The 144,179-nt window shown below is 48.3% G+C and overlaps 1 protein-coding gene across 1 annotated transcript; it reads right to left on the bottom strand.

The window, feature by feature from the left end:
- Positions 1–26,994: 26,994 nt before the first annotated feature.
- On the bottom strand, positions 26,995–133,404 carry PARD6G (par-6 family cell polarity regulator gamma). Its single transcript, XM_065890193.1, has 3 exons — positions 133,205–133,404; positions 97,073–97,295; positions 26,995–27,987 (listed from the first exon to the last, which is right to left on the bottom strand). The coding sequence occupies exons 1-3, from the start codon at positions 133,274–133,276 to the stop codon at positions 27,167–27,169; spliced, it is 1,116 nt and encodes a 371-aa protein (XP_065746265.1). The 5' UTR covers positions 133,277–133,404; the 3' UTR covers positions 26,995–27,166.
- Positions 133,405–144,179: the final 10,775 nt, after the last annotated feature.

Genomic DNA, 144,179 nt, shown 5'->3' with positions numbered 1-144,179 from the left:
AGTTGGCTTTGATTTCACCTTGTCCTAAGGCCCATGAATGTTTTCTCTAGAAAGCTGCAGGCGAATGAAGTACAAAGGGCCAAATGTGGACCCTACAGCTCTCGAGGACAGTAGGCCTCGGAGTCCAACACAGCTGCAGGAGTACTTGCCTTCAGTTTCTGTGATGTGGGCCACAGGGCTGGCATGAGGGCAGGCAGACAGCAGAGGTGGCCATGTCGAGGACAGTGCTGGGTACAAGGGCAGTGTTGGTACCACAGTAGCTTGAAGACTACGTGGTATACGTGGTGTCCGCCCACTCTTCCCCCTTCACCCTCATCAATGAGATCAAACAAAACATAGCCAATCAGTGAAGAGGCCAGGCCGGTCCTGAAAAGCCCACAGGGGCCAGAAGACCCTCATCCACATACCACCAGGTAACCACAGAAACTAGGCTTCTGCACCACCGCACTGGACTGGCATTCCCGGGCCAAGGAGCTCTCCCAGGAATTCCTGGTTCGGGTGGTTCTCAGGAAAGGGCTGTTGCTCATATGAGACTCGTCAGTTGGCCTCCCTGGTGTTGTGGACACATCATCCTCTCCCTCAAGCTCAGGCCGGTTCAGTCTCCCTTGCAGAAGCCATGTGGTTCTGGTTCTTCATTCAGTATTGAAATCCTACACTGTGCTGTAGTTGGGCAGCAGCTGGGCCAGGCCTGCAGTAGACGGTTGCTCTTCTGCCCCCGAGTTCCCAGGAGTGTGTGGCCAGGGAGGGCAGTCGCCCACCTCCTGTTACCCTTTCCCAACAGCTCTTCACATATGATGATTATGTGCAACTTTCTAAGAGTTCACTAAAGAAAGCAACAACCCCGACCAATTAAGAAAAGAAAAAACAGCCCCAAAACACTAACCTAGTTTTTACATTGTTTTTAAACAGACCTTCCTAGTAGATAATAAACATTTATCCACAGTTTACTATTGCTAGGAAATGGGCTGAGTATTTTAAGGACAATGATAAGGATCTATTTAGTGCTTACTCAGCTGTGCACAGCTGACATGCATTTTAACTCTCAACCATCCTACAAGGTAAATGGTAGTATCTCGTTTTGCCTAAAAGGAAACCAAGGCATGGAGAGCTTAAGTAAGTTGGCCGAGGCAGGGAGCTAGTTAGGTGAAAAGAGCTAGGGCGATACCTGAGGGCTGAGCGCCATGCTCTTAGCTGGTATGATACATTCCTCTGTTCACGTATTTCCCCATTTAAGCCTCATAATACTCTTATGATGTAGGGTTTATTTTACCTGCATTTTAAAGATGAAGAAATGGGATCCAAGGTAGAGTGACCAGCTGTACCAGTTTACTCAGGACTGAGGGATTTCTCTGAACTTTCAGTACCCAAACTGGGAGCATCCAGGCAGGTGGGGATAAGTTGGTCACCCTACGCAGAGGTCAGTTCACCCCCCACGGTGACATGTCCCTTAACTGATGCAGTACTGTCTGTAATAAATCTCTGTCTGCTCTCTCTAGACGCACACGTAGCCCTTTAGGTGTCGAGATGTACAGGGCATTCTGATCCTAGATGGTTACAGCACCAACAGTAACAGTGCCCTCTGTGTGCCAGGTATTGTTCTAAATGCTTTGCGTAATGAACTCAATGACATGATGTGTTGTGAATGAAAAGTGAGAGGAGGGAAGTCCTGGTTAGAGCAACAATAAAAGAAGTACACACAGATTTGCTATGTAGATATCTTATAATGTCTCCCCATGTTACTAAATAGAGTCCCTGCTGAACTAAGGAATAAAAAATCCAACTATGAGGTACTGCCAGAAAACTTTTCTTTAGTTTTTAATATTTATTTATCTATTTGGCTGGGCCAGATCTTAGTTGTGGCATGCGGGATCTTTGTAGAGGCATTCAGGATCTTCAGTTGCGGCATGCGAACTCAGTTGCAGCATGTGGGATCTAGTTCCCTGACCAGGGATTGAACTCGGCCCCCCTGCATTGGGAGCGCAGAGTCTTAGCCACTGGACCACTAGGGAAGTCCCACTTTTCTTTAGTCTTAAAAACTTAAACTTAATTTCATTCTCTTACTGATAGTTATAATTTTAATGTTCTCAAACCAATTCCTTTTTCATAGGTGCTGAGAGTAAATATCTAAACATGCATTCCTTAACATAAAGCTTCACCTTGTAGCACACCTGCTGATTTATACTTCTGGAATCTGTTTTTTTCTGTTATGCAGTTATTAAATCTCAGCTTTAGAATTTTTCTAGCTTTTGATAACCTGTCCTAATTACTACTTAGTTTTTAAAATTTAAAAGTTAAAAATCAGATATCTAGGAGGGTTACCTTGTAAAGTAGATTAAAATCCAAATCAAAATCTGTTGTATCTGACAAGGATCTCTTAAGGCCACCATATTGGCAGGTGGAAAACAAACACCAACGCCATTCACTCAGATGACCTAGCTCACTTTTTTTTTTTTTTAAGTCCTTATTGAATTTGTTACAACATTGCTTCTGTAGTATGTTTTGCTTTTTTGGTCAGGAGGCATGTGGCATCTCAGCTCACTGACCAGGGCTCAAACCCTTGCATCGGAAGGCAGTCTTAACTACTGGACTGCCAGGGAAGTCCCCTAGCTCACGTTTTGAGAGGGAAAATGTATATAACGCTGCTAAACAGTAGCTAACGCTTGTTTTTCACAGCCCGTTAAAGGAGGTGCTTCCCAAACCACTTTTCTTTATCCGACTCATAAAATTATGAGCAGTGTCCGTTTACTTTTAAACAAACAAAAAATTACATAAATTCCTTTTCAGAAGGAAAACTTTAACAATTAAAATTTAGAATTTTATCAATATTTAAATTATAGATCAAACTTCAGCTATATAGGTATGTTTGCTATGAACAAACTAAGATCATGTGGTCATACTATCAAATGCAAATTCAGAATTAGTTGTCGTAAATGAATATATTTTTTCAGAAATTAGTTGCTTAGAGTTTACAGTCCACGATATGGAAAGTTTAATATATTAATTTACCATTTGCCTAAACATAATCTGGAGAAAATTGGATAATAGCAACGGATAATGGTTCGGTAGTTTTTCTTAAAACAATGTTTCTATATAGATCTATCTTGAGCGTTAGTTGAGTTGTAAAATCCGTAAAAACAACAGTTTTGCTAGAGTTTATAGATAAGTTGACTCATTCTGCCTCCCCAATCCTCTGTGGAGCAGCTTTCAGAATTGTTAGACTGAAGACCCAGAAAATCCTACACTGACTATGAAATAGTGATACTGACACACATACACACACACAAGTTAATATGATATCAAACTTAGACTACATCTCACAGATTCTAAAAGGAGTCTCCATGCAGACTTAGATTTAAGGTCTTCTTATTACAAGGAAAGCACCTTTGGTCCTGAAAAGGACAGGAGATTCATCCTCAGTTTGCTGTTGTCTTGTGGAAGATGTCTTAAGAATTCTTAACACTGGGAAAGTCATGAGATCATTTTAAAGAAATTATGCATTTTGCAGGGAAGGTTAATTTTTGGTTATTTTTAAAATTTAATTTTGTCTAGATTTTATATGTGCTTTCAAATAACTAACTGGAGTGGCTACGTACATCAATAAGACAACTTACACAAAAGAAGGAGGGCAGCTGATGCAGGAATTTCTGAAGCTCACTGGGGAAGCCTAAAGTTTAGCCGGGCCAGTGGCTCCTCCCCACTCCAGTCACATGACTCCAGACATGTTAGCAGAGGCCTTTTCACTACGTTCAGCTCTAAGGTGAGTGCCCTTCTCATAACTTATCAGAAGATCAGTAGCCTCGCACCAGAACTCACATTGTTACCACAGTATTTCTTGGTGCCCTGTTTCCTTGTTGCCTTATATTTCACTGCTGACCTTGTTTTTCTTCACAGGTGGTGGTAGTGACCATCTTGGTCCAATAAGCCACTAATTTAGAAGTAAGCAGGATACACATATATCAACACCCAGTACGTAGAATTTTCTAACCATATCCTAGCTGTTGGCATTGCCAATTTTTTGGCCTCTACATAACATTCTGTGTTAGATGATTTGATGACTAAAGGTGAAGCTGGGATACTAAAAGTACATGTATTGTTACAACATGGAATCAACTCAGAATTTTAAAAACGAAAATGGAAAATCTTGGTAAATTCATTATGACATCTGTTCAGTAATCAAAGTAGATTGACAGGGGCTTCCCTGGTGGCACAGTGGTTGAGAGTCTGCCTGCCGATGCTGGGGACACGGGTTTGTGCCCCGGTCTGGGAAGATCCCACATACCGCGGAGCGGCTGAGCCTGCGCGTCCGGAGCCTGTGCTCCGCAACAGTGAGAGGCCCGCGTACCGCAAAAAAAAAAAAAAAAAAAAAGTAGATTGACATTACTGTGATTACAGGTTCTTATCCGAGTCCAACTTAGAAATGAATCTTTAAATACATGTTTAGAACTGCACACTTTTTTCTTTTTGGCTGTGCCGCGCAGCTTGTGGGATCTTAGTTCCCCGACCAGGGATTGAACCTGCACCCTCCGCAGTGAAAGCCACTGTACCGCCGGGGAATTCCCAGAATTGTACACTGTTGTCCAAATGAAACATATCTTGTTTCCAGGATCAAATAATGTCTGAGGGTTGCAGTGTAATTAAATGATATCCTCAATCTAATTTCTCAACACTTAAGAAGTTCAGGGTGTGAACTACTTAACCTTACTCTGCCATCTGAGAAGCTATGCCGGTTCTGGCTGTACTTTGCCTGTTTTTCCATTCACAAAATGGCAGGTGGGGAGAGGTGATTCCTTCTGTGTTTCATAAGAAATGGCCTCAGTATAATCACATGTTTTATTTTCAATGCACTAGAAATAGAGACTGGGTCTTTGCCAATTCCTGGACAGTTAATTAGTAATTAACTGCTTCCTTGCAATGACTTGTGTAAGAATAGATTATTAGTTGGCATCAATGCATTCCTGCCCTACAGGGTTGCCAAAGTGTCTACAGGAAAAACACTAGACACCCAATATCTTGTAATAACCTATAATGGAATATAATCTGCAAAAAAGCCTAGTCACTGCGCTGTATGCCTAAAACTAACAGTGTTGTAAATCAACTATACTTCAATTAAAAAAAAGACTAGACAGATTCAAAGAGTTCAGAACACAGTATATAAGAGTCTTTTGCCTTCTGATATAAAGTCCACCTCAATCTAGATCATTTGGTTGTAACTCAAACTATGTAGACTAGCATAAAAGTCTAAGAGATTGTCTTTCGTTACATTTCTCCACGCACCCCGCATGGTCAGGACCTTTTGCCCATGAGGATAAGCAATGTGAAGGAAGACAGTGCCAGAGTGATTAATTTTCTTTGATTTAAAATTTAATATTCATTTATTTTAAAAATTAAGCTGCTACCTACATTTGGTAATGTTATATTCTTCCAGTAGTGGTTTCTCACTGCTAAGACAATATTTGTGTGCATAGTCTAAGATTATCAGCAACATTATTTTATAAGTATTTCACTACCGGGATAATATTGCAGACTTTTCTTCCTAAAGCAGTAAAGTACCTTTGGACCAGGTTTTCCTGGGTATGTGCTATATATATCTGTCTGCCTATCATAGTTTATATCGATTGAGATGATATGTCCAGTAGTAGAAAGATGCTAATAAAAATGCAAAGGGCAACTTGAGTCATAGTAGAACAAGGTGAAGTGCTTTGACTGTTGAGTTCATCTGAAGCTGTCAGAATATGTTACACACGTCAAGTGTGTCTGCCTCACTTCAGGGGCTTCAGGGAAGTGGGAGGTGCACTTTCACGTACAAGACGTGCAGAGTCCCTACAAACCTAAAATCTAAAAGAAAAGGGTGAGGCTAGAACAAGTTACTCTGATGACATAATTTTGGATAAATGTGGTCCTCATTACTGTATAACGTACTATAGGTTTCCAAAATTTGTCAAAATCAGCCTTTCATGTTGGAACTTTTGAGTTCAGTGGTTCAGTCCCTCGTCGCTGGAGGCTCTGGGAGTTTGTACAAGCATGTGTGACTTGGGTCTGTGTTTACATTGCTTCAGCCCCTTCCCCCGATTCGTTCTCATATTTTCACCTGAGCCCACCTGTGAGTTGGCGTTAAATTGCCACAGACTGAAGCGTGAACTGCCCTAGAGATTTAAATCCTAACATTGATTCCTTGCCAGGTGCTAGTTACAAAATCATAACCTGAAATGAAAAGATGGTAAATAGATCAAATAGCTTTTTTTTCTGTTGCAAATTCGGTTGGCATCTGAATATTTGGATAGATTAGTTAAAAATCCAAATATCTTGGTAATTTAAATATATCACTATATCTTAGTGTTTAAATCCCAGCAATGTCTGAGATATAATCCAACATACCTGCAAACTCATCAACTGTCCTTAGAAGTCTTCAAGACTCCTGTCTGAATCTTTTTTCTGTAATAAAGAAACATTAGTTTAGGATTAACTGAATTTGTGCATTTGATTTATGAATAAAATTTATTTTTAAGTTTTTAACGACTGTGCAAAGAATAGTGTTGGTTATTAACTTGGTAATTTGAATTGCAAAACTATTTTTACATGGAATGCTTATGTTTTTAAGTTGATAGCGTTGCTTAATAGAAGTAACTATTAATTCAATTTGATTAACTTCTTGTTTCCATTATCGCCATTTGTAAAACCTGACAGGAATTTTACAAATGAGCAGGGGCTGAGGTGCTTTCTGACTTGTATTAATTTTAAAGGATATATTCAAAACCTCTTGATCACGTGCAATGGTGGCATGCTAAGTATGCGACGCAGCCACTGAAGCTGGCGACCAGTGTGGTTGTAGACGGGCACTTGTAGCCGCAAGGTACCTCACTCATCCATCCGTCATTCCCAGCTACTTCAGTGGTGATGCCAGAGGGAGCAGACTTGCCTCAGGTGTGACCTGAGCCCGAATCCAGCACCTGTGCCCTGTCGACTAAGAAACATGCCTTCCTGAGCTGCTTCCTTAACAAAGGTTCATACTCCTTGTGCCTTATACGTTGTTTGATGGTAAATGAGGCTTTCTTTAAAGGCAAGTTTTGAGAGTTCCAATAAGAAATAGGTGTGATTTTTTTTTTTTTGATGTTTCAGTAGAAAATGTTTCTGAGAGTATGTATTTTGCATTTGCTTAGTACCTGCAGTTTGCTCACCTGAGTCTGACAATCCTGTGGAAGAGATAAGTTAGGCTTTGCTTCTTGCTGATGAGCAAACCGGCCCAGAGAGGTAAATGACTTTTCTTAGGCCATATGATACAGTGGTTGGCAGAGCCAGATCTAACTTGGAGTTACTGACTTATTTTCTAGCATACACTACCTCTCCATGAAGATAAGTCTTTAAAAAATAATGTTTTAACGTGGGATAACAGATGACCTCAGTGAGAGAGAAACGGGGAAGCTGCTCAATCAACCCAAGTGCAGTCGAGGTTGCTCACTGGTGGAGGGGAGGGAGAAGAGGCCGGCAACACCTGGAAGCACTTGAAGCAGCACCTGAAAGTGGGGTCCTGGTAACAGGAGTCCCACAGGCCTGCTGCTTTAAACTGATGTGATTCCCACAAATCGAAGGAAGCGGCAAACTGACGCAACTTGTATTTGACTTTCAGATTCTCCAGCAGTGTTTTTCAACCTGGGGAGGGCCGAACACCCTACAGAGATTAAGGAGCGTGAGAAAGAAGCACTTTCAAAGCTGGACAGCCCTAAAGCCCAAGCGAATCGCAAGCTGCTAACAGCAGTGCACGTGACGGCGGGATCTCCACCCCCGACCCTGACGTCAGCAGACCTTCCCGTGGGCTTCAGCAAGGACGGATTCTGCTCTGGACAGCCCAGAACTTACTTGAGGAAAGCGTTCTGCTGTTTGAAGAGGTCAGGATAAGTGTTGTCTGAGAGGACGTGAGTGATTCCGTGGCCCTGGAGCCTGCCTGCTCTGACACTTCGGCCTTACCTCATTTCAGGTTCAGAGAAAATTAAAGTCTCCGGCTCCACCAAAACCCTAGGACGCTAGCTCCACCCCTTCAGCAGAGGCACAGCCCAAGGGCGAGGACGAACACCTCCAGGGCGGCTGGAGCACCTTCTTCTGACACTGGCTGCCCTTCCAAGGTGGGTGATGGTATCTCACTCATCGCTCTGCCAGCTGGGCTTGTGCAAGGACAGTGTAAAAGGCTTTGTTCTTTAAAACCTGTAGAGTCTGAGTGGCACACGAGTCCTGTCTTTGCTGCAAGGGTCTGGGGTTCATTCCGTGCTTTTCCTTTGGGTACTGAATTCTGCTTTCAGTTAGGAAGCATCACATTCAAGTTATTCCTTGTCCCCAGACCTCACTGCCCTCACCTTTCTGCCTGGAACGCTCCAAACCACGCTTAAAGCAGCTACTCCTTTTGTTCCTCAAACTAAGACCAGCGTGATCCTTAGATTCATTGTCGAGAAATTAATGTAATCTGGGAACGTGTCATGTGACCTTTAAGGCCCATTCATACACGGACCCCAAAATGGTTCATTGCTCCACATATTCTTGGTTATCACACCACAGGTCAGCAGGGCAGTGTGTGTGTGCAAAAGGATGTTTGTACACAGGCACCTGAAGAGAGAGGGAAGGAGCCTGGATGAACAAATCAGCTAAGAATCCAAAGCGTTATTTCTAGACTGCTTACGACCAGAAATTTGTACTCGTTTCCTTTTCCCCCCCAATTTAAAAAATTGTTAGAATACACGTAATATAAAATTTACCATCTTAACCATTCTTAAGTGTACAGTTTGGTGGCATTTAAATACATTCACATTGTTGTGAATGTATTTTTTCCCCCCCAATTTAAAAAATTGTTAGAATACACGTAATATAAAATTTACCATCTTAACCATTCTTAAGTGTACAGTTTGGTGGCATTTAAATACATTCACATTGTTGTGGAACCGTCACCACCATCCATCCAGGGAACATTTTTATCTTCCCAAATTGAAACGCTGTCTCCAACACTAACTCCCATATTTCCCCTCCCCCAGCCCGTGGAACCCAGCATTCTACTTTCTGTCTCTGTGTATGATTTTGCCACCTCTAGTGATCTCCTTTAAATGGAATCATTCAGGATTTGTCCTTTTGTGACTGGCTCATCTCACTCAGCGTAATTCCTCCAGTTTCATCCATGTTGTAGTGTGTGTCAGAGTGTCCTTCCTCTTAAAGGCTGAATAATACTTGGTCATATGTATTTCCATTTTTTGTTTATCTGTTCATCCTTTGATGGACACTGGGGTTACTTCCATGGTTTACCTACTGTGAACAAAGCTGCTGTGAACATGGGTGCCAAGATGCCATGCTCACTTGCTTTCAGTTAACGCTCAGCATGTCTGGGCTCCTGTGAGGCTCAGCTGTGACCTCTACGTGTCCGGGGAGATGGGCTGCAAAGCCCTTGCTGCACCTGGTGCGAGACGAGATGTGACTCCCTTCTTTGTGTTTTTCTGTATTTTACAAGTTTTCTAAAATTAAAGTGTGTTTATTTAGTTCCTTAAAAATACAAGGAGTGTATCATCTAACAGTGCTACCAGTTGGGAAAGGTGATTAAATCCAATCGACCCACACATAAGTGAGATCACTGTATTTGTCTTTCTCTGACTTACTTCACTTAGCGCGATGCCTTCAAGGTCCATCCATGTTGTCGCAAATGGCAAGAGTTTATTCTTTTTTATGGCTGAGTAGTATTCCATTGTGTGTATTTATGTAAATATATATTAATGAAAATTATATGTATATAATTACACTAGGCCTGTCAATATTTTCTTTATATATTGAGGAGCTCCTATGTTGGCTGCATAAATATTTACAAATGTTATATCCTCTTGTGGATTGAGCCCTTTATCACTATGTAATGCCCTTTTTGTCTCTTATTACAGACTTTGTTTTAAACTCTCTTTTGTCCGATATAAGTATAGCAGCCACAGCTTTCTTTTGGTTTCCATTTGCATGGAACATCTTTTGCCATCCCTTCACTTTCAGTCTGTGTGTAATGGAGACAGCATATAGATGGGTCTGTTTTTTTAATCCATCAGCCACTCTGTCTTTTGGTTGGAAAATTTAATCCATTTAAATTTAAAGTTATTATTGGTAGGTATGTACTTATTCCCATTTTGTTAACTGGTTTCTGGCTGTTCTGTAGTTCCTCTGTTTCTTCTTCTCTTGCTCTCTCCCTTGTGGTTTGATTACTTCCTTTAGTGCTGTTCTTAGAGTCCTTTCTCATTATCTTTTGTGTGTCTGCTATAGGTTTTTGTTTTGTGGTCACCCTGAGGCTCACATCTAACAATCTATATTTATGACAGTCTACTTTAAGTTGATAACAACCTAACTTTGAACACATTCTAAAGCTCTACATTTTAATTGCCCCCCAACATTTTATGTTGTTGGGGTCACATTTTACATCTTTCACCTTGTATATCCCTTAATATTATTGTAGTTATCGTTACTTTTACTACTTTTGTCTTTTAACATTCATATTAGCTTTGTAAGTGATTAATGCAATACCTTTACCTTTATCAGTGAGAATTACACTTTCATATGTTTTCTTCTTAATAATTAGAGCTTAAAGTCATCCTTTTAACATTTCTTGTAAGGCCGGTTTAGTGCTGATGAACTGCATTAGCTTTTGCTTGTCTGGAAAACGCTTTATCTCTCTTTCAATTCTGATTGATAACTTTGCCAGGTAGAGTATCCTTGGTTAGAAATGTTTTTCTTTCAGCACTTTGAGTACATTGTGCTACTCCTTACTGGCCTGCAAAGTTTCTGCTGAAAATACTGCTGATAGTGTTATGGGGGGTCTCTTGTATGTAATAAGTTGTTTTTCTCTTGCTACTTTTTTTGGAAGTGTAGTAGATTTACAATATTACATTAGTTTCAGGTGTACAGCATAGTGAATACATATTTTTATAGATTATACTCCATTAAAAATTATTACAAAATCATGATTATAATTCCCTGTACAATATATCCTTGTGGCTTATCTATTTTACACATAGTATTCAATAGTTTCTATAACTTAATCCCATCCCCCTAACATGCTCCTCCCCACTTCCCTCTCCCCAGTGGTAACCACTAGTTTGTTTTCTATATCTGTGAACCTGTTTCTGTTTTGATATATACATTCATTAGTTTTATTGTTTAGATTCCACAAATAAATGACATCATACAGTATTTGTCTTTCTCCGTCTGATTTATTTCACTAAACATAATATTCTCTAGGTCCATCCACATTGCTGCAAATGGCAGTGTTTCATTTTTTGCTTATGGCTGAGTAATATTCCGTGTGTGTATCGTTTATCCATTTGTCTCTTGACGGACACTTAGGTTGCTCCCATATCTCGGCAATTGTAAATAATGCTGCTCTGAATGTTGGGGTGCGTGTATCTTTTCAAATTAGTGCTTTGCTTTTTTTCTGGATAATACCCAGGAGTGGAATTGCCAGGTCATATGATAGTTCTATTTTTAGGTTTTTGAGGAAGCTCTGTACTATTTTCCACAGTGGCTGCACCAATTTAAATTCTCACCAGTACGAGTTCCCCTTTCTCCACATCCTTGCCAACATTTGTTATTTGTAGGCTTTTTGATGATAGCCATTCTGACAGGTGTGAGGTGATATCTCACCTGTTGTTGTTTTGGTTTGCATTTCTCTAATAATTAGTGATAGCATTTTTTCATGTGCCTGTTAACCATCTGTATGTCTTCTTTGGAAAAATACCTATTCAGGTCTTCTGCCCATTTTTTGATTGAGATGTTTGTTTTTATTGATATTGAGGTGTATGATGTGTTTATATATTTTGGATACTAACCTCTTGTCAGTCATATCATTTACAAATATTTTCTCCTATTCACTAGGTTGTCTTTTTGTTTTGTCAGTGGTTTCATTTGTTGTGCAAAAGCTTTTAGGAGCTTCTTAAAAGAAAGCAAAAGCTTTCTTTTGCCTTAGGAGACAGGTCCAAAAAATACTGTTATGATTTATGTCAAAGGATGTTCTGCATATATTCTCTTCTAGGAGTTGTATGGTTTCAGGTCTTATATTTAGGTCTTTAATTCATGTGAGTTTATTTTTGTATATGATATGAGGAAATATTCTAATCTCATTCTTTTACATGTAGCTGTCCAACTTTCCCAGCACCACTTATTGAAGAGACTGTCTTTTTTCCATTGTTTATTATTGCCTCCTTTGTCATAGATTAATTGACCATAGTAAGTGGTTTTATTTCTGGGCTCTCTATTCTGTTCTATTGATCAATATGTCTGTTTTTGTGCCAGTACCATACTATTTTTTTTTTTGCGGTATGTGGGACTCTCAGTGTTGTGGCCTCTCCCGCTGCGGAGCACAGGCTCCGGACGCGCAGGCTCAGCGGTCATGGCTCACGGGCCCAGCCGCTCCGCAGCATGTGGGATCTTCCTGGACCAGGGCACGAACCTGTGTCCCCTGCATTGGCAGGCAGACTCTCAACCACTGTGCCACCAGGGAAGCCCTATCATTCTATTTTGATTACTGTAGCTTTGTAGTATAGTCTGAAGCCAGGGAGCATGATACCGCCAGCTCTGTTCTTCTTTCTCAAGATTTTTTTGTTATTTGGGGTCTTTTGTGTTTCTGTGTAAATTTTAGGATTATTTGTTGTAGTTATGTGAAAAATGTCATGGGTATTTTGATAGGGATTGCATTAAATCTGTAGATTGCTTTGGGTAGTATGGCCATTTATTTATTTTTATAGCTGTTTCAGCTCTTTTTAAAAACTTTTAAAAATTTTATTTTATTTATTTTTGGCTGCATTGTGTCTTAGTCGCAGCATGCGGGATCTTCGTTGAGGCATGTGAGATCTTTTGTTGCGGTGCACGGGCTTCTCTCTAGTTGTGGCGTGTGGGTTTTCTCTTCTCTAGTTGTGGCGTGCAGGCTCCAGAGCGTGTGGGCTCTGTAGTTTGCAGCACACAGGCTTTCTAGTAGAGGCGCACGAGCTCAGTAGTTGTGGTGCGCGGGCTTAGTTGCCCTGCAGCATGTGGCATCGTAGTTTCCTGACCAGGGATCGAACCCGTGTCCCCTGCATTGTAAGGCGGATTCTTTACCACTGGACCACCAGGGAAGTCCCAGTAGGATGGCCATTTTAACAATATTAATTGTTCCAATCCAAGAGCACAGGGTATCTTTCCATTTCTTTGTATCATTGTATCATCTTCAGTTTTCTTCATCAGTGTTTTATAGTTTTCAGAGTATAGGTCTTTCACCTCCTTGGTTAAGTTTATTCCTAGGTATTTTATTCTTTTTGATGCAATTTTAAATGGGATTTTTCTTGGCTTTCTCTTTCTGATAGTTCATTATTAATGTATAGAAAAGCAACAGACTTCTGTATATTAATCTTGTAACCTGTAACTTCACTGAAATCATTTAGTGGTGGAGACTTTAGGGTTTCCTATGGATAGTATCATATCTTCTGAAAATACTGACAGTTTTACTTCTTCCCTTCCAATTTGGTTACCTTTTATTTCTTTTTTTTGGTCAGATTGCTGTGGCTAGGGCTTCCAGTACTATGTTAAATATCAGGGGTGAGAGTGGGCATCCTTGTCTTCTTCCTGATTTTAGAGGAAAAGCTCTTAGCTTTTCACCTTTGAGTGTGATGTTAGCTGTGGGTTTGTCGTAATGGCCTTTATTATGTTGAGATATATTCTGTCTGCAGCTTTGATGAGAGATCATGAATGCATGTTGCACTTTGTCAGATGCTTTTTCTGTGTTTATTGAGATGATCATGGGATTTTGATCCTTCCTTTTGTTAATGTGGTGCATCTCATTGATTGATTTGTGGATGTTGAACCATTCTTATGTCCCTGGAATAAATCCCACTTGATCATGGTATATGATCCTTTTATATATTGTTGTATTCAGTTTGCTAATACTTTGTTGGGAATTTTTGCATCTATATTCATCAAAGATATTGGCCTGTAGTTTTCTTTTTTTGTATTGTCTTTTTCTGGTTCTAGTGTCAGGGTGATGGTGACCTTGCAGAATGAATTTGGGAGTGTTCTGTCTTCAGTTTTTTTGGAATAGTTTGAGAAGGATATGTATTAGCTCTTGTTTATATGTTTGGTAGAATTCCTCTGTGCCACTGTCTGGTCCTGACTTTTGTTTGTTGGTAGTTTTTTTTGTTTTACTTTTTTTTTTTTTTTTTTACTACAAACTCAATTTCACTATTAGTGTTTCACAGATTGTCTATTTCTTCCCGATTCAGTCTTGGAAGATTGTATATTTCTAGAAATGTATCCATTTCTTCTAGGTTGTCTTATTTGTTGGCATGTAAGTATTCTTAGTGTTCTCTTATGAAATTTTGTATCTCTGTGTTATTGGTTGTTATTTCTCTTCTTTTGTTTCTTTTTTTTTTTGCCTCTATTTTTATTTGTTTCCTCTCTGATCTTTATTATTTCCTTCCTTCTGCTGACTTTGGTCTTTGTTCTTCTTTTTCTAATTCCTTTCACTGGTAGGTTAGGTTGTTTATTTGAGATTTTTGTTTGTTTGTTTCTGTATCACTTTAAACTTCCCTTCTAGAACTGCCCTTTTGCTGCGTCCCATAGATTTTGGAAAGTTGTGTTTTTATTTCCATTTGTCTTGAGGTATTTTCTGAATTCCTCTTTGATTTCTTCATTGACCCAATGTTTTTTTAGTAGCATGTTGTTTAATCTCCACATGTTTGTGCTTTTCCTATTTTTTGTCCTGTGATTGATTTCTAGTTTTATACTGTTGTGGTCCAAAAAAAAAATGTTGATATAATTTCTATCCTTTTAAATTTGTGAGGCTTTTTTGTGGCCTAGCATGTGATCTGTCCTCAAAAACGTTCCATATGCACTTCAAAAGAATGTGTATTTTTCTGTTTTTGGATGGAATGTCCTGTAGATATCTATTAAGTTCAACTGGTCTATTGTGTCATTTATAACCACTGTTTCCTTATTGATTTTCTGTTTGGATGAAATATTCATTGATGTAAGTGGGGTGTTAAAGTACACTATTATTTTTTTATTATTGTCAGTTTCTCCTTTTATGTATTTCAGTATTTGCTTTATATATCTAGAAGCTCCTATATTAGGTGCATTTATGTTAACAAATGTTATATCCTCTTCTTTTTTAATAAATTAATTTTATTTTTGGCTGCGTTGGGTCTTTGTTGCTGCGCACAGGCTTTCTCTAGTTGCGGCGAGCGTGGGCTACTCTTCGTTGTGATGCGCGGGCTTCTCATTGCAGTGGTTTCTCTTGTTGTGGAGCACAGGCTCTAGAGCGCAGGCTCAGTAGTTGTGGTGCACAGGCTTAGTTGCTCTGCGGCATGTGGGATCTTCCTGGACCAGGGCTCAAACCCATGTCCCCTGCATTGGCAGGCAGATTCTTAACCACTGTGCCACCAGGGAAGTCCCTATATCCTCTTCTTGTGTTGATTCCTTTATCATTATAAAATGCCCTTCTTTGTCTTTTGTATAGACATTGTTTTAAAGCCTGTTTTGCCTGATATGAGTATTGTTACCCCAGCTTTCTTGACATTTCCATTTGCATGCAGTATCTTTTTCTATCCCTTACTTTCAGTCTGTGTGTGTCTTTAGCTCTGAAATGAGTCTTTTGTAAGCAGCATACATATGGGTCTTTGTTTTTTTGGCTGTGCTGTGTGGCATGTGGTATCTTAGTTCCCAGACCAGGGATCAAACCTATGCACCCTGCAATGGAAGCGTGGAGTCTTAACCACTGGACCGCCAGGAAGTCCCTAGCCAACCTATGACTTTTGATTGGTGCGTTTAGTCCATTGACATTTAAAGTGATTTCTGATAGGAATGTACTTATTGCCATTTTGTTACTTGTTATTGATTGTTTTTGTAGTTCTTCTCTGTCTTCCTTTAGTTTCTTCCCTTGTGGTTTGATGATTTGCTTTAGTGTTCCTTTCTCTCTAGTTTTTCTGTATCTATTGTAGGTTTTTGATTTGTGGTTACCATGGGGTTCATATATTTCGACCTATAACTATATCTACCTGTTTTTTTTTTAACCTGTTTTAAACTTGTAGTCATTTAAGTTCAAAAAGATCTAAAAGGTTCTTCTAAAAGAGCTACATTTTTTTTACTTTCACATGTTATGAGTTTTTGATGTCATATTTTACATCTTCATGTTTATCCCTTAACTGTTTATTATAGTTCATTTTACAATTTTTTGCTTTTTAATTTTTGTACTAGCTTATTGAAGTGGTCAATCCACAGCCTTTAACATACATTTGACTTTACTAGTGGGATTTTTCCTTTCCTATGGATTCTTTGTTCTTGTAGCCTTTTGTTTTCCGCTTTAGCATTTCTTTTAGGGTCAGTTTAGTATTGATGAACTCTTTTTGTTTTTGCTTATCTGAGAACTTCTTGATCTCTCCCTCAATTCTGACTGGTTATTTTGCTGGGTAGAGTATCCTAGTTTGTAGATTTTTCCCTTTCAGCACTTTATATCATGCCCTTCCATTCTGGCCTGCAAAGTTTCTACAGAAAAATCAGCTGCTAGCCTTTTGGGAGTTCCCTTGTATGTGACTCTTGGTTTTTCTCTTGCTGCCATTAGAATTCTCTCTTTAACTTCTGCTGTTTTCATTATGACATGTCTTTGTGTGGGTGTCTTTGGGTTCATCTTGTTTGGGACTGTTCTTCCTGTACCTGAATATCTGTTTCCTTCTGCAGGTTTGGGAAGTTTTCAGCCATAATTTCATCAAATACATTTTGACTCCTTTTTCTCTCTCTTCTCCTTCTGGGACCCCTATAATTCAAATGTTGGTATGCTTGATATTGTCCCAAAGGTTCCTTAAACTGTTTTCTTTTTTATGTTTCTCTTTTAGCTGTTCTGAATGAGTGATTTCCATTACTCTATCTTCCAGATCACTTAGTATTCTTCTGTATCACCTAGTCTGCTGTTAATTCCTCTTGTGTATTTTTCATTTCAGTTCTTGTATTCTTCAGTTCTGAGGGGTTCTTTTAATATTTTCTAGTTCCTTGTTAAATTTGTCATGTGTTCATCTCTTTTTTCCAGTCAGTATTCTTATTCCCAATGCTGTGAACTCTTCATCTGGTAAATTGTTTATCTGTGTTACATTAGTTGTTCTCACAAGGGTTTTTGTGTTCTTTCATTTGAAACAAATTCCTGTCTTCTCACTTTGCTCATCTTTCTCTGTCTCTGTGAAACTAGATGAAGCAGTTACCGATCCCAGTCTTGGCGGGGTGGCCTTGTGTGGGGATGTCCCGACACAGTCTGCGTGTGCCAGCTGCTTTGCTGGGAGAGCTGGATCTGACATGAGCATGAGTCACATCTTCCCCCAGGGTGTGCTGGCACCTACCACCTTGGTAGGAGGTGGGGCTGGAAGTGGAGGTGGCAGAGTCAGGTGTGAGCTGGGTTCTCAGACCCTGAGGGTCAGTCTGAGCTGGTTCGTCCCCTGTAGGTGTGTGCCCTCCCCTCCGAGCGTCAGCACCTTTGCTCCAGAGGGGAGCGCACTGGAGCGGGCGCCCAGGGCTTGCTGGGGGTGCCTGAGCAGCACGGGCACCAGTCACAGTTGCAGCCAATCCTGACCTGCTGTGAATGCCAGTAATAGCCATCCTCGCCCTGCTCAGGTGCCGTGCTGGGTTGAGTCAGCTCTGGCTCCTCAACCAAGCACTCTGCTCAGCGGCAGCGGCCTCCACCCTCCTGAGGGGCTGCACCGCGGAGCGAGAGGGGCTGCAGGGGGTGTCAGTGTGGGCCGCGCCGTGGCCCGGGTTGGTGTGGAAACTGACCAGAGCCCGGGCAGTTTCTGTCTCCACTTGGCCCGGGAGTGAGCAGGCATGTGCCCACTCTTCACGAGTAGAGTCTGGGTTTGTCACATCCCCACTGCTGGTTCCACTGGTTTTCAAACCAGCTAAGGGGACTTGGCCTCCTCGTGTTGGACCCCAGGGCTGGGGTACCCAGAGGTGGTTCCAACTGCTCACTCCCCAGGGAGGGTCTCCGAGTCAGTGTCATCCCCCTCCTCCTTTGTGTCCCCTCCCAGGGGCGCAGGTCCCGACCTGATCGCTTCTCCCTGCTTCCTACTCAGCCCTGTAGGGCTCTGTCTTACAGCCTTGGTTATAGAGGAATCCTTCTGCCAGTTTCCAGTGAGAATTGCTCCACATATAGATATATTTTGATGTGTTTGTGGGGGTAGGTGAGCCCCATGTCCTCTTCCTCTTCCATCTTGATGTCCTCTGGAAAGAGCTTTTTTTAAAAATTGTACTGAAGTATAGTTAATTTACAATGTTGTGTTTAATTTCTGCTGTACAGCAAAGTGACTCAGTTATACATATATATATTGTTTTTCAGTTCTTTTCCATTATGGTTTGACACGAGATTTTGAATATAGTTCCCTGTGTTCTACAGTAGGACCTTGTTGTGTATCTGTGGCAGTAGCTTTTACAGTATAGAAATATGTAGTCCTGTGGGACTGCTGTGGAGTCCTTGCTGGCCACCAGACGGGCGATCTGAGGTGTCCCCTGGGCAATAGTTGCAAAAACTGGGGCTCTAGACGAGTTTATAAGCTCCTTTCTGGAAGATACCGCTGAGCGGGAGTGAGGCAGAGGGGGCGCATAGGATGGTGTCCCAGCCCGCGTTCCCTGAGAGCACCTCTGTTCCCGGGCCTCGGGCTGAGCCACACCTAGAGCCTGACCCTCAGGCCGAAGCTCCGGGACAGGAAGTAGGCCTCTTTCACGGAGAGAGTCGGGGTGTGTTCCGGTGTGGTGTCTGTGCGGTGTCCTGGGGTGGGACCCTGCCAAGAGCTGTCTCTGACCATCACAGTCCTGTGGGCCCAGGAGCACAAGCCCACTGGCCGCCAGAGCTGGATGTTCACGGGCATCCCGGGGCAGCAACAGTGGGACACCAGCGGCGTGTAGGAGTTCCCCCCGAGCCGTGGGCTCTGGACGTGCTGGAGCGAGGATGCAAACACCCAGCTCTCGAGGTCTCTGGAAAGGTTTGCGTTCAGCCCTTAGATGTTGTGTGTCATTAGACGCCTGCTCCTCAGGCTTCTGCCTCGCTGGTGAGCCAGTAGGGCCTCTTTCACAGGAAGACTGAGCTCCTGGGCCTGCCGCCTCTTGTTGTGCCCTGAGGGTGGTAGCTGTCTGAGACTCTGCCTCCATTGGTTATGGTGCTGTGGGACCTGTCTGTGTAAGGCCCACTGGCAACTGGAGCCAGGTGACGTGCAGGTGTCGCCTGGCAGCAGCTGCAAAAATCAGGGCGCCAGAGGGTGTAAACTCCTCTCTGGGAGATACCAGTGAGGTGCAGCAAGGCAGGGGGTGGGCAGGAAGATTGCATCCACCAGCCTCCATTCCCTGAGCACCTCTTGGACCCCTGCAAGCCTGCCATTTCAGAGGCCTGCCCCTCAGGCCAAAGCCCCTGGACAGCAAATAGGCCTCTATCTCACAAAGACGGGCGAATGTTTTGGTCTGTTATCTGTGCAGCACCCTGGGTTGTAGCCTGCCAAGAACTCTCTCCAATGTTACAGTCCCAGGGGACCCAGAAACTCAAGCCCTTGGTGTTCAGAGCCAGATGATCAAGGGGCATCCCCTGGGCCGAAGCCTCAAAAATCAGGCACCTGACGTAAGAACCGGGGCACTGGTGTGTGTAAGAGCTCCACTCCCAGAGGTGTTGGTGCTGTGGGCGTGGCAGAGAGAGGGGTGAAGACATGCACCCTCCCAGGAAACAGGAAAAATGATGGAGCTTGCTGGCTCTCACGAGGCAGAGAGAGTGCCAAGATGGCTCCACAGAGAAGAAAAGGAAAAAGGTCTCAATTAACCAACAGCTTTAGCAAGAGGGAGCACAGCGGCAGCGCTAGCGCCCTGTCCCTGGAGAGTGTCCCACCAGGCCTGGCTCCTCGGGCCGAGGCTCTGAGATCAGCCAGTGAGCCTCTGCCGTCAAGTCTGGGCCCTGGGCTGAGTAAGCCTGCGTGTCAGGGCGCCTCTGGGCTTCCTGAAGCCCGCTGGGTCTCGCGGATGCGGGGCTGGGTGGGCTGCAAGCCAGATGTTTTGGGGGCTCGTCTCTCGCCAGGGCACCCTTTGTGGGGCGCAACCTCTGGCTCCTCAGGGAGAAGCTCCAGGTTTGTGATTCCCTCCTTGTGGTGGGCAGCTGTGCCAGTGGTGGGTTTATGGGGAGACTGCGTCAGCCTCTCCCACCCGCTTCCACGTGGCTCTTGTCTCGTTTGTCAACGTGAGGTAGCTGCTCGGCGAGTTGAAGGTCTTTTTCAGAGGAGATGGTCGCACCTGCAGCTGTAGACGCATGTCTGGAGGAGGGGAGCTCAGGGTCTTCCTGAGTCACCCCACTCTGGGTCCCGATGGCTGCAGTTTGGGGCATCAGTTTGGCAGCGTTTCAGCTTTTTTTTTCCTGCTGTGCTTGCAACTTTTCCATGAGATTGTTTCCAAAGAGAAAGAGAACTTCAAAAATGTTCATACCCTTTGATTCAGTGATTTCATCTAGGAATCTATCCTAGAGAAATAATCAGAAATCTAAGCCACGATTGATGTATAAGGCTTCCACACTTTTTGTAATATAAACACTGTAAATAACCCAGTATCTCAGGGCCTTTGTGCTTTTCGTGTGTCTACACTTTGTTACTTCAGTGCTGAACTGTCTAGATGCCTACGGGGCCATCTTTCTTCAGGGGTTATATCTTTGAGAGTCACACTTTGTGAAGCACCTTGTGGATAGTTTGGGTTGGTACACTTGAAGACAAGGCGGAAGGAACTGGCTCTGTGGGGTAGAAATCTAGGTTCAGTATTTGAAGGTGTCTGATGTGCACTTCTGAATGGGCTCAGATACTTGTGGCATTTCAGGGCTCCCGCCTGAACACCCAAAGAGCCCGAGTGGAAACGGGTACAGCGGAGGCTGTGCAGGGGCAGGAATATGGACGTTGAGCCGGAAGCCTCGACTTAGTCTCGGTTGGCCTTGCACAGCTGGCGACTGGCCTCGCTCAGCCGGGCAGTGTGGGAGGCGTCATGAGGGCCGCAAGGGGTGCTGCTGTCGGCTTTGAAGCTGCTAAGGGGAGTGGGGGTGAAGTGTCTGTACGGAGGGAGCAGCTGCAGTGGGCAGGCGGAGGCTCGTCCCGGGGTCACAGTGTTTCTCAGTGGAGTGGCGCTGGCAGTGCAGTCCCAGCAGCACCATTTCCGCACTCCCAGCACGGCGTCATCCACGGGGGTCTAACTCGTTGCCAGCAGCCCCGGGAGGCACTGTTTCCGTCACCCCCATCCCACCGCCAGCCTGAGGGGACCTCAGGTTCCCTGCCAAAGTGTCTTCACTCTGCCAGGCATTTCAAACAGAGGAGATTTCACGTGGGGAACTGATTACAGCTGCCCCCCAACCCACCACCAGCTGGGGCTGGTGGAATAGAACAGGGGTGATGACCAGTTTGGCTATAGAGGCAGGAAGCCAGGTGACGAGGACAGGAATGCCGGAGAGGCTGCCCTTCCTCCCACCTGCTAGAGACCGCTTGGAGGCCGGTGTCTTGGGGTCCAGCACTCTGGCTGGCACACTTCTCCCTCGGCACCACAGAGCATGGGAGGGCGGGCCTGCATCCGAAGAGCGGAAGGTGAGCCACTAGCAACTTAAGGTGTTGTCAACTCACCTCAGATTGTGGCACTGCTGCCAGGCAGCCGGTGTGATACGTCCCTCTTCGCTGCCAAAGCCCCAGTTTTGTCTGGGTGGCCATTCCTCCCATCGTAGTGAAGATGGGCTCCACATCCAGGGTCCACGCCCACTGCCCTGGCTAGTGCTGGATTTGGAGCGTCACGTGGCCTGGAGCTCCACCATCTACCCGTGTGGACAGAGCTGGCCTTTTCTCACGTCTAGTGAGGTGTTGCCAGTCCTGGCGGGTGAGTGTCCTAAGTTAGGAGCAGTAAGGTACTGCCGACCCCACATATGCGTTCTCATTTACTGTGTTTATTTAATGCATATGTGTTCTTTGATCTTAATTTGTACCTGAACCTGGATTTATAGTCGGAGAACTTTCACGTTGCACAAGTGCGGGGCTGGGAAAATCGGGCTCTGCGTGGTTCACCCGCAAGGTCAGACTGACTCCAGCCCCGAGCTGCGGCCGCAGTGGGATAATGTTTCGTCAGCACTAAACATCCTGACCACGAACGTAGCCTTTTCTGCGTTTTGAACCCGAGTTCAACCTGGGATACTGACAAGGGGCTGGGATGGTGGGAGTGGAAACCATGCAGCCCCTGAGGGAGCAGAGAGAATATGAGCACACAAATCAGGAACAACGTACAGGAGTCCGGGGGTGCACTTCGTTCCTGTCTAAGAAAGTTCTCATTAATAAACACACCTGTCCCATGCCGGGGAGCCTGACCCCTGACCCCTGACCCTGGGGCATGAGGAGGAGCCGGGGTGAGCGAGCCAGAGGAAAACGGGCCGTGGTTGGGGTAAGCTGGCTGCTGCTGAGCACGGCTGGGTCTCCCAAATAGGCTACCGTTCTAGCAGCATTCAGTTCTCTAGGTGCTTGTAAACACAGAAGTCATGATTCTGAAGAAGGGAAGAGACAGGATGTGTAGGGTCAGTGGCCCAGGACAGGGAAGTTTCCCTTTGATATTTTCTACCTGAGTGATCCTGGTATGAGCAGCCCTTCAGTGTATATTCTTGATGTCACTTATGCTGGATGACAAATCCTGGAACTACTATTGTTAGACGGACTGGAGGTTTACGGCTCAGTCCAGAATAATTCAAGGAGGAGACTGGTGTTTTTCCTTAGTGGGAACTGTGTGGATGAATGTTGCATTTCTTTTTTTATAAATTTATTTATTTATGTTTTGGCTGCACTGGGTCATCGTTGCTGTGCCCGGGCTTCTTCTAGTTGCGTTGAGCGGGGGCGACTCTTGGTTGTGGCGCGCGGGCTTCTCGCTGCGGTGGCTTCTCTTGTTGCGGAGCACGGGCTCTAGGCGCGTGGGCTTCAGTAGTTGTGGCTCACGGGCTCTAGAGCGCAGGCTCAGTAGTTGTGGCGCACGGGCTTAGCCGCTCCGCGGCATGTGGGATCTTCCCGGACCAGGGCTCGAACCCATGTCCCCTGAATTGGCAGGCAATGATTCTCAACTACTGCATCACCAGGGAAGCCCCGAATGTTGCATTTCTGGAAGCAGATAGATGGGGCAGGAAAAGTACTGGATGTCAAAAAATATGGGTGTGAATTATGGCTCTGCAAATTACCGTGTGATCCTGGAAATATCAGTCTACCTTTACTTCCTCGTTTTATAAAGTAATGGTAAAAATTTACAATATCCTCCTTCTGGTTTTGTTTTTATTCATAGCAGTTACTGGCAAACAAAATATTACATCTTATACTCATTTGTTATTATCTGTTTCTAAAGTACAAGGTCCATGGAAACATTTGTATGCTCCCACTCACTAAATAAAAAAACCAAGAGAATATAACAACCTCTGAACAAAGAGCTTATGCTGGTTTAGGAGACAAAACACATAAAACCAAAACAGCAACCTGAGGACATTGAGTAAGGTTTGCAGTGCTTCCCTGAGTCCCTGGAAGCTGGTCTGTGGAAGCTGCTTCTCACCTGTGCTCTGGGCTTTGGGTGGGGTTCATATGAAAAATGTAACTCGGGGGGCTTCCCTGGTGGCCCAGTGGTTGAGAGTCCGCCTGCCGATGCAGGGGACGCGGGTTCGTGCCCCGGTTCGGGAGGATCCCGCGTGCCGCGGAGCGTCTGGGCCCGTGAGCCATGGCCGCTGAGCCTGTGCTCCGCAACGGGAGAAGCCACAGCAGTGAGAGGCCCGCGTACTGCAAAAAAAAAAAAAAAAAAAGTAACTTGGTCCTGGAGCAATCAGGCAGACGACTCAGTTTGCCATGAAACACCTGTAGTCTCGCTCAACAGATCACTGGGGTCCCTACTAGAAGTAAAACTTGTGTGCAAAGAGCTCTTCCCCTGGCACGTTAGCTTGGGGTCAAGAGGGTTCAGGTTAAGAAATGTGTTTCCTTTCAAAGCTCCCTGGGGAAGGGAACGTGGAAAGTGGCACTTGTTTCCTGGGCTGGGGACACCAATGGTGAATCATTCTGTTTGCTTTTTAGTAACATAGTAACAGTTTATGCCATTCCTTGGAAATGTTGTTCAGTAATGCAACGTTCTCAATCCCTGAAAGTTATCTTTTTGTGAAGATAAAGAAGAAAACAAAATAAGTGAGGAAACGTAAGAGGGTAAAAGAATTTGTATATTGACTTGGGATGTGTTTGGGATATGAAATACTTAGCAGACTGACGTCAGAGGCAGACAGGAGGAACAGGTGTAGCTGGAATAAGAAGTAAACCACAGAACAGTATTTCTGCCCATCAGGAAATACTTTTTGCACGCTACCTGATATTAGGGTCTCAGTACCAGCATTATCCAAGTATCTTTGCGACTTGCAACAAGACCCCGCTCCCTGTCTCTGGCTACTTTGTGTAAAACTGTGAGATACTATATAACCTCACTGATTCGTGGACAGGGTCTCCCTATCAGCTGAAAGGTTGGCCCTCCTGAGATGTCACAGGCTCTGGGGCTGGCAACGTGCATTACTACGAGGTCAAGTGACCTGTGCTCCCTGGCTGGTTAGCCAGGTATCTGCCCCTGCATCTCCGACTCCATCACAGGAGCTAACTCAGAGTATGTGTATCCAGCTTCAGTACCTGCCTGCCTCAGCTCCACCTCACAGGCTGCGGGGGTGACTGTCCCAATGCTCGAGTCCTCCCAACTCTAAATGGAAAAAGGCTGCCTGCAGCTCAGCGTCAGTGAGGGGATTCAGCGAGGTGGTGCACACTGGTGAAGCTGAGATAGTTGCACCTCTTTCTTCCAGGAGTTATTGGTGTTTGCTGCTGTCACCTTGACATTTGTAATTTACTGAATGAGATCTTGATGTATTATACATTTAGTAACGTCCATGATGATAAAGTGTTAATGGAGGTCTTGCAAACCAGGGTATATTTTGAAAAAGCTGTATAGTAAGTATTCAGAAAAGCTTTTTCAAAAGGACTTCAAAAGAAGGTTCTGGACCTACGACACATCTATCTCCTATCAAATACGAATATAATTTGGTTACCTGAAATGTCTTACTACCTGCTTGAGTTTGAGCCCATTTTTCCCATCTGTAAAATGGGGCTGCTACTACTTGCCTGTGGAGGAAGTGTGAGGATTACGTGAAAAAAAAAAAAAAAAAAAAATAAGGCACCCAAGAGGCACTTGGTAAATATGAGGTATTTCATCCTGAGGCTGAGTTTCTCTCTGCTGATCGTTAACGGACATTCTCTCCAGTATTTAGAACACAGCTGAAAGCAGCAAAGAAAAAGTTTTATTCTTTGATATAAAAGAAAACTTTAATGTGTATACAACATAGTTTTTTTTGTCCTTTTTTTTTAAAAAAAAGAAAATTGCAGAAATATAGACCTGGGTAGAAAAATACACTCAAGCAGCTGCTCAAGACAATTCATAACTCCTAACATAATGAACAACAGCACACAAACCTCAGCATAAGCCTTTTTGTCCTTTAAAAAAGTATTCACATCTACTTAAAAACACACCTAGTTATTTGACAAGATATTCAATAACCAGCAATAACTTAATAAAAGAACATTTCCTTTGTGATAGTAAGTTAGCATAAGAGTTTTGGTTCTACAATACTTGTCATAGTAAAAAAACAACACTTCTGACTCCTGGTGCCCAAAAATGCTCATACAGTTCATTGGAGCCCATAAATTTGGGGGTCCTAGACCTCAAAGGGGAGCATCTTTGGTCTTCCCTGTACTTAGGACCAAAACAGACAGTGATCCTGGCATACAAATAACAAAAACAAAGGTGCAGGAGACCACAACTACTCAATAAAAGCTATTTATGCCCAATAAATAGTTTCCGAAAGAAAAATAATTTGCTTTTCACTGAATGAATTCAGGAGAAATGAACACACTGAGATACACTGTTTTCCACCTGTTATCAGCCTGCCATCCATAAAGTCAGTTCTGCCACTACCAGCAGGGGGTGCCTGACCACAGGAGAAGCAGCCACATAGTTTCCCAAAAGGCAACCTACGAAAATACGTTTACCTGTATTTACATGAAAACTTCTTTGGGTGAAAGTTTAGTTTGCAAAGTACAAGTGTAACATTTTCTCCTCGACACTGGATTCAAGTAGAAAATACAGGTCATATAAAGTTTGATTGGCTGAAACATGAATAAACCTTTAAAGTTACTAAATACGTGAATATTGCTAGAATAGCAAAGGAAGTGACAATGAATTCAATCCGTTAGAAATCTCTACATTCCATGTGACTTGTTATTTAAAATCAAAGATAACAGAACCCATACATCCAAATGACTGACCTTTCAAAGGCCTGTGTGAAGTGTTGGAAACACTTCAGAAACTGCCCTCAGAGTCACAATCCACAGGAAAAGACTGGTTTTTACCTCAGAGTAAATGCTGGCTTTTGATCACAGATGGTACTGGTGAGCTGTGCCTTCCACTCTCTTCCCAAAATCGAATTCACCTCAAAGGCTAAACAGGCCACCTCTGACGGCCTCAGAAAACTGCCTGTCGGGGCGAGTCCACCGCTGCGGCCACCACGACCACTTCACGCTATGTGAGACAGGACCGCAAACAGTGCAACGTTCTGAAATTCATCCTCTACCGCCATGCTTATTATTCCAGGTGTGGGTGCATTTGCTCTTGAAAACCAGCCTCTACCTTCCTGCCACGTCCCGTCTTCATAGCCTCTGGCCCGTCAGCAGAATCAGTGCAAGTCGGCAGGAAGCACAGTGAAAACATGAATTCGACTCTTTTAAAAAAGTAATTTTAAAGCTTCATTTTAAAAAGTATATTTTTTAAATTTAAAAACGAAGTATTTTCTGCACTTGGTCAGATCCTTTCTACCACTTGACAAAGGTGCTAGACCCTCACCCAGCCTCGTACAGACGGTGCATGTATTTTATGTTCTGTGGAGAAATTCTACAAAAATACAATATTCTCTTCTCTCCATAAGTAAGTTGGAATCAAGAGTAGGGTTGTGGGAGAAAAGGGAGGGATAAGTAAAAACAACAAAAAGGAGGCGTGCAGTATACAATTTTTTCTTATTTTAAGACTGGAATAAAACTTGAAGAAGTATTTCCCCTCGGGAAACTGACCTGTCTGACGCCTGGCCCTACAGGGTGACTGCCGGCCCGTGCTCTTCCACCCCTCCGGGGGGCAGGGCCAGGCTGTGGCGGGGGTCGGACCGGAGGGAGCTGAGCAGCCTCTGGACACTGCCCTCCCGCCCAGGGCTGTGCAGGCCGGGCGCCAGGCCAGCACCGTTGACCCGAGCGAGGCTGCCTGGTGGCGGCCTGGGTACCAGCCGGGGCTCCAGGAGGCCCTCGAGGACCACGTCGGCCTCTTCGTCGCTCTCCATCTCGTCAGGGGGCAAGTTCTGCAGGACGTGGGCTGCAGGCAGGCTGTGGCGGCTGGCCGTGCTGTCCGAGGAGCGGCCGGAGCCGCCCAACGCACGGCTGCCACGCACCACGTTGTTCCTCTGGTTGGCCGGCTTGACCGTGACGATGAGGTTGTGGCTGTTGGCGATCATCATGTCCGTGACCTGGTCCAGTGTCTTCCCGGCCACCTCAATCCCGTTCACCTCCAAGACCTCGTCGTCCACGGCCAGCAGCCCAGTGCTCTCGGCCAGGCCGCCAGGCACCATACGGGAGATGAAGATGCCGGGCACCTTCTCCAGCCCCTGCGGGGCCACGCGCACGCTCGTGCCGTCGCGGATATAGAAGCCCAGTGGCTTCTGGCAGCCGTGCCGGTACAGCCTCACACGGCGGTGTGTCTCGGGGAGGATGTCCACGTCGATGATGGAGGACACGGGGCGGAAGTCATGAGGCAGGCCAATGTGCAGGTGTGTGCGCCGGCGAGGGCCGTCCTCCCGCAGGGCCAGGGGGCGCCGCCGCCTGGACAGTGAACCCACCCCGAAGCTGCAGCGCTCGGCCTCTTCTGGAAGAGCACAGAGGAGTCAGTCAGAGGAGAGACCCGCGGGCAATGGGGAAGCACAAGTCGAACAGCATCGAACACCCAGAGCCTGAGGCTGGCCGTCCAGGTAAGGCCTGGCCTCCTGCAGCTCCCTTCCCGCCGCTTCTCTGACTTGTGGTGTGACCCCAGGGAAGTCTGAGGCAATGGGCAAATCAAACCGTATAGAGAACTGACTGAAACACAAGTCTCCCACACATGCCCAGGAGCTGAATGATCGATTCATTTTGTCACACTTCAGTTTTGGGGCAAGTCTCAACCTCCTGGATGATATGCAAACACAGTGCGGTAACTTTATGGGTTGTTTTGCTGAGCCCACAGCAATCCTGGCCTCAGGTGAGCTGGCCCAACAGTATTCACCAGGCAAATGTTTGACCCCGAGTTCAAGCACAATCACCTCCTTAACATTAGCTCTCCAGGCAACCAACGGAATGGTTGAAAGGTCAAGAGAATTAACAATAGGTGAAAGGTTTAAAAGTGCCTGACTGGATTCTGCAATGACAGGGGAGTGGGAAGCACCAGGAACGTCTCCCAACCTGGACCACAACTGCAGGGGCGGAATCTGTCTGATGTAACTAATTTGGAACTTGAGAGTCTGTTGAAGGCTCAACTTCCAGGGGAAGAACTGGACGGTAATTGCAGTCAATTTTGCTCAGTTTCAACTCTTAGCACAGAAGCAGCTGCCTAGCCCACCCCCCAGCACCCTGGGAGGCAGCTGTGCACTGTTCCTGGAGAGTATGTGGGCCAGGGTGGGCAAAAAGGACCCTGCTCTCCAAACAGGCATCTGTGCTCTGATTACGGACTGCTACTTCTGATCACAAAGGTGTAGACAGAGGTAGGTGGCTACTGTACCTCCCTGCATTGTTGCAAGCCCCTCCCCTTCTACCTGAAGGAACGTCCAGGAGAGTTAAAGGACTGGCACCCTTTCTCTCCCTTCATTTTTCACCTTTTTTCATTTTGGGAGCCAGACCTTAAAGTCTAGGACAGTAAAAACAACTGCATGTATGGGGAAAGTTAGAAGTGACTGTGCATGCTCAAGGAAAGACTCAGAAAGGACCTTAGAAGACCTTAAGTTCACACCTTAATGTTGATACTCAACAAAGAGCCTCCAACAATTAAAAAAAAAAACACCCCAAAACGGTAACAAAAACCCAGCAAACCCTCGGGAAGGGGTAGAATCTGATTTCCAGAGCTACCATGTTATTAGTTTAATCTCCAGTGTTCAACAACAACAAAAAAAGTCACAAGAGATACAAAGAAACGAGAGTGTGCCCCAAAGGAAAACAGTAATAGAAACTGTCCCTGAAACAACCTGATGGCAGATTTACTAGACAGAGACTTTAAAACAATGGCCTAAGACATGATCAAAAAACTAAAAAAAAAGAGATGTGGGTAAAGTCAAGAAAACAATGTATGAACAAAATGGAAACATCAACAGACAGAAAACCTAAAAGGAAACTAAATAGAAATTTTGGAGATGAAAAGTACAATAATGGAAATTATTGAACAGGGGACTCAAAGGCAGATTTGAGCAGGCAGAAGAAGGAATCAGTGAGCTTGAAGACAGGACAGTAGAAATGATCATATCCGAGGAACAACAAAAACAAAAGGTTAAAGAAAAGAGAACAGAGCGTAAACAATCACTGGGACACCATTAAGCAAACTGATATATGCCTTGTGAGAGTCTGAAAAGGAGAAGAGAAAGGGGTGGAGGGAATATGGGAAGAAATAATGGCTGAAAACTCTCAGACTTGAGGAAGTGTGCAAATGCAAACATCCAAGCTCAACAATCTCTATGTAAGATGAAGTCAAAGAGACACAAGATTACAAAATAATCAAACTAAATAAAGACACAATATAGGGGGCAGAGTCCAGATGGTGGCATGAGAAGATGCCAAGTTAGCATCTCCCCACAACTAGGGCTCCTGCCTGCCACTGATGGGGCACCCTGATGCCCAAGGAGACGGGAGGAATCCTCAAGTAAACTGGTAGGATGTGGGGGGACTGAGGGGGGGAGGAGAAGTGGAAGCCAGACAGGATGGGGCCCCTGCGGCCGGGGAGATCAGGAGAGGCAGGGGGAGGGGCCCTGTGAGGGGAGCAGGAGAGGAGAGGAGGGTGTTTGTCCCGCCCACTCAGGCCCGGGGAGCCTGCTGGGCTCCCAGGCTGATACCCGCCCTCCAGGACAACCCCGCCCCCCACCAGCAGCATTCGTCCTGGTGGCATAGGAAGGAGGCCGAGAGGAGAACAGGAGAGGCAGGCGGGAGGGGCCCTGCGGGAGGAGCAGGAGAGGAGAGGAGGGTGTTTGCCCCACCCACTCAAGCCCAGGAAGCTTGCTGTGCTCCAAGGTGAAGTCCCCCGCCCTCTGAGACCAGGAGTGGGGGGCACGCCTTGGCCCCTTCTGTTCCGTTGAGCCTAAGCCCCACCCTGCACAGCCCTCAGGGCCTTTTCCAGCCCTGTGGGTCCTAAGCATAGGCCCTGCCCACCACCCAAACCTCGCTCTTGCTTAGGCCCCGCCCTCCACAGCCGGGGCCTTTCCCCCCCTTTTTTCCTCCTCTTTTTTTACTACTGTGGTACTGTTGTACCCTCTGGTTGTTGATCCATCTATATTTTTACTCATATTATTTCTAACATATCTGTTAGGTTCCTAGTCTAATTTTATTTTGGGCTTTGTTATTGTCCTCTTTTTTTTTTTTTGCCACCCCACATGGCTTGCAGGCTCTTGGTTCTTGAGCTGGGGGTCGGGCCGAAGCTCCTGCAGTGGGAGCTCCAAGTCTGAACCACTGGACTAACAGAGAACCTCAGACCCCAGGGAATATTCATCGGAGTGAGGTCTCAGAGTTCCTCATCTCAGCACCAAGACCCAGCTCTACCCAATAGCCTACAAACTCCAGTGTTGGAAGCCTCAGGCCAAACAACCAGTACGAAAGGAACACAATCCCACTCATAAAAAAAACAACAACAACAAAAAACATGGGACAGCAAAAAAATATTTCCAGATGAAGGAGCAAGGTAAAAACCTACAAGACCAAATAAATGAAGAGGAAATAGGCAATCTACCTGAAAAAGAATTCAGAGTAATGATAATAAAGATGATCCGGAATCTCAGAAATAGAATGGAGGCACAGATTGAGAAAATACAAGAAATGTTTAACAAAGATCTAGAAGAACTAAAGAGCAAACAAACAGAGATGAACAACACAATAACTGAAATGAAGAATACACTAGAAGGAATCAATAACAGAATAACTGAGGCAGAAGAACAGATAAGTGAGCTGGAAGCCAAAATAGTGGAAATAACTGCCAAGTAGCAGAATAAAGAAAGAAGAATGAAAAGAACTGAAGACAGTCTCAGAGACCTCTGGGACAACACTAAATGCACCAACATTCGAATTATAGGGGTCCCAGAAGAAGAAGAGAAAAAGAAAGGGTCTGAGAAAATATGTGAAGAGATTATAGTTGAAAACTTCCCTAACATGGGAAAGGAAATAGTCACCCAAGTCCAGAAAGCACAGAGAGTCCCATACAGGATAAACCCTGGGAAAAACACACCAAGACACATACTAATCAAACTAACAAAAATTAAATTCAAAGAAAAAATATTAAAGGCAGCAAGGGAAAAACAAAAAATAACATACAAAGGAATCCCCATAAGGTTATCAGCTGATTTTTTAGCAGAAACTCTGCAGGCCAGAAGGGAGGGGCAGGATATACTGAAAGTGATGAAGGAGTAAAACCTACAACCAAGATTACTCTACCCAGTGAGGATCTCATTCAGATTAGGTGGAGAAATCAAAAACTTTTCAAACAAGCAAAAGCGAAGAGGATTCAGCACCACCAAACCAGCTTTACAACAAATGCTAAAGAAACTTCTCTAGGTGGGAAACACAAGAGAAGAAAAATACCCACAAAAACAAACCCAAAACAATTAAAAGAATGGTAATAGGAACATACATATTGACAATAACCTTGAATGTAAATGGATTAAACGCCCCAACCAAAAGACACAGACTGGCTGAATGGATACAAAAACAAGACCCATATATATGCTGTATACAAGACACCCATTTCAGACCTACGGACATATACAGACTGAAAGTGAAGGGATGGAAAAAAGATATTCCATACAAATGGAAATCAAAAGAAGTTGAGTAGCAATACTCGTATCAGATAAAATAGACTTTAAAATAAAAACTGTTATAAGAGATAAGGAGGGCCACTACATAATGATCAAAGGATCAATCCAAGAAGATACAACAATTATAAATGTTTATGCATCCAACATAGGAGCACCTCAATACATAAGGCAAATGCTAACAACCATGAAAGGAGAAATCGACAGTAACACAATAATAGCAGGGGACTTTAACACCCCACTTACACCAATGGACAGATCATCCAAAATGAAATAAATGAGGAAACACAAGCTTTAAATGACACAATAGATGAGATGGACTTAACTGATTATTTATAGAACATTACACCCAAAAGTGGCAGAATACACTTTCTTCTCAAGTGCACATGGAACATTCTCCAGGACAGATCCCATCTTGGGTCACAAATCAAGCCTCAGAAAATTTAAGAAAATTGAAATCATATCAAGCATCTTTTCTGACCACAACGCTATGAGATTGAAAATCACTTACAGGAAAAAAAACCTGTAAAAAAACACAAGTACATGGAGGCTAATCAGTGAGCTACTAAATAACCAAGAGATGATTGAAGAAATCAAAGAAGAAATTAAAAAATACATAGAAACAAATGACAACGAAAACATGACGACCCAAAACCTATGGGACACAGCAAAAGCAGTTCTAAGAGGGAAGTTTACAGCAATTCAGTCTCACCTCAACAAACAAGAAAAATCTCAAATAAACAATCTAACCCTACACTTAGAACAACTAGAGAAAGAAGAAAAAAGATAACCCAAAATCAGTAGAAGCAAAGTAATCATAAAGATCAGAGCAGAAATAAATGAAATAGAAACGAAGAAAACAATACCAAAGATCAATAAAACTAAAAGCTGGTTCTTTGAGAAGATAAACAAAATTGATAAACCCTTAGCCAGACTCATCAAGAAAAAAGGGAGAGGGTGCAAATCAATAAAATTAGGAATGAAAAAGGAGAAATCACAACTGACACTGCAGAAATACAAAGGATTATAAGAGAGTACTACAAACGACTATATGCCAATAAAATAGACAACCTGGAAGAAATGGACAAATTCTTGGAAAGGTACAATATTCCAAGACTGAACAAGGAAGAATTAGAAAATATAAACAGACCTATCACAAGTAATGAAATTGAAACCGTAATTAAAAATCTTCCAACAAACAAAAGTCCAGGAACAGACAGCTTCACAGGCAAATTCTCTCAAATATTTAGAGAAGAGCTAACACCAATCCTTCTCAAACTCTTCCAAAAAATTGCAGAGGGAAAAACACTCCCAAATTCATTCTACGAAACCACCATCACCCTGATACCAAAACCAGAAAAAGATATCACAAAAAAATTATAGACCAATATCACTGATGAACATAGATGCAAAAATCCTCAACCAAATACTAGCAAACAGAATCCAACAGCACATTAAAAGGATCATACACCACGATCAAGTGGGATTTATCCCAGGGATGCAAGGATTCTTCAATATATGCAAGTCGATCAATGAGATACACCATATGATCATTGCAATAGACGCAGAAAAAGCTTTCAACAAAATTCAACACCGATTTATGATTAAAAACTCTCCAGAAAACGGGCATAGAGGGAACCTACCTCAACATAATAAAGGCCATATATGACAAACCCATTCAAGCATCATACTCAGTGGTGAAAAACTGAAAGCATTTCCACTAAGATCAGGAATAAGGATGTCCACTCTTATTCCATGGCAATCAGAGAAGAAAAAGAAATAAAAGGAATGCAAATTGGAAAAGAAGAAGTAAAACTCTCACTGTTTGCAGATGACATGATACTATACATAGAAAATCCTAAAGCTGCCACCAGAAAACTACTAGAACTAATCAATGAATTTGGTAAGGTTGCAGGATACAAAATTAACGCACAGAAATCTTTGGCATACCTATACACCAACAACAAAAACTCAGAAAGAGAAATTAAGGAAACAATCCCATCTACTATTGCAACAAAAAGAATAAAATACTTAGGAATAAACCTGCCTAAGGAGGTAGAAGACTTGTACTCAGAAGACTATAAAACACTGATGAAAGAAATCAAAGATGACATAAACAAATGGAGAAATATACCATGTTCTTGGATTGGAAGAATCAATATTGTGAAAACGACTGTACTACCCAAAGCAATCTACACATTCAGTTCAATCACTATCAAACTACCAATGGCATTCTTCACCATTGAATTAGAACAAAAAATTTACAGTTTGTATGGAAACACAAAAGACCCCAAACAGCCAAAGCAATCTTGAGAAAGAAAAACGGAGTTGGAGCAATCAGGCTCCCCGACTTCAAGCTATACCACAAAGCTACAGTAATCAAGACAGTATGGTACTGGCACAAAAACAGAACTATAGATCAATGGAACAGGATAGAAAGCCCAGAGATAAACCCATGCACATATGGTCACCTTATCTTTGATCAAGGAGGCAAGAATACACAATGGAGAAAAGACCGCCTCTTCAATAAGTGGTGCTGGGAAAACTGGACAGCTACATGTAAAGGAATGAAATTAGAACACTCCCTAACACCATACACAAAAATAAACTCCAAATGTATTAAAGACTTAAATGTCAGACCAGACACTATAAAACTCTTACAGGAGAACATAGGAAACACACTCTTTGACATAAACCACAGCAAGATCTTTTTTGACCCACCTCCTAGAGTAACGGAAATAAAAACAAACAAATGGGACTTAATGAACCTTAAAAGCTTTTGCACAGCAAGGGAAACCTTAAACAAGACGAAAAGACAACCCTCAGAATGGGAGAAAATATTTGCAAATGAAGCAACTGACAAAGGATTAATCTCTAAAATATACAAGCAGCTCAATATCAAAAAAACAAACAACCCAATCCAAAAACAGGCGGAAGACCTAAATAAATATTTCTCCAAGGAAGATACACAGAATGCCAACAAACACATGAAAGGGTGCTCAACATTACTAATCATTAGAGGAATGCAAATCAAAACTGCTATGAGGTTATCACCTCACACCAGTCAGAATGACCATCATCAAAAAGTCTACAAACAACAAATGCTGGAGAGGGTGTGGAGAAAAGGGAACCCTCCTGCACTGTTGGTGGGAATGTAAATTGATACAGCCACTATGGAGAACAGTATGGAGGTTCCTTAGAAAACTAAGAATAGAACTACCATATGACCCAGCAATCCCACTACTGGGCATATACCCTGAGAAAACCATAATTCAAAAGGGTCATGTACCACAATGTTCATTGCAGCTCTATTTACAATAGCCAGGACATGGAAGCAACCTAAGTGTCCATCAACAGATGAATGGATGAAGAAGATGTGGCACATATATACAATGGAATATTACTCAGCCATAAAAAGAAACGAAACTGAGTTATTTGTAGTGAGGTGGATGGACCTAGAGTCTGTCATACAGAGTGAAGTAAGTCAGAAAGAGAAAAACAAATACCGTATGGTAACGCATATATATGGAATCTAAAAAAAAAAGAAAAAGAAAAAAATGGTACTGATGAACCTAGCCGCAGGGCAGGAATAAGGATGTAGACGTAGAGAACGGACTTGAGGACACGGGGAGGGGGAAGGGTAAGCCGGGACGAAGTTAGAGAGTGGCATGGACATAAAAACACTACCAAATGTGAAACAGCTAGCTAGTGGGAAGCAGCCACATAGCACAGGGAGATCAGCTCGGTGCTTTGTGACCACCTAGAGGGGTGGGATAGGGAGGGTGGGAGGGAGGCTCCAGAGGGAGGGCATATGGGGACATGTGTATGCATATGGCCGATTTGCTTTGGTGTACAACAGAAAGTACACACCATTGTGACGCAATTATACTCCAATAAAGATGTATCAAAAAAAATACTAGACTTAATATAATCTTAACATGCTCCAGGACACAGGGCAGGAGCAGTAATTTGAAAGGAGGCTGGGTCACACCCACCTGCTGACCTCAGAGCACCCCCTGGAGTGGCAGGAGGCATCTGCAGCTCACCCTGGGGACACAGACGCTGGTGGCAGCCACCTTGGGGAACTCATCCTACCACATGGACACCCGTGCTGGAAAGTGCTGTTTTTGAATTCTCCCTATAGCTTATCAGCTTCAGGACCCAGCCCTGCCCTGCCCAGCAGCCTGTAGGCACCAGTACTGGGAGGCCTCAGGATAAGCGACTAGCCAGGCAGGGACACAGCCCCACCCCCACCAGCAGGCAGGCTGCCTTAAGACCGCCCCCCCCAGCCCCCAGCCACTCCTGCAGACAGCCCCGCCCACCAGAGGGCCTAGGCCCTGGCACCACAGCCTGGAACTAGATCCAAGACCCCCACGGCCCTGCCAGAGGGGGTCTTGGATCTAGCCAGAGACTAGAGACTAGATCCACAGCCAGAGACTGCAGGACCCAGCTCTGCCTACCAGTGGGTAAGTACCAGCCCCAGAACCCCCTGGGCCCCCAGCCCTGACCAGAAGCAGGCAGACACCAGCCCCAGGACCACTGCAGCCAGAGACTCCAGGACCAAGCTTCACCCACCAGTGGGTGTTCGCTGGCCTGAGGATCCCTGCTGCTTGCCTTTTCACGTGTCAGGCGACGTGTCAGCAGGCTGGCAACAGTATCAGGACACCCCAGGACTCAGCCCCGCCCACCAGTGGGATGACACCAGCTGTAGGACCCCAAGGACCCTTCAGCCAGAGGCCTCGGGACCTGGCTCCACCAAGCAGTGAGCTGGAACTAGCCCACGGACCCCCCAGTCCCCAGAATCACCCACCAGAAAGCCAAACCCGCTCTGAGATAACCTTAGAATCCTCAGGTAGCTGCCCAGGGATACAGTGGGCCAGCACCAGCCTTGGGATACTGTAGAACCCACAGCCAGCCATGTCAGAAGCAGGACCCATCCACCAACAGGCCAACACTAGCTCCAGGAACCCGGGTTCCGCAGCCATCTATCTGTGCCAGAACCAGGCTCTGCCCAACGGTGAGCACTAGATCTGGGACCACCCTGGTTTCTGCAGCCAGCCACCTTGTGACCTTGTCCTGCCAACCAGAGGCTAGCAGCCTCCGCACAAGGCAGGGCCTGGCAGACAACCAGACGGGGCCAGCTGCACCTACCAGACTGCCCACAATAGTCATCCTGCCACAACAGAAGGACCAGTGCAGCCCTCATATAGCCCTAGAGCAAACAGCTCTGGTGACTAGAGGGCAGTGTGCCACAGGAAACATAGGACATCTCCTAAAAAAGACTGCTTCTCTAAGATCAGGAAATGCAACCAACATGTGAGATACACAGAAATAAAAACAGCAAATTAGGTAAAATGAGGCAACAGAGGAACATGCTCCAAATGAAAAAACCCCGAAGAAGAACTAAGAGAAGAGGAGATGAGCGATCTACCCAATAAATAGGTCAGGTAATGGTCACAGAGATGATCAGAGACCTTGGGATAAGAGTGGACGAGCAGAGTAAAGCCAGAAGCCTTTAACAAAGAGTGAAAATCAGAAAGAAGGACCAGAGGCGAAGAATACAATATCTAAAATGAAAAATACACTAGAAGGAATCAGTAGCAGATTAAACGATGCAGAAGAATGGATCAGCTAGCTGGAAGACGGAGTAGTGGAAACCACTGAAGCTGAACAGAAAAAAAGAATGAAAAGAAATGAGGACAGTTTAAGAGACCTCTGGGACAACATCGAGTATACTAGCTTTCTCATTATAGGGGTCCCAGAAAGAGAAGAGAGAGAGAAAGGGGCAGAGAACATATTGGAAGACATACTAGCTGAAAACTTCCCTAACCTAGGAAAGGAAACAGACGTCCAGGTCCGGGAGGTAGAGAGTCCTAAGCAGGATCAATGCAAATAGGACCACACCAAGATACACTGTAATTAAAATGGCAGAAATTAGGATAAAGAGAGAATATTAACTGCAGCAAGGGAAAAGCAACAAGTTACATACAAGGGAACTCCAGTAAGGCTAACAGTGACTTTTCAGCAGAAACTCTGCAAACCAGAAGGGAGTGGCACCATATATTTAAGGTGATGAAAGGCAAAAACCTACAACCAAGAATACTCTATTTGGCAAGGCTCTCGTTCAGATCTCATGGAGAGGTCAAAAGTTTTACAGCTAAGCAAAAGCTAAAAGAGTTCAGCACCATGAAACCAGCCTTAAAAGAAATGTTAAAGGGGGGGCCTCCTTGGTGGCGCAGTGGTTGAGAGTCTGCCTGCCGATGCGGGGGGCGTGGGTTCGTGCCCCAGTCCGGGGAGATCCCACATGCCACGGAGCGGCTGGGCCCGTGAGCCATGGCCGCTGAGCCTGCGTGTCTGGAGCCTGTGCTCCGCAACGGGAGAGGCCACAACAGTGAGAGGCCCGCGTACCGAAAAAAAAAAAAAAGTTAAAGGGACTTCTTTAAGCAAAGAAGAAAAGGCCACAACTGGAAACATGAGAACTATGAAAGGAAAAAGCTCATCAGTAAAAGCAAGTATACAGTAAAGGTAGCAAACCTACCATGTACAAAGGTAGTAAGAAGGTTACAAGATAGACGTAGTAAATCATCTATATCTGCAATAAGTAGTTAAGGGCTACAAAAACAAAACAAAATGTAAAATATAATATCAAAACAGTTAATTGTGAGGGGAGGGGAGTAAAAATGCAGGGTTGTTTAAATGTGTTTGAAATTACGAGATCAGCAACTTACTATCCCTCATGGTAACAACAAACCAAAAATCTATAAAAGATATACACAAAAGAGAGAAGTTTCTAAACATAACACTAAAGATAGTCATCAAATCACAAGACAAGAGAACAAAAGAAGAAAGTATCAAAAAAGAACCACAAAACAACTCAAACAACTAAAATGGCAATAAGTATGTACCTATCAATAATTACTCTCAATGTAAATGGACTAAATGCTCCAATCAAAAGATACAGAATGGCTGTATATGGATACAAAAACAAGAGCCATGTATATGCTGCCTACAAGAGACTCACATCAGATCTAAAGAGACACACAGATTGAAAGTCGGGGGATGGACAAAAGTTACCCCATGCAAATGGAAATGAAAATAAAGCCAGGATAACAATACTTAAATCAGACAAAATAGACTTTAAAACAAAGACTGTAACAAGTAACAAAGGACATTACGTATTGATCAAGGGATCACCCAAAAAAAGATATAACAACTGTAGCTATATATGTACCCAACAGAGCCGCACCTCAATACATAAAGCAAATATTAACAGACATAAAGGGAGAAATTGACAGTAGCACAGTAATAGTGAGGGACTTGAACATCCGGCTACCATCAACAAACAGATCATCCAGACAGAAAATCAATAAGGAAACTGGTCTTAAATGACACATTAGACCAGATGGACTTATATATATATATATATATATATATATATATATATATAGATTCCATCCAAAAGCATCAGAATATACATTCTTTTCAAGTGCACGTGGAACATTCTTCAGGATAGATCACATGCTGGGCCACAAAGAAGTCTCGGTAAGTTTAAGAAATCATATCAAGCATCTTTTCCAACCACGATGCTGTGAGACGAGAAAATCAACTACAAGAAAAAAAGTGCAAAAAACAAAACCATGTGGAGGCTAAACAATACTCTACTAAACAACAAACGGATCACTGAAAAAAATCAAAGAAGAAATTAAAACATATCTGGAGATAGATGGAAACGAAAAAACAACGACCCAAAATCTATGGGACGTGGCAAACACAGGTCTAAGAGGGAAGTCTACAGTGATACAAGCCTACCTCAGGAAACAAGAAAAATCTCAAACAAACAGCCTAACCGTACATCTAAAGGAACTAGAAAAAGAACAAACAAAACCCAAAGTTAGTAGAAGGAAAGAAATAATAAAGATCAGAAGAAATAAGCGAAATAGAGACTTAAAAAAATAGAAAAGATCAATCAAACTAGGAGCTGCTTCTCTGAAAAGATAAACAAAATTGGTAAACCTTCAGCAAGACTCATCACGAAAAAGAGAGGACCCACATCAATGATACCAGAAATGAAAAAGAAGTTACAACTGACACCAGAGAAAAACAAAGGATCATAAAGAGATTACTGTGAACAGCTGTATGCAACTAAAATGGACAACCAAGAATAAATGGACAAATTCCTAGACGTGTACAATCTGCAAAGACTGAACCAGGAAAAAATAGAAAATTTGAACAGACCAATTACCAGTAATGGAATTGTTGGAGGTTTTTTGATTACTAATTCAAACAAAAGTCCAGGACCAGATGGCTTCACAGATGAATTCTACCAAACCTTTAGAGAAGAGTTAACACCTATCATTCTCAAACTATTTGAAAAAAATTGCAGAGGAAGGAACACTTTCAAATTTGTCCTAAAAGGGCAGCATCACCCTGATACCAAAATCAAAACCAGACAGAGCTATCAAACAAAAAAGAAAGTTATAGGCCAATATCACTGATGAACATAGACACAAAAATTCTCAACAAATTATTAGCAAACCAAATCCAACAGTATATTAAAAGGATCATACACCATGATTAAATGGGATACACAGGATGGTTCAACACCCACAATCAATCAATGTGATATACCACTTTCACAAATTGAAGAATAAAAATCATTGATTGTCTCAACAGATGCAGAAAAAGCTTTTGACAAAATTCAACAGCCATTTATGATAAAAACTCTCTACAGTGGGTATAAAGGGGACCTACCTCAACATAAGCAAGGTCATATAGGGTAAGCCCACAGCTAACATCATACTCAACGGTGAAAAGCTCAAAGCATTTTCACTAAGATTAGGAACAAGACACCATTGCCAGTTCTCACCGCTTATATTCAGCACAGTACTGAGTCCTGCCCACATCAATCAGACCAGAAAAAGGAAGAAAAGGAATCCAAATTGGAGAAGAAATAAAACTGTCACTACTTACAGATGACATGATACTATACATAGAAAATCCTAAAGATGCCACCAGAAGACTACTAGAGCTCATCAACTGATTCGGTAAAGGTGTAGGATACGCTAATTACAGAAAGCTGTTGCGTGTCTATACACTAACAATGAACTATCAGAAAGAGACGTTAAGCAAACAATCCCATTTATAATCATATGAAAAAAGAATAAATTACATAGGAGTAAATCTAACTAAGGAGGTAAAAGACCCGTGCTTGGAAAATTAGAAGACACTAATGAAAGAAATGGAAGATGAGACACACAGAAGGAAAGATATACTGTGCTATGGATTAGAAGAATTAATATTATTAAAATGACCATACTGCTCAAGGCAATCTACAGATTTAATGCAATCCCTATCAAAATACCCATGAGACTTTTCACAGAACTAGAACAAATAATTTAAAACTATATATGGAGGGACTTCCCTGGTGGTCCAGTGGGCAAGACTCTGCACTCCCAATGCAGGGGGCCTGGGTTTGATCCCTGGTCAGAGAACTAGACCCCACATGCATGCTGCAACTAAGATCCTGCCTGCCACGACTAAAGATCCCACGTGCCGCAACTAAGACCTGGTGCAGCCAAATGTGTGTGTGTGTGTGTGTGTGTGTGTGTGTGTATATATATATATATATATAAACACGAAAGACCCTGAACAGCCAAAACAATCTTGAGGAAGAACAGAGCTGGAGGAATCAGGCTCCTGACTTCAGACTATTATAACCTACAGTCATCAAAACAGTATGGCAGTGGCACAACAACAGACACATAGAGCAATGAAACAGAATAAAAAGCTCAGAAATAAACCCATATGCTTATGGTCAATTAATCTATAACAAAGGAGGCAAGAATGCACAATGGGGAAAAGACAGTCTCTTCAGTAAGCGGTGCTGGGAAACCTGGACAGCTACACGTGTAAAAGAACGAAAGTAGAACATTTTCTCACACTATATAAAAAAATAAACTCAAAATGGATTAAAGACCCAGATGTAAGACCAGAAACCATAAAAATCTTGGAAGAAAACATAGGTAGAACACTCCTTGACATAAATTGTAGCAATAATTTTTTGGATCTGTCCCCTAAGGCAAAGGAAAGAAAAGCAAAAACAAAGAAATGGGACATCATTAAACTACAAGGGTTTTGCACAGCAAAGAAAACCATTGACAGAATAAAAAGACAGCCGACTGAACAGGAGAAAATATTTGCAAATGATATGATTGATAAGGGGTTAATATCCAAAATATATAAACAGCTCACACAACTCAATAAAAAACAAACAACCTTTTAAAAAATGGGCATCAGACCTGCACAGGCACTTTTCCAAAGAAGACATACCGATGGCCAACAGGCACGTGAATAGATGCTCAACATCACTTATCATCAGAGAAATGCAAATCAAAACCACGATAAGATAGCACCTCACACTTGTCAGAATGGCTATCGTCAAAAAAATCGCAAATAACAAATGTTGGTGAGGATGTGGAGAAAAGGGAACCAGTGTTCACTGTTGGGAATGTATATTGGTGCAGCCATTGAGCAAAACACTATGGATTTTCCTCAATAAACTAAAAATAGAACTACCATGTGATCCAGCAATTCAACTCCCGGGCATATATCCGAAGAAAACAAAAATATTAACTTGAAAAGATACGTGCATCCCAATGTTCATTGCAGCATTGTTTACAAGTCACGATATGGAAGCAACCTAAGTGTCCATGAACAGATGAGTGGATAGAGAAGGTGTGGTGTGTATATTCAATGGAATGTTACTGAGCCACAAAAAGAATGAAAATTTGCCATTTGCAGCCACATGGATGGATGTAGAGAATATTATGCTGAGTGAAATAAGTCAGACGGAGAAAGACAGATACTGTATGTTCTCACTTTATGTGGCATCTAAAGAATAAAACAAACTAATGTATATAACAAAACAGCAACAGACTTACAGAGTAGAGAACGAACTAGTCGTTACCAGTGAGGAGGAGGAGGGGCAAGATGGGAGAGGGGAGTAAGAGGCGCAAATGACTATGTATGAAATAAACTACAAGGATATATTGTAAAACATAGGGAAAATATCCGGTATTTTATAATAACTTTAAATGGAGTATAACCTATAAAAATTTTGAATCACTATGTTGTATACCTGAAACTAATATAATTTTGTAAATCAACCATGTAAAAAATATATTTACATATACATGAGGCAAAAGCTGACAGAATTCAAGGGAGAAAGAGACAGTTCTTAGGAGTAGTTGGACTTCAGTATCCCACTCCTAAAAGTGGATACAATGAATGGACAGAAGTAAGGAAATAGAGGACATAACACAATAAACCAGTGAGATCTAACAGACACAACAGACAGAGCACTCCACCCAACAGCATAGAGAGTCTTTTCAAGTACACACGAGACTTTTTCCAGGATAGACCATATACTAGGCCACAAATTAATTCTCAGTAGATTGAATAAGATAGATATCACAGAAATTATCTTCTCTGATAACAAGAGGATGAAGTTAGAAATCAGTAACGTAAAGAAAACTGAAAAATTCACAAAAATGTGTACCTAAACAGCACAGTTTTAAACAAGAAATGGATCAAAGAAGAAATCACATGGGAAATTAGAAAATACTTAGAGATGAATAAAAATGAAAACACAACATACCAAAACTTAAGCGTCACGGCAAAGGCAGTGCTAAGGGGAAAATTTATAGTTACATGCTTGCATTAAAAACCAAGAGAGGGCTTCCCTGGTGGCGCAGTGGTTGAGAGTCCGCCCGCCGATGCAGGGGACACGGGTTCGTGCCCCAGTCCGGGAGGATCCCACATGCCGCGGAGCGGCTGGGCCCGTGAGCCATGGCCGCTGAGCCTGCGCGTCCGGAGCCTGTGTTCCGCAACGGGAGAGGCCACAACAGTAAGAGGCCTGCATACTGCAAAAAAAAAAAAACAAAAAAAACAACAAAAACCAAGAGATCTCAAATCTACAACCTAATTTTACAGCTTGAGGAACTAGAAGAATAAGGACAAAATAAACCCAAAGCTAGCAGAAGGAAGGAAATAATAAAGATTAGAGCAGAGATAAATGAAATAGAGAACAGAAAAACAATAGAGAAAAATCAATAAAACAAAAAATTTGTTCTTCAAAAAGATTAACGAAATTGACAAACCCTTAGCTAGATGAACTAGGAAAAAAGACAGAAGATTCAAATTATTCAAATCAGAAACGACTGTGGGGCATTACAACCATTTCTACAGGAAAACAAAAAAGGATTTTAAGAGTGTTATGAATAACTGCACACCAACAAATTGGAAAACCTAGATGAAATGGACAAATTCCTAGAAACACAAAAGCTACCCAGACTAAATTATGAAGAGATGGAAAATCTGAATAGTCCTATAACTAGTAAGGAGATTATACCAGTAGTCCAATTTCTTCCCACAAGGAAAAGCCCTGGACTTGATGTTTTCACTGGTGAATTCTACTAAACATTTAAAGAAGAACTAATACCCAATCCTTCTCAAACTTCTCCCAAAATTCAAGAGGAGGGAACCTTTCCACCTCATTCTATGAGGACTGCATAACCCTGACAAAGCCAGACAAACACACTAAGAGGAAAGAAAACTACAGACCAATATCCCACATGAACATCCTGGGCAATTCCAAGTGTGAAGGATTTGGGGTGGGGTGAGGGGGCGGGCGGATGCTCTGAGCGGCAGCATCCGGTCCTCCACAGGCTCTGCCCCCGCCCAGAGCATCCTCTCCCCGGACTCAGGACCTGCGCTGTGATTCCATCAGAGCCGCTGGCCTTCCAGGCCCCCATTCCCCCGGGCTCCCTTCCCCGCGTCCCCAGGCTGGGTGGCCCCAGGGCAGTGGGCACTCCAGGCGCGGTCACCAGACGGAGGCCCAAGGGCTGCGTCCCTGTGCGTCCACCCAGGACTCGGGGGACAGAGGACAGCAGGGCTCCCCACGTACACAGGTGGATGAGGCCCCCGCACGAGACGGGGTGGGCTTCTGCCTCCCGAGGGTGGGGATGCCCACCTGCCCACCCTACTCAGGGTTCACCGACGTCACACAAACCGCAGGACGACCCCGAGGGTGGTGAGGGGAAGGCGGCCCCAGGACCGTAGCCCCAGGGACCACTTGCTGTTCAGTGCCTGGGTTTTCTGTTTCCAAGGCCGCAGCCTGAGACGCCAGTGTGCACAGACCCGGAAGTCCAGCAAAACCGCTCTTTCCACCCGAAGCACCAGGAAGGGGCAGCCTGAAGAGACAGCACTTTTAGGAATCTCTTCCCAGTCCAAATCCAACAGCGAAAAACGCCGCTTTACCCGCATCCGACAGCAAAGGCGGAGGGAGGAGGGCCCCCCCCTCAGGCCGGAGAAGCCCCCGCAGGTCGGTGAAGGCCGAGCGCGGAGGCTGGACGTCCACCCTGGGCGGGGGCGTCAGAACAGGACCTGCCCAGGGTCAGCTGCAAGTCCAATCCAATGTCCTAATGTAGGCGGGTTAAAAGGATGGAGGAGCCACTCAGACATAAATCAGAGGAAAGCAGAAGCTGCGCTGATAGGTAATGTATACCTTGGGCAGAGGGACAGACGGGCCACACGCAAGACAGTCCACCCGGGAAGCCCCAAGTGCCCCAGCGGGGCCGCAGCGAGGTGGAGCAAACCAACAGAACAAAAACCGAGCAAAACGCCCTAGAAGAGCTGCGGGAGAAACCGACAAGTCCCATCACGGCTGGAGACTCGCCCTCAACCCTCCTGACCCAGCACAGGACCCAGCAGGACAGCCTCTGGGGACAGCCCACGGGGGGGACACCCACTCTTCCAAGCGCCCAAGGGCTCCGTGCCGGGACGGCCGCGCCCCGACCTCAACAAACTCTTCACACCTGGAGTCACACCGAGTGTGCGATCAAAGCAGAGATCAGCACTGGGGAGGCCACGGGAGGGTCTCCAAACGCTGGGGAAATAAGCCACAGGTAAACCGGCCGTCTCTAAGGAGAAAACCCGGCACTGGCTGGAGTGGAAAGGAAGCGCAGCCGTCCAAGCACATGAGACGGGGCGGCTGGGATGGCCTGGGGGGAGAGGAGTGCGGGGTGCAGGGACGGGAGAGGCACCCAGAACACGTCAGACAAGGGGAGCAGCCTCTGGTCAGCAGTCAGGGCCCACACCGGAAGGAAGGAAGGAAGGAAGGAAGGGATAAAGAGAAGAAGTGACTCAACAAGCCTGGAAACAGAGAAAATCCATGACGCCAGCGGCCAAGTCTGTCACAGTCTGATGGGGGTGCTCTCACCCTGTGGTCCTGGGCCCTTGCCCTGGGCCGCATCCCCATGTGCGCTCCAGGCCTGCTGGGGCTCACGCACCATTGCGCCCCCCCCGCCCAGCTGCCTGAGCGGGTCCCCCACAGCTCTCCTCCCTACCTGCCTTACGTGCTCTTGACACGTTCACCCCACCGTCACGCCAAGTCCAAACCACGGCAAACGCACGTCCCCCCTCCTCCGGAAGCCAAACCCTTCAGACTCCAAGGGCATCCCCTCCATGGCGTGTTCTCCTCTGGTCTAGAGGGCTCCAGCTTTCCACTCTCCTGTCCGAGTGCTTTCTGAAGGGTCCGTACTGTCCCCACGAGTGTCGTGTTGAGTGGTGTTCAGCGTCAGGGCACAGGACCACTGGTCCTGGGCCTCCCCGGACCCTAACAGAGAGGACAGTATGAGGGGGCCTCGCTGGCCCACAGACAACAATATAAAAATCCCAGCCAACTTCACGCTGATAAATGTTTTTAATGGCGTTGAATGACTAACCTCTAGGAAGTTGCCAGAAACCATCATTTATCATTGCTACTTACTTCCTGAGTGAAAAAGCTACCCCTGTCACCATCTGGACGTGGAAACAAATGCTGTGACGCTTCCGCTTGTATTTTTCCTTCTGAAATGAAGGCAGGCCGGCCTGCAATGCTGCCCACACAACACAGCCTCGCTACCTGAGGCCGTACGGCCAGGGGGGCACTAGGCCACACGCTGCCCAAGCATCACCGCTGTGCCCCTCCACCCAGCGGCGCCCACCCCAAACGAAACAAGCCCAGGAGCGCGACCGCGAGGTCTTTCCTCAGCAGTCCTGGCCCCGTGCCCCGGATAACCCAAGGAGGCAACACAGCCTGGGCCACCTGTGTGCGGATGGACGCCCCTGCTGATCTGACCTGCCTCCCCAGCCTGCAGGCACGAGGCGGACCCCTCAGCTCGGTGGAATGTTCTGGAATTAGATATTTTCGAGAAGGGCGGAGAGCTGGCAGGAAGGCCTCAGAGCTGCACCCTCTCGGCATGGGTGAATTATTAGTGTTTTCAGGGCTGGAAGTCATAGCTGGCGTGCTCAGTCACTGATGAAAACGTAGTTCAGGAAATGGGAGATTTTCCCGTTTGTTGTTAAGTGTTTCTCATGTTTGCCTAACCATAAGTCAGAAAGTTCCTGTAAGAAAAAGCAGCCCTTACTTTCAAATAATACGCCACAGGGTTTTTGTTCAAATCGTTGGTAATTCCATCCGGGAAGCATATCAGCCGGGTACGGTTACTTCCTTAATGGCCCTGACATTTTGGACACAGTTTTTGCTTTGACGCTTTCCCATGGACATGTTATACACTAGTTTTCCAACATTAAGATGGTTCATCTGTTTCAAACGATAAAATCCTCGCGCTGAGCCAGATGAATGTTTGAAACTGGGTCTCGGCGTTACCAAACTGAAGGCACATAGCTACACACACCACCCCTCCTTTAGAGTCCGAAGAGTTCAATACGATGATCGTAAGCAATTAATTACAGTCTCCCTGGTCGGGGCGGGGCCTGGAACCACGCTGCCACCGCGAGGTTTAATTAGCTGCCAGGTGAGAAAACACAGCTGCTCAGTGGCGGCTTATTATTTACAAACAAAACAGTATTTTCCATTTTCTGCTAAATGTCCTCAGTAGAGATCATCAGACAGGTGGGAGGAAACTTGCTTATTTCAGCCCATTCCTGCTGCTCGCAGCCACATGTGATGATTTACAAGCCTGTTCCCATCTTCTCGGTGACCTCGGAGAAGCAGACCAGGAGTGTGAGGTGAGGGCTGCGGGCCCACGGCCAGCGGGGGCGGCCGCCTCGTGGGTCCTGATCACACTGTTAGCCAGGCCGGGTCCCGGCTGCAGCACCTTCTTGCCTTTCTCCATCTGCTGGCGAGGAGGCCTGCTAACCTCTGAGGATGGCGGGGGAAGCGGGAAGGGGGTTAGCTGGTGGGGCTGGAGCCTGGAGGCTGACCCGGTCCCCTCTCTACCACTTGGCCTCCTTCCTTTGAGGAGCCTCTGAACACAAACACTGGAAGGCCCAACATCTGACCCTGATCATGCTGGCTGAAAGCTGACACTCCATGCTGACCCTACCCTGTGTGCCCAGCTGCCCTGGTTTATTTAGCGCTGCCTCCAAAGGAGTGTCAGCAAATCTAAAGGGGACCAAGGTACCATACCGGGTGCTCAGTCCTTCCAGCAAAGACCCTGTCCAGAGTGAGCAGATACATCCGGGGACCTCATGGGCCTTGTGGGTGTCAAGGAGCAGGGGACATTCTGTTGTGTGGTTCCCATCCTGGGAGCGCCCTGTCTACTGGGAAACACGTATGAACACGCATGGAAGCACGAAGACACGGGGACCTGGGGACAGGGCAGTAAGCCTGGGTCCAGGGGCCCCGAGCAGTGCACCCTGGAGGGTGGGACGGGGTCCAGAAAGGCCTGGGGGAGGCGGGTCCTGAGTGGAGGCTTCACCACGTTCCCGGGGGCTGGGAGAGGATGCTGGTGAGAATCGGGCAGGAGTGACCCCGTCCTTTGCTTTGTCCAGCACAGATCCCCTCTCTGGAAGGGAGGCATCTCAGATCCCTGAAACGTTGGTCAGGGTTCCCCAGGGAAACGGAACCAATAGGGTGTGTGTGTGTGTGTGTGTGTGTGTGCGCGCGTGCAGGTACAGACAGCAATTTATTATATAGTGGCTCAGGCAATTATGGAGACTGTCTGCAGGCTGGAGGCCCAGGTGAGCCAGTGGTGACCCAGGAGCACTGATGTCAAAGGGCAAAGAGGACGATGCCCCAGCCCAGCAGAAGGAGGGAGAATTCTCCCTCCTCCACCGTTTTGTTCCATCCAGGCCTTCGGGGACTGAATGCAGCCCAGCCTACTTCACTCAGTCTATTGACTCGAATGCTCACCTTTTCCGGAAACGCTCCGAAATGCCCACCCTCTGGGCCGCGTGGCCTGGCCAGGCGGGCACATGCAGCCAGCCGTCGACGTTTCCTCCAGGCTCGGGGACCCCTGTCCTCCTTTCTCAGGTGTGGCTGGCGGGGACTCGCAGCGAGAGGTGAGGCGGTCCGGACCCGACCCCGGGTGAGCGCGTTCGGGGTCCTGCGGACCTGCTTTTCAGGCAGGTTGACGCTGGGACTTGTGCCAGGCAGGTTCCGTCCCTGGCCTGGGACGCAGCCCGAGAGCCTCAGGTGATGCACGCGGGTCACGGCTGCTTCTGAACGACGAGGGGGCTGGCGCCAGGCCGGCAAACACTGGTTTGAACGGAAAGGCAAACGAGTCTCGGCGGCGGTCAGGGCAGGCGGCTCAAGGGGGAAAGAAACGACGCCCTCACGAGGAGGCGGGGCGCCCAGGCTTCACCCCGAGTCCCGAGGCCAGCGGCCCCGCGCCCAGGTCCCAGGCGGCTTCCCTCCGTCCTCCCACGTCCTAAGCAGCGCGGCAAAGCTCCGGTCAGACGCCCGGTGCCGACACCGGCGGGGCAGCCCTGCGGCTCAGGTCGTTTCACACACAAGCCGTCGCACGGGGACCAGGACCTCAAAAACGAAACTTGGTGTCTAGAATGTCCCACTCCTAAGATCCCGGCTTTGGTTCCTGGAATTCCTTTCCCAAGAGCAGCACGGTCATGGCTTCTTTATCCCGCAACGTGTTCGATCTTATGTTTTCCACGAAGTCAACCATGAAGGGAGGCCCCCGTTTTCTGGGCGCACGGCCACCGCCCTCTCCCGTTTCACCTTTCCACTCACGTGAAACTATGTTCCCTTCCCCACCTCTGCTTCCAGACACCCTCGGCAGGAAGGGAGACAAGCCTGCCCGCTTCCCGAGCACGTCTCCCTCCTCGGCCCAGGTCCAGCCGGGGTAGGGCAGGCCGACCGCTCCGCAGTCCTTCCTCACGGGCGACAAGGCCGCTCAGCGCGCCGCGCGTGACACACGTTCGTGGCGCGAGGGGGCTCCTTGGGGCCGTCCTGGGTCCGAGGGCCGGCTGACCGGCCGCAAACCGGCCTCGCTGCCAGCAAACGGCCGTCGGAGCGCCGCCACCTGCACGTGCTCCACTTCTGCCCGCGTGGAGCGCGCTGAGGCCCCGAGGGCCTGGCGGATGCGAGGACATGGGTAGGTGGGCGCGGGTCCCGTCGGGAGCACTCGTCAGGCGGCGGAGAGGAGACGGGCAGGGTGAGGGAGAGCCGTGACCTGAAGTGCCTCTGGGCGCTGGGTTAGGGACCGGCCCTCCCCCGCGAGGAGGGAGCCGCGTCCAGGAGACGCGGGGACGCAGGCCAGCTGAGGGGAGGCTGGGCAGGGGCTGACGGGGGCCCGGGCGGAGGGCTGTGCGTCCCCCGGGGCAGGGTCAGTAGGAGGAAGGGGGGCCGGGCAGAGGGAGGGAAGCGGCAAGGCACCCGCGCGGCTGGGGAAGGCGCCGTGTCGTGGGCCGCTCCGCTGGCTCAGGTCTACTCTGGAAAATCGACCAAGTTACATGAAAGGAACTTTAAAATTTTTAAACTTGAAACTTTTAAATTTGGAAAACGCAGAATCACGTAGGGTATCCATGGTATTTTCCATGTTATAAACACGGGAACTTGTGGACGGATAGTACTCCCTTTCAAACAAATTGTTTTTTGGCAATTCACTAGAAACTGGACATTAAATTGAAATTTTATTTTAAAAATTCACTGAGAATTTTCTAAATCCAGAGGACCAGTAAAAATGCTTAAAAAACAATCCCGGAGTTCATAAAGATTAGCGGCTCCCCCTGCCAAAGCCCCAAACCCTCTGATTCTGAAGAACAGGAAACAATGTCTTAAAGTATAAAAGGCTGAAAATCATCATGCGATGCCTACGTCAAAACAGCCATTCCTTTAGCGTCAGTGAACATTCTACCGTGTGGATGTCAACAAACCGATTTCAAGGTTACACAGAAAAGCCAAAGGGCCCTGAACAGCCCGCAAAATACTGAAGGAGGAGAACAGGGTCGGAGGACCGACGCCCCCGACTTTAAGACTCACCATAAGGTTGTGGTGAAGGGACAGAGACACAGCAACTGAACAGAACAGAGCGCTCAGAACAGACCTGCATACAGACACTCAACCGACTTTTCTGACAAAGGGGCAAAGGTGATTCAACGGTGAAAGGACAGTCTGTTCAACAGACGGTGCTGGAACAGCTGGATGTCCACACGCAGAAGGTGAATTCAGACCCAGACCTCACAACCCTCAAAAAACTAACTCAAAAGGGGCCACAGACCTAAAGGTAAACGTGAAACTGTAAAACCCCTAGAAGCTGACAGCGCAGAAAATCTAGGCGACTCTGGGTTGGCAGCAAGTTTTTAAATACAACACCAAAACGTGATCCAGGAGAGGAAGAATGCATAAATGGGAACTTATTGAAATAAAAACTGTTCTGTGAAAGACACAGAGAATGGAAAAAAAAAAAAAAAGGAGCCGCAAACTGGGAGAAAATATTTTTAAAACACACATCTGAAAAAGGACTTGTTTCTAAAGAACACAAAGAGCTCTCAAAACTCAACAATAAGAAAACAAACAACCCAATTAAAAAAATGGGCAAAAAGTGTGAACAGATCCCTCGCCCAATACACAAATGACAAACGAGCACCTGAAAAATGCTCCATGTCACATCATCAGGGAGACAGAAGGTAAAACGAGATACCGCCACACGCCTGTTAGTTCGGCCATTCTAACAGAAGAGCCAAACTCCAGAACACTGGCAACACCAAGCGCCCGTGAGGACGCGGAGCAACAGGAACGCTCACGCGCTGTTGGTGGGAACGCAAAAAGGTGCAGCATCGCAAGACGACAGTTCGGAGGTTTCTAACGAAGTTAAACATAGTCTAACGATATGATCCAGCAGTCGCACCCCTTGGTATTTGCCCAAATGAACCGAAAACTTATGTCCTCACAAAAACTGACCCGTGGATGTTTACAGCAGCTTTATTCGTAATTGCCGAAACTTGGAAGCAACCAAACCGTGAGGAGATCACCCGTGGTAAAGCCAGACAATGGAGAGTCATCCAGCAGTAAAACGAAACGACCTATCGAGCCATGAAAAGAGCAGAAGGAACTTTAAAAAGGTCTATAACTACGCGAAAGACACCAATCCGAAAAGGCTGTGCACTCTGTGATTCCCACTAGATGACACTCGGAAAAAGACAGAACTGTGGAGACACTGAAGAGACAGACCCGTGGCTGCCCAGGATGGAGTGGGCGAGGGGGGGCGGGGGAGAAACGGAGCACAGATCTTCAGCACGGTGAAAATACTCTGCATGACTGTCGTGATGGACACGGGTCACTGTGCACGAGGCAAACTCACTGAACACCACAGCACCGAGAGGGGCCCGAATGTAAACGACGGACTTTAATGAACAGTAACTTACCAGTGCTGCTCATCAGCCGTAAGAGTGTAACGCGTTAATGTGGGATGCTCTCAGCAGGGAGAGGGCGATGGGAATTCTCTGTACTTCCTGCTGCATTTTTCTATAAATCTAAAGCTGCTCTAAAAGATAAAGTCTGTTCATTTTTAAAAATGCCTTAAAGCATAAAAGGCTAGAAATCAGTCTATGGTTCTTACACAAAACAAACTACTCCCTTGGTAGCACTGACCGTTTTCTTTAAAAGTAAACTAGGTATTAGTGGTCGAAAAGCCATCAAAGCAGCTAGAACTGCCTGGAACCATCTCCCCTTGGCCCTCGCAGCCCCGACTCGAGGGCCAGCCCTGGCCAGCTGGCTGGGCGAGCACCCCAGACACAGAGCTCAGATGGGGGCTCAGCCTGGCAGGTTGAGGAGACCTCGGTTTGCCCCAGAGGCCGGGGGATGGTACCTCACTCCCCGCCACCTGCCCGCACCTGTGACCACAGGACGGACAGACAGAACCTCCGTGTCACAGAGCCCCAGTCCAGCGTCGGAGTCAGGAGAACAAGCAGCCGGCAGCAACGTCCAGCAACTGTGCCAGGAAGAAAACAGGCCCGGGAGAGGGTCCGGAGCAGCCCTGTGTGACGGGCGGAACAGGCCGGCAGCCTAGGCAGTGCCAGGAGGCTGCAAGTCACTGTGCTGTAAGCAGTGGCACAGTTAAAGGCCTGCTTTCCCTTTAAAGTAACGCACGGCAGGTGGGCAGGGGACCCCCAAGAGACAGACGGAAGCTGGGTGGGAGTCCAGGAGTCAGCACACACACCCTTCTCCATCCCCTCTCCCACAAAGAGTTCCCACCCAACCTCCCCCCTCCCTGGGTCTGGCTTTGCAGGCCGCTTGCTAACACTCTTGAGCTGGAGAAGGGGCCTGTGCGTGGGGGGCCGGCACTCGGCGCCCGGAACCCCGTCCCCTCCAGGAAGCACAGGGCGCCCCCGGGTCTGCTCCACCTCCCTGGGTCTGTGTGTCCTCCTGCTGCCTCGTGTGGGCCCTCGAGGTCAGTCCACGGTGGCCCCGAGAAGCTCCAGCCCATCCTCAGTCCACACTGCCCAGCACCCTGGACACAGCTTGAGGCGAACCACAACCCGCCGGATCACGGTGCCGAGCGGTCATGCCTTGTCCATGCCCAGGGGCCCCACTGACCGAGACTGGACGGGGGCGGCGGTGAACTACCACCGCTGCCACGGCTGCCCCTTGCAGCCCGGTCCAGGTGCGAGCTGCTGCGAGTCGGCTGCGTGGCCGCCAGAGGCAGCCAGCAGAGGTCAGGCGTGCGGTCCCACCCCAGGCCGAGTCTGGGGGATCCCTGTCTGAAAGGACACCCGTTTTCCCTACCACTGCTCTTCTGGGTGTTGGCTGTGCTTTAAATAACACGTTTCCGTCTGATTTCAGAAGCGATACACGCTCACTGCTACACTCCCCGGCTGCGCACACGTGGCGTCGTCGCGCGGCCCCCGGTGCTGGGATGCTCTCTGTGCCCTTTGGCTGCTGCCTCCCCGTGTGTGATGCTTTCCCCATTAATGCTGTGCGTTAGGAGGCTGTTCAGTAACTGTTCTGCTTTTAAAGACTACATAAGACACCAGGACATGGATTTGCCCGCAGCTGTCTAACCCACCCCTCACAACTGGATATTTGGTTTGACATCACTTTGCAGTCCTACAAGTAACGACGAGGTGGCCGTACATTCCTCCGTTTCCTTAAGGCAGATGCCCGGACGTGAGTCGCCAGGTCAGCTGGCCGGCGCGTCACCAGGACCCCAGCCTGAATGCACTCAACCAGGGCATCACCATGGAAGCACAAACGTGAGAAAACACCACCCATGCCGCTCTAATTTGCAGTTCCAGGAATGGTCTTGCGTGTCTGCACGTGGTACAAGGAAACAGCTCGGGGTGCACTTTCCGCAGAGCCGGGCTGTGTCCAGAGAAGGCAAGCAGGGCGGGCCGAGGGCAGGAGGCCGGGGGCGCGGCCTCAGCCAGGCTGTGCTGGACCTCAGCGCCTGGACGCCTCAAGCCTGTAGGCCACGCTCCACCCACAGCTCCCTTACGTTCCTGTAACTGCTCAAGGGGGGACGCACCAGACAGATGCAGAAACCTCTGGCAGAAACCCTCTGCCCCATCGGGCGCTCAGTGGCGCTCTTCCTCCAGGATCAGACAGACCGGGCCTGCGGGGAGGGGAAGGCCTCTCCAGGCGCCCTGCCTTCTGTCCAATAAGCTGTCCCCACTGTCCTCCATCCTGCTGCTGCTGACTCAGCTTCTCGAGACACAAGCCGAGGAGGCCTCCTTCCCTCCCAGGACAGTTACCCGACTTTAAAGCACCTCCAGGAGAAGAAGGAACAGCTCCCCAACGAGCCCGATTTGCCACCAGGATCACAAGAGCTGCTGCGAGTCGGCTGCGTGGTCACCAGAGCAGCATCCTGGGCCACGCGGCGCAGGAAGCGGTGCCAGCAGACGGCTGCCGGCTTCCGTGTGAAAGGATTCTAGAAACAAAAAGTGAGAGGAGGGAGAGGGATGGAGGGAAGGGGGGAGGCGGGAGGAGGCCGGAGAACAGGCCGCAGAGAGCTGGAGGCCCTTTCGGTGACGTACCACACAGGGGACGGGAGGCTCACACGGGTGACTTTAATCAGCCGTCAGCCTGGCTGCACGGAAACACCTCCTCCAGCCTTGGCTTGTCCAAGGGTGGTTAAGGCCAAGCTCCCCTTCCCACAATTAAGCAAACACCGCAGACACATACAGAGAACATCCCAGAAGAACTGCACGACTGGGTCAAAACACCAGGCAGAGCAAGATGTTCTTCCTAGAGACACTGCCACGCACGCTGAAGAACAAAAGAGGCCACATATTACAAAGGAACCCGGAAGCCCCGCAGTTTTCTCCCTCCCCACAAACTCTGTCGTGCAGACTTGGGACCTGTCTCCTGGCTCTATTTCCCCCCGGCGCCCCCAGATGAACTCGCGGAGCGGAACTCCCTGGAGCCCCCGCCGCGCACCCAGCTCTCTCGCCACTCCCGGCTCATCCGATTTGCTGGGCTGAGGGACTCAGTCGGGCCACTCCCGGATGCCCCCCACCCCCCTGAGTTTTCCTCAAAGGACGCCATCCCGGTTAGTCCCCCATCTTTCCCAGGAGTGCAGTCCTCTGGGTTTGGGACGGCTCCACAGGGCACCCGGGGGCCCACAGCTCAGGAACCGGCTGAATGTGCTCTGAGCGTCGGTCCTGGCATCACGGTTGCTTCTATCGGGGCTGGTTCCAGCTTCAAAGGAAGTTTAAAGAGCATTTCTAAGAAATGTCTCGAAATGGATGCAGAATCAGGCCTAGGGCAGTGAGCCCTTTAGGGCCTCTGGCAGTAAACAGCTCCTCGGGGATCGAGGAATGCGTGGCTTGGGAGCGGAAAACTCTAGCCCGTCACCTGTCAGTGTGTCAGTCTGTGCCTGTTCTGGAAACAAGGACTTGGGCGGGGCTGGGTTGGGCTCAGGCCAATCAGGGCCCCCTGGAGCTGTGGTGCTAGGACCCCTCCCAAAGGTAAACCTGCGTTTCAGTCCTTCTCGGGAAGAGGCTGTGAGGCACTGCTTCAGGGCAAGACGCCTCCTGACAGCTTCGGGGCCCCTCTCAGAGTCGTGGTCCTAGGAGCCCTGCCGACGGCAGACACAGACCTGTCCTCCAGGGGCTGCACGCAGGCTCTGGGGGGCTCGGCATGGCCACTCGCACGTGTCTTGAGCGTCTGTTACTCACCCAGCAGAGAAATTCGGGTAGGTCTGGGTCACCGAGGCCCATCTAGGGGACGGGGAGCGGCAGATCCTTGCTGCGACACCACAGACGGCCCCGGCCGCGGTGACCCCCAGGCCAGTGTCAGGAGGCTTGGAAGGAGGGCACCCAGCGGCGGGGCCTGGGCATCACTCACAGGGCTCCTGGGGTGGGGCCTTCTCGGTGGCTGTGAGCTCCCCGACACCCCAGAGCAGGGTGTGTCCAGGAACTAGAGTCGGCTTCTGGGCCTTGTGCTCAGGTGACGAGATCTCTTTTAACGGGCATAGAGGTGTCTCCTGTGCTTGTCTTCTGTTCCCAGGCGCTTGTTTCTTCTTGGGTTTTTGCCTCTGTCCACGGCAGAGCTCCCACCCTCCTGCCCCAGCTTCACCGGGACAAGCTCTACTGTGTATCTCACACAGAGGCTGGCTGTGGCTTGGCCGAGCTGCAGACGGTGGTCGGCAGGGCACCCCAGCCTGGGAGCCGCTGGCACTGGGAGACAGGCTGGTGACCCTGAGCAGCTCCCAGCACCTCCGTCCCCACCTGGGTCAGGTCTGGGAGGGCTCTAAGCCTCCCCCAAGAGCTGACTGACCGACAGTTTCCTTAGAATCATATCTGTGGGTCCACCCTTTCTGGTAAACTCTAAACATCTTCAATGCTTTTGTTCTTAGCAGTACTAACTTATTTGTAACCCAGCTCAACGTAGACTAGGACCCTGGGTCCCGTATAGAAGGATGCCATGCGGTACTCAGGTAAGGACGAGCTCCCAGCAGGTGGGCTGAGACACACCTGTCTGCTAGGTGTGCACAGAGAGCCTAAGAACGCTGAAAACAGGCAGGGACTCCGGTGCCATTGAGAGCTGGAAGGTGGGGGAAGAGGGGCACCTCGGACTCGCCACAGACGGAGGAAGGGAAACAGGCAAGAGCACGTAGCCAGGGATCCCTCAGGGAGAAAACCTCCCTAGTAACACGGCCAGTCCTCCAGCCCTCCTTCCCTCTCACCTTAAAACACATTCTTTCAAAATAACCTCTCCTCACATGAGCTTCGGAGAGCCTGGGTGCTTGACAACAAGCTTTCTTTTGACAAAAAACCAAAAAACAAAACACAGTACAGTCATTCCTCAGTATCCGAGGGGCACTGCTTCCAGGGACCCCCGTGGACACCAAAATCTGCGATGTTCAAGCCCCTTACATAAAATGGCCCAGTGTGGTGAGCCCTCCGTATCCGTGGGTTCTGCATCTGTATCCCCTTCGATCCTCGGCTGGTTCAGTCCATGGATGTGAAACCCGTGGATACACAGGGTCAACTGTACTAGTTTTCCCCTGGGTAGTGTCTTCTGTAACTAGGGCATGGAATTCTTAACTTACTTAGGGTGCTGTTTCTGGAAGGCCCCCCCACCCCAAGTCCAGGGCAAGGAAAGGAAGAGAGTTTACGTTTTCTTTTGCTTCTGGGCGTCTAGTATCTCATTCTATTAAAAAGTTAACCCAAATCATCCATATGCATTATAGAAAAAATGGAAGCAAAGAATAATTAGAAAACCCCCAAAGCTGTAGCCCCACTCCTAGGTTACCAGTGTCAGCATTCCCCACTAGAACTGTCTCAGGAAAGACTCAGGCCGCCCACCTGCTCCTCTGTGAACCTCCAGCAGGTGACCATGGACAGAGCTAGAGGGCATCGTCATCCCAGGTGGGTGTTTCCACACCCCGCCCCCACCCAAGAAAACCTCTAAGACAGAGGAGCTTCCAGGCTCCCACCTCTGCCCCAGTCCATGGGGGCGGCGTCAGCAGCGAGCACCAAGTGGTCCATGCAACAGGCACCGCCCAGCTGTTCACTTCACCAGCCCACGTTTGCTCCCTGTGCATCTGGCTCAAGGAAAGGTGTTTTTTAAAAAATTGAGATAAAATTCATGTAACATAAAATTCACCATTTAGACCATTTAAAAATATACAGTCCGGGGCTTCCCTGGTGGCGCAGTGGTTGAGAGTCCGCCTGCCGATGCAGGGGACACGGGTTTCGTGCCCCGGTCCGGGAAGATCCCACATGCCACGGAGCGGCTGGGCCCGTGAGCCATGGCCGCTGAGCCTGCGCGTCCGGAGCCTGTGCTCCGCAACGGGAGAGGCCACAACAGTGAGAGGCCCGCTTACCGCAAAAAAAAAAAAAAAAAAAAATCTTTTCCTTTAAGATATTTCCAAACAACAGTGAGAGGCCCACATACCGAAAAAACAAAAACGTACAGTCCACAAGTTTTTAGTAAATTCACAGTGTTGTGGAAACATCACCACTGCCTAACTCTGGAGCATTTTCATCACCCAGAAAGAAACACCGCCCTTCAGAATGGCTCCCTCCCTCGAACCCCGAGCAAATACTAACCTGCCTTCTATCTCTATAGATTTGCCAATTCCGGACACTTCATGTAAGTGGAATCATACCGTATGTGGCTTTTTGTGTCTGACTTCTTTCACGGAGCATAATATTTTCAAGTTCATCTACACTCTAGCATTTATCAGTGCTTCATTTCTTTCTATGGCCGAGAAATATACCACTGTATGGATGGACCACATTTTAAAAATCCATGCCTCCTTGATGGACACGTGGGTTGTTTCCACTTTTTGGCTATCGTGAATAATGTGGCTATGTGTGTTTTGTGCGGACATGTATGTCCATTTCTCTTGGGTAGGTGGCTAGGAGTGAAATCGCCGGGTCGTATGCTAACTATACTTTCACCTTTTTGAGGATTCACCGAATGGTTTTCCACAGCGGCTGCACTATTTTTTATTTCCATCAGCAGTGCCCGAAAGTTCTAGTTTCTCCATATTTGTTTTTATCTGTCTTTCATCGTTTCACGTGCTTATTGGCCATCTGAATATCTTCTTTGGAGAAACATCTTTTCAGATCCTTTGCCAAATCTGACACATTCAGGTTTCAATTTGTCTTTTTATCATTGATGAGAATGTTCTTTATATTCTAGACACAAATCTCTTAATAAGATACAAGACTTTAAAATATTCTGTTCTGTGGGTTATCTTTTCATTTTCTTGATATAAAAGTTTTAAATTTTGATGAAGTCCAATTTATCTATTTTTTTCTTCTGTTGCTTGTGCTTTTTTTTTTTTTTTTTTTTTGTGGTACGCGGGCCTCTCACTGCTGTGGCCTCTCCCGCTGCGGAGCACAGGCTCTGGATGCACAGGCTCAGCGGCCATGGCTCACGGACCCAGCTGCTCCGCGGCATGTGGGATCCTCCCGGACCAGGGCACGAACCCCCGTCCCCTGCATCGGCAGGCGGACTCCCAACCACCGCGCCACCAGGGAAGCCCCTGTTGCTTTTGATATTATATTTAGGAAACCACTGCCTAACCCACGGTCATGTCCCTGTGCATTTCTAAGTAAAGCAGCAAACAAAAGTAGCTGTGGCCCTGGTTTTAAAAAACAGAAGCATAAATAACACCCTGTGTGTGGGGCCTGGTCTTAGGAGCTCTTCCCTGGAGAAGAGGCCCAACACAAAATACCAGGCATTAATAGAAGCTGTCTGGAACCAGCATGGTGTAAACATGAACAAACCAACCACACAATGTAGAAAGTCCTAATTTGAGAGGCTAGGTATGGCGCTCAGCTCCCAGTTTCCCAGCCTCATGTGAGGGTGGTGTACACCAGGAGCCTGAACAAGTTTACCAGGAAAACAAGACTCAGACCAACACTTGGTGTTTTCTGTTAAAAGCTGCCGCAAACAATGGATCGGGTCTTGAAAGCCACCTCAAAGTAAAAATAAAGTCAACTCTGAAATACCTTTCTCTGCCAAAGGAAGCCATGCCCGAGTTGGGAGATGTTTGGACCACTCCCCGAAGGGTTTGCTGAGATGCTTTCAAAGCCCACAGTGAAGAGTGCTGGGTCCTGTGTGGCCAGTTCTGGGCAGCACTCGAAATTCTCCACCGAGATTCAGGGTCCAGGCTGCTGGCAGAACCACTGAGGTCAGTGACAAGTGAAGCTTTATGTCGTCAGGACACGGGAGGAGCCCCGGCTGAGGCTCAGCCCGGTCAGCCCGGAGAGCTGTTTGCCGTTTCTGAGCCACGCTCGACCTCCCCCAGGGCTCCAGAGGAAGAACGCGAAGACGCCTGCAGCCAGGTAGTGGAAGCCGTCCTCTCCAACCCTCTGTGGGTGCTCAGAGCCCACCCTTCAGGCCCACAGACACGGGAGCCACTCGGGCGGCTTTCCTGAGGCCTGGAGAGGCCGGCTCAGCCGGGAACAAACCTTCCTGGAGGCCGAGCCGACTAAGAGCTTCCCACCCCGTCCTCCTCGGTCCTCACGGCTCCTGAGGCCCAGGGTACCTTCCTTTGACAGATGGGGAAACTGAGGCTAGAGGCAGACGCCACTAGGCACGGGACCCAGGTGCTCGCCTGCGGCACTGCGCCGGTGGCCAGGAGGAGTGTGAGCCCCTCAGCAGGGGCAAAGGCGGCATCGTGAAAAGTCGCTACCTTCTGCTGGCTCATTCATTTAAACAGCGGGCAGAGAAAGCGCTCAGCACGCGCTGGGGGCAGAACAGCCCAGATTGGATCAAGAGGATTAAATACACAAAACAGAAAGAAAATGCCCCGATGGCCCTCCTTCCTAGTAACTGTCTCGCGCACACTTTCCCAGGCTGTTTAGCGCAACTAAAACGTATCTGTACTCGTGGGGTTCTCAGTGGCATGGAGCTGACAGGACACATACAGACACAGACGTAGGAGAAGACTTCTCACGGGAAGCGGTTCCGGCGCTTACGGGCGCCAAGGCAGCCCCCAGCCGTAGGCGAGCTGGGGACCCAGGAGCTCCATGTCCGAGGGCAAAGACAGGGAGATGCCCCAGCTCCAGGAGAGAGAATTTGCCCTTCCTTCACCTTTGGTCCCATTTGGGCCCCTAACCGACTGCGGGGGGCCGGGGGTGACCTACTTTACTCAGTCCACTGATGGAAACGCTCATCTCTCCTGCAAACACCCTGACAGACACACCCGGAAATAATGTTTTATCTGCTCTCCGGGCATCCCTTACGCCAATCAGGTTGACACATAAAATTAACCATCATGATAACACACACAGAAAATACATAAAACAGCACTTTAGTAACCGGGAACTTCCTACGTTAGCTCGAGCTGGGTGGTTTGAACGGAAGATGTTTACTTCGCACAGTCCTGGGGACTGGAGTCCGCCCTCGGGGCACCGCGTGGTGGGTTCTAATGAGGCCTCTTCGTGGTGGAGGGGGAGCTCTGGTGTCCTCTCCTCTTCTTAGAAGGACACAGGCCCCCTCCCATGACCTCATTTAACCTTAATCGCCTCCTGAAGACCCTCGCGTTGGGGTGAGGGCTTCGGCGTGTGGCTTCGAGACATAGCTCGGTCCGTGTTGCTGGGTGCCCGGTTCACAGCTGGCTCCTTCATTTACCGTACCCTGGGCGCTCTCCAGGTAGGACAGGTCTCTCTCTGTCATAGTTATCAGGTGCACACTGCAGGGAGAGGCCTCCGCGTGCCCACCTGGACGCTCGAACCACTCTCCGATGACCCTAAGACCGTCACTGTGCCTCTGAGTGGGCTCTTCCTGGAAGCGGGGCTGCGAGCTTTGGGTCAACGTGCACGATGAGCCACGCCGGGCCTGCTGCTGTGACGCCGCCGCAGGCAGCGCCTCTAAATCCGATGACCCCAACGGCCCACCAGCGCCAGCGACACTGTGACGTCTTTCCGGTCAGAGGACAGTAAATCCTGAGAGGCTTCCCGGAGGAGGAGCTTTGCAAGGAGAGGAGAGGTTTGTGGTTTATGAGGACCAGCCTTGAAGGTGGATGAGGAGAGAAGAGCTACGGTCACGATGAAGAGAGAAAGTGGTGAGGGGGTGGAGTTCACATTTTACCTGTAAAGGATTGGCGACAGAAGCAAGTGTGTAGAAGAGGAGGGAATATCGGCTTAAAGGGACAGCTGAGGAACAGAAATCAGAGCAGATACCCGACCACTCTTAAAGTAGCTGATACCTGCTTTTTATTTATTTCTTCATTTTGAATTTTATTTATTTTCTTATACATCAGGTTCTCATTAGTTACCTGCTTTATACGTATATTAGTGTCTACATGTCAATCCCAATCTCCCAGTTCATCCCACCATCACCACCACCCCCAATCTGCTTTCCCCACTTGGTGTCTGTATGTTTGTTCTCTATATCGGTGTCTATTTCTGCCCTGCAAACCGGTTCACCTGTACCATTTTTCTAGGTTCCACATATATGCGTTAATATACGGTATTTGTTTTTCTCTTTCTGACTTACTTCACTCTGTATGACTGTCTCTAGGTCCATCCACGTCTCTACAAACGACCCAATTTCATTCCTTTTTATGGCTGAGTAATATTCCATTGTATACAGGTACCACATCTTCTTTATCCATTTGTCTGTCGATGGACACTTAGGTTGCTTCCATGACCTGGCTATTGTAAATAGTGCTGCAGTGAACATTGGGGTGCATGTGTCTTTTTGATTTATGGTTTTCTCTGGGTATATGCCCAGTAGTGGGATTGCTGGGTCATATGGTAATTCTATTTTTAGTTTTTTAAGGAACCTCCATACTGTTCTCCATAGTGACTGTATCAATTTACATTCCCACCAATAGTGGAAGAGGGTTCCTTTTCTCCACACCCTCTCCAGCATTTGTAGTTTGCAGATTTTCTGACGATGCCCATTCCATCTGGTGTGAGGTGATAGCTCACTGTAGTTTTGATTTGCATTTCTCTAATGATTAGTGATGTAGAGCAGCTTTTCATGTGCCTCTTGGCCATCTGTATACCTTCTTTGGGGAAATGTCTGTTTAGGTCTTCTGCCCGTTTGTGGATTGGGTGGTTTTTTTTTTAATATTGAGTTGCAAGAGCATACCCGCTTTTTAATAAGTTTTTCCTAGTGTCTCTACCTGGAAAACTTCATGCCCTGAGAAAAGACTGATGGATATACCTGTAAGTTACGTTTAAACTTCGAACACGTTAAGTGTTTTTCAGAACCAGTTATCCTACTTATAATGTGTATTTACCACTTCCTTCAAAGCTGAAAAAATGCCCCCAAACCCCAGAGAAAAAAACCAGCACCTGCTCTGGGATCTCAGCATCCACGCGGGCCTCGCCTGAGAGAGGGCACACAGGTAACCCGGGCTGGGGAGCAGGGTAAGGGGCTGTGGCTGTGTGACGGGGGTGAGGGGTCGGCAGGGGGAACGGGAAGGAGTGAAGCACAGTCAGCCTTACAGCTGCCGCCTGCCTGCTTTCGGAGGGCTGCTTCTGCAGCTTGCTGTGGGATGCAGGCCCCAGGACAGCTCCACGGGGGAGGAAAGCACTCTTGGGAGGCCGTGGCCGCGAGGGCTGACAGGTATCAGGCGTGGCCCACAGACAAACGTTACTTATGTGAGTAGCCCGTGACCGAGCCCTAAGAGGTAGGAAGCACTCGTAAATCGCCGTCTGATGGGACAGAACATCCTGCCACAGATGGGAAAGTGGCTTGTCTTTGTGTGTTCAGTCTTACCAGATATTGCTGTGATTTGCTCTTAAAAATCATGCCAGCACCCACAACTGGGTGCCAAGTAAAGCTAGGCAAACCTGAACAAGGTGCGGGTGTGTCACGTGTGACACTTGTGACAGTTTCGTAAACTACCACCGCTGGGGGGAACTGGGCAGAGTACACTGGGATCTCTGTATCATTTCTGAAAACTGCAACCATCTCAATAAAAACCCCATGCCAGCGGGGGGAGGGTCCCGCATGCCCAGCCCCCCACTCCGGCTGAGGCTCTGCAAACTCAGTGTCTTTGGGAGAGTCGGGTGCTGCCATGAGGGCCCCTGGGCCCCCACTGCAAGGCCCCAGCACCGCACTCCTGGCTGCATTCACGGCAGGAAAACTTCTCCCAAACCTTCTGCTCTCTCGGCAATGCAAAGATGAGCAGAGACGCCCAGAGCCCACAGGGATCTTCCTGGAGAATTCCTAACGCGTCCTGCTGGCCAGCTCCCAGCTCCCCCCACCCCGCACCCGGGCCAACACACACACACACACACACACACACACACACACACACACACACACACACACACACACACACAGGCTCCTGCCAGACTCTCGGGTCGTCTCTGCTCTAGGGCTGCCCCGCTCACTGGAGCGGGGTGGGGGCCCTCAGAGTGTGATGGAGCCTCACCTTCAGCACAACCCGCTTATCCAGCCCTTGTGGGAAACCCGTCTTTACGTACATAACACAGGGCAGGAAGCAAACGTCAACAAATCTGGGTGAGTGGAGACCCAGCCCTGGGGAGGGGTACACGGGAGGGGCTGGGGCTGACTGCCCTGCGTTGCTTCGAGAGGACGCGGATCTAAGGCAGAAGGGGTGAGGAACAGCGTTTGGGGGAATCCAGCATGGTTTCCTTGAATGTCTCTGCCCAAGCCAAGCCTGCAAATGCTGAGAATCAGGCATCCTCCCTCCCCTTCCTCGGCCCCAATCCCTTCCTGCCACCTACGGGACCATGTCTCCTCGGGAAGGAGAGCGGGAGGACGAACCCAACCTGGGCAGACAGCTAATAAAGAACATGCCGAGTCAAGGGGAGACACAGCCAACCACCCAAATTCTTACATTTTTGCAGAAGCCACGAAGGGGGGCTGATCACAAAGCACCAATCGGAACTCGGCGTTCCCGCCTCAAGCCCACGTGGGAGGACGTCTTGCCAAACCTCCCGGCCTCGTGCCCGTGGCCCGGCCCCCACGGGAGGGGCCGGTAGGAGGACTGCAGTCATAGTTTTAACTAGAGGGGAACATTTTCCCTCGGAAATCCCGGGAACCGAAGTCACTCAGGTGTGTCTCGGTGAAGCAGCCTCAGACGCACGTCGAGGCCGGGGCAGGACGAAGTCGCCCCTCTGCAACCAGGCTCGCGTGCCCCAAACTGCAGCAGCACGCCCCCCGGCTCCTTGGCCGTCGCAGGGGAGTATCCCTTTCCTCGCCAGGACTGCGCCCTGCCCTCCGCAGGCCACGGGCCTCAACGTCACTGCAAAAGGGCTGACAGGGGTGGGAGCCCCCAGTGAATGCCCCGCTCCCCCATCCCCAGGTCCCCAGGCAGGTCTTGTCTGAGGTCTCCTGCCTTTGCACCTGAGGCACTGCACCAACCATGGCACCCTGGGAGCCACTTAGGCCCCAAGACTGCGTTTTCTCATTGGGTACGTGAGCACGGCGACAAACACCAATGCCGTGGGCTACCCGAGTGTTCGGAATACGCGGCGCCCCAACACTGTCTCATTAGAGCAAATGGCCTGGGTAACGCAAATTTCAGAACGAGCCTCCACTGCCTGCCTGCGTGCTGGCTCGGAACACAGCTGACACAGACGCTCCTGTGGTCTGAGGGCCAAGGAAGCTGCCCCGAGGCTCCAAGAGACAAGGAGAAAGCAGGCTGCGGGGGGCCTCTGTGAAGGTGTGACAAGGCGGCGGCAGCAGTAGGCGTGTGCCTGGCTGGCAGAGCTGCACTCAGCTGGTCCTCTCTCCCCGCGGACAGAGGCAGAGGTGACAAAGTCCAGCGCCCTCCCGAGAGATGCAGAAAGGAGACTGAGGTGCCCCGTGCATAAGTGACCGGAAGGCCTGGCCTGGCAGCCCCGGATTCGGGGCTTGGAGCTCACTTTGCCTGAAGGTACGGTCCTGGCAGCCCTACCGGCCTGAGCTCCTGCTGGGGGAGTTCGCAGCAGGGCCCGTGGTGCTCGGCTCTCACCCTGGGGGGGTGGGACGCTCGGCCCACACGGGCTCCCCGGCAGCCCTGCGAGGGGGAGGGAGCCCTGCCCACGTCTGTGCCCACGTCTTTGGAAACATGGGCTCCAGGCTCTCCTCGGACCAGTCCCCGAGTGGGGACCAGAGCTCACTTCCCTCCAAGCTCCCTGGTCACGTTCACCAGCAGCTCAGCTGGGAGCCGCCCGCGGCCGGGCAGGCAGCTGCCCCCGGAAGTTTCCAGCAGGACCGTCTCACGTTAAGCTTGCTTGTCTCTGTCACACCACAGTGACGGGGTGCCCAGTGTGATGGGGCCGCTCCACCTCTGTAGGAAGCAGGCCTGGCCCAGCTCCTAGCACTTCAGTACACACTCCACACGCCCCAGACCCCAAGGGCCAGCCTTTCCTGGGGAGGCCAGACCCTCAGCCTGAGAGCACAGCGCCTTCCTCACGACCGCAGCACAGAAAGTGACACCCAACGCAGGGAACGGCCCCCAGGGGACGTGTTGCGACGGTGGAGACGCCTGTGGCTGTCATCAGCCGGGTGCTACTGGCGCCGTGCAGGTGAGGGCCAGGAGCGCCGCCAGGTGCCCGCAAGGCACAGACAGCCCGCAGCGAAGGGTCATCTGGCCCAAGTGTCAGCAGGGCCGCAGGGGAGAACACCCGCCACGCACACGTCTCCAGCAGGTGGGAGGGGCCCCTGCAGAGTCAGGCCGTCTAAGGCGCGTGGCAACACACGAGAGGTCGCGACGTGTTAACGTGGGTCACAGGAGACTGCCGGCCTGGGCGGGCGGGGGGGAAGGTACAGCCTAGAGGGTCCGTCTGTGGTCAGGACGCTGTGAGGACCAGCCCTGGTGCTGACACCGGGGCCTGCAGGGCAGGCCGAGCATCCCAGGCCAGGCACAGGGAGGCATCCCCACTGGGGCTCTGCACTGGCCCCTGGTTTCCCGGCGCTGTGGCCTCAGTGCCCCCGACTGGCATGGCCTGCACACGCCCGAGGTGGACATCAGGCCTGGGGCGCACGTGCGCGTTACACACACACTCGGGCACCAGGAACTGGCCGGAATGGGGCCGTAAGCGCCCAGGGGGTCCGCAGGCCTTTGCTCCCGCCCCCTCCCCAGACTTAGCAGTCTCACCAAAACTGCGTCTGGAGACCCCTTCTCCTCTGCACACTCCCTGAAGGTAGATCTTGCCGTGTCCGCTCACAGCTCCCTGCCGCCAGGACCCCAAACAGCGAGAGGGCCGGGGGGCCCCCGGGCTGCCGTTAGCGCTGGGAACTGGGGGCACCATATCCACGTGATGGAGAAGACTGTGGGCCAGCGGGCGACCCTGCTGGCGGGACCTGAGGCCAAGGGGGCTTGGGGGCAAACCTGGAAGCCGTCTGCGGTGGACGAGCTGGCACAGACGGGCGACCAGCTCGTGGCCGTTCTCTGCCCAGTCCGCTCCCCACCTGGCGGCACACATGGGACACACGGGGGCAGCGCTCGGGTGCCTGTGAGCCCGGGCCACCCTCTGAGGACCTGCGCCCCAGCTGTGCTGGGTCGTGACTGGGACACAGGGGCGACCTCCCAGCCCGGTGCCCCACCCAGTGTCAGAGCTGCTCGCCACAGCCTGGGGCCATGGCAGGCTGAGACAGGGGCGCCTGGCCTTTCGCCTGCCGGGAGTCGCCCCCTTCCTGGTGGGGGCCTGGTCCGGCACCCTCCTCGTGCGGAATGAACGCGGGAAGCAGGCCCTGGGTCTGCTGAGCGGGCTGGGCCGTGGAGCTGCCCCAGAGATCAGACCAGGCCCCGCCCGGCGGAACCCGCATTTAACCAGACCCGGGAGCACCCACGCGTGGCCGTGGGAAGCCTGGCGCCTGGCTCCGCCCCCTCTGCCCCTCGTCAGGGGGAACTTAAGGCCGGAAGCGGGCACCCAGAGCACTTACAGCCCTCCTGTGTCTGCAACTTGACAGCTGCCCTGGACCTCGAGCCACTGCATCCCTCTCCTGAAACACCCAGGCCGCCTCTGCTGAGGGCCTCGGAGAAACGGCAGCCCCGCCTTCCCTTCGGCGCCCTGACGTCCCCACGAGCAGACGTACGCCAGGCAAGGGAAGGTGGCCAAAGGACAGGTTCTGTGTCTAATTCTATGTGTTTCTTTTACTGTAACCAGCAGATGCTGGCGAGGGTGTGTGCTGAGGTCAAGGGCAGGCAGTGTGGGTAGAGGCTAGGGTCGCTGTGAGGCTGAGCAAGGGACCTGGGCTCCCTCCCGCTCAGCTGAGCTAGCCATGGCTCCAGCTCGCCCACGGGTGGCACCCCAGGGAGTCAGCGGCGGGGGCCTGCGGTTGGCTGGGTGGTCACCGGTCGTCACAGCTTGGCGGACTCCCTGGTCGTGCCCTTGTCCCTGAAGGTAGTGGCGGCTTTGTGGTGGGTCTGCAGTGGCTCGTCTCCCCCTCTCCCCTCCTTCTACTTGTAAAGTAGTGGCTGTGCAGACTCTGGAACTGCACTTAGAAAGCTATTAGCTTTTCTAAACGTCTTTGTCTTCGTTCACGGCTGAGGAATCAATCTTCCACGTTTAGACACCTCAACTCTGAATTTATTTCCAACGATATCTGAAAATACACACTAAAAATTAATTCACACTTTAAGGTAACGATTTTGGCCAATGTGTTCTGAGAACAAACGGACACTGCGTAAAGATAACTTTCACAGGGAAAAAACGGTGCTAATCCAACACTTTCTCCAATTCCCTGGAAATCACCTGGGAGGTACAGCCTGAAGCCGATTCCACATCAGCAGTGCCTCAGACAAAGCAGGTTCTCAGCACTCACAAAGCTTGGGTTAACTCTTTAAAAACGCACACTTATTGTTTGGGCAGGACAAACATCTAAGAAGACAGCTGTACACTTTAGCTCTGGGTACAGGGCTAGACGCTCGGCTGAAGGTGGCACGCACCCAGAAGCCGAAGGCCCTCCTGCCGCGTCCCCCTGCCGCGTGCGGCTGGGCCTCCTGGACGGGCTGGCCAGGGGGCAGGTGGCAGGGGTCTGGGGGGGGTGGGGTCACAGGCGTCCTCCCCTGGAGGTGGCAGGATGCGCTCAAGGGTTGCATCCAGCCCACCCTCGTGAGCTCCGTCTGAAGGAGCACCTGCGGGGAAACTGAGGAAGGAGCGGGAGCTGAGGACGACAGAGAGACACAGGCTGGGGGACGATGCTGTGAAACAGCACAAAGGGCTTGGGGAAAGCCACTCACGGGCAGAGCGGAGAAGCACGCCGCTCTTCCCACGGGTCCTTCTAAAAACGAAAACAAAGCCACCCAGAAGACAAAATCCGCAGCACCATTCTCCTTCCTTTGCAGTCAGACAAGCCTCACCGGCCCTGAGGGCACACGCTGGTCAGAGAGGCAGTGCAGGCTCCCCCAGCTAAGCCCACTTGCAGGATGCAACGCCAGGGCAGGCCGTCTCTCCCCTCCAGCTCTGTGCTGGGAGAAACCCCGCATTTGTTTCTGCAGACATTCCTAGGCTTGAGCACAGCACGTCCCCAAGACCACAAAGATATGCATCTAGCCAAGCCAGGCATAATGACCTTTCCCCATCAAACCCAGCCCCAACGACCTTTCACACAACGTTTAAATAAAAGCGAATGGAAAACACAACAAAATGAATGCTCTAAATGGAGCTGTGGCATCAAGTTTCAATGCCCCAACTCAGGAAATCAACTCAGTTTTCCTAGGCTGAGCTGAGAGCCCACGGCACACAACGAAACCACAAGTACAGATACACACGGAACTGTAACTCCGACGACGTGTGTGCCGTGAATGCTGACGCTGATAAAAGTGCTTTCACTCTCGTTTTTATGGGTTTTCTTCTTATAAACGTGTTAGTAGTCAAGTAGCTCTATTCTCTTTGGTCGTTTTTATGAAGAAGATGAAATTAAGAACCCACTCCCAGATGCATTTGCCCTGATGTAAAAAGAAACACTAGGTCTTCAGCCTGATAGAGGACATTCATGAAAAAGCCACCACGAACCTCACACTCGGGTGACAGGCTGGGTGCTTGTCTCCAAACTCGGGCACGAGAGTATCTACTCTTCACTCAACGCAGCCCCTGGAGGTTCCAGCCGGGGGATTAGGCAAGAAGAAGAAGGAACAGGCGTTCATTCCGGTGGGAAAATGTGAAGTACAGCCATCATCAGAAGTAGGACCGCTGGGTCCCGTGGTAATGCCACGCTGAACCTTTTGAGGAGGCACCAAACTGAACTGAATACATACGTCTACACAGACACTTGAACAGGAATGTTTACAGCAGCCAAACGGGGGAAATGACCCCAGTGTCCATCCACTGAGGAATGGATGCAAAACGTGTGATGCATCCATACATGGAATATTATTCAGCCATAAAGAAGGACCGAGGTACTGACACAGGACACAACACGGATGTGTCTCAAGAACACGATGTCAAGTGAAGGAAGCCAGTCACAAAAGACCACATGTGATGGGACCCGTTTATGCGAAACGCCCAGGATGGCACATCTGGGGGGACAGAAGGCAGATCAGGGGTTGTCAGGGGCTGGCAAGAAGCCGTTTTCTGGGTTCAGGGCTTCTTTTTGGGGTGATGGACGTGTTCTACAATCGCTGTGACGGCGGCACAATTCTGTGAACGCCCTGAAAGCCAGTGAGCTGCATACTTTAAATGGGTGAAGTGTATGATGCGGGAATTACATCTCAGTGAAGCTTTTATTAAAACAAAGAAATAAAATTGTTCCAGCTCTGGGGGAAGAAAAAGAAATACTAGATACAGCCCAGCGCTTCCTAGTTGTTGCATCCTCAGAATGCCTTTTAAGAAGAAGACATTTTGGAGACATTCTCATCTTCTCCCTACTTTTAATCTACCCTCCTTCCCCCAGTTAGACTACAATCAACACTAACGGATTAAAACCTGAACATTTTTGCCTTTATCTGGTTTTGCGTTTTATCGGGTCCACACCTTGCTTGTCCACATTCTCCGCTTCCAAACAGGCTCACCTTCACCCGTGTCCCAGGACGGGGCCTTGCGAGGGCAGGGCCAGGAGACCCCTGGGGAGGCTCCACACGCCACAACTGGACGGCTCTGCAACGCTCGTGAACATGGTGGCCATTCATCTTCGCTGAAGGCTCTTTTTCCTCCTGACTAATCTGGATTGCTTCCATTTGCGCTACAAACCGGGAGCTTTTGGTCCTTCTGGCTTCTGTGCAGGGCTCTGAGGAGGCAACGGTAAGGACCGCAGGCTTTGCAGAAGGAAGGAGCAGCAATTTGAGGGGTGACCCCAAACGTCTGCCTTTGTTTTCAGTCCCCGGGAAGAGAGGCGGGTCAAAGGAACCTGCTCCCACTGCAGCTTCAGTGACGCTTCACGCGGACACAGAACCTCACCGCTCAGAAGCCTGCCGTAATTTGCCAATGTTATTTCATTAACTCTAACACCCTTTATCAGATGAGCAACTGACAAGTAAAATAATCCTCATTCTGTTGAAGGCAAAAATTAAGACTTGACACAGGCCAGACGATGATCGGCAAACAAGTGGCCAGTGCCTCCTTCACGCCGAGTTCCCCGCTTCAGTGAAGTCCTGCCCCCTTGGGCAGCCCCGAGAGCCCGAGCCCACTCCTCGCGCCTTGGAAAGCAGCCTGCACTCGGCCTTGCCCCCCACAGGGGCAGGTCTGAGCTGGCACCCCTGCTGCCCACCTCGGCACAGCCCTCTGGGAAGCTGAGATGAGCACGGCCGATCCAACAGCGACTGACCTGCCGGCGCGGTGGGAAAACAGGCAGACGCCAGGGAGACACTCCCGGGGGGCCGGGGCCAGGCTCGCTGTCGGGCTATTTCCTCACGTTGCCTGTGCTGGGCGGCCTGGAAGTGCACGGCGGGTCCGGGTCGAGCTCAGGATCTGACGTGAGACGGTGCGTGTGTCTGAACCAGGGCGTCTCGTCCTCCCAGGTCCTGCTTGGGGCCCAAGGAGACTGTTCTTTCGGGTGTATTATCGGAAGATCAGGTCGTCACTGAATCGGAAGGTCCCGCCCTCTTCAGGGTCTTTTTCCAGCAACTGATCTTGATGAACAAAAGTCTAGTCAGTGCTGCTCCGCTTTGCTGACGTCAGTAATCAGTTCCCTTGAGCACACAGGTGGCAAAGTCTCTACTTACAAATCCATTTTGAATGGCCAATTATAGCCTCAGAAGGTGATTTAAGGTTCAGTGTGTTAGGAATAAGTGATTTTAAAACTAATTTTAATGAAGGTAAATTAACTTTCACTGTCTTTCCTACTTAGCTACACTTGGGCCCAAAGGTACCTAAGTGTCACACCACCGGGGTGCAAAATCTTTCCAGGCACACAACCAAAGACCTCGGGACACAGCAGGACACACACACAGGGGCACGTGCACACGCCAACCGCTGGCTGTGATCAAGCGCTAAGAAGCATCTCTTCTGTAGCCGCTCGTCTTCCAACTGTTTCAGAAGTTAACGCGTAAAATGTCATCCTCCATCCCTAAAGTCTGTTTCGTGCCCAGTGGCTTTTCATCTCTTCTGGTCTTCAGAACCAGCTTAAGCAATGGGGGAAGAATCCAACAGGAGTCACTCTAATGCCCCTGAAGCCCAATCAGAACGCGTCCCATGGTGGGGTTGCTGGCTGACAGCTCAGGACGCAGGACTGCCCCAGGCTCCAACCTGGCTTCTGGGAGGAACCGGCAACACACGGGTGCGTTCTGCTCAATGGGCCCCTTCCTAGAGAGCCCTGGGTGTGCAACACCGGCCCTGACCGCTCTTAACTCGTGCCCCAGAGTGGAGGGAACTGTGTCCCGTGGGCAGGACACGGAAGACGGGTGGTGTGAGAGCCACGTACCCCTCGGGCCGAACGACCAGCTTCTCGAGGGGGAGGCTCACTGCTGCTCTGCACTCAGGGAGGTGCTGGGCAGCAGCTGGGCTACTGTGGGTCTGAAGGACATCCAGCCCCGCCCCCGATGCTCAAGGACCGGGACCCCTGGGCCCACACCCCGTTACACACACCCCGTCGTCACTCACACCTCAGCCAGGTGCCGTGGGAAAGGGGAGGGTGGTAACAGCTAACCCTCACAAAACGCCCTAAGGCGTCAGGCACAGTTCTGAAGATTTAATCCTCCCAAACTGAGGTTTCACAGATGAGGAAACTGAGGCACAAGAGGGATGAAGTGATTTGCCCGAGGCCACGTGGCTGGTGGGGTGAGGAACAGGCACTCACTTTCATCACTGCCATGTCTGAGGAGCACGACTGACCCAGAAGGGAGAGCACGCTGGTGGTCCTAAGGGAGCCGGACTGAAGAAACTCCAAGTTCTGGGGGCTGATCTCAGACAAGAAGCTTAACGGAAAGACCTCGGCGCCAGAAGTGAGACGGCTTGGACTCGGTCAGTCCCTCTCACTTCGCAGGACTTCTGCCCCTCCCGAGTCTGCAGTGCAACGTAATTAAGATCCAGACTCAGGAACCACTGAGAAGTGGGCCGTGAGCAGGCCCTCCCGTAGACCCACCACACCTCTGGACATCCAGGGGACAGAGCTGGTGTCTCTCCCGAGCAGAACACTTTCAGAAACCTAGAATCGAGGGGCACTGATGCCAGCCATTCTGAGGGTCCAAGCAGCACTTCCCTCCACCCTCAAGTCCACCCTCACCTCCAAGCGGGGCCGCTGTGCTGACCCGCGGCCCAGACACGATCAACAGTAACGGCCTGGCCTCACCAGCCCCAGGGCGGCGCGCTGGCGGCTAAGCCCGGCTCGGCCCCCGGCGGGCAGTCCTTCCCAGTCCCTCTGCCTCGCGGAGGTCGGCCCGAGGAAGAGTTCTCCCCGTTCCCCGCCCTCTCATATTTAACCTTTGTTATGACGTAGGAGAAAGGAGATCAGATAAAAAGCAAGGAAATATGAACCCCCAAGTTCCAAGGAAAACACTGGGCCTCTCAGGAGCCTGTCTCAGGAGCAGGGTTGGATCGGCGGGGGCAGAACTGGGTCAGGCATTTCCGAAAAGCCAGCTCTCCGACGCCCGTCAGGGTCGGTGGCTCTGCCCCCAGCTCACAGCGGGTTCCTGCACACAAGGTGATTTCAGGTGCTGAGCAGAGGGTGTGGGAAGAATAGCACGATCGAATCAGAGAGAAGGGGCGCCGTTCACTGGCTCCCCTTCCTCCGAGCCCCACGGGGTCGCCGTGCCCTCCAGGAGGAGCGGGGCCATCCACGTGTCCACCCTCCCCCGCTGGCTCCACAGCCGGGGGCTGTGATTCGGCCTGTATTTACGGGATGCTACAGCGGTTACCAGAGGGGACAACTGTAATTGAAACAGCCGAAAATAACTGCTGGCAGGAAAGCCTGTACTTAGAGCAGACCTCCTCCAGCAGTTCCCATGGCCAGCCCTCCAGCAGGCCAGCACAGCACAGGGCGCCGCGGAAGCTCCACGGGAGCCTGGAGGAGGGCCACAGGTCCCCACCCCTGCCCTCAGCGGCCAGGCCTCTGCGCCACCCGGCACTGCAAGCCTCCGCAGCAGAGGCCGCTGGGCGGTGGCGGCCACGGGGAGACGTCTCTGTTCTGCGAGCCCACAGCCAAGGCCGCCGGCTCCAGCTGCCTCTCTCACCAACAGCTCCTAAGCGTGAATCCCAGGGAGCAGTTCCCGGGACCCTACGACAGAGCCCAGGGGCCAGCCCTGCCCTGGGTCTCCGCCCGATTCACCCCGAAGACGCTGCGAGAGACACAGCTTCGCAGGCCCTCAGTCCACGAATCCAGAGACGGGGCGAAGGCCAGTGCAGCTCCGCTAGCGCTAAACACTTGGCTCAAAGAGGCTCAGAGCCACGCGAGATGCCTGCTTCAGGAAGATGCTTTAACCGCAGGACTCAGCTACACGCCACGTGGTTGGCTTCCACAGTGCCCCTCGTTAAGGGGTACAGTTCATCGGTTTTGGCGCACTCGGCTGGGCAACCGTCTCCACTGCCTAATTCCAGAACACTTGCATCACCCCGAAAGGAAACCCCAGACACGTCAGCAGTCACTCCCCACCCCGTACTCGAGGTTGTGACTTTTGCTAGTTTATCAATCACTCCAGGTCTATTTATGCAACTACAAGCAAATATGAACAAAGATTCGTACTCCCTCATTTTGTTTCGGGGGTAACGAATTATACACACAATTTTGCACCTAGGTTTTCCACTTAATACATCTTGAAGACCCTGGATTTTAAGAGCTGAACAAGTCATCTTCCTGCTGTTTCTACGGAGCTGCCCAGTCCACCAGCGACAGTCTGGGTCAGGAGAGGGTCCTGACCGGCAGGATTGTCCAAGATGGACAAACCACGGCGACCAGGAACCACAGTGCCTGTCTTTCTCCCGTCCAGAGGAATCTGTGGTCTGTCCGGGGGGCACTTCCTGATGCCCCCCCACCTCAGGCCAGTGGAAACTGTAGCCTGCGGGCTGGGTTTGTGCAAGTGCCACGGTCCTCTGCTGACCGCTCGGGAGCGCTGCAACCTCCTCCTTCACTCCCCACTTCAGCCATGGGAGGAAACCAGAGAAATCTGGACAGCCGTGTGGACCTCTCTGGGACTCAGGTTCGTCCTCTGTAAAAGGGACAGGTCACCCCACTCGGGGAGACCATGGACTTGAGGACGCCTGCCTCGACCATGAGCGCTCCGCAGCCCTTGGAGTCTTCACTGGTGCCAGCGGCCCACGCGCCACACCGCCATCTTGACGCAGGAAACAGGGCTCGTTAAGTTCCCGCTGTAACAACAGACCCTGACGCCGTATTCCCAAGCCCCTGTGAAACACACACCACTTCTGCAGCTCCCTTCACTCACTGTCCTGGGAACGCCTGCCCGTTACGAGGGGGCCGGCAGAGCAACGCAGGCGGCACACGGCACAAGAGGACCAACTGGGTCGGGGGTGCCAGGTGGATGAGGGTTTAAAAGGCACACAGGGTAAGAAGGACGCATTTTCATTTCAGAAGCACCTCGCCATAGTTTGCGGTCAGCAGGAATTCCCCGGGAACTCGACGAGGGTCCACAGCTAAAGGGTCTGGAAACCTCCTTGTGTGAAGCCCTGGAGCCTGCAGCGCGAAGTACACAGTCTTCCTCGCCTGTCCGTGAGCACCTGCACCGGAGAGCTTGTCAAGCTTTGGCAATTGCTCTGATCGACTCTGAGAGCGCAGGAGGCCCGCCAGGGTTCACTAGCTAAGCGTGCCCCCACGCTCGACAGTGAGGGCCGCCAGAAAGAGCTGCTGGCGGGAGGGTTGAGGAGGGTCAGGTCCTCGGGTGGACACACCCCGAATCTACACGTGGGCCGGTCTCAGGCTCTGCCCTCTGATGAGCTTGAACGTCAGAACCGTTTTCCAGCGTCAACTGCACGAAGAACCTCCATCCGCTAAATGATGCTCAGAAAGACTGGGATGGTTCCAAGGTCAAAGGCGACATCAGGAGACGAGGCGCCCTCTGCCTGGCGCCTGCTCCCAAAGGCCAGCACACTTTTTCGTGGTGTCTGAAGCTGGCAGGAGATGGGCAGGGGCCACGAGGGGCAGATCTGTGTTGGAGCCCCCTCCCCCAGAGGGGCCTCAACCAAACGTCCACCCCACCCGAAGCCCACCCGAGAGCGAGCCAAGGCCAGGGCTGGGAGCACACCCAAGGCTGCGGACGGTGGCTCTTGGGGCTGGGAATGAGGACGTGCTCGCACACCGCCCGGCGTCCACCACCGCCAGGACAGGCTGGGCTGCAGGGAGGGCCAGGAAGACGCGACCAGCACACCGGCCTGGGCAAGGAGGGCCGCCAGCCTCAGCCTCCCCATTCTCCTGCTATTCTGTCCGCCAGAAGAGAGTCCCAGGCCTGTTAGCCACACGAGGAGCCACGGGGGCCCGGCCATCTCCAGGCTCCCCTCACCGGAGTCTGGGAGGCGCAGGGAGAAAGGTCTGCAGGGAAGCAGATCTGCCACACTGCTGCAGCCGCCCTGGCAGAGGGCATCCCGCCCCCAACACACAGACACCCGTCACGCTGCGTGCTGTACTTCCCCACTCAGAGGGGTCCCAAGCAGGAGGAGGAGAAGTGAGGCTGGCTGACCCTTCTGAGTCACTGCCGATGCCCTGACGTGTCCAGAGGAGCTGGATTCATTTAACCTGAGACTCTCCACGTGCGACCTGAAGTCCAAGAAGCCCGGTCCTCACTGCCAGCCTCCGGTCCGGGCGTGGTCAGCGCACGGGAACCAGAGGGATGAGGGTGGGCCGCAGACACAGCCCCCAGGGAAGGCCTGGGGTCTCTGCAGGGACACGATGACGCCACTAGCAAGCGACAATTATTTCCTAAGCGATGTGCTTTTTGCAAAAGTATAATCCCTCACCCTTTGGTCCGAAATTCTAAGAAGACCACAGACACTATCAGTTATAAATGTGCCCCATGGGCATTTTATAGGAATTCAGACTTACACGGACGGAGGTGCTTCTTGGCGTTTGACTTTAACTCACCAAAACACATAATGTTTTAGTGGGTACAGTTTCAGCTGGGAGATGAAAAGGTTCAGGAGGTGGACGGTGGCCGCACAGCCGTGTGAATGTACGGAACAGCCCTGCACACTCACAGATGGTTAAAATGGTAAACGTTATGGTACCTATGTTTCACCGCAATAAAAACAGCCTTTCCTAGTTGGTGTGTACTGTATCAACAGTCTCCTTTACAGTTTAACAAGGTACAGAACTCCCAGCCACAGCCTCTCCCCGTCCGTGGTTCTAGCGGGCTGCTGGAATACGGGGGGCGGGGGGCAGGGCCTAGAGGGCGTATCCTGCTGCATTCACGTCCCCACAGAAAACAACCCAGGAGTAAACAGCTCCAAATCCAACTGTCAGTGTCATCCTAATTCTCCGCCCGCCTTTGCTAAATGCTACAAAGTGGCTCGGGGCTTTACGAGAGTCCGGGTGCAGGTGGCGTCCGCTAGAGATGGTGGCCTCTGTGTTGAGTCACTTTCCCACAGCAGAGGATGGAAACTACAGGGACACAGGGCAAAAACAGGAAGACAAATCACTATGCAAGAGGAAATCCAAACCTTGCTTACGCCTCTGGAAAAGAAAAAAGTTCATGATGGAAATTTTAATCTCTGGACTCCAAACTAGTACAGGTAAATCATTTGCGCAGTAAACTACTCGGCACTAAGGTTCCACTGAAGTTTACTGTATTCTAAATAACGATTCTCCTGGCTATGGGAAGACAGTACGGTCTTTAATGTGGTCTTAATTCCAGTTCCCAAGGCTGACTGCTTGTTCTGAGCTGCGGACAGTCACATGTCACACCCATTACTGTGAAATGGTTGGATGTCACCGGCTCTACATCCTTTGTTGAAAGGTGCCAGATAAGCCCTCCCCAGGGGGTATTTTAAATAAATTCCAAACAACTTCAGTTGAGAACTATATTTGGAATGTTTAACCTTTCTTGAAGCTTCAGTTTCAAAACGAGAACAATTATACAACTTGGTTTGTTGTGACAGTCACGTGATAGCTTCAAAGCCCTTGGTCAACCGTAAACTGCTAAATGAGCTTTCGTCTTGAGAGTAGAAGGGATATATGTGTTCTGAGGCTGTGTGCGTGAGTCACTGGAGAAGTCCACTCTGACCTTCACCCCAGAGGTTCTGGTTCCTGGGTTGGGACGAGCTCGAGAATCTGTGTCTCACAAGCTTCCTCCCCTCCCTGGGGTTCTGATGAAGGTGATCCCCAGGGCACACGGGAATTACTTTTAAGGACTCCTCAAGTAAGATGGTAACAGCGGTGGAACTTAGGAAGGAATGGATGTTAAAGGGAAACAAGCGGGCTATGACTGAGCCGGGGAATGACATAAACAAACACAGAAGCCAACATGCGAGATGCTGGCGTGAGAAGCCACGATGCGCGGTAACGAAAAGCGTGGTGAGGATGCCCGCAGCTGCTGTGGGGCGTGAGCTGTACGTCAGGGGCCAGTCCAGCCTCTAAGCTCCTGAACCAGGTGTGTGGGCAGAAGGAGGGAGTGACAGGCAGAAGGCCAGCTCAGCCCACCGGGGGTGCCACAGAGACCAAGAGGAGGGGTCAGGCAGGCAGAACATGGAGAAGTAGTCAGCAGAGCTGGAAGACAGGCCAGAGTTTGGGAAGAAAGGAGAAAGAAAGTGAAAAAGGAAAAACCCAGCAAGCAAACATCTCCAGAGCTGTGAGTTTAAGGGCCTTGGACGAAGCGGGCACCGAAGCAATTTCATTCAGGGCTTTGGAACCATTTTTCTAAAACAGAGCGGCCTTCTTCCCCTCCAGCTGCCTGTTTAGAATGATCCCCTCCTCGTCACTGGTGCGTTCCACTGAGGACAGATCACAGCGGATGGGTGGGCTTCAGACAAGCCCACCCGACTGCCACCAGCTTCCAGTCTCCGCAGCTGTCCTCTGCAATGAGAAGCCCTTTTAAACAGAAATGGCCGCGCAGAACTAGCGGAACCTGTCACAAGAGTGTCCTTGAGCTTCTCCGTGGGCTGTGCTTTCATGGGAGCTGCACCCGGGGTCCAGTCTCCTCCCTGGGGCTTCCATGGGGCCCACACCAGCTGCAGGCTCTCCTCCAGCCGTCTTCATTCTCTCCCCAAAAGAATTTCTTCCAAATGGAGTGGCATTTAATTGGACTGAAAATGACTACTAACGGGAACATAAGCAGCTTCCCAGCCCAGTGACCCTAAGGATACAGGTAGGTGTAGGTTAGATGGGCTAGCCTTTAGCTAAGAGGGAAGACTTCACTGTTTTGAGTAACCTGGAGCTTTTTTCTAGCAAAAACGTGTCAAATGCAAAATGCTTAAAAGAACACACTTTAAGATTAATACCGGGCTTCCCTGGTGGCGCAGTGGTTGAGAATCCGCCTGCCAAGGCTAGGGGACACGGGTTCGAGCCCTGGTCCAGGAAGATCCCACATGCCGTGGAGCAACTAAGCCCGTGCGCCACAGCTACTGAGGCCCGCGCGCCTGGAGCCCGTGAGCCACAACAAGAGAAGCCGCTGCCACGAGGGGCCCGCGCACCGCAACAAACAGTGGCTCCCGTTTGCCGCAACTAGAGAAAGCCTGCGCGCAGCACCAAAGACCCACTGCAGCCAAAAATAAAAAAATAAAATAAAAATAGATTAATACCGATCAACTACTTCTCACCTACGCAAAAGATGTTTTAGCCAGCCACTCTGTAAACACGCTAAAAAGAAAGGTCTTGACTGAAGGCAACTGGAATATAGATCTCCCAAGGGATGTGCGATTGGTCCCCAGATCTTATCAAGACCTTGAAGGGCTTCTCCTATGTGCCCCCTCCTCTCATCTGCAAGCTCTGAGGGGCATCTGTCATCTGACCGCATCCTTGGCCAGAAGCTCACTAACGTAGCCACCAGCTTACGAGTGAGCTCCTCCTGTTTGCAGGTGGGGATACGCAATCCCCAGGCTCTCCTGGAGCTCAGAGACCCCTGGTCACCTCCCACCATTTCCTCCCGTCACAGACTTCAGCCTGGCGCTGTGAAACAGAGCCCCCCCGCCCCCGCAACTTCCTGCTTCTCCCGTGACCCTGCACACGCTTTTTAGTCGACACTCGGCTCTGGCACCACCTCTTCACAAAGCCCTCCTGGACTCTCCACCTAACGCAGTTCTTCCCAGTTCCCGAAGCACAGTCCCCTGGGTGGTCGCTGTTTTCACGGCAGACTGTGGGGCTGCAGGTCCCTTGTTAGCGCAGGAGCCACGACCTGACCTTGTGCCCCAGGACTTGGCAGTGCTGAGCACAGAGCAGGTGCCCGTCAGCGAGGTGAGCCTGTCAGTAGACCATGTTGGCCGAACGAGTAAGTCAGCAAAGAGCTGGTAGTTCTGTGACCATTATGAATGATGGCCTAGAAGCCACATCTTTAGTAGGGGCTCTGCGTTTTCCAGTGCAGAGTTAGGGCTGGCTGACCTAGGAACCATTATCCGGATCAACGGGGAATGAAGCAAGGACCTGACTTTTGGAAGCTGCCCGAGGCCAGGTCACCTCTCCAAAATCTCTGTGCTGACACCTGTGGACACCCATCCCCAACGAGGGCCAGGAAAGCTCAACCTTAACCCCTTGCTTACAAAGGCCCACGGGGGCTGGCGCGTCTCGATCTGCTGGCCTTCAGAAACACTCGGTAAAACCCGGTTTTAACTCCAGGCACAGGGCCCTCCCCCACAGCTGCACACCTGCCGAGGGGACGCTGCCAGCCTGCTCGGCAAAGCAGGCCTTCCGGACGGAAAGGAGCGGGGCCCCAGCTCACGGAGAGTGTGGCCCAGAACACGCAGCGGGCACGGGTTCCCTCGGGCCGCAGGGGAAGCAGGTGCGGTAGGCAAGGCACCACCCACAGGGCACCTCGGCCCCTTCACACAGGGCGTCTGCTTCAACCTCCCCACGGCTCTCCATCAGCCTTGGAGCAACCCGCACGGCCCTGCAGCAGCTGGCCCATCCCTGGGGCTACAATGCCTCCCTGCAACATGCCTCCCAGTAGAACCTGCACCCAGAGAGCAGGAACACGACCCAACCTGCATGCCGCAGCACTGGGGGGTGGGGGGGCGGGGCGTGAGATTCAGCGAGCCCAAGAAGGAATGACCACTTGCCGGCCTGAACGCAGGTGGGCCCCACGGGAGACGCCTGAGTGCCAGGCTCTGAGCGCCTCCAAGGCCTCAGGCACACATGGGAGGCTGGGGTGTGGGTGCAGAGTTTACAGGCTGGGATGCTTCAGAAGGCCAAAGAATCCCTCCCTTCTAAAAGCAGGTGACACCACATAACCCTCACCCACTCTGGAAACAGAAACACAGCCCTGTTACATTACCTGAGGAGCATGTTGCTTTGCGTTTAAAAAGAGTTTTCAAAGAGAAATACTATGGAGAACAGTATGGAGGTGCCTTAGAAAACTAAAAATAGAACCACCATACGACCCAGCAATCCCACTACTGGGCATAAACCCTGAGAAAACCATAATTCAAAAGGGTCATGTACCACAATGTTCATTGCAGCTCTATTTACAATAGCCAGGACATGGAAGCAACCTAAGTGTCCATCGCCAGATGAATGGATGAAGATGTGGCACATGTATACAATGGAATATTACTCAGCCATAAAAAGAAACGAAACTGAGTTATTTGTAGTGAGGTGGATGGACCTAGAGTCTGTCATACAAAGTGAAGTAAGTCAGAAAGAGAAAAACAAATACCGTATGGTAAGGCATATATATGGAATCTAAGAAAAAAAAAAAAAAAAGGTCACGAAGAACCTAGGGGCAAGACGGGAATAAAGACACAGACCTACTAAAGCATGGACTTGAGGATATGGGGAGGGGGAAGGGTAAGCTGTGACAAAGCGAGAGAGAGGCCTGTACATATATACACTACCAAACGTAAAATAGATAGCTAGTGGGAAGCAGCCGCATAGCACAGGGAGGTCAGCTCGGTGCTTTGTGACCACCTGGAGGGGTGGGATAGGGAGGGTGGGAGGGAGACGCAAGAGGGAAGAGATATGGGAACATATGTATATGTATAACTGATTCACTTTGTTATAAAGCAGAAACTAACACACCATTGTAAAGCAATTATACTCCAGTAAAGTTGCTAAAAGAAAAAAAAGAAATCCTACTAACACAGGCAGCCTGACAACCAGGATTATCAGCTGAAACATGAAAGGAAAGCCCCAAACGGTGCCTCCGTTCCTGGCCTTATTTCCCATCAAAGCAGAACTCCTTGAGCTCGTCCTCACTGAGAACTGGCTTAAGTACACGTGTTGATTGGTCACAAACGAGGCACTCTGATATCGAAGACAGGAAAGAAACGATACGACGCCCACGTGCAGCCACACGGTCCTTTGGCCTCCGTGGAAGCAAACGGCTTCAGCTGGTACCGTCCGCCCCCCCTGGGCGGTTTCCCCCCAGGAGCTCACGTCCTGCGGGTCTTCAGCTCCCGCCCAGGGAGGCCAGGTTGGGAGGGGCTCCCTGAGCTCAGGAGTCTGGGGCAGGATAATCAGCTCGCGGGGGCAGGCTGGGACCTGCAAGGCACCGGACTCATGAGCCCACGGCGGCTGCCATCCTAGCAGGAGGGCAGCCCTCCCCCCACACCACTCGCCAGCCCCTCACTGGCCTTTGTTGCAGCGTTCAAGACGGTAAATCCAAAGCTCACGAGCTTCCACGCCACCCAAGAACGGCCTTCACAGATGTGTTTTAAAAAGACCCAATTCAAATGTCATTCTAATGCCCTGCTAAAGAGAGGTCCACTGGCAAAAATATACTTTAGTTAAAGATACGCATGCCTTTTAATCCGGCAAGAACATTTCTACCAATTAATCCTGAATCTGACATGTACATTAAAAGGTACAACACAGTTTATTGTAATGAAAAATTGGAACAGTTTAAATATAAATTATTATGGGATTGGTTACATTTTGTTAAATTCATACAACTGCTATGTCTGTTAAAAAGATGGTGTATATCTATGTATCTACAAGGAGTCAAAAATATGATGCCAGGGGCTTCCCTGGTGGCGCAGTGGTTGGGAGTCCGCCTGCCGATGCAGGGGACACGGGTTCGTGCCCCGGTCCAGGAAGATCCCACATGCCGCGGAGCGGCTGGGCCCGTGAGCCATGGCCGCTGAGCCTGCGCGTCCGGAGCCTGTGCTCCGCAACGGGAGAGGCCACAGCAGTGAGAGGCCCGCATACTGCAATAAAAAAAAAAAAGTGATGCTAGGCTAAAAGAATTTCTACAGTATGTGTATTATGACCCTGTTTATGTGAAACTATATCCAACTAGTTGTATCTACAGCAAGGGGTCTGGAGGGGGCTCACCAAACTGCTAACAATGGTCACCTCAGGGTGGTGAAGTTATTTCCATGTTGTTTGAATTTTGTTTTACAAATACGTTATAAACAGAAAAAACATCTTTTAAAACAAAAGTTTCACGAAGGGTTTAATGACATAGGATATGTTTATGATATGTAAGGATTTCAAAAAGAATCCAAATTGTTAGTATACTATGGGCTTGAATACATAAAAAGTACGTATGACTCTCAAATAAATAAGGGAAGAGGAGAATGCAAAATTCCACCCGTGTAAACTCTCACTGTTTATACGCAAGGTGTTCTGTGGGACAGTGAGAGAATAAAATCACCCTCTGATGTTCTCCCCTCCCTCCCAGAGGCCCAACTGGAGGGGAAGTTGCAGACCCAGCGACACGGGTGGAGTGAGCCACGTCCAGGACACGGCGAGGCCCGGGCTGCCCAGCAGTGCCTGCACAGAGTGGCCAGCTTTTCCAGGACAAGCTCTTTCTGGACGGTGGGCGGCTCTGGCTTTGTTTGCTTTTTAATGAGCTACATCAGCACATTCTCTCCCCCGGTCCACTCCCACTCCAGGGGTGAACACCGGCTTCAGGCATTTTGTTTTCTGCATGTTCCCACGGTAGAGCAGTGGGAGAGTTTTTGCCCTTTTTCACAGTTGGGAAAAAAAAGAAGGAAATTCTCCAAACACACGAACTTCCAGGAATCAGTGACAATTAAAACAGCAAACGTGTCTCATGAAAAAGATCCCAGAGCAGAGGGGTGTTTAACTGCAGGTTCTCCTCACACACTTGTTCCTATATGTGTGGGCGCATAGATGAAGCTAATTCAGCTAAACTACATCTTTACCCTGCCCTCAACACACAGCCTCAAAACCTTAGGCAGCATCCGAGGAAAGAGAGTAAAACGGGGAGAGAAGCAGAGAGATTCAGCTGCGGCAGCTAAACTGTTAGACCCGCTGAGTGCTCCCTGCTAAGCAGAAAGCCACCAACGTAAGAGCCAAACACGCCTCCTGCTAATTAATGACGAGTCCAAGGAAAGCGTTTATAAGCAGAATTTGCAGGCCTGATACTTCTAAGAGTCTGCCAGTGTCTATAACCAAATCTTCAATGATTCTATACGTTTTACTTTGAAGAACTTCCCTTAATTACTTTTTCCGGCAACACGCTTAAGTGACATCACAAGCAAATACCCCTACCTCCCCACCCTGCCCCGAGTCATGCAACTTTCTGATGAGTCAAAAGCTTTAAAATGTGTCTTCCTCATCCTAGAAACCCCAGAGAATGCTAGAATGCCAAGAGCAGTTAACAGACACGTGTAAATGAGCAATAGTTACGCTTATTTTAAAAGTAAATAGTTGAGAGCCCTCTAATTGTGCTGGAAATCTTTTGGTATAATTGTCTTCAACAAGCCTCCTCTGACACCCTGGGAGGCCCCTTACCCCAGGGACAGAAAGCAACTGAAATTCCATCAGCGTTCCTCCGCTGGTCCTGGCCTGGGACCTGGGGGTAAAGGGCATCTCTTAAGTGATGAGAACACAGGGGTTGCTAGTATTGGGAGGGTTTATTTGATGGGTAAGTGGTGACAAGTGAGTGTCTGCACTTCCTGTTTATTCTGCTAAAAATAGACCCCCAGCTCCTTTGCTGGTCTCGTCCTGCATTCCCTCTGACTTGGGCCGGTTTCCCCAGTGTTCCTGCAAGCTCGGGGAGGACAGGAGTATGCAGGGGATGGAGAGGATCTGTGGTCCAGGTTCCCCACTGTGACTACTTCATCCTGGTAACGGCTCTTCTTCTTCCCTTAAATGGGCAAAGCATTAAAGCGAAAGGCATAATGACATCTTTTATTCACCCAAGGGAAAAACCCCACAGCTGGTAACAGCAGCCAGCCCAGGACAGAGGACTGACAAAGTCTACTAAACGCAGAAGGAAAGAAGTCTGCAGATGTGAAGGCCAAAGGCGTGGTTCTCTGCCCCCTGTGGACACAAATGCCCCTGACTGGGGGCCAGGAGGGCAAAATCCCAGTCATCGCTGGCCTGTTGTCTGAGCCCCCAAATGCAGACTATCTACAGCTGGGTTCCTAACTCTGCGTACCAAGAACCCTCAGCAATCTGCTGAGGCCTGGGAATCCTCAGAATAATGTTCTTAAATGCATAAGCTAAGAGACATGGGATGACAAAAGAACGAAATTACTTTGAAGGCAATGATCAAAGCAAGTGTGGGATACTACATATGTTTCTCACTAACGCATTCAATAACAATCTGCGCTATTTAAAAATCATGATCACTGTAAACGATATTCAGGATCTCTGGCCGATACGATCACATGATATGAAAATGCTATCTGTGATTTCTACTGGTAACAATGTTGCGGGTCCTGCTAATTTTACTGTGCCTGCCACTGACATTCCCAATGAGTTCAAGGATGGCAGCCAGGGAAGTCCCTTGGGAGCCACTTGGGTGTCCTGAGCGCTGTCTTGAGTCCCAAAGCCCGTGCGTCAGGACCGCAGGTGGTGCTTACAGCTGAGGCCACAGCGAAGAACAAAGAGTCCCTATTACCAGAGGAAAAGACGATTTAAAAAAAAACCTGTACAAATAAATGAGTTAAAAAGTCAAAGTATTCACATGGATTGAGGATGGCTGAAGTTTGGAAATAAAGGCTGGAGATGAGCCCAGATGACTTCACTCAGGGCCGAGACTCAGATCCAGGAGAGTCTGGTTTGAATCTCATACTTTTAATTTTTAACAACTTTACTGGGATATAATTTACATCCCATAAAGTTCACCCATTTAAAGAGTATAATTCAATGGTTATTAGTATATCTACAGAGCTGTGCAACCAGCACCACTATCGAATTTCAGAATATTTCCATGATCCAGCAAAGAAACCCTGTACCTCCCACCCTCATGAATGTGCCTTCTGTCTCTACAGACTGCCCATTCTAGACTTTTCATATACAGTTGATTCTCGTTATTCACAGTAGTTACGTTTCACAGAGTCTCCATGAACACTGCATTACTGAACACTGAACCATGGCTGCCAGGAAATACAGGGTCCTGTGAGCCTCTGATCACAACATTTTCATCCACCGAGCAATAAACTTGCGTTAGTGTGTTTCTGGTTAAGACGCCTGATTTCATATATACTATTGATTCATTAACATCAAACACATGGCCAAGAGCATTTTCTAAGTAAAGCACATCCCATGCACCCTGGGCTCAGAGAAGCCCTACAGCACTCCGGCACTATGCTTGGAGCAATTTTATGCGAAATCACACGCACACACACGCACACACAGGAGAGCTCTGGGATGACGGTAGAGAAGGGAGCACCAGGGACACCCCCCACCTGGACAACAATGGCAGGACCTGTCTGGGGTAACTAATTTGGAAATCTGAGGCTGTTGAAGGCTCACGACTTCAAGGGGAAGAACTAGAAGGTTACTGCCCTCAACTCTGGTTCATTTCAGGTCTTAGCACCCACCCATCGCACCCCCAGCCACACAGCAGGCAGCTCTGCATGTATGTCTGGAGCAGCTTGCAGGAGCCAGGGTGGGCAAAGAGGACTCTTCCCTGCAAATACCAGGAATCTGTGCTCTGATGCTGACTGTTGCGTCTGATCGCAAAGGTGCAGCCAGAGGCAGGTGGCCATTGTTGTTACATTTTCCCCCACTGTTGCAAACCCCTCCCCAAGAAGCTGAAGTGACCTGAAGGGGATTTCAAAAGTGAGTGCCCTTTTATCCCCCCTTTTTCTCTTTTCCCCTTTCATGAACCAGACATTAAAGACTAGGACATTGAAAAACAACTGCGAAAACCAGGAAGTGACTGTGCGTACCCAAGGAAGTCTCAGAAAAGACCTCAGAAGTTATTAATTTTACACCTTATGCTGATGGCTTAGCAGAGAAAGCCTACAACAATAATTTTAAAAAACCAACCAACCAACCAAACAAACAAAAAACCCCAGCAAACCCTGGGGGAGGGGTAGAATCTGATTTCCAGAGTTGCCATGTTATTAGATTAAAATGTCCAGTGTTCAACAAAAAAATCACAAGGCATACAAAGAAATAAGAGAGTATGGCCCATTCACAGGAGAAAATAATTCAACCGAATCTGTCCCTGAAAAGACTTAATGGCAGATATATTAGACAAAGACTTTAAAACAACAGTCCTAAAAATGCTCAAAGAACTTTAGGAATATGTGGAGAAAGTAAAGAAAAAGTATGAACAAAATGGAAATATCAATAAATATACAGAAAACCTAAGAATAAACCAAAAAGAAATCCTGGAGCTGAAAAGTACAATAACTGAACTGAAAGATGCCCTCGAGGGATTCAAAGGCAGATCTGAGCAGGCAGAAGAAAGAATCAGTGAACTTGAAGATAGGGAAATGTAAATCATCAAGGCTGAGGACTAGAAAGCAAAAGATTGGGGGAGAAAAAAGAAAATACCCTAAGGGGCCTGTGGTACACCATCAAGAGGACCAACATATGTATTATGGGAGTCCCAGAAGAGGAAGAGAGATAGAAAAGAGCAGACCATCTGAAGAAGAATGGCTGAAAACTTTCCAAATTTGAATAGACATGAATTTAAAATTCAAGAAGCACAGCAAATTCCAAATAAGATGAACTCAAAGAGACCCACATTGAGACAAATTTTAATCAAACTTTCAAAAGCCAACGACAAACAGAGAATCTTGAAAGCAGCAAGAGAGAAGCAAAATCATCACGTGCAGGCCATCCTCAATAAGATTATCCGCATATTTCTCATCAGAAACTTTGGAGGCAAGTAGACAAAGGGCAATGTGTTGAAAACGTGGAAAGAAAAAAACCTGTCAATGAATAATCCTATACCCGGTAAAACTGTCCTTCAAAAGTGAGGGAGAAATCAAGACATTTCAACATATACAAAAGCTGAGGGAGTTCATTACCACTAGACCTGCCCTGCAAAAAATGCTCAAGGGAGTCCTGCTGATGAAATGAGAGGACAGTAGACAGAATTTCAAGGCCAACTGGAGAAATAAAGATCTCTATAAAATTAAATATATGGGTAATTATAAATGCTATAGTATTGTAACAACGTTTTAGACTGGACTTTTTTTTTTTTTTTTTTGTGGCTATATGCGGGCCTCTCACTGCTGTGGCCCCTCCCATTGCGGAGCACAGGCTCCGGACGTGCAGGCCCAGCGGCCATGGCTCGCAGGCCCAGCTGCTCCGCGGCATGTGGGATCCTCCCAGACCGGGGCACGAACCCGTGTCCCCTGCAGCGGCAGGTGGACTCTCAACCACTGCGCCACCAGGGAAGCCCCAGACTGGACTTTTTGTTTTCTACATGGTTCAAAACATTAACACATTTTTAAAAAAAGAAAACAATTATAAGTGTAAAGCCAATATTAAGGTAACTTTGATTTGTAACTCCAAATCTTCTTTTCTACATAATTTAGGAGTCTAATGCACTTAAAAGAATTATTAATTTACGTCTGGGGGCACACAATGTAAAAAGATGTAATTTTGTGACATCAACAACAAAAGTAGTAGGGATAGAGCTGTAAAAGAACAGAGTTTCTGGGGCTTCCCTGCTGGCGCAGTGGTTGGGGGTCTGCCTGCCGATGCAGGGGACGCGGGTTCGTGCCCCAGTCTGGGGGGATCCCGCGTGCCGCGGAGCGGCTGGGCCCGTGAGCCATGGCCGCTGAGCCTGTGCGTCCGGAGCCTGTGCTCCGCAACGGGAGAGGCCACAGCAGTGAGAGGCCCGCCTACCGCAAAAAAAAAAAAAAAAAAGAACAGAGTTTCTGTATGTTACTAAAGGTAAGATGGTATGAATTCAAATTACAGTGTTATAACTTTAGGATGTTAAATGTAATTGTCATGGCAGCCAAAAAGAAAATAGCTGTATAATATACACAAAAGGAAATGAGAAGTGAAGTTAAACATTTCACAACCAATAAAACCCACAAAAGAAGATAGGATTACAGAAAATGAGTAACATAAAAGACAGTCTTATATGTTACTATAAGACATATACTAAACAAATAGCACAATGGCAGAAGTAAGCCCCTCTTATCAGTAATCACCTTATATGAAAACAGATTAAACTCTTCAATCAAAAGACAGAGATTGGCAGAATGGATAAAAACATATGTTCCACCCATAGGCTGTCTGCAAGAGACTCACCTCAGACCCAAGGACAGGTTGAAAGTGAAAAGATGAAAAATGATATTCTATGCAAAGAGTAATCAAAATAGAGCAGGGGTAGCTATACTTATATCAAATAAAATGGATGTTAAATCAGAAAAGATTACAAGAGACAAAGTATAACACTATATACTAATAAAAGGTTCACACAGCAAGAAGATATAACAATTATAAACATTTATAAACCAAATGACAGATCATCAAAATATATGAAACAAAGCCTGACAGGACTGAAGAAACAGACAGTTTTACAAGAATAGTTGGAGACTGAAATACCCCTCTCACAATAATGGATACAAAAGCCAGACAGAAGATAACTAAGGAAATAGAGGACTTAATACAATAAACCAAATAGATCTGACACACACGGAACACTCCACCAAACAACGACCACATACATAGTCTTCTCAAGTGCGCATGGGACATTTTCCAGGACAGACCATATGTTAGGCCACAATGTAAGTCACAGAAGATTTAAAAAAGACATCATACAAAGAATCTTCTCTGTTTACAATGGGATGAAGTTACAAACCAAACAAAAAACTGGAAAATTCACAAAACTGTGGAAAGTAAACAACACACCTATAAACAACCAATGGGTCAAAGAGGAACTCACATGGGAAGAAAGAAAATACTTAAAGACAAATGAAAATGAAAATAAACATACCAAAACTTATGGGATGCAGCAAAAGTAGTGCTAAGGGTAAATTTATAGCTATAATGTTTGCATTAAAAACCAAGAAAAGCCTCAAATCAACAACCTAACTTACAACTTAAGGAACTAGAAAAATAAGAACAAACTAAACGGAAAGCTAGCAGAAGGAAGGAAAGAGTAGAGCAAAAATAAAAGAAATGGAGTATAGAAAAACAGCAGAACACATCATTGAAACTAAATGTTGGTTCTTCAAAAAGATCAAGAAAATCAGCAAATCTTTAGCTAGATAAACTAAAAAAAGAGTGAAGACTCAAATTACTAAACTAAGAAATGACAGTGGTGACATTACTACCATTTCTACAGAAATAAAGATTATAAGAGAGTACTATAAACAATTTTACACCAACAAATTGGATAACCCTGATGAAATGGACAAATCCCTAGAAATACAAAACCTACCAAGACTAAGTCAAGAAGAAACAGAAAATCTAAATAGACCTATAACTAGTAATGAGATTGAATAAGTAACCAAAAACCTCCCCCCAAAAAAAGCTCTGGACCTGATGGCTTCAGTGGTGAATTCTACCAAACATTTAAAGAAGAACTAATACCAATCCTTCTCAAACTTTCCCCAAAACTGGAGAGGAGTGAACACTTCCCACCTCATTCTAGGAGGCCAGCATAACTCTGATGCCAAAGCCAGACAAAGATACCACAAGAGAAGAAAATTACAGACCAACATTCCTTATGAACATTGATGCAAAAATACTCAACAAAACACTAGGATACAGAATTCAGCAGCAAAGTAAAAGGATTGTACACCATGACCTAGTGGGATTTTTTTCTGCAAATTCAAGGATGGTTAAACACAAAAATCAATCAATCAACAACATGAAGGGAGAAAAAAATCACATGATCATCTCAAATGATGCAGAAAAAGCATCTGACAAAATTCAACATCCTTTCATTATAAAAACACTTCACAAAATTAGAAATAGAAGGAAACTACCTCCACATAATAAACTATATGTGAAAAACCCACAGCAGACATATACTCAATGGTGAAAGACTGAAAGCTTTTCCTCTAAAATCAGGAAGAAGGCATAGATGCCTGCTTTCACCACTTCTATTCAACAAAGCACAGGAAGTCTAGCCATAGCAATTAGGCAACAGAAAGAAATAAAAGGCATCCAAACTGAAAAGGAAGAAGTAAAATAATCTCTGTTTACAGATGATACGACCTTATATGCAGAAAATCCTAAAGATTCCACAGAGAAGCTGTTAGATCTAATAAATGAATTCATCAAAGTAGCAAGATTCAAAGTCAACACATAAAATCAGTGGCATTTCTATTTATAAGCAAGGAACAATCTGAAAAGGATATTACAAAAACAATTCCAGTTATAAGAGCATCAAAATTTATAAAATATTTAGAAATTAACAACCAAGGAGATGAAAGTCTTATACAATGAAACCTTAAAACACTACTGAAAAAAATTAAAGACATAAATAAATGGAAATATATCCTATGTTCATGGATTGTACGACTTAATATTGTTATAATGCCAAGATTACCCAAAACAATCTTACAGATTCAAAGTGATCCCTATCAAAATCCCAATGCTATTTTTTTTTTTGCAGGAATAGAAAAACCATCCTAAAATTCATATGAAATCTCAAAGGACTCTGAGTAGCCAAAACAATCTTGAAAAAGAGACTAAAACTGGAAGACTCACACTTCCTGATTCTAAAACTTATTACAAAGCTACAGTAATCAAAACAGTGTGATACTGAGATAAAGACAGACATAGAGACTGATGGGATAGAATAGAGAGCCTGGAAATAGACTCTCACATATAGTCAAATGATTTTTTACAAGGGTGGCAGGACCACTAAATGTTTAAAGGACAGTCTTTTCAACAAATGGTGTTGGAAAATAGGATATCCACATGCAAAAGCATAAAGTTGAACCCTTACCTAACATCGTACACAAAAATTAACTCAAAATGGATCAAGAACCTACACTGAAGACCTAAAACTATAAAACTCTTACAAGAATACGTAGGACAAATGTCTTATGACATTGGATTTGGCAATGATTTCTTGGATATGATACCACAGGCACAGGTAACAAAAGAAAAATTAGACAAATTGGACCTTGGGAAAAATTTAAAATTTTGTACATCAAAAGACACAATCCACAGAGTAAAAGGCAACCCACAGAATGGGAGAAAATGTTTGCAAATAATATATCTGATGAGGGATCAATATCCAGATAAATAGAGAACTCCTAAAACTCAACAACCAAAAACAAACAACCTAGTACAAAATGGGCAAAAGACTTGAATAGACATTTCTCCAAAGAATACATACGAGTGGCCGTTAAGCAAGTGAAAAGATGCGGAACACCACTAGTAATCAGGGAAACACTAATCAAAACTACAATGAGCTACCACCTCACACCCATCAGGATGGCTATTATCCAAAAACCAGAAAGCAATGAGTGCTGGTGTGGACGTGGGGAAACTGGAACCGTTACACACTGTTGGTGGGGACGTAAAATGGAACAGCCACTGTGGGAAACAGTATGCGGGTTCCTCAAAAAAAATCAAAAATAGAACTACCACGTGACCCAGAAATTGCACTTCTGGGTTTATACTCAAAGAGGGTCTCAGAGAGATATCTGTCACTCATGTTCACAGCAGCATTATTCACAATAGCTTAAATGTGGATGAAACTCATGTGTTCATCAGCGGATGAGTGGATAAGCACAATGTGGTATCGTCATAGAATGGAAGGAGGACCAAACTGTGACACAGGCTACAACGTGGATGAACCTGAAGGACGTGATGCTCAGTGAGATGAGCTGGCACAAAAGGACAAATCCTGTATGACTTCACTTATAGGAGGTACTCAGAGTTGTCAAAATCCTAGAGACAGAAAGTGGAATGGTGGTTGCCAGGTTTGGGGGAGGGGAAGTGGGGAGTTACTGTTTAAAAGTCAGAGTGATTCAGTTTTACAAGACGGAAAGGGGACGGATGGTGGCGGCTGCACAGCGCTCTGAATGTATTTAATGCCACTGAGCTGAACATTTAAGAATGGTTATGATGCTAAATCTTATGTTGTATGTATTTTAATACAGTTTCACAAAACAAAAAAGTACAAAAATGTGGCATTAAATAGACCATGAAAAGCACGCTTGTTCACAGCGTGAGCTGAAACAAGCAGGCAGAGCAGTGCCTACTTAGCCTCGTCTGGAACATGCGTTGGCAACCTGTGCACGTCTGCAAACGATTGTGAAAGGGCCCTGCGTGCTGATGCTGGGTTACAAACAAACTGGACTGAGTTCACAAACACAGAATCTGCAAAGGATGAGGACAGATCATAAATGGAATCCTATAACCCATGGCTGTTTCATCCACTTGGCATTCTTTCCCATCCATACTGCAGTCTGGACCATTTAGTACTTTGTTCCTTTTTATGGCTGCATAATATCTCATTGGATGTATATACCACATTCTGTTTATCTATTCATCCACCACGGAAACATGTTTTCCATATCCTAGTATTTTGCTGAGGGGTTTTTACATCTATATTCATAAGGGGTGTTGGTCTGTAGTTTTACTGTGGTGTCTTTGTGCGGTTTGGGGAGGGGATTAGTAAGTGGCAAACAAATTCATTTTCCTAAACATCACTGTGGGTCTATTTCAACACCTATTAGAAGAATGACTCTTCATTTGTGATGGTCAAACAATTTCCTCTTACAATACACATCAATGTACAGAAAGTTATTAAGTAAACTACAGACCAGGTGTGGCTACAGTAAGATCATGAGGACGGCATTACTGTGACCCAAATCTCAGGACCCACGCTGTAGGAAAAGGACATGGGACTTGAGTGTCACCTCCAGAGGAACCTCATCTCTGCCCCACCCGTGACGGACAGCCCCTTTCACACGGTTAGCGAGTCTTTCCTGAACACGCAGGGCACCAGGATGGCTCCTGCTTGCCGCCGTCCACAGAAACACAACTGCCCTCGCCTCTCCCACTGGGATGCAGTCTTTACAGGTGGACTCCGTCGAGGAGAGTGAGAGGAGAGCCCCAGTCTCCCCAGTGATGGAGCGAGGGGCCAGGCTTTGGGACCATCAGGAACATTTTCCTCTCGAAGCCTGACAATAACCTGAGGTAGGTTCTCCCACTGTACAGATGAGAACCTTAGGGTGGGGGGTCGTAGAGCCAGCGAGAAAGTGCTGGGGGCAGGGTATGAATGCAGCTCCCTGCCGTCACCTAACAGAGAAAGGCAGGGGCTGGAGGCGAAGCCTGCACCCTTACAACACAGGACGGTTAGAAACCCTAAGGCAGCTAGTTAAACTCTGGGCTGTTCCTCTGAGGCCAAGGGAAAGAGGAAAAGAAAATAATAAAGACAGGAGGCAGGGCCTGAGCCAGCAAGCTGAGCAGCAAAGCCATCCGAGCGACCCGCGGAAGCGGCACATCCCCGCCTGCGGCTTCCCGCCTCACCTGACCTTCGGTGACTCGACAGCACAGGCTGCCAAGTGTCCCTAGGGCTGCCCTCACAAAGGGCAAGAGTGCCTGCGGCGGTGCTCCCAACGCAGCAGTACAGAGACGCCTGTTGCCTACACAGGTGGCAGAGCCCGTGTGCACGTCCGTCACTCGCAGGGCTTCACACCCACTACTCACCCTTCCGCACCCTGTGAGACAACGCCACGACCTGGGATGGCCAGGGCAGAGCTGTGGACGTGGGATGTGGACCACGCGCCAGCCTCTGGGAGCAACTGATGATACAACACAGAGAGAGCAGAATAGAGACAAGGGGACGGGGACACAGGCCAATCGAGACCAGGCCTCGCCAAGAGGGTGGACGGACGAGAAGAGGCACCCAAACGACGTGAGGAGCGGCGGGCTCCCTGCGGCCCCAGCAGCTCCACAGGAGGGCCACCGTGAGCAAGTGACAGCTGTGTTGACTTTCGGTACCGTCAGCAGGACACCCAGGCTAAACCAGGGGTGCAGACGCACAGCTTTCTGATCTAGTGCCAGGGAACCAGCCCGAAGTGAGGTCAGCAGATCCCCTGCCGTTCCCTTGCTACACACTCCCTTCCAACACCACAGACCGGAGGACAGCAGCAGCCAGTGTTCAGAGCACGGGCCGCCGGCCAGCACTCTCAGCACTCGGCATGTGCGGCCTCCCAACCTCGGGACGGCTTGGCGGGCGAGCACGCTTCGAACGCCGTCACGCAAAGGTGGGGACTCGGGCGGAGGAGAGAGAGCCAGGCACCTGGGCCCGCACTTCGGCCTCCTGCAGTCTCATGCTTACCAAGCCTGGCTCCGGCTCCCGCAGCCTGGAGGGCGCCCCGCCCTGCTAGTGTCCGTGAAGCTGCCCCACTGCCCCAGAGGCTAAGACCGTTCTCTCTCCTCCCCTTCGCCGGAAGTCCACAACGGCGAGTACGGTGTCCCCACCGCCATGCTGCTCCCCCAGGGTGGTCAGCACTTGCTGCGGGCACAGAGGTCTGCTCAGGGAAGGAGGGACGGTCGTGACCAGGGCAATCATAAGGTGCCTCTTTCTTTAACCTCGGGCCTCGCCTGCAGGTGGCTCTTTTCTTCAGTACGTTATGTAGAATTGTTAGGGTTCTCCCAAGTTCTGAGACGATAAAACAAGTCTAACACGCAGCTCTGAGAAGTGACTCCACAGCAGGGTGCCCCACCTTTCAGCCGCTAACCTGTGTTAGTGACTTATTCTCACATAAAATGATATTGTTCTTACTTACAGCAAAGCTAGGCCTTCAGAGCTAAAAGTTAAAATCTAAAGCTAACATTTTTTTCAACCCTAAGAAGACAGTGAAAAACATATACTAACAACCTTAAGTTTCACTCTTGGGTTACTGGCTAATGCATCCAGTTAAAATACTGAAAATATCGATATTATTTTTCCTCGGTATTTACAAATCATAAGTCAACACGATTTCAGGTGGAAAATGCAGCTTAAATACTGTTAAGCCTTTCTAAGAAATTAACGTCGACCAAACAGATGTTAATTTCTTTAGTCTCCCACCAAAGGCTAGAAAGCAGAATAACATGGTTCTGAAATGACAGACAAAATAGAAAACTGCATTTATTTCTTAAATGAGTGCCAAGCAAGAGCACGAGCTCAGCCTCCTCGGTACCTCGTTTCTGGATGAAGACCCTGAGCAGGGGGTTTGCGCTGGAGACCGCCTTGCAGAAGTTGTCGTCGTTGTTGATGGGCAGCAGGTCGCCATGCACGTCCGCGTAGCCGATGGTCACCTCGGTGTTGGAGATGTGATGGGTGTGCACAACCAGCTTGTAGAAGTCTTCGAACTTTCCAGGCTTTTGTCGGTCCAAGGAGAACCTTCGGAACTCGGCTCCAAACTACAACGAAATAGACAGCGGGTCCGCGGACAGCAGGGAAAGGGCAGCAGCGCCGTGGCTCGTTTGCCTGACAAAGGAGCACTTACAGGGCCTCCAGGAGGCCTGGGACACAGCTGCGAACACCCCAGTCCTCGGGGCCATGCGAGCCCTGAGGGGAGGGACCGGCTCGCTTGAGTGCAGGACAGGCGCTGGAGCTCAGTTTGTGGGGGACCCTCACCTCCTCTGAGGACGCTGGGGTGCATCTCCAGGCCCAGGCAACAGCGCAAGCCCGGGGCAGCCTTAGACACTCAAAGGTGGGAGGGAAGCCAAGGCCAGCTGCAACTTCTGCACTCTTTCCTAAGGGCAATGGGAAGTCCTGGACAACTGTAACATTAAGGAAGGAAACGACTTGATATGATTTGCATTTTTAAAAAGACCAAACGGCTGCACTTCAAAAGGATCAGATGCTTTACAAATATCTGGGGCAGGAGCATGGGTTCTGGACTGGCCAAAAGGACAGAGCAGGTCTTTTCAAAAGAGATGCTATTCACTCTCCTGTTGTAGGAAACACGCAGGGCCCACCTCCTTCCCGTCAGCCCCTGGCTCTGGCTCAGATGCCCACAGAGTTGCCTGCAGACCTCCAGGCCACCTGCCAGGGGAGGACCCTGGGTCAGCTCCCATGGGCCGACTGTCCCACGATCTCAGGAGAGGACCCTGGGTCAGCTCCCATGGCCGGACTGTCCAGCGATCTCAGAAGAGGACCCTGGGTCAGCTCCCATGGCCGACTGTCCAGCGATCTCAGGAGAGGACCCTGGGTCAGCTCCCATGGCCGGACTGTCCAGCGATCTCAGGAGAGGACCCTGGGTCAGCTCCCATGGCCGGACTGTCCAGCGATCTCAGAAGAGGACCCTGGGTCAGCTCCCATGGCTGACTGTCCAGCGATCTCAGGAGAGGACCCTGGGTCAGCTCCCATGGCCGACTGTCCCGCGATCTCAGGAGAGGGCCCTGGGTCAGCTCCCATGGCCGACTGTCCCGCGATCTCAGGAGAGGGCCCTGGGTCAGCTCCCATGGGCCGACTGTCCCGCGATCTCGGGACACCGCCTGTTTGTTTGGCCTGAGGCTGCTGGCTTAGGACGTGCTGTTGTTCCGCACTTGCCAAAGGGACCTTTATCCATCAGGCAGGACAGATTCTGTGCCCTTGTACATAACTGACAACTAATTACATTGGTTCCAAAATACACAAAAATGAAATGTCTAATGTTTACACAAACTAACAGTGACATCATCAAGACATTATGTCAACTACTCAAGGGCAATGCGACTCAAACCATATAGGTGTGAGTGGTTCTGAACTTTGGGGAGGCATCAGAATCACCTGGAGGACCCCAGAGTTCTGGAACTGCCTGATTTGGAATGCAGCCCAGGAATGTGCATTTTAACAAGTTCCCAGGAGAAGCTGATGGTGCTGGTCTGCAAAGCACACAGACAAAACCACAGGTTTAAAGGGTTAGTCTTCAGACCTCAACCTCCACAGATCTCTTAGAAACAGAGCCTCAGATCCCATTTCCCTTTTAAAAAGCAAAGGACAACACCCATCCTGCACTGCCCCAGGAACGAAAAACTTCAAGTTTGGGAAAACCACCTTCAATGGCTAATCGAAACTAAAGCCTGGCTCCGCAAGCCAGGGCCCAGGGGAGCACTCTCCTCGTCCCCTGCTGCTGCCAGAGATGCCTCCCCTTGAGACGGGGTCCCTCTCCCCTTTACTTAAAAGACAAGCCCCATTCTCCCTCTCAGTATTTTCTCCAAGCGCTCACAAGAGCAGGCTCACAGTGAGCAGGGCGCACCCCACGCCTTACACACAGGGGAGACACCCCGGCCGGCAAAACTTCCAGACACAAGAGACGAGCAGACAACACAAGGTTAATGGGATTCTTCACAATCAGTTATCCAGTCACACCACGAATGCTCATTTCAACAGCAGTCAACCACCGTCCTTCCAGTCTCATATATCTCACACATGCTGACTTCCAGAGCAATTAGTTTCCATCAGTCTATGTCTTATTCACGAAATACACAAGAGCTTCATCATGTCTAATGAAACCGCGTATTATATATAAGTTCCAGTTGAATATTCCCCCAAACCGGACACAACACACTCACTTTCATCCAAGGGACACCAGGGAACTCTCATTCTTCTCCCTCACGCTAGACTTATGCCGCATCTTGCAATTTAAGTAATGAGGAACAGCATGTGTTAAGTAAGTCCGTTCTGCAATGTTTTAGTCCTAACTGCACTTGGTAATTAACTTCAGATGAAGTTTCATTTGTTTCTCAGTTCTTTTAATAATTTTCCTCAAAGTACATGTTAATTTGAAGTGCAAATGAGTTCTGGCTTTTTCCTGACAGGAAGTCTGATTTCTGTTGGATAGAGAGGCTGTGGCTTTGTCAATCCAACTACATGTGGGATATGCTTCGTATGCTGAATGAGCTCCACAGCTGGGCAAAGGGAGGTGTGGAATGTGATATGATAAAAGCATTTTTTTCAAGCTTTTTTTTTATTGTGGCAAAATATACATAAAATTCACCATCTAACCATTCTTAAGTGTACAGCTCTGTGGCATTAAGTACATTCACACTGTTGTACAACCATCACCACCATCCATCTGCCTTAACTCTTTATCTTGTAAAACTGAAAGCCTATACCCGTTAAGCAATAACTACACATTTCCCTGCCCCCCAGACCCTGGCAACCACCACTGTGCTTCCACTGTGCTTCCTCTCTCCCTCCCTCTCTCTCTCTCCCTCCCTCTCTCTCTCTCTCTCTCTCTCTCTCTCTCTCTCTCTATATATATATATATATATATATACACATATACACACACACACACACACACACACACACATATATATATGCATATAATTCTTTATCAGATACATGCTTTGTAAACATTTTCTCCCATTCTGTCTTTTACTCTGTGGATCTGGGTCCTTTAAGTAACCAGGGTGCTGGGAGGGGAAGCTGGGCTGTTTTGTTTTGTTTTTTTAAGCTGGACTTTTGATACAGTTCTGTAACTTACTTCCTAACCCAGGTCAGGCACATTTAAGGCAAGTTTTTCTTAAAACTTTCCTTAGTAAGTATTGAACTTCATTTGAAATTGGTAATGGAGTGAGCCGTTTTATGGGTCTGACTACCGGATAACAGGTGAAGGAGTGAAGCTCTGCGGTCACCCTTTCGTGAGTCCTGCCGTGGGAACACGGTCCAGTGAGATACTGAACACCTTAAAGGGGTGGTGAGTCTCCAGTGAACTCCACTGTTAGTTCAGGCATTTCATAGGGATCCCTCTACCCTAATGCAGTGGTCTCCAAATGTCACATATCCCCTCAAGAATTTTGGAAAACCTACCACTATGAAGAGGATAATATACTTTTAAGTTGGCATCTAAATTCTTCATAATAAAAATAAATAGTTGCAAAGGATATAATTTCCAGCATGCTGTAAATATTTCATTTAAAAATATTTTATCATATGATCTTTTAAATATAGTCAGTGAAATCTAAATGCCATAGTGATTTGATACTACTGTCACGCATTTTAAAATAGAATGAACAAGCTCTTTTATAACAATCAGAAATTCAACAAGGATGAGAAACCCCTGCTCGCCACAACTAGAGAAAAGGAAGCCCATGCACCACAACGAAGACCCAGCGCAGCCAAAGAAAAAGAAATTCAACAAGGTTCCTTTTTCTCTTTGATCTCGTTTCCATTACACTGCTCCAAGAGAATTTAACCCCGATATTTTATCCTAATAAGTTATGCTTGATTACCCTATCACTCTTCTCTACAACAAAGTTAGATAAATTGAAATTAAACATTTTCCCCAAGGCCATAAGGCTCTCTTTGTGAAAAATATTTCCAAGTTGTTTCTAATGGGTGTAGAGTTTTAGTTTTGAAAAGTGGAAAGTGTTCTGGAGTGGATGCAGTGTGAATGTAATTAACGCTACTGAAGAGCACACTGAAAATGGCCGAGTCGGTAAATTTTATGCACGTGTATTTTATCACATTCATAAATCAAGTAATATAGAATAAGCAAATAGATTTTTACAGTAAAAAGTTTCTAGATTGAGTCATTACAATTATTAAATCAAGCTGGAACACATTTATAAAACTTGACAAATAATTATTAGCCTTCCAAAGTAAACATTTAAAAAATCTTTTAATAGGAAGTATTTATTGCTAAATGAGGCGAGGGTAGCATCGATTCTTCTGCTGTTTCTTGTTGTGGTGGTGTTGGCTCTGAGAAGCCTTTTCACGTGAAGCAGGAGACAGGCACAAAGATGCTCAGCCCTGTGAGTCTCACCAAGTCTTGGGCCAGAAGTAACCACAGAGCAGCCTATCATTAGAATTGTTTCAGACAAACTATTCGCTGACAATTCAATTAGGACCACTTTCAAGTTTTTTGAAAACAAAGAATTGCAAAATACTTGACTTGGAAGATTTATTGCCCAGTCATTACAGCCATTCACTTTTTCAATTTCTGGTAACTATGCCAAGAATTATACGACAACGAATTGTGCCGGCTAATTCCTTCATTTAGAGGCAACCTGTATGATCTGATAGAACAGGGAAGTAAAAATATAAAATTAGTACCACATGCCAATATTTTTAAAAAATAAAATAGTTTTGTCATAATAAAGTTGGACCCTTACCTAACATCATTACAAAGATTAACTCGAAATGGATCCATGACCTAAATGTAAGGCCTAAAACTATAAAATTCTTGGACAAAAACATAGGGCAAAAGTTTCAGTCCATGAGGTTTGATAATGAGTTCTCGATATGACACCAAAGGCACAGGTAACAGAATTAAAAAAAGACATTGGACTTCTTAAAAACTAAATCTTGTGCATCAAAGGACAGTATCCACAGAGTAAAAAGGCTTTAAACAGTGATAAATACAGTCGTACCTCTGTATCAGCAGAACCCTAAGAAGCCCAAGTCCCTTATAAAATGCCACACTACATGCATACAACCTACACACGTGCCCCACCCTCATACTTTAAATCAACTCTAGATGACATATAATACCTAATACAATGTAAACACTAGGTAAATAGTTGTTAATACAATGTAAATAGTGGCCAGTGCACACCAAATTCAAGTTTTACTTTTTGAAAATTTCTGTAATTTTTATTCTGAATATTTTCTATCCACAGTTGGTTGAATCCACGGATGCAGAACCTGTGGATACTGAGGGTCCACCGTATTCAGAATATATAAAGAATTCCTAAGCAAAATGTTATTCAGCCTTAAAGAGGAAAATTCTGGCATCTGCTACAGCATGGGGCCTTACTCGATGAAATAAGTCAGTCATAAAGGACGATACTGTAGGATTCCACCATATGAGGTACTCAGAGTCGTCAAAATCATAGAAAGTCCCACGGTGGTAGCCAGGCGCTTAGGAGGAGGGGAAAATGGTTAGTTATTGTTTAATGGGTATAGAGTTTCAATTTTATAAGATAAAAAGAGTTATGGGGATGAATGGTGATGGCTCCACAATAATGTGAATGTATTTAATATCACTAAACTTAAAAATGATTAAGATGGCAAATTTTATATTCTGTGTATTTTTAAAATTTATTTATTTATTTAATTTTGGCTGCGTTGGGTCTTCATTGCTGCACGCAGGCTTTCTCTAGCTGCGGCGAGTGGTGGGGAGACGCTTCATCGTGGTGCGAGGACTTCTCATTGCGGTTGCTTCTCTTGCTGCAGAGCATGGGCTCTAGGCGTGCGGGCTTCAGTAGTCGTGGCACCCGGGCTCATGGGCTTAGTTGCTCCGTGGCATGTGGGATCTTCCCGGACCAGGGCTCAAACCCGTGTCCCCTGCATTGGCAGGCAGACACTCAACCACTGCGCCACCAGGGAAGTCCCTGTTCTGTGCATTTTAACACAAATTAAAAAAAAAAAAAGATCTAGGGTTCCTTGTCAAAATGGCTAATTCTAGATATGAGTCAAGAACTTTATATGACCCTGTGAATCTCATCCTTCTAAGAAGCAAGGAATTATCAAAGACTGTTAGGGTCATATCAAAAGGACTCAGGAACTAGTTTGAATGATCTCCCAACAGCTGAAGATGGGACGTTTGTGCATTTATCATCTATAAGGATAATAACTGCTATGGATTGGAACACATCCAATATGCATAAATAATGCATATTTGTTTATAATGAGAACCAGAATTTTATTTTTTACTTTTTGGAGGGTGCCAGGGAACCAACCTACTACTTTGAAATAAGTAAATAAAAGGAAAGAATCAAGCACTTTCCCCAAAGAAACAACATTAATTATTGGGAAATTAACAGACGTAACAACTCCTTATTTCCCAAAGCTTGCAGATAAATAAACTGCCATTCCATTATTATCTTGATAATATTTATTGAATTTTACAGCTGACCCCACCTGTTATTCCCACAATAGGACAGTAAAAATGGGGGAGGGGGTTCACCTCTTTAAATTTTTTAGTTATCTCAAATATGAAATAAGTAAGTCAGTAAGCAAAAATGAATCGGCCTCTAAATGAAATGTACTTTTATTTCCTTTAAAAATATTACATAAGTACTAAAATGATCATTATAATTAGAAAACAAAGATTTACCTACACATCTATTTTGACCCTCTTTCCCTTCAGGAAGAAGGGATACTTCTGACAAATGCTTGTTGAATGAATAATACCTAGAACTTAGTTGCTACAAAAGTAATATGCTACCGAGTACACTATGTTACTGACAAAGTCCTTTGTCAACAAGAAGCTTTTCCTTGGTCAAGAAGCAAGGAGACAGAAAAGAGTGGTAGAAACCCAAGATAGCTAAGAGCTGGGGAAGTACAAGTTATTTGTTGTTCTAAAAGAATCTTGAAGTACTTCTAGAGCAGTGGAGTCACGATCTGCAAAAATCTGCTCCTCCCTAAAAGCAACGAGAACCCTGGCAAAGATAGTAAAAAATCAACTTTTTGAGAATTCTGGAAATTAACCAAAGGTTTGCAAGCAATAATCCACAGTGCATTTATTCCAGAAAAGCAGCTGAATCTCGGAACGGCAAGTTTTACAGTGTTTGAACTTCCCCCGTTCCTCAGCTTTGAAAACCAGCAGCCTAATAGCTTTACAGGGGGCAGAACTGGCTTGGAGCTCACCCAAAAGCCCCATACTTATAGAACTGTCATCTTTAAACGTGTCTCACAAGTCCCTGGAAAAGCCCTGTTCTCAGGGTTTGTCTCTATGTGACCTGAGTCAGAGATCACTCATTGGGAAAAGCCCTTTCCTCAAGACATTTGTTGAGAACAACCAGCAACAACTGTTTAATGATTAAAGATTATACAATAAAAGTCCCATTTTTAAATGGAACTTTTACAACATGAAGGAAATCATATTCTTTCTAACTATATTTATTACAAGAAAACTTAGATGTAAACTTCAAGATACGTTATCTGTTCTATAGAGGTAATTCTCAAAATTCTTTTAGGGGGTTGTAACGTATGAAGATTACTGCATTAGGGTATAGGAATCTCTACAAAAGTACCTGAGTCAAGTACCAGCTGGGACAAACACAATAAAAAGAAATGCTGGGGATTCCCACCTGTTAGGATGACTACTGTCAAGAAACAGAAAACAAGTAGTCGTGAGGATGTGGGGAAAGTGGAACCCTTGTGCACTGTTGTTAGCAATGTAAAATGATACATCCACTGTAGAAAAGAGTATGGAGGTTCCTCAAAAAATTAAGAATTACCATACGGCCCAGCAATTCAAATTCTGAGTATACCTCCAAAATAACTGAAAGCAGGGTCTCAGAGATATCTGTACGCTCATGTTCATAGCAGCATTATTCACAACAGGTTAAATGTAGAACCAACCCAAGTTTCTATCAACAGATGAATGAATAAGCAAAATGTGCCTTATCCAGGCCATGGAATGTCATTCAGCCTTAGAAAGGCAGGCAATTCTGGCACATGCTACAACACGGAGGAACCTGGGAGACAGCACGCTCAGTGAAATGAGCCAGTCACAGGAAGACTAACACTGTAGGACTCCACTTACATGGTGCCCTTAGAGTTATCACAGTCACAGAGACAGAAAGTAGAACGGCAATGCCAGGGGCTGGGGGAGGGGGAAATTGGAAGTTACTGGTTTTTTCTTTTTTTGAAGGGAGGTCACTCGGTACACCTTCTTTTTCTGTTGTTGCTGTTTTCTGGCTGCGCCATGCGTCATGCAGGATCTTAGTTTCCCAAGCAGGGATTGAGCCCGTGCCCCCTGCCCTAACCACTGGACCGCCAGGGAATTCCCAGAAGTTATTGTTTAACAGGTATAAAGTTTCAGTTTAACAAGATGGAAAGAGTTCCAAGGGTAAACACTGGCATGATTGCACAACAATGTGAATGCATTTAATGCCATTAAACTGTACACCTAAAAATGGCTACGATGGTAAACTTTATGTTATGTGTATTTTACTACAATAGAAAAATGGAGGAAAATTTAAAAATGCTGGGGAATGAGGTATCCACAGAAGGCTTTGATAAGCTCTGATATATTCCTGGAAATATGAGGGCGCATTCGTGTGCAGGACTGTGTGCATGGTCAGGAAAGACACGAGAAGGTTGTAATCTCTCATATCTGGCTGACTTTGAGATTCTGTGCAATCAGGAAGTGAAGGCTAAAGCAAAGTTGTAAACTACTGAAGTGTTGACTGTGTACCCCAATACGTGCCCCTTTTGGTACGTATAACCAAAAGGACTGGAGACTTACTGGTTAAAATCACTTGAGAAAATCTGTGTCCAATCATCAGATGACCATGAAGCTAACTAAGCAGAGCTTCAGTGGTCACATATGAGAAAGAATACACTTTTTTACAGCATTAGTCCAGGAAAAGTCACTCAACAAACCAACAGCAGCCACAACCACAAACCCCTGAGGGAAGAGTCTGGCTTTCAGAGTTATGTCATGTTATTTAAAATGTTTAGTTTTCAACAAAATTATGAGATATACAAAGAAATAGGAAAAAATGGCCAGAGTTAAATAAAACAGTCAATGCAAACTGTCCCTGAGGGTGCCCAGAAGTTGCACTTACTAGACAAAGATTTTTAGATAAGCTACTATAAATATGTTCAAATTAAAGGAAACCATGTATAAAGACTAAAGGAAACCATAAAACAATGTCTCACCACTAGAAAATAATAGAGACTAAAATCATTTTTAAAAAAAGAACCAAACAGAAATTCTAGAGTTGAAAATTATAATAACTGAAATGAAAAATTCCCTAGAGGGACTCAGTAGTAGAGGTGGCAGAGAAAGAATCAGCAAACTTGAAGATAGGTCAATTTAGAGTATCCAGTCTGAGAAGCAAAAGAAAAAGGAATGAAGGAAAATGAACAGAGTCTCAGAGACATACTATCTGTGCCATACTATCAAGCATACCAAGAAACACATCTTGGAGAAATCCTAGAGGAGAAGAGAGAGAGAGAAAAAGGCTAAAGGATATCTGAAGAGATAGTGGCCCAAAACTTCCCAAATCTGATGAAAAAGTTTAATCTACATATCCAAAAGTTCAACAAATTACAAGTAGAATAAACTCAGTGAGACCCACATCTAGATGCATGATAGTCAAACTACCAAACTCAAAACCAAACAGAGAATCTTGAAAGCAGCAAGAGAATAACAATTTGTCATGTCCAAATGATCCTCAATAAATTAACAACTGACTTCTCATCAGAAACCATGGAGGCTAAAATGCTGCGGAATGACATGTTGCAACTTGTGGGTAGAAAAAAGAATGTCGGCCAAGAATTCTATATCCAGCAAAACTCTCCTTCAAAATGAAGGAGAAATGAGACATTCTTAAATAAACAAAAACTGGGAGAATTTGTCACTAGCAGAACTGCCTTACAAAATACTAAAGCCATCCTTTAGGCTGACATGAAAGGACACTCCACATTAACTTAAATTCACATGATGAGATAAACAGCACTGTTAAAAGTAACCACATAGGAAAAAAAAACTACATAGGTATGTACAAATGTGTTGTTGTTTGCTTGTAACTTTTTCTTCTCTCTGATTAAAAGACAAGTGCAAGGACTTCCCTGGTTGCGCAGTGGTTAAGAATCCGCCTGCCAGCCTCTTCAATAAGTGGTGCTGGGAAAACTGGACAGCTACATGTAAAAGAATGAGATTAGAAAACTCCCTAACACCATACACAAAAATAAGCTCAAAATGGATTAAAGACTTAAATGTAAGGCCAGAAACTATGAAACTCTTAGAGGAAAACATAGGCAGAACACTCTATGACATAAATCACAGCAAGATCCTTTTTGACCCACCTCCCAGAGAAATGGAAATAAAAACAAAAATAAACAAATGGGACCTAATGAAACTTCAAAGCTTTTGCACAGCAAAGGAAACCATAAACAAGACCAAAAGACAACCCTCAGAATGGGAGAAAATATTTGCAAATGAAGCAACTGACAAAGGATTAATCTCCAAACTTTGCAAGCAGCTCAATAACAAAAAAAAACAAACAACGCAATCCAAAAATGGGCAGAAGATCTAAATACACATTTCTTCAAAGAAGATATACAGATTGCCAACAACCACATGAAAGGATGCTCGACATCATTAATCATTAGAGAAATGCAAATCGACACTACAATGAGGTATCACCTCACACCGGTCAGAATGGCCATCATCAAAAAATCTAGAAACAATAAATGCTGGAGAGGGTGTGGAGAAAAGGGAACACTCTTACACTGCTGATGGGAATGTGAATTGGTACAGCCACTATGGAGAACAGTATGGAGGTTCCTTAATAAACTACAAATAGAAGTACCATATGACCCAGCAATCCCACTACTGGGCATATACCCTGAGAAAACCATAATTCAAAGAGTCATGTACCAAAATGTTCAATGCAGCTCTATTTACAATAGCCAGGAGAAGGAAACAACCTAAGTGTCCATCATCGGATGAATGGATAAAGAAGATGTGGCACATATATACAATGGAATATTACTCAGCCATAAAAAGAAACGAAATTGAGTTATTTGTAGTGAGGTGGATGGACCTAGAGTCTGTCATACAGAGTGAAGTAAGTCAGAAAGAGAAAGACAAATACCGTATGCTAACACATATATATGGAATCTAAGAAAAAAAAATGTCATGAAGAGCCATGGGGTAAGACAGGAATAAAGACACAGACCTACTAGAGAATGGACTTGAGGATACGGGGAGGGGGAAGGGTAAGCTGTGACTAAGTGAGAGAGAGGCATGGACATATATACACTACCAAATGTAAAATAGATAGCTAGTGGAAAGCAGCCGCATAGCACAGGGAGATCAGCTCGGGGCTTTGTGACCACCTAGAAGGGTGGGATAGGGAGGGAGACGCAAGAGGGAAGAGATATGGGAACATATGTATATGTATAACTGATTCACTTTGTTATAAAGCAGAAACTAGCACACCATTGTAAAGCAATTATACTCCAATAAAGATGTAAAAAATCTGAAACATAAAAAAAACGATGAATGTTGGAAGCTTCAATATTCCACTTTCATTACAAAATAGAACTAGACAGAAGATCAAAAAGGAAATAGAGGACAACACTAGACCTAACAGTCTATACAATATGCCACCAAACAACTGTGGAATGCACGTTCTTCTCAAGTGAACATAGAACATTCTCCAGGATGGACCACATTTTAGACCCTAAAACAAGTCTTAATAAATTTAAAAGGATTGAAATTATACAAAAATATGTCTTCCAACCAAAATGGAATGAAATTAGAAATCAATAATAGAAGGAAATTGGGGAAATTCACAAATATGTGGAAATTAAACAACACACTCCTAAATAACCAATGGGTTAAAGAAGAAATCACAAGGGATATTAGCAAATACAGAGATTAAAGAAAATGAAAACATACTGCAGCAAAATTTATGGGAATCAGCTAAAGCAGTGCTTAGAGGAAATTCACAGCTATAAACACCCATAGTAATAGAAGAAGAAAGATATCAAAACAATAACCTAAACTACCACCATTAGAAACTAAAAAAGCACAAAAAGAACCCAATGCAAGCAGAAAGTAAGAAATTATAGAGATTAGAACAGAATGAATGTGATAGAGAATAGAAAAAAATATAGAAAATAACAAAACCAAAAATTGGTTCTTTGAAAAGATCAAAGATCAACAAAAGTGACAAATCTTTAAGTAGGTGGACTAAGAGAAAAAGAAGATTCAAACTACTAAAATCAGGAGTGAAAGAGGAAACATTACTATTGAGCTTAAGGAATTAAGAAGGATCACAGGCATCCCAGTAGTAACAATCACACCTAACACCCAAGAAACTCCTTGAGGAATCGACTGGCTCTAGAACTGGTACACAAAATACCTAAGATGAGCCTAGGAAATTTTATAACACCAGAAAGTGCTGAAAACAGAAACAAAACACATCATCATGGGGGTATGTCAAAGGAAACAGGAACCAACTGAAAAAGCTCCCGATTGCTGAAGCTGGAACCATATGAGCAATAAGATCAATAAAGTATACTGGATTATAACTCAGCATACAAAATAAACGTCCATAATAAATGGTGAATAAATAAATGGGAGAGAAGAGACAGACCTCCCATGCAGAAGAACACCAAATAATTTACGTAGATACACCAACTTCAAGGAGGTAGAACATAACTCCTTAAGTGTAGGCTGTACACAGAGTTCATTCCAAAGAATACAGTATGGAAAGGGAGAGAAAGAGTAACTTTAAGTGGAGAAATCTGGCAAACATTCTCAGCCAGGTCATCAAGGTCAACATCGACAGTGATAAGCCATGTTGACAGCATGTACCCTTGATGTGGTGTGATGAAAATGGCACTTTACCTCTGTGGTCTTCCTCCCCAAAACCTATAATCCCAGTATAATCATGAGAAACACAACAGGCAAATCCCAACTGAAGGATAATCCACAAAGTATCTGACCATTACTCCTTCAAACTGCTGAGGTCGCTGCTTGAGCTGCTACAACAAAATACCATAGACTGGGTCGTTTAAACGACAAATATTTTTTCCTCACAGTTCTGGAGGCTGGGAAGTCCAGAATCAAGGCGCTGGCAGATTCAGTGTTTGGTGAGAGCTCTCTTCCTCATTTGCTGATGGCCGCCTTCTTACTGTGTGTCCTCACATGATGGAGAGCTCATGCATCTTTTCCTCTTTTTATAAGGACATTAATTCCATCATAAGGCTTCTACCCTGATAACCTAATCTAACCCTAATTACCTCCCAAAGGCCTCATGCCTCCAAATACCTACAGTCAGATTGGGGATTAGGGCTTCAACATATGAACTGAATTCAACATTCAATTCATAGAGGTAATAAAAAGCAAAGTCAGAGAAATGGTCATGGTCAAGAGGAGCCTAAGGAGACATCACACAAATATGACGTGGTATCCTGTACAGGATTTTGAAACATTAGGCTAAAAAGAATACTAGGTGAGAACTAAGGAAAAATAAAGTATGTATTTCATTTAAATGTATCAATATTTACAGACTATAACAAATGTCCCATTAGATTTTATTTTATTAACATTAGACGTTAATAAAAGAGGAAACTAGATGCGGCACATATATGGAAACTCTCTGTACTATCTTTGCAACTTCTCTGTAAATCTAAAGCTGTCCTAAAATTAAAAGTTTATTTTTTAAAAGTATGACAAGGGAATACTACTAATAACTGTGTGTCAACAAATTTGATAACCGAGATGAAAAGGACAAATTGCTAGAAATACACAGATTACCAAAACTGACTCAAGAATAAATAGACAATCTGATTAAACTTACTGCAAGGTATTTATTTAATTTTCAAACTGCCCACAAAGAAAAGCCGATGCCCATATGGCTTCACTGGAGAATTCTAGTAAACATTTACAAAAATAATACCAATCCTTCACAAATCTTCTAAAAAGTAAAAGAGGAAGGAACATTTTCCAACTTATTCTATGAAGTCAGTATTACCCTGGCAAAGCCAGAAAAAGACATTACAGGAAAAGAAAACAACAAATCAATATCCACTGTGAACAGAAACACAGAAATTCTCAACAAAATACTAGCAAGCTATATCCAGCAAAGGACTATATAGAAAGGACAATACATCACGACCAGTGAGATTTATCATAGGAACACAAGGTCAGTTTAACACCTAAAAATCAATGTAGTATATAATAGCAATAAAGAGCAAAGCCACGTGATCATCTCAAAAGATGCAGAAAGAGCATTTGACAAAATCTGACACCTTTTAATGATCTAAAATACTCAATGAATTAGGAATATAAGGGGACTTCTCCACCCTGATAGAGGGCATCTAAGAAAACTCACATGTAACCTCTGGAAATTAATAAAGGAGACCTCAACTAAAATTAGAGTCAGGAATGACCTGTAGAGGGAGCTCTCACGCATTCTCACTCACCATCATTTGCATGCCCTGCATTTCATGTGTATGCCCCACAGGAAGAAGCATACCTTGCACTCCCAGACAGGAAGTGACTACATTACTATCCCAAAGGAAGAATTTCTCCTTGCTCAGCAACAGTTCAGCCAATGAGAAACATCACAGCTCGACCAAGGAGAAGCCATCACCATCCTGAACTTCTACCTTCCTCCAATGAACTTTCATTTAGAACAGCCCCTGCAGCTTCCCCATTTTCCCCATAAAAGCAGACTCCCTTTGTTCTCTGGACATGCCTGTGGTTTGCCATAGACTGCATGTCTCAAATTGCAATTTTTTTGCTGTTCCCAAACAAACCCTATTTGTTGGTAAAGTAACTGCTTGTTTTAGGTTAACACCTCACACTTAACGGTTAAAGACAGAATGATTTCACCCTGAGATGAGGAACAAGAAAAGAATTTCCACTTTCACATCTACTATTTAACACTGTTCTACAGGTTCTACCAAGGGCACTTAGGGAAGACAATAAAGGACATCCAGATTGGAAAGGAAGAATTAAAAATACGTCTGTCCCCATCTGATATGTCCTTACATGTAGAAAGTCCTAAGGAATCTGGAAGAATTAATTATTAGACCTAATAGATGAGTTCAGCACGGTTGCAGGATACAGTATCAACACACAAATATAAATTTATTTCTGTACACTAGCAATGAACAATCTGAAAATGAAATTAAGAAAATTTCACTTACAATAGCATCAAAAAGGATTAAAGTATTTAGGAATAAATCTAATAAAAGAAGTGAAAGACTTGTACACTGAAAACTACAGAATAGTGTACAGAATACTGTTGAAAAATTAAAGAACTAAATAGTGTGAGCACATATATGGATATCTAAAAAGGACAAAACAAAACAGCTTTTAATTCATAAAGTAAGACGACTAATACATTAACAACAATTCCCTGATGAGTTCCCATTTTGTCAAATATTTTTCTCAAGGTTATCGGCAGGTGTCTCCAGGGAGCAGATGGCTACCTGTGGCATGAAAGGAAGAGGGGGGGAAGGAAGAAAGATCTTCAATGCTTATGAAGTGCAAGACTTAATACTGTTAAGATGGCAACAATCCCCAGCTTGACTGCAATTTCAAGCCCTATGAAAATCCTAGCCGCCCTTTTGCAGTAACTGGCAAGCTGTTCCTAAAACTTATATGGAAATGCAAGGGACCCAGAAAATCCAAAAGATTCTTGAAAAAGAAGAACAGGGAGGACTCACACTTCTAAATTTCAAAACTTACAGACTAATGCTGGCAAAGAAGTAGACATATAATCAATATTATAGAATTGGGAGTCCAGGAAAGTAACCCTTATATTTGTGATCAATTGATTTTTGACAAGAACGCTAAGGCAATTCGGTAGTGGAAGAGAATAGTCTTTTCAACAAATGGTGCTGAGGCAATCTGATACTCACAGGCAAAACAATGAAGCTGGACTCCTGCCTCACATCATATACAGCTAAACTAAAACTGGATCACAGACGTAAATGTGAGGGCTAAAATTATAAAACTCTTAGAAGAATACATAGGATTAAATTTATTACTTCACTTAGGCAATGATTTCTTCGCTATCATACTAAAAGCATAAGCAACAAAAGGATAAATTAGATAAACTGGCCTTCGTCAAAACTGAAAGCGTTCTGCATCAACAAAGTGAAAAGATAATCTACAGACCGGGAGGAAAATGCTGCAAATCATATGTAATGTACTTGTACCAAAAATATATAAAGACCCCTTAAAACTCAACAACGAAAAGACAAACAACCCTATTAAAATGGGCAAAGGACTTGAACAGACATTCCTCCAAAGAAGATATACACATAGCCGATAAACACATGAAAAGAGCTCAACATCATAAGTCATTAGGAAAATGCAAATCAAAACTGTAATAAGCCACCATTTCATCCACTATGATGACTACAATCAAAGAGATAGATGACAGGGACTTGCCTGGCGGTCCAGTGGTTAAGAATCCACGTTTCCACTGCAGGGGGCATGTGTTAGATCCCTGGTCAGGGAACTAAGATCCCACATGCCATGAGGTGCAGGCAGAAAAAAAAAGAGAGATAGATAACAATGTGTTGGTAAGAATGTGGAGTCTGAACTCTCTCATACATTTCTGGTAGGAATATAAAATATGTGTCTGTTTTGGTAATCAGTTTGGCTCCTAAAAATGTTGAACAAAGAGTTGCCACGTGGCCCAGAAATGTCACCCCCAGGTATGTACCCAAGATTAATGAACACATAAAAACTTGTACACGAGATGTTCACAGCAGCATTGTTCACAACAGCCAAAGAGTAAAGAGTATCCCCATGTCCATCAGCTGAGGAACGGATAAACAAAAAGTGTGTATACCCTATTAGTGACTATTACTCAGCCATAATAAGGAATGAAGTATGATACACGCTGCGACAAATTTGAACCGTGAAACATTATGGTTAATGAAAGACGTCAGACACGTAAGACCATATACTGTATGAGTCTATTTATATGAAATGTACAGAATACGCAAATTCATAAAGAAAGCAGACTAGTGGTTTCTAGGGACTAGAAGTAGAAAGGAATTGAGAATGGCTGCTAACAGGTATGGGGTTTCTTTTCGGGGTGAAGAAAATGTTCTAAAATTAAATAATGGTAATGATTGCACAACTCTGTGAAAATACTAAAAACTACTGAATTTACACTTGAAAGGTATGAATTTTATTTCATATAAATTACAGCTTATAGAGCTGTTTTTGTAACTTTCACTTCAAAGAATAAGCTTTTTAAACCGCCAATTGAAGGCTTATTGGCGGTTGCGTTGAGAAATACGGAAACCCCGGAAGACGGTGGTGGACTGGCTGGTGCACACGGAGGCTCGGCTTTTGCCCCAGGCAATCCCCAGAGACCAAGGGTCCAAGCATCGGCTGCCAGCACACCTCATTTTAGAAGACGAAGACTTACAGAGAACTCAGGGAAGCCCGCCCCCCGCCCCGCCGCCATTACTGCTGGCCCTTGCCGAGGAGAACAGGATGTGAGACTTCGTCCAAGCTGGTAGGGCAAGCTTTTCCAGTTCGAATTGGTCCAACAGCGTAGAGCTGGTAGGGAAGACAGAGGGCAGGCACTCTGAACAGGGCAGAACTTGCCTCCTTCACACGCCCATCTCCACCCTGACCCCAAACTGCAAAAGGCCCTCAGTCCCTCTCATCCAATTTAGAAGCTGAAGCTCCATACGAATGACGTTTTTGGAGCCACAAGGCTCTGGCAATACAAATGTATTTTCATCATTCAATGTCACGTGACTCCAAGGTTAGTTCATTACCATTACCATAATTATCTCTTACTTTCCAGGTTAAAAATATTAAAAATGTAAAATTTTCTTTTTCTTGATACCTAAGGATTTCTCTCTACAGTTATCCACATGTTTAAACAAATCCCTTTTGCATGGAAACATATTTAATTCAGAGCGTGAAAAGCTCATTTGGTGTGCACTGCAAGTCTTGTTAGCTGTCTTTACGCCCACAATTAAATCATAAGCTTCCCTAGTGGAAGTGCACTTCCAAGCTCCTATGCTGAGGGTCTCAGAGAGAGAGATTTGCCCAAAGCCATAGAGCTACGTGACTCCAGGCTGGAAATAAAGCCCATTTTCTGACTCTGCTCCCGTGTTCCATCTGCAGCAGTAAGCTGCTGCCACTTCAAGCCACCAAAAAGTTCATTCTTTTCACAACTGAAATCATGGTCCCAGGTTTCATCTTAAACTCACTTAGCTACTCTTTGCTTAAAAACTCTAAAATGGCACACTTTTGATAATTAGATGCAGCTCTGGCTTAATACCATTCCCAAAGAAACTGAGTCAAGCAGCTGCCATCCTCCTGTGGTCTAACACCAAAGGCAAGGGTAGGAGAATGATAAATGGTATTGTCTTCTCACCTAGGTCCTTTCCCACTGTTGTCTTTCTAACTAGGGAGGGCTCCTAGGGCCTGAACCCCGCGTGATGTCCCTCGACGGCCCCCGGCGGGGGGCAACCAATCACCATTTCCATCAGTCGGGCGAAAGCTGTGGGAGGTAAAGGTGCACCCGTGGCTGTGTCTCTAACAGCTATATGGGGGCAGGAAACGCACCACACTACTGTTACTTTCAAGCTGCCCCCTCCTAGATGTGGGCAGCTAAAACCCAGAGGCAAAGGGGCACTTGGTCACTCTTTGCCACAGCGTCTGAGTCAACCACCCCCAAGCCCCAGCTCACCTCCCCTTTCGGGTTGCCTTTCACAAAAAAGGGGAATTGAACTTTAAGGACAAAGGTCTGTAACTCTGAATTTCTATCCTCCTTCATCATTTCCTTAAGATACTCTGCTGTTTTTAAAAAAAAGCATCCTTTCCTCTCCTGCATGCAACTCACGGTAATCTTCGCCTCGGAGGCAGTCAGAAAAGCCGACTGCATGTGCCTGTGAACACAGTCACTCTGGAGAAACCAGCAAGATTCATGCTGGACCGAAAAAGGGGCGGAAACGCCAAGGGCTGGTGTCTGGTATGACACTTGAGGTGCCACTGGAGCCCAGGGCTCACCGTCCTGCGGCCGTTCCAGTCCTGCCTGGGCCGGGAGGGACAGCTGACTGAGAGAGCTCTGCGCTCGGGAGAGGACGCTCCTCCAGGCTTCTCCAACATGCGTGCTTTTTAAACAATTAGGATCACACAGTTTGGTACCTTTATCTTTATGGTTTGAATGGGATAGAACCATACAGCTCAAAATTCAGAAGGAATCCCAGCCACCCAGTGTCCCCTCCACAGGAGCCAATGATTTCAGCTGTAGTGCCTTCCAAAGGCATCTCCTGCATGTAAGTGCAGTATCTGTGGCCTGTATCCACACTCCCTCTTTTTTAAACAGGAGCACACTGCATGCAGTGGTCTACTCTATGCATTTCCACTGACCTGCTGTACTTGAAAAACATTCTTTTACTGAATGCTTGTGGTCCCATGAGGTAGGTATCTCAAACTTGCACGTCATCTGGCTCCTGGCTTGTAAGGTGCCCACAAGGTGCCCACAGGGGCGTGATGAGGTATTGTCAGACTCACCAGGCAAGGCCAGAGGAGCCAGGCATTAAGGAGGAGTCTTTACCTGTTGAAATCTGCTTAGGAGCTGAGTCACTTATAAGCTACCCCCCAAACCCCAAGCAGCCACAAACTTTCAATTACCGTATGAGCGAAAGCAGGAGCCTGCCACCAGACCGTGAGGGCAGGGTCTGTCTGCCGCAGCCTAGCACGGTCCCTGCTATATGGTAGGCGCTCAAATCTTTATTGAATTAATGAAATAAACCTGTGTTAACCAGCGTCAAAATAAAAGTCTATAAGCTGACATTACCGGACAAAACAGGAATGCAGCAGATGTGAGCACGGAGTCACCAAGCAGGCCCCGCGCCTCAGGCCAGCCCTGCCACATCCCAGCAACCTGAAGCTGAACGCCAGCCCGCCCCTGCCCGCCACGTGTCAGCACAAAAGTGAAGACACCTTCACCAGCAAAGGCACTGTTTCAATGAATATTTGCAAAGGGGTGTGACCTGGCAGGTGTAACAGACTCTGGCTGTGCCTCTGCTTCAGAGGGCACACAGCTCAACATCAAGTACCAGCTTTAGGACACAGAGGCTCAGGGGGTCTCCGACCCAGTGGCTGCCTGAAGGTGTGCCCTCCACTAGAGACCACGCGGTGGGCACCCTGCATTTGCGGCAGGAAGGTAGACCCCGAACCTCTAGCCGCTCCCACCACTGCCCGCCCCACACCCTCCCTGCAGCAGAACTGACCCTAGAAAGAGGAGAACATCCGAGAAGCATCGTTTGCTTTTGCCGCTCCCTTTCACAAGAGAGGCCCCAAGAACCACCAGGACACTTTTACAAAAGTGTCGTTTCACGTGACATGTGTCTCTTCATTCATGTGAACTCACTCCTCCAAACTACCAAGTAGGAACTTTTTTTTTTTTTTGATGTGGACCATTTTTAAAGTCTTTATTGAATTTGTTACAATATTGCTTCTGTCTTATGTTTTGGTTTTTTTGGCCTCGAAGCATGTGGATCTTAGCTCCCCGACCAGGGATAGAACCTGCACCCCCTGCACTGCAAGGAGAAGCCTTAACCACTGGACCGCCAGGGAAGTCCCCCAAGGAGGAACTTATTCATTGAAAAAGTATTTTCATGAGCTGGACTTTATAGCTTCAAAAAGAAAACTATGGTCTCCATTTTATCCCCACTGACCCTGGCATAGAGCAGGCACTCAAAGTACATCTGCTGAGTGGACAGCTAGTAATAAGGTATGGCCCCCGCTCTCACTCACGCAGAGAATATCCATGGAGAGGTTCCAAGAAGCAGGTACGACCCCTCACACTGGGGCACGTGAGTGAACAAAACAGAAAAAATGCCTGCCCTCATGAGACTTACATACTAGTGGGGAGGACAGGCAGCAAACAGTAAAAATAGTGAATAAGCAGATCCTATAGTGTGTAGGAAAGTGGTAAGTGCCATGGGGAGAAGGAGAGAATGTAAGGAGATGGGCTGATGGAAGCCACGTGTTTTCCATAACCTGCCGGAAGCTACATAGGAGCACAGACCATGGCAGCTCAAAGGCCTGCTGGATCCCTTCCACAGGGCCTGGACAGGTCGCCCCGGTGCTACAGCTCTCTGGGCTTCAGTTACCCCATCTGTAGGATGCGGCTACCTGAAGGTTTTATGCACACAGAGCAGGTTAGCTGCTTCTGACCACTGTAACAATTTAACCATTACTGTGAAAGCAGTGCTTTCCTTCAAAACTCTTCAGGGCTAGGCTCTTCCCAGTGATCCTGAGACTCTGCCCTGATCTTGAGGGACCAAGGAGGATGCTAGATGCTAAATCTTCTCATTCCAATCCCCACTGACTGCTCCCTGGCAGCGGCCTGGGGCTGAAGCACCCAGGATTCCTCGGCTCATTTTCCTACTGTAAAATGTGTTTCTCTTGAAGATACCTGAGGGTTATCCGGGGGGCTACTATGTTCTTCCACACACGAACGACCCCTTATAAGTAAAGGCTGTCTTACAACGCAGACTTCAAACGACGCACACACGTTACCCAGCCTTCTCACTGCAGGAAGCAACCCAGCGCAGCACCCTGGATCCTGCGGTAGAGGCTCCGCCCCCAGGCGACCCCACCCCGGGGCACCACCCCATACCAAGGCCACCACCCCCGGCCCCTTAGGTGAGAGCAATCACAGGAAAAGAAGCACAGGTAGATTCTGATAGAAAATCTTCATCAAAATACGGTGAAAAACGGAAACTGTAAAAGCTCGTCAAACAGATGAAGCAGGCGCGCAGGATGAAAGACGATGAAGCCAACAGAGGTGCTGTTTCAGCGCTCAAGGAAGCCTTTACAATATGGAAAGTGAAAGAAAACACAACCCGACGGTAAATCCACGGTGTGATCCCAATCAGGTTGAAAATTACCTGGGTGCAACACAGAACAAAGCAGCAAGGCCCCACCCCGGGTCTGGGACTCCCGCCTAAGCCAAGAGCCCAGGGAGCTGCGTACACCTGGCCCACCTCTGGCTCTCTGGGCTGGGCCCAGGCACAGGGAGTCAGAACCTGCATTCTCACAAGATTCCCAGTGACCCGGGTGCACACTAGAGTCTCAAAGGCAGTGTCGTAAACATCCCAGTAAGCATCTTGCCAGTGACCGCTATGGGCTACTTTTTTTTTTTTGCGGTACGCGGGCCTCTCACTGCTGTGGCCTCTCCCGTTGCGGAGCACAGGCTCCAGACGCGCAGCCTCAGTGGCCATGGCTCACGGGCCCAGCCGCTCCGTGGCACGTGGGATCCTCCCGGACCGGGGCACGAACCCGTGTCCCCTGCGTCGGCAGGCGGACTCTCAACCACTGCTCCACCAGGGAAGCCCTGGGCTACTTTTTAGTACTCATTCATTCATTCAACAAGATTTCACTGAATGCCCAATACGGGCCAGGCCCTGCGCCAGTGATGAGCGTCTTCGTGAGGCTGATGGTTTAGCTTGAAAGCCCAACACTGAGACGCTGAACAGTAATCACATGTGCAAATGTGTAATGACAAACTGAGAAACGTAAACGAAGAAGTGGCATGACACAGGTCCTGGTTTAAACTGTGCGCACGAGGAAAGCAACAAGCAGATGGAGAAGGGGCTGCAGCACATCACCCACGTGTGGCCCGAAGGAGCTCCCAACAGCCCAGGCACCGGGGGGCAGGACCTCGCTGTGTGCACGAGGAGGCTGCCGGGGCAGCCCTGTGGGCTGTGACCTATGTCCTGCTCTTCATCGGGGTGGGTCCTGGAGTCACAATCAACACGACATTCCAACCATAAAAGATCTCAGGAGTGTACATTCGTAGGGTAAACGCCAGCACCTCGGGACCATTTCAGGACGGGGCCAAGGAGCATGTGTACACAGCATGCCACGTGGAAAACTGTGGAGAGACCTCCATTTATGGGATGATCAGGTAGCACAGGCTGTCCTCCTAACGAGGCATCTGTCAGAGCGTGGGACCTGCCGTGGGACGACCTCCTGGGCTGACACGCTGGGACAGTTTAAAATCGGGCCACAGACTTGTGAGTCAGATGGGGCGGAGCCTGGCCCCCTGCCGTGCCCCGTCCACCCACCTCAATCCACAGCAACGATGGCCCAGCTGTCAGCGCCTGCAGAACTGCTCAGACAAGCACCAATTCCTGCACGAGGCTGCCAGACAGCTGCTGGGGCCTGAGAACCCACTGCACTTGTGGTCACCTCTACGAGCCCCACGTGTGCCCCAGACAGGTGGGCACGCACTCCTCTGCTCACGAATGCGTGGCCGGCACCCGTGGACCCAGTACTGCTAAATGTAGCGGTGGGGCAGGGTTGAGAGTGGAGGAGAGATTTAGGAATATGGCCTGTGGTCCCTGCCTGGCAGGGGTTTCCACGGTGGCAGAGGAGGTGTGGTGGGCGCCAAGCTCTGCGTGCATGCTCTACGTGACCCTGACGGCGACCCTGAGGTGTCACTGTTCCCATTTTACAGACCAGGAGACTGAGGCCTGGAAGGATTCCATAACAGTGCACGGGTACAAGGCTAGTAAATGAAGGAACTGAGGCTAATACAGGGGAGAATTTAGACAAGACCTAAAGAGCGCCCATGGTGTGGGTGAGAATTCCAAGGGACAGGGACGCCCTACGTGGGAAGGGACGGCACCCAGACCAGCTGACAGCGTGGACAGAGGGGGGCCATGGTGGCGTTAGCAGCATGAACCAGAGTCGGGCTGCTCTAGAAGCTGGGGGTAAACATGCAGGGAGACCCTGGTGTTGAGGTGGGGCTGGCGGACTGGAAGGTCCACCTGGGCCAGAGTGTGGAGGCAAATGCCAGGGTGCTCATCTGTCTTTGCCTTCACAGAACTTTCCTGGAACAGAAATCCGCTCAGGCAGAGGACTGGAGCCCCAGCTGAGTGGGGAGGCAAGGTCACGTTCGGACATGAGCTCAGGGTGCATGGAAAACCGTTAGTGTCCAGGGAGGGGATGGGCTGAGGCGGGACGCTGCCTGGGCCCGTGGTAGCTTATCACACAAAAGGCAGAGTCACCGAGAGCGAAGGCTCTGGACCAGTGTACTAGGTTCAAAGTCCTGACTCACCTTGACTGGCTGGGTGACTCGATAATTTCGACTTCTCCAAGCCTACCTCCTCCTTTGTAAAAGAGGGACAAAGCATATTCCTCGTAGGGTTGTTTTGAGAGCTGAATACACATCCATGTGCTGCTCGGAGTGAGATTCCAGCAAACAGCAGCTAGTCACCAGCTCGCCCTCGATCAGCTCTGCTCCCGGAGCTTTTGCTCTTCTTGGCCAAGCACGCGTGGAGAAGTTCTGCACTGAGCTAGACCTTCCGCACGCATTCCCAGGGCTGTACTGAGCCCTTCTCAAAGCGTCAGACTGGCCAGCATCATGAAGTGAGACTTTGGCCGGTGTGGGTTTATAAATGACAGAGCAGGAAGCTCGCGGGCCCCCACAGCAGCGTCCCCTCCTTCAGCTGAGCCACCTTCCTAATTTCTGAACGCGAGCCACGGCTTCCATAGGCCCTGTCCCTTCCGCCACTGGCAGGCAGTTGTCGTTCAGGGCATCTTTCACAGTGAAACCACCTTTTTATAACTCTGGGAGAGAAAAGCGGTGCTCAGGAGTGTGACCCTAACCCCGATCTCTGGATGGGGACTCCGAGCTAAGCTGGGCAGGCGCGGCCCACCCCCAGCCTTGCAATCCAAGGGGCCTCCGAGTCACTCGTCCAGTGCGCTAGGGACCTGGGAGGTCACCGCTAACACTGACCACAGTTGCAAAGAGCCTCTGCAGTGCTACAGAGGAAAAGGCTCTCCCTGTGCCCTCCCCATCTCCCTCCAGTCAGACTGTACACAGGCCAGAGCTCGTGGGGCTGCCGAGGAGAGGGGACTTCACAGGATGCAGGAGGGATATTTAAGAAGCAGTGCAGCCCTGAGCTGGTGTCCAGGAGGTGCTGGGGAGGAAGGTGGAGAGACACATGCTGTGACTTCAGAGCACGTCTGGACCAGGTAGGTGTTGTCTGTCTTCCATGAGGTGGAACCAGGGGATAATAACTAGATGGGAAGCAGGATGGCACAGCAATTGAGGGTTTAAGATCTGATTCTGCCACTTGGCTGGGGCCTTGGCTGGGCGAGCTAACAGCCCGGTCAAGACCCCGGGTCCTCCCCTCTACAGCCCATGTATAAGGTGTCATGAGCGTCAAGGAAAACATCTGTGACGAGCACCCGGCAGAAGGGCCGGCAGGAAGCGGGTACACAGCCGATGCTCCAAGAAGGGAAGCTGCAACCATGAGACGCCACTGAAACTGACGAGAGAAGGTCACACCTGCCTGGACTCTCCTCCAGGTGAGGTCAGGGAGGGAGCCCAGAGACTGCGCTCCCCAGAACCTCACTCCAGGAAGCGCTGCAGGGCAACCCCGATAGCACATGCTTGCCCACTCTCAAGGGCTGGTCCCTGCGGATCCTCGGCCTGGCGGTGACCAGAGTCTGTGGCCCACCACCGGGTGGGCTGACAGGAGGCACCACCGATCAGCAGTGCGGTCGCATTCCTGGGAAACCGCTCCCAGTTCGGGGCGGCGGTGCACAGGACCGGTGACTCCGAGCTCGAGGCGAGCAGGGACAAAGCTGCTCCAGGGCAGCTCCTCTCCGGAGAACCCGCGACACACTGCTTCCCACAGGAGCGTCCAGACGTACGGGCTTCTGCATCCCCTTCCAGGCCAAAGGAGCACGTTCCTGTGAAATCTGGGTGCCCCGCTCGTCCTGCGCCTGTAGCTGCTGCCAGGAGTCAGGGGCCGCCTCCTCCTCTGTGCGAAGGACCTTTGTGCAGGCAGAGCAGTTTGCCCCACAGCAGCGGCCCGTCATCATTCCAGGCCAGCGAGGGAAGTAAGGGCAGGGCTTGTGGGTGGGGAAGCAGTCGCTCAGGCCCCCAAGCATGGAAAACAGGACGCGAACATCCCTTTAGTCTCCCAGTTCCTCTAGCATAGCTGACCATGGAAAGACGGCCGCTAATGGTCCTCACAGTTCTTTGCCACAGCCCTTAACCAGGGACCCCAGGGTCCTTCCACGGCAACACGCACCCCCAAAGGAGGCCGTCGGGGGGGCTTTCTGCCCCTGTGCATCAGTGCCCCACGTCCTGTCTCGGAAGCAAAGGCACAGAGAGATCTGCTCTGTAGACTGACGGACATACAATCCAGCTTTCGACAGGCACACTCACGCCGTGAAACGGAAAATAAACACGCCGGACCACTAGGCAGGACTTTCAGGGAGAGCGAAGAAATTCCCGAAGGCAAAGGGTGCGGCTCACCAACATCCTCAGGTGTGCGAGTGGTGAGCTGCAGGGCGACACAGGGACACCCCTAGGTGAAGGCCACGTGAAGCTCCTGGCTCCACAGCCCGCCACGGTCAAGGCCGCCGTGGGGGTCTTCGTTCCGCGTGGGAAACTCAGACAGTTTTCAAAAGGACGACTGTGCACCGTCACCAAAGAGACCGTGGCAGAGGCAGACCACAAGCGTACGGACAAAGAGACCGTGGCAGAGGCAGACCACAAGCGCACGGACAAAGAGACCGTGGCAGAGGCAGACCACACGCGTACGGACAAAGAGACCGTGGCAGAGGCAGACCACACGCGCACGGACACCAAGGGGGGAGGTGGCGCGCTGCAGACCACACGCGCACGGACACCAAGGGGGGAGGTGGCGCGGGGGCGGCGGGGGGCTGAACTGGGAGATTGGGATTGACATGTACACACTGATGTGTGTGAAACATGACTAAGAAGAACCTGCTGTATAAAAATAAACAAAATAAAATTCAAAGAAAGAAAGAGACCGTGGCACGAGCTGTCCTGGACCCGTCAAGCAGCACCAGGCCCGTCCTTGTTCATGTCGTGTCTCAGTTATTCCCCGAGCACCTGGCCCACCAGAAGGGCCCACGCCAGGTAGTACGGGGTAAAGCGGGGCAGAGGAAGGCAGGACAGCAGCAACTCAAACTGCAGAATTAAATGAAAGACCGGGGCGGAGGTGGGCGGGGGGGGGCTTCCCTGGCAGGCCAGTCCTGGCAGGACTCCACGTTCCCGATGCAGGGAGCCCGGGTTCCATCCCTGGTCGGGGAACTAGATCCCGCGTGCGTGCCGCATCTCAGAGCCTGTGTGCCACAACTGAGAGTCTGCGTGCCGCATCTCAGAGTATGCGTCCTGCTACTAAAGATCCTGCGCTCTGCAACTAAGACCTGGCACAACCCAAATAAATAAATACATAAATATTTTTTAAAATAAATAAAGGAAGGACTAGGAAGGCCCTTCAATTCTGTAAGGCAAATTCCTCATTTGTTTGGATTCAGTAATCAACAACCTATTAATAAGCTGTGGCTCAAGGCCTTCGGGAACTCCTTAACCCTCAGAACCCTACAACAGCTGCTCCACCCAAATCCACCCAAGTCCAGGGTCGGAGCCCGCACACCTGACGCTCCAGAAGAGCCACAGTGGGCTGTGCGCTAGCCTGACCAGGGCCTCCGCCAGCCGGCCCCCAGCAGCATCGAGAACAGCTAGTGAAACTCACAAGCACGCTGAAGGGGAGCTCACAGGAGGCTTTGGCTGCCTGGACCTCCAGCAACACAGACGGATGCATAAGAATACTTTTTTTTTTAACATCTTTATTGGAGTATAATTGCTTTACAATGGTGTGTTAGTTTCTGCTGTATAACAAAGTGAATCAGTTATACATATACATATGTTCCCATATCCCCTCCCTCTTGCGTCTCCCTCCCTCCCACCCTCCCTATCCCACCCCTCTAGGTGGTCACAAAGCACCGAGCTGATCTCCCTGTGCTATGCGGCTGCTTCCCACTAGCTATCTACCTTATGTTTGGTAGTGTATATATGTGCATGCCACTCTCTCACTTCGTCCCAGCTTACCCTTCCCCCTCCTCGGGGCCATCAAGTCCATTCTCTACGTCTGCGTCTTTATTCCTGTCCTGCCCCTAGGTTCTTCAGAACCATTTTTTCTTAGATTCCATATATATGTGTTAGCATACGGTATTTGTCTTTCTCTTTCTGACTTACTTCACTCTGTATGACAGTCTCTAGGTCCATCCACCTCAATACAAATAATTTCGTTTCTTGTTATGGCTGAGTAAAATTCCGTTGTATATATGTACACATCTTCTGCACAAAGGAATACTTTGAATCCATAGAAAACAGATCTCTGCACGCACACAACACGGATGGACCCTGCGGACACAGGCTGCGTTGTGACATCGCACCTGACAACCAGCACGCTCACCTTTGGTGACAGAGACCCTGCTGGTGGTTACACTGGGGACGGGGGCTGACTATACAGCGCACGAAGGCACTTCCTGAAAGCCGAAATGTCCCACACTGTGTGTGCACGGTGCTCACCGGGTGTGCAAACACGTAAAATTTCATCAAGCCACACACCTGAGACTAGTGCACTTCCCTGTCACACACACCGCACTCCACACAGGAGATTCCCTGGTGTGAGGCAGGGCTGGAACAGTTTCCTGAAAAGGCAGCTGTTTCAGCCTTGAGGCATGGCAGAGCTTCCCGCGTAAGCGCAGGAGAGGATCAGATTGCAGACGGTCAGCCCGTGGACCTGGGGAGGGTGACAGACTAAGAATCTAACAGGGATGGGCCATGCAGGAGGCTCCTTAAGCGGCAAAAGCTTTTCTTTTACTTCCCCCAAGTAAAAAGCTACACATATACCCCAAAATACAGAGCACATGCTCTGGCTGGGGATGGTGAGAGGAGCCCACCCGCTTGGCCTCCTCTACCAGCAAGCATCTTTGCAGAGCCCCAGAGGAACACAGTCTTGGCGAGCCGGAGAGACGGATGGTGGGGTGCGGGACACATATCCCTGGACCCCAGGAACCTGGCAAGCACTGAACTTAGGGGACAGGGAAAGGAGGCATCGAAGGTAACTGCTGTCCCAGCTGTAACAGTGAGAGCCCTGTCCTGCTACCCCTAACCTATGGGTAACACAGGGCTGCCCAGGCGCTCTGGCGGAGGAAGCAGGTAGGGCCAGTGGGGTTTACAGGGAAGAGGGGTGGGCAGCACTCGTGGAGATGCACAGGAGCTGGTTCTGATGACGTGCCCCGAGCTGGGCCCCTGCAGCTCTCAGCCTACAATTTAGCACTAAGGAAATAAGGAGACACTTACAACAGCAGCGGTGTCCACGTGGACTTTTAAATCAGCTTCCTTTGAACTTCCAAATTTTCTCTTCTTTGTTCAGCTCATCTGCTACCCCGTTCTCTCCCTTCCCCTCCAGGGCACTAGCAGGCAGATGACAAGGCCCCCGACCCCTCTCAGAGATGCCCTGGGAATAAGTCAATTGGTGAATCCAGCTTTGGTCACCTGCCCCAAAAAGCAGTTCTTTTTGCAAGTACCCTGACAGACCACTTCTGAACTAGCAGCTATCAGGAAAATCATCTGATTTCAACTCAACTAACATTTATTGGGTACCTACTGCATGCAAAGCACTGCTTGTCACATTCTAGCCGCTGAATGTTTTCCTTGGAGCGTGCTACTGAGAAAGGTAGCACAGGGAGAGAGCTAGAGTCCCCAGATGCGTACAAGTGGGGACCAGAGCCCAGCTGCTTCTGGAAGCAAGGAGGGGAGAAGATGCTCTGACTCATCTCAAAGCAACCCGTGGGGGCACCGCTGTTGCTGGCGCCAGAGAAGATAAGAGCAGCTCCTGGATGCCCGAGCACCGACTGCTCTTGCTATGTGGGCAAGACAGCCAGGATGCACCGGAAACCTCTGGTCTCAAGATGTGAAACTGTGGATTTGGTGATACTTCGGATATCAGAATGAAGGACCCCCGCATCCACGCACTCCGATATGCCCATCAGTGACTGATCCTTCATTGGATCATACGTTTTTAAGGTGAGGATACTGGCTGTCTTGGTTACCTTTGTACCTACCGCAGCACGAACCCCACACCTGTCACACTGTAGTTGCTCAGTAAATGAATACATCAACGGATGACAGGCTTTTAAGAATGACTACTGAACACTGGACTTCCCTCAAGGCCACATGGCTAGAAACTGCTCCCGGATGGAAGAAAAGTAGAGCTTCCTCCCCGCAAAGCACTAGGCCTAACCCTTCCAAACTCCAGATCCAGACAGCCCGAGAGGGACTGCCTCATTCTACACGGGGTGAGCTGTGAACACCTGCGTCAGTATCCGGACCTGGACTTGAGGGCTTGTCAGAGGGAGAGGGGCAGCAGTCCTCCTCCAACAGGGCCACAGACCGTTCATGGTAAAGAGCATGGGGTCTGGAGCCGAACTGCCTGAGCTCCCTGACCTGGGCCAGGTTAGTGGAGCCACCTTGACTTTTCAGTGTTCTCTTGTGTAAGGGAGGTTATAACAGAACCCATCTGGCAAGGCTGTGATGGGGATTAATGAATTATTATCTGTAATGTATTTAGAATATATATGTATGTGGTGAACCAAATATTAAGAAATACTTCTGAATGCAACCTATACACAGAGCGCAGCATCCAGCCTGGACCATCTCTATACCCCTAGTGTGTTCAGGGCAGCCTCAGAGGAGGGCTACCAGGTGTGTGTTGGGGCTAGAAAGGGGCACAGCACCTCACATTGCTCCCCAGGTTCACAGCTTAGGAGAAATCTGCCGAGAGGAAGTAGGGAGCCTATAAACATGGAAACGGCTAGTTGACCAAATGCAACTCGCAGACCCCTGAGGCCCCTTTCACAGACGCCTCTGCCATCGTCATTCCAAGCTCCTTCCTTGCTTGCCTCTCGAAGTCCAGGAGGCCCCTTCGTGGGAAAGGGGCAGGATGCCTCTCTATTTTCGCCGATTCAGGATGTGATTCACAAACATTAGAGCTTCTGACACCTAGAAGCAACCTTGAATGGTTGCGTCTCCCAGGCCCTGACACTCCTTTCCTTCCCTAAAATTGGAAGAGCCCTCTATCTGAAATGTCATGGGTCCTAGGAAAGGGCTTGAACCCCTGCTAACTGGGGCGCCCCTAGGAACGCCCACAGGGCTTCCTGCTGCTCACGGGTCGCAGACCCACAGGAGGTGGGCCGCAACACCATCCATGCCCACCAGACTGACACTCCCCACCTGGGTCCCTGATGAGAGTCTCCTCTAGATGCAACTTCCCAAATCAAGTTACCGAACCTGTTTAAACACAGACATGCACGGATACAACAAAACCGGAATCTTAAAAGGGTGTAGCCAAACACAGAGGTGAGTCAAACTGTGTCAGGCGGTTCTCAACTGGCCCACAGGAGACAAGTGCCCAGCCACCCCATGGGGAGGGCCTGGCCCAGGCTCCAGCCCCCAGATGGAAGGGCATGGCCAGGCAGCCGACAACCTCAGCAGAGACAAGATCTGGGACCACAGGGAACACTGTCACCTAGCACCATCTGCACTGATTGGAAAATCTCCTGGGACAAGCAGCTCCATCACTCAGTAGAAAATAAGAACACTAATCAAAAGAAAAGAAGGGTGGCAGGAAACAGGCAGCTAAAAATAGACATAAAATAGCTAACAAATATAAGAATTTTCTATTCACTAATAACCCAAGAATACAAATTAAATGGGGATAGAATAAGAAAACACCCAGGACTGGAGGGAGGGAGAGGGCTAGACATGCAACAAGCTACACATGTATAGAAGAGACTTTCTAGAAGGAAATTCAGCAATATGTACTCAAAGCCTTAAAAATGTGCAGACTTTTCACTTAGCAATTTCACTTCTAGGAATCTGTCCTAAAGACATAATAAAAGTCCTGCATTGAATTAAGGGAATCAGTATTCTTTGTATACTTTTTATGATATACATTCTATATGTACTCTTTATATAAAGATTTAAATGCAAAGCTGCTATTCACAGCATTGTTTATTCTAGGACAAAACTGGAAATAACCCACTAGGATATTAGTTAGATTAATTATGGTTTACACATAAGACGGAATACTACGTAGTCATTTCAAAAATATGTTTTCTAAAATTATTAATGACATGAGAAAACACTTAACACTTCACTGCTAAGTTCAAGGCGGAAACTTGAAGGCTACAGAATAATATACCTTTAAAATATGACTCTGATTCTGTAAAACAAAGACATCTGCATGTATACATGCATATATAAAGGGTCAGAAGGACATGTGACCACACTTTGGATGTGAGAATTACCCCCTTGTGCCTGTTATGGTTTCTACATTTTCTACAATGATAATGTATTTGTTTAGAATGCAGAAAAGTCTCCAACATTATCTAAACCAAGCAGCCAAAACTGGATTAAAACCTTTAGAGGTGTTACTCTCCCCTCACACAATGAACACAACAAGCCATGGGGGTGTAAACACAGTCCTGGGTTCCTGTCACCAGCACCGTGACAAAGGCCATAAGATGAGAGAAACACGGGGAAGGGGTCAGAGGATGCAGAAGGCTTGGCCTGGTGAAGACATAAGATGGGCCTTGTAGGAGAGGGTGGTCAGGATAGGGCAGATTCTTCGAGAAAACATTTCAGGTGGGGGGAAAGCCACATAAACGGGACCCAGAGGCTGAAGAGAACACGGATGAGGCCTGAGGGGTAAGGAAACTGGGACAACATGGGCCTCATTTAACACAGGGGCCTCCAGCCAGAGGGTGAGGGCTCAGTGAACAGCAGCTTGCGGACATGGGTAGCTGTGCTCCTCTAGGCTTTTCAGGCCTGTGGCTCGCAATGGCCCCGGGCGGCCTTCTGCCTTCTCCTCAAACAAGTCATCCCCAATTACTCTGCCCCTGCAGACCCCTCCCCCAGCACTGGCCTTCCTGCTGCCCCTCTGATGGGCCAAGACTTGCTCCCCTCGGCCTGAAACATGCTCCCGCAGACAGCTGCACAGCCCCTCCCCACTGCAGGTCTTACAGGGAGAGAGGAAAAAGAGTGAGTGTGAAATGGCGGCCCCATGAACCAGAACTGGGGAGTCAGAAGTGCGTGCACCTAGAGGGGTGGGATAGGGAAGGTGGGAGGGAGACACAGAGGGAGGGGATATGGGGATATATGCATACATACAGCTGATTCACTTTGTTATAAGGCAGAAACTCACACACCATTGTAAAGCAATTATACTCCAAAGTGCAGAGAAATGCAGCTGGTGGGGAGAGAAATAGATGCATCACAGGTATTAAAACAGAAATGCTGGGGGAGAGCCAGGGGCTATACGATGGGGAAGACCCACCAGGTCAAGATAATGTCTCTGCCTCCAAGGCTTTGGGAACTGACCAGCTGTGGCAGATGGCTAATGCCAAAAATTCTGAGAGGATCAGATTTTCAGACCTGATATCCTGAAATGCCACAGAATCCTGACCTGCAGTGCTTAACTCTTACAATTGTGGGTGCTCTGCGGTTTAAAAGTACTTCACATTCATTACCTCATTTGATCCTGGGGGGCTAGCGGAATGGGTACAATGACCATTTTACAGATGAAATAACTAAGGCTCAGAACAGGTAAATAACTTGTGAAAACTCCAAAGGGTAGGTGGCAGAACCGGCCGGACTCAGCTCCCGAGCACCACTTTCTCCACATACAAACCCAGGTGTTACGGTGCTACCTTTAGATGGTGGAAAGACATCGCTGTCGTAACGTCTGGCCTCCCATATTTTGACATCAGCAGCTGGACTAACGCTCCCTGCACAGATGGACTCCATGCGTGCAAGTATTCACTACCAAGTGGGTGGGTGGGAGGGCGTGTACAGACGCACGAGCCGCGTGGACCCTCTGGACAAACAGTAAGGCAAGCCCCCTCTTCCAAAAGGGCGGGGGTCAGTCGTGGTGCTGTGTGTATAACCAGCCAGCCCAGCAGGGCCCAGGCTGGTGTGGCCTGCCAGGGGTGCTCCCAAATTCAACCAAAACTCTCGCTCTGCCACTCAGCCCCGGTGGAGCATTCAATGCATCTGAACTTGAACCCAGGCTTGGGCCATGGGGCAGTGCCCCTTCTTCACTGGGGAGTCAAGAAGGTGGGGCAGCCTGAGGCAACACGCTGGGCCACTCGAACGCCCACAGCCCCCAGTTTCCCAGGAGAGGCAAAGGCAGACACCTACTCTCCAGTCCCCAGGGGTCCTCACAGTGTCCGCAGTGCAGAACTGCAAGATGAGGCCTGGTGAGGGCATTTCCTCCAGGGCTGTCCCTCTGGACGGACCCTCTGGAGTTGAATGTGGTCAGGCAGCTGCAAGCCGCCCGTGGCTACTGAGCCCAGGGAATGTGGCCAGTGAGACTCAGGAACAGCATGTGATGTTAATCACTTAGAACCAAACTGCCACTGTGAAAGGGCAGCAGGAGGTACGCTTGGGTTCGAAGTGGTCTGTGTTGTGACCGCGCTGGGTCTCAGGAATGAGCACACGACAAAAGTGTGTGACCCAAAAACACCCCGTGAACAAGTCTGATGAGGCCCTGGATGCGGCACTGTGATACAACATGTTACCTTTGGGGAAGTCTCTGCATTCTTTTCCACAACTGCCTGTTAATCTATGATGATCTCAAAATAAACGGTTAAAACGAAACACCACACGGGCTCAGTGGCTACTGCAGGCGACAATGAGCTCCACAAAGCCACCTTCCCACTGAGTTGAAGAAACGTCAATAATTATTTGGGGCTCCCACTCACGCCTGTCGGTTCTTCTCCCCCACGCAACTCACAGCGAGCACTTCTGATTCCGGGGATGTGGGCACTCTGGGGCTAAAAGCGGGGAGGAGTGCGGGGCGAGGGTCCCAGAATTAGCACACGGGGTAGTTAGAGATAAGGGGTTCCTAAAAAGACTGTCCAACAAGATGGTGATGAAATGCCGCAACTCACTGCAGTGGGCTTCCCGCAGAGAATCCCCCATCCTCGGAGGAAGCCCCGGAACTCCTACGCCAAAGCACCCCCCTTGGCCGGTAGGGGCAACCCAGGCAGGGGGCCGCCGGGTTCGTCTTCCCAGAGACCGGACCGGGGCACACACGCCCCGCGACCCAAGCGTGCGCAGAGTTGGAGGTCAGAGCCCACCCTCGGGTCCGGCCCCCTCCCACCAACCACTCAGTTGCCTCCGCCTTGCTTGACCGAGGCGGGGGGCGCGCAGAGAACGGGCGAGAGCCGGATCCCAGGCAGCGGTAAGCTGGGCCCCCTCCCTCCAGGACCCTGAACAACTGCAACTCCTCCTCTGCCGCGGGGTCCACCACTGAGACCCTCGCAGACAAAAGCGTCTGCCGCGAAGTAGCCGCCCCCGCAAAGGGCAGAAGCGCCAGATCCTATCAGCCAATTACCCAAACGCGCACAGCAACCCGCAAGTTCGGGCACGCTGGGGCCGGGGCGCGGGCAGCGGGAGGGGCCGCCGGCCCGGCGCGCCCGGGCAATCTGGGCCTGGGGCGCGCCGGGAGGCTGCGGGACTGGTACAGAGGGCCGGGCCGGGGGCTGGGGGTCCGGTCCGGGGATCGGGGACCGGCTGCCCGTCTCCCCTCACCGATTCCGAGACTCCTCCGCAATGAAGGAGGCGGCGCGGCCAGGGCCCTCCCCTGGCCCGGGCCCCCGAGGCCCCTCCACGGCCCCGAATCCGAGCAGCCCCTGGGTCGCCCCGGAAATGTTGCCCCTCCACCGTGCGGCGCGCCGGGTCGCCGCCAGCTTGTGGAACAAAAGAGCCGCTCTCGCGAAGGGTCAGGCGGCCGCGCGGCCCTCCGAGCGCCGGGGCTCCAGCTGAACCCTTTCGGGCTGCCGGGCTTTGTGCGCGCGCAGGGGCGGGAAGGATCGCGGGACCCCTGCACATCCCACGGACGGCGCCGCGTTCCAAAGTTGGCGCCGGCCCGTCTCGCACCTCCCAGTCCCCTTCGGGGTGCCCATTCATTCGCGGGGGTGGGGGGCGCAGACCGCCGGCCCCCGGCTCACCTTGCTCTTGACTTCCACCGCGCTGCAGTCGTAGAAGCGCAGGGTCTGAGACTTGTGGAAACTCCGGTTCATGGTTCCGGCCCCGCTTAGCCTCGTCTTCGCCCTCGCTCCTCGCTACGGGGGCTGCAGAAGGACCCTGGGCGCAATACCCGCCGCCGCGGCCCCGACCCCGGCCCGCGCTCGCTCGGCCGCGGGGCAGCTCGAGTGCAGCGGCCCGAGCTGGGCTGGCCGCGCGCCTTGGGCACTCCAGGGGCCGCGCGCGGGAGGAGCAGGGGAAGCCGGCGCGCGCCGCCCCGAGGACCCGCCCCCCGAGTCCCTAGAACCTACGTCCCGCCCCGAGCCCAGAGTATCCGCCACCAATCCCCGCCCCGCGCCCAGAGCATCCGCCGCCAATCCCCGCCCCGTACCCAGAGGACCCGGCCCCACGCCCCGCCCCGCGCGCCGACGACCTGCCCCGCGTCGCCAGCATTCGTACCCCGAGGACACGCCCGGAGCTCGGAGGGCACGCCCTCACGAGCCCCAAGGGCCCACGTCCTGCTCCGCGCCCCGTGGATCAGTCGCCTGTCCCCGCCCCGCGTCCCGAGGACCTGTTCCCCGAGGACACGCCCCACGCCGAGAAAACCGGCTCACGTTCCCGAGGACCCGCCCCACGAGCCTCAAGGCCCAGACTCGCGCCCTGAGGATCCACCTCCCGAGTCTGGAGGACACGCCCCCTGCCCCTGAGGACTCACCCAACGCCCCGCCCAGGGCTCGCCGACCCGGCCCCCCGAACCCGCCGTCAATCCCCGCCCTGTGCCCCGAAGACCCTCCCCCAGCCCCGCCCCTCGGGCCCGCCCCCAAAGACGCCGCGACCGGGTAGGTGCGTGCTCCAGTCAGCAAAATCAAGAGCGGGGAAGAGACGCCGCGCTGACCCACGCGGGGCGCCTCATTCCCACCTCGGCGCCCACGCTTTTTCTCCCTTGCTCGATCCCGCCAAGATTTTGTTTGCCTCCACCCGTCGGCCAGGGAAGGGGGCTGATCTGGGGTGATCTTTAACGTTGTCTTGGATAATAGGGGAATCATCGGAGGCGTGACGCCCTTGGGCTCACGTGTCCGTAGGGGCTGCCAGGTGGTAGATGGTCTGGGCGAAGGTTCTGCCGGAGGCAAACTCCTAAGGCATAGTCTAGCATAGGCCGAAGTAAAGGGATAGGGAAGGGTGAGAAGCATCGTATAGGCCCGTCTGATGAGAAAGAAGACTTCTGCCAAGGCTGGTAGAAAAAAGAACATGTTAGGAGAAAGAGGTCATCAGTTGTTAGCAATGACATGAGTACTAATTATCTAGAGAGCTGGGGAGGCGGGGCTGCCAAAACCAACATCCTCGCTCTTGAGGAATTTGTAATGAAGTTAAGAACACAGGACAAATGGGTGTTTCAAAATTATTATAAAGTATACTATACGAGTTTACAATCCAATTTTAGTTTATTATATAATTTTTCTTAGTGTAAATTCATAGGAGGAAAAGGAAGAGGAAATACAAACATGCTAATTTAATTATTATACATACAGAAGGGTGTGTTAGTTAAATCTACGGTTTTATATGTAATCAAGAACTTCCCTGGTAGCGCAGTGGTTAAGAATTCGCCTGCCAATGCAGGGGACAACGGTTCCATCCCTGGTCCGGTAAGATCCCACTTGCCGCGGAGCAGCTAAGCCCATGCCCCACATCTACTGAGCCTGCGCTCTAGAGCCCGTGAGCCACAACTACTGAGCCCGCGTGCCACGACTACTGAAGCCTGTGAGCCTAGAGCCAGTGCTCCACGACACGAGAAGCCACGGCAATGAGAAGCCTACGCACCGCAACGAAGAGTAGCCCCGGCTCGCCGCAACTAGAGAAAGCCCACGTGCAGCAACGAAGACCCAACGCAGCCAAAAATAAATAAATAAATAATAAATTTCTAAAAAAAAAATTAAACTACGTTAAAAAAAATGTAATCAAGAACAAATTTAGAAAACAATATAACCCCTCAAATTTTCAGAACATTTTATGTATATATACATATATATAGAGAGAGAGAGAGTGTGTGTGTGAAACGAATGCAAACACGTTGTGAAATACTAATTAAATTCTATAGACAGAAAAAATAGCAAAGTAAATAGGAACTGTGAGTATATATATATATACATCTGTCATGCCTATAAATGTGAGTGAGATAAAATTCACCTATTTTAAGACTTTCAGATTTGTTCACTAAGTAATACCCAGTCAAAAACAGCAAACAAGAGGGGCCCTCCCTGACGGTCCAGTGACTCAGACTCCACGCTCCCAATGCAGGGGCCCCATGTTTGATCCCTGGTCAGGGCACTGGATCCCGCACGCTGCAGTGAAGATTCCCAAGGGGCAACGAAGATCCCCGCGTGCAGCAACTAAGACCCGATGCAGCCAAATAAATAAATATTTTTTTAAAAAACGGTAAACAAGAGACATAACTACAACGAAGTGACATAGAAAGGATGAAATTTAAAATATCAGTAAAAGGGAGAAAATGGGGGTTCTTAATTTAAGATTATGTTGCTTTAGGGACAAAGGCATTACCTCATTTAATGAAAATGAGCCTTCAGATACCACAGACGACAGGAGTTTTTTTTTTAAGGAAAACAAGTCATAAGGGCAAAATTTTTCTTTAGGAATAGTTATTCCTTACTCCTGTTACATTAAGCTTACTCAGCCATTGTACAGGCTTTAGACATCTCTTACATGATATTTAAATAAAAGGCTCTATATTTTGGACACACACACAAAAGGAAATGAGCCTTCATAATGAAAATGGTCCTTCATAATGAAAAATGGTATGCCAACATGAAGATCTAATGTATATGAACACTACACGGCTCAGCATTCATAAAATAAAATGGCAGGAAATAGAATGAGAAGTTAACTAATGTACCTTTGTTAAAATGCACAGTAATAGGTAAAGAGTAGTAAACGTAGTCATTGAACTTATATAGCTATTGAATTCTGCCTAAATACAGACAATGGTCCTTTTGCAGTTTTCATAGAACATCCACAGATAACTGTGTGTCAGGACATATGTTAGGACAGGGCCACACGTTACGGCCCGTGTGCCAAATCTGCTCTGCTGCTTGATTTTGTAAATAAGGTTTTATTGGAACACAGGGCTGCTCATTCTTTCATGTCTGTGGCTGGCTTTGTGCTCCAGGTGCAAAGCTGAATAGCTGAGAGGGAGATTGCATGGGTCACAAACTCAAAAACTCTTGCAGTCTTGCCCATTATACAAAAAGCTTGCTGATCCCTAAATTAGTTTGTAAACACTAATAATTCCAAAGTATAAAAAGAGTAGTAATATATATGTATCAATATATAGATAGATATTGATATGTATATGTGGTCACAATGTTTTAAAAATAGGAATGAAAGAAAAAATTAGAAAATAAACACCACAACAAAAATCCTTACTGTCTGGAAGCTAATTTTATGAACTCAAACTGTTATGAAAATACACACACCTTGAATAAATGAGTAAATAAAAATCAGATTAAAATATCTAAAGTAATAATGAAAAACCATAGATCGGAGCGTATATGATATAGTTCAAGTAGTGCTCAGAGGAAAATGTTATAGTAAGTAATTATACTAATAAATAAGTGAGAATGAAAATAAATGAATAAAAGGTCAAATGTAAAAATTTAAAACAATAACAATAAAATAAAATTGTAGGATGAGAAGCAGAAAGATTGAATTAGGAAAAGAATAATAGAATCAATAAATAAATGCAGGAGGTGGCTTTTTGAAAAAAACAAATAAATATTAGGTAACCTAACCAATTAAAACATTATTATCAAATATACCATAAAGGACTATAATTTATAAGTTATGTAATTATAAATGTACCATAAGTTCATTGTAAAAGAAATACGGAGAATACAAACACGTAATAGAAAGAAGTTAAAATCACCCATAATCGAGCTGTTGAGCAATCGACTGTATTTATTACCTTTCTGGTATATTTTACCTGTATTTCATTGTTCTGCATTTATATTTATATATTTCACAAAATTTTGATCATGCTGTTTAACCAGCTTCGCAAGCTGCTTTCTTTTTAACCTCATGTTATATAAAAAACATTTTCATTAAATGTTCTTAAAAAATAGAGTTTTTAATAACTGCATATATGAATACAGGTATAATTTTTAATCATTCCATTATTGAATATTTAGAATGTTTCCAATGTTTAGGTTTCATATAATGCTGTGTTTATTGAATTCTCTTATTTCTGATTTCATTAGAATGAACTCCTAAAAATGGAATTACTAGGCCATAAAGCACACCTATCCCTAAACCCTTCAATATAGATTGACAAACTGCAGTACGCACAATTTAATTTTCATTTCCTTTTACTACATATGCTGTTACATGCCAGGGACTACAATCAGAGAGGCAGCGATTCACGGTCCCTGCCCTTAAGAGAAGGGTGGCCAGTGGTCCAGACGTGTAGACAGAGTTCCACAACAAGGCACAAGTGAAGTAAGCAAGCAGACAAAATGCTGAGAAATTTCCACAGAGAGCCAGGAGAAAACTGTTCCAGACAGCAGGCTGAGGATGTCCGCTTGTCTGAAAGCTACAAAGGACCTGGTATATTAGTTTGCCATCTGTGCAAAACTTAAGAAATTCCAGGTAGAACAAAAACATGTCCGAGGGATACACAGTGGGCAAGTGGGAGAGTAAACTGTGTACAGAGGTGCTGACTGTCTCTCAAAGGGAAATTTCCTAATCTGAATGCAGGTCTTTGGCTCCGAGGAGAGTCACAGGTTATGGCTGACAGTGGGCACCTTCGTCTGGTGTGGGTAGGAGAGGCTCCGGCCATGCTCACGGCGAGCTCCCACCCAGATGTTTTAAGAAGGAGGGCTAGAGGCAGAGGGAGGATGAACAGCGCCCTTGGGGCAGAAGAGAGGAAAGGCTGGAAGCCACAGGATTCCAGGCTTGGCGGAGGAAAGATCGTCTCTGCCACGTTTGTGGCCCGTGTGGTCCGAGGCCCCATAACACGTGTTGCCGTGGCACTTGTTAGGGATCCCCCAGGCCCGCTGCAGCGCAATCTGCACCTGAACATCCGCACCCTTTCTCACCCATCTCTCTTCTCATCTGTTGCCGATCACTTGTTGGTTGGCGTGGTCAGCAGGAGGGAAGGCTGGGAAAGCTGCCTGTCTGCATGTGGAGCCTGAGTGTCCAGCTGAGACTTGAACAGGATCCTTTAGGGCTTCAAGGCTGTGGGTGGGTTGGGTGTAGACAAACCAACCTGCCTAGTGGAGCCTTCAGGTGGAAAAATCTCTTCAAAGTTCAGAAGCATAATTGAAAAGCTCTCCACAGGTCCCGGCCTGACACACACCGTGGGGTCACGGAGCCCTGGGAGGCCTCGTTGGGAGGCTCTCTATGGCTGGAAGGTGCATGCTTGCCCCGCAGGCCAGACACAAGATGTTGATTGCTGTTCCGTTAGTTGTCTCTGAGCTAGCTGCCTAGTCAGGTATCCAGAGATTTAAATTAAGTTAAATTTGGAGTCTCTCAGCAGAAGTGTTGGGAGTGTGTGGAGGCCTCCTATGTCCATTGTGCAGCCTGCAGGCACCTTATGAAGGACCTGGATCTAGGTCAACTTGGACAAGTCACTTAACTGAGCTTCAGCGTCTTTCTTCGTAAGGTAGGCACCGCCGTGCTTCCCTCGCCTACTTCAAGGCGATATCCTGGCAACAAGAGGACACCATGTGGGCCCACTTTGAAGTCTTTAAAGCGGTCTGCCAATAAAAGTGGCTGGAGGTTGCACCTTCCCAGCAATGCCTCACCTGGTCTGGGGTGGAGAGGGTGTCAGGAGTGAGCACACTGTCCTTGAGATGAACGAACACAGCCCAGCCAGAGGTGTTCCTTCACTGAGGCCCGGGCTGCAGAGGTTCACACTTTCCATGTACACAGGCTAGTTTCAGATGGAGACTGGAAAATAGGCAGGTGTAAGGGTGCAGTCCTCCTCAAATCTTTGGCTTCAAACAATCCATCCCAAACTGGTACCCGAGCCCCCCAGTATCAAAAAGGAAACATGCTATAGACCCCGAAAATCTGTTTCCCAAAAGGCCTAGGTTTGCTCTCACAGTCATCAGTATCTAAGATGGAAGTAGCCGTAGGCTTAAAATCTTAAACTTCTAGGTACTCGGGGACCAAAGGCACTTTCATCAGAAAGAAAGGGATTTAATAATGAAAACGCAGAGAGATAAGTTGTTTTCAAACCCTGAAAAGAGAGAAGAGAAATGTCAACCTCATGGGAGTGGCAGAATCAGCCGTTAGGATTTTTGGATGTCAACTCTGGTGGAGAAGAGACTCCAGCCTGTACCCTCCCTGCCCACCCTCCCCGGTATGCCTGGTTAGGAGGTGAGTCCTGCATGCATGGTGGCCCCTGGGCTGGCCAGAGCGGCAGGGTAAGTGCAGGGGTTCCTGAACAGAACAGTTTTACCCTCCCTCCTCAGGGACACCTAGCAATGTCTGGAGGGTGGGCTAGTGGCAGGTGGCCAGGGACGCTGCTAAACATACCACAATGCCCAGGACGAACCCCACCACAGAGAATGATTCAGCCCAGAATGTCAGCAGGGCTGAGGATGAGAAACCTATGTATGTGGTAATGCTGGCCTCCAGGAGAAGCTCAGGAGACAGCCCAACCCTCTTCCTGCCCACAAGGGGGTGATGGTCCTCTCCTGTAGCTTGGTCAAATTTAAGGACCTTTTGCTGTCCACTCTTGGTGAGTGACCCACTGCCCTGGCCTTAGGATCTGGGAACTGAGGGCCTTGTTAGCTCTCCGAATTCCATGGACTCAGGGTGCACCTTACCCCACCCTCCCCTCTGCTGTAGAGCAGGGTCTGAAAAGCCAGAGGGAGTGGCTGCTGGATTTGGCGCTAGCAGACTTGGTCTTGGTCTCACTGGTAATGTACAATGTATATTTGGGGTAGAAAGAGACAAATTAGGCCAATTAGTAGTGAGGTGGTGGCTGCTCTGTGGAGCACCCTTGAGTCGCGCGACTCCAGGGTCAACTGATAAGTAGCAGAGGTGTGACGAAGACGCAGCCTCACACCCTACTCCACAGCCTGGGCCTTTCAGAGTTGACCTCTTCAGAAGGCTCTCCCAGGCACCGACAGCCCCATCCCCAAGCCCCAGCACGCTGCCAACTCTACACTGGACATCTAGGGGTAGTGCGGGGTGTTGTGTCCATGCCAGGCTAAAGTCCAGGCCCGAGGGGCTCAGCCTGAGGCTGAAAGGAGACGGGTGGATCGGTAGGTTAGTGGCGCGTATCTCTCGGGAGGGAATCACAGGGAACTTTGACTTCTTCTCAGTTACCTTCTGCCGTAGGTATGCATTTCTATAATCAAAACCTTACTAGAGCGGAAGCTTAGTGGAGCAGCTTTGCAAAAGGATCCTGCCTGACTCCTGACCCACCTGTGTGACTAAATGCACGTGAAGCTGGGGGCTTGATCGGCAGCGGTGACCTCCTGAAACTATTTACCTGTAAACGGTGCGTGCTCCTCCACGGGAGGCTTCGGTTCTGCGATTCTCAGGTTCTTCATCTGTGCAGAAAAAGGGCAGATATGTTCTACAGATGTCCACAGTTCCCCGTGCAGAATGTGCCTCTGGGCATGAACATGTGCTGGAGTGCAGCGATGCTGGCGTCTGCCCCTCACAGCTCGATCTCAAACACTCCAAGCAGAGCTACTTATTTTATACTTGTCTTCCCTTCTGAAGACATTGGCTGGCACTTGGCCTTGGTCCAGGTTGTACGCCTTCTTCAGGACGGGGCTTTGAGAGGGTACACACGCCCCTCCTTCCCAGCCACACGCCTTCTTTTCCTTGAAGAAAGCTTGTAGAAGCTCTCCCTTCTCCTACTTTGCCAGCGAAGCGGCTGCTTCGTCCTCTTCTGTAACCTGGGCTCTCCCATCTGTCTTCAGTTTTTCATGTGCTCATAGCTGGCTAGAAACCTGCCAGGGGTGTTTTTCAGATGAACTTGAGTAACTTGCCCTTGTAGATTAGTTAAGAGCCTGTAGGTCTCGAAGGGATGTGTGGAAAAGACCCAGCAGAGTCTCCTAGAACCCGAGGTGGCTGTGGCTGGAGCCCGGTGAGCCACAGGTTAGGGGCGTCTGGGCCTCATCCTGTGTGAGGTGGATGTGCTACTGCTCTTCTCTGCCTCGGACCCTCATCTGTGAAATGGGGGTACAGTGAGGACTCCCCTCCTGAGGTTGTCACGAGGCTTACTGTGTGAATGCACTGACCGCTCAGAGCAGCCCTCACGGCAGGGAGCAGCGCGTGTGTGCGTGTGTGCGTGTGTGCGTGTGTGTGTGATTGTAGCCACCGGGCTTCGCTTTTCTCCACTAACTCCTTCTTCAGGGGAGGCAAGGAGGGGCATGGGAGGGAGGGAGGGAGAAGGCTAAGGAAACTTGGCAGAGGGAGGTCCCTGGGAAGGGTTTCTGCCACTCATGCATGGGTGGCCCGGGATCCAAACTTGGGGTTTTATACCAGGGCGTGTGAGCGAGGGCCTGCAGCTAGGAGCAGAGCATTTACCGACCGCACACAGGTCTGGACAGAGCAGGAAGACACCAAGGCTCTGCTTCCTCCCAGCCGTCAAGGCCCGAGGCAATAGGTTACTCCTTCTGAGTCCCTGAGAAATTGGGAGCTGCTATAGTCCAAGGGCACAAAGTTTCAGTTATGCCAGATGAACAAGTTCTGGAGTTCTGCTGTATAATATGGTGCCTGTAGTTAACAATACCGTATTGTGTGCTTAAAATTTACTAAGAGGATGGTCCCTTTCTTAAGTGTTCTTACCATACACACAAATGATGATAATAGGAATAATAATAAATAAAGGAATGAATAGGTCAGGAGCAAACCTTTGGAGTGACAGATATGTTTACGGTGTAGGTTGTGGTGATGGTTTCATGGGTGTAATCTGTCTCCATTCTCACGAAGTTGCATATATATTAATTATGTACAGCTTTCTGTATGTCAATGATGCCTTCATAAAGTGGTTTAAAAAATAAAATAGGGGAGAATATAGTCACTCCAAGTACTGAGCACATTTCCTGCCACAGTAAATAAGCAAATAAATGTAATTATGGTTTAACCTTAGCTCGGGACTGAGAGTGGGTGCTTGGCAGGTGGTGTCTGTGGCCAGCTGCTCCACCCCGGCTCAGCACCGCTTCTGTGAAGCACAAGGGCTGCCCAAACACAAAGACCAACTCCAGGTGCAGCTCCTGACGGAGGAGGCGGGCTGGTCGCAGACACCTTGCTTTGGTTACTTGCTATTCCCTGCCCCACACACCCTTTCACCGTCCTGGTCCTTAACCTTTAGTTCCTGTAAGAAGCGGGGTTTGCAGATTCCTGAAGACATTTTGCAGTGTGCAGACCCGTTTTGCCTTTGTTCCCCATCCTTGGGTCTGGAGATAAACGCGGGAAAACAGTACTCTATGAAAGCAGCAATTGGAAACATCAGGCACGCTCACCGTCAGATGCCTCAGACTTCAAAGAAATGGCAAGCTAAGCACATCACTTTATACACGGCCCTCTTTAAGTACACGTATATGCACGTAAAATGAAACTGCACTGAACATAAATCTTATTACTGAACGTTTGCTTTCCAGAAGACACTTTGGTGTCAAAGTCCCTGAGAAAATGTATTTTTTAAAGGACCAAAAATGGGGTGAATGTGTAAATGCAAAGTATGTTCCACGGGTAAAGACCTTTTTCTTAACGACGGAAGGTGAAGTGAGCAGGCTGTGCAATCTGGATTCCAGCTGCATCTCCGTCACTACCCTTGGGAGTGTGCTGGAAGGACCCCAGAGGGCTGGCTCGCTGGGATGAGCTTATAGACCTTGCCCCCCGACTGGGAGGATGGTAGGCATCCCTGCTGCTCTGGGTTCAGCGACACCCAAAGTGGGTGAGGAGGGGGCTGGGTGGGAGGTGAGCGAGGGCACAGTTTTGCCCAGAGCTGTCTTGGTGGCCTGTGTTAGAGGAACAGAAGGCCAGAGCAGGCCTGCGTGAACCCCAGGTGCTGAATGTCTTCAGCTGGAGCGGCAGTTGCCTTTTCCTGGTGCCTGGTCTTCCCCTCAGCGTCCCCTGCTGGTCATTTTCTGGTCCGGTGACCTCCCGCCAAACCAACACCTGTAGCTGTTCAAGGAAACAACTGCGTCCTTCCTCGCGGAGGCTCTCCACCCCACACCCCGGTCTGGCAGGCCCAGCACAGCCCCTTGGTCCTCCTGCCGGCTTCGTTGTTCCCCTGAATGTTCCCTGTCGTAGCACTCGTCACACCATACTGTCATTTTCTGTCTCTGTCTCGTCTGTCCTTGTCTGGATACAGTTTATGCATTCTAGATTGTTATGGGTGAACCTAGCACTCTTAGAACTGGGTGGAAATCTTCCTGGAAGATGCTGCTCCAGTACGCGATTACAAAACTCACAGTAGCACATGAAGAAAGTGAACAAGGGACTTCCTTAGCCTAAGGAAGACAAGGTTTGGATTCAGGCAACACCCAGTTTGATACCCAGCCCTTTAACCAGAGGCCCTCTGTCCTCAATATGCACCCATTCTAGCTGTTCTAGTGTGTCCCACTAAAAACCCTAAGGACAAACTGGAAGCCCACTGGGTTCCCTCGGACTATCCTCTTCTGATCTCTGGTCCCGTTCATTTCCCCTTATCCACATGTCTGCATCCCCTTCTGGTGTCTTCTTCTCCTTGATTAGTCCTGGATCTCCCCATTTTACTGGGAGAATAACTGCTCAGACTTTCACTCACTGTGGAGTCTTCACATTCCTCCTATCCTCAAAGTGGTAAGCAAGTAGCAGAACTTGGGCTCCTCTTTCCTCCTTCCTTCCTACTCATATTTCGCAAGATCTAAATCATGCACTCAAGGCAGACCGTCTGGACACTTGTCACTATGGCTTGACCTATACAGCCAGTCTCAT

Source organism: Phocoena phocoena, chromosome 13 (assembly GCF_963924675.1).
Source record: "Phocoena phocoena chromosome 13, mPhoPho1.1, whole genome shotgun sequence".
In the NCBI taxonomy this organism is placed as follows: domain Eukaryota; kingdom Metazoa; phylum Chordata; class Mammalia; order Artiodactyla; family Phocoenidae; genus Phocoena; species Phocoena phocoena.
This window is presented reverse-complemented; position numbering and strand designations above follow the sequence as displayed.

Bases quoted from the DNA above. Each gene is read 5' to 3' on its own strand.
- PARD6G (XM_065890193.1), bottom strand. From the start codon at position 133,276: ATGAACCGGAGTTTCCACAAGTCTCAGACCCTGCGCTTCTACGACTGC. The intron at 97,296-133,204 runs GTGAGCCGGGGG...ATTTCGTTGTAG, and splicing joins CGGTGGAAGTCAAGAGCAAG to TTTGGAGCCGAGTTCCGAAG. The intron at 27,988-97,072 runs GTACCGAGGAGG...GTGCTCTTCCAG, and splicing joins GGTCTTCATCCAGAAACGAG to AAGAGGCCGAGCGCTGCAGC.